Source organism: Leucopleurus acutus (assembly GCF_964270905.1).
Source record: "Leucopleurus acutus genome assembly, chromosome: 4".
Taxonomy (NCBI): domain Eukaryota; kingdom Metazoa; phylum Chordata; class Mammalia; order Artiodactyla; family Delphinidae; genus Leucopleurus; species Leucopleurus acutus.
Genome location: NC_139146.1, coordinates 137,023,081 through 137,167,259, shown reverse-complemented (window position 1 = coordinate 137,167,259; position 144,179 = coordinate 137,023,081). Strand labels below are relative to the sequence as shown.

Genomic DNA, 144,179 nt, shown 5'->3' with positions numbered 1-144,179 from the left:
AGGTGTCATTTACAGCCCCCCAGGCTTTGTGAATATGAAGTGCTCATAAGCACTGGTTTTAAAGCTGTCGTTGCGGTATCGGCCACAAGGTGGCAGGATTTCTTCATCCCCAAAGCTGGTTATTCTTGCCACAAGAACCTGAGAGAAAGTTGTATTTCTGGGTGTAAATTCGAGTGGTATGGGGCTGAAAAATCAACCAAGGAGACTTCCCTGGCGGTCCAGTGGTTAACACTCTGATCTTCCAGTATAGGGGCTCGGGTTCAATTTCTGGTCTGGGAAATTGGATTGCCCATGCCACGTGGCCAAAAAAAAAAAAAAAAAAAAGAGAGAAAGAAAAAAAGAGAAAGAAAAACAACCTAAGGGGTTGCGTCTCATTAATTCTTTGCCCTTACACTTCACCCCCGGGCAAATTCCAACCCCTGGGACACCATACTGCAGAGAGAGCTGTTCTCTGGAGGTGGGGAGACTGTAAGGGAGGAGGCTAGAGGCGGGAAACTCACCAGCAGGAGACCTGGAGACCAGCTGACTTTTCAGAGCTCTTCCAGCCCAGAGAGTCCACCGTCCTCTGGGTGCACTGGGCTTGGTTCAGGGGTAGGAGTGCCCACCTGGATCTGGAGACTGTGGTCCCATGCAGTCGGGACCAGGCACTACAGGTCCAAGGAGGGCTAATTTGCTGCACCATCCTTCCCGGGTCCCTCTGTCCCAGGTCAGTCCATCCTTGGGACCCATGCCGGAGATGTGACACAAGCACAGGTCACCGAGGGCTGAGAGGGACGTAGGAGGCATTTCGTTTTTGAATTTGTTTTATTTTATATTGGAATAGATTGATTAACAATGTTGTGTTGTTTTAGGTGTTCAGCAAGTTGATTCAGTTTTACATAGAAATATATCTGGTTTTTTCCTGATTCTTTCCCCATATAGTTTATTAAAGAGTGTTGGGTAGCGTTTCCTGTGGCATACACAGGTCTTTGTTGATTATCGATTTCACATATATTATGGGGAACATGCTATACCTCATTTGTCCCTTTCCACCACCTTTCCACTTTGGTATCCATACTTTTGTTTTCTAGGTCTGTGAGGCTGTTTATGTTTTGTAAATTGGTTCCTTTGTATTAATGTCTGGTTTCCACCTTTAAGTCACATCATGTAATATTTCTCTTTCCTTTCTGACTTACTTCACTTAGTATGATCACCCCTAAGTCCGCCCGTGTTGCTTCAACGGGCATTATTTCATTTTTTTTTAACGGCTGAGTAACATTCCATTGTCCTGGGTGTATAAACAGCAAAAACCAGAATTTGAAAAACTTTTACCCCAACATTCACTGTAGCACTGTTTACAATAGCCAAGACATGGAATCAACCGAAATGTCCATCAACAGATGAATGGATAGAGAAGAACTGGTACATAGACACAACAGAATATTATTCAGCCATAAAAAGGAAGGAAATCATGCCATCTGCAGCAATACGGAGGGATCTCAGACGATCATACTAAGTGAAGTAAGTCAGACAGAGCAAGACAAATATCATATGATAACACTTATAGGTGGACTCTAGAAAGTGATACCAGTGAACTAATTTCAAGAGAGAAACAGACTCAAAGTTAGTTATTAGAGACGTGCAAATCAAAACTACAAAGAGGTATCACCTTGCACCAGTTAGAATGGCCATCACCAAAAAGTCTACAAACTGTAAATGCTAGCAAGGGAGTGGAGAAAAGGGAACCCTCCTACACTGTTGGTGAGAATGTAAACTGGTCACAGCCACTGTGGAGGACAGTATGAATGTTCCTTAACAAGCTAAAAATAGAGCTACCATATGATCCGGCAGTCCCACTCCTGGGCGTGTATCAGGAGAAAACCAGAATTTGAAAAACATGCACCCCAACGTTCACTGCCACACTAGTTACAACAGCCAAGGCATGGAAGCAACCAAAATGTCCATCAACAGATGAATCAATAAAGAAGAAGTGGTACATCGAGACAAATGAATATTATTCGCCATAAAAAAAGACTGAAATAATGCCATTAGCAGCAACGTGGATAGACCTAGAGATGATCACACTAAGTGAAGTAAGTCACATAGAGACAAAAAAATGTCATATGATATCACTTAGTGGTGGAATCAAATAAGTGATACCAAGGAACTAATTTGTAAAAGAGACACAGATTTAGAAAAACAACTTATGGTTACCAAAGGAGAATGTTGGGGGGAAGGGATAAATTAGGAAGTTGAGATGTACGTAAACACTAATACAAACGAAATAGCTAATCAACAGGGACCAACTGTATAGTTCAGGGAACTCTACTCGACACTCTTTAATAACCTATTGGGAACAGAGTCCGAAAAAGAATAGATAAATGTATATGTATAACTGAATCAACTTGCTGTACACCTACAAATCACAACATTGTAATTAAACTTTACTCCAGGAAAACAACAAAAATTAAATTTAAAAAAAACAAGAAGAGATTATCACAGGTATTTGGGTGTATGTTCTGGTTAATTCCCCTGTAATTTACAACGCACAGAGGAGTGCAACTAAGGCTCTGGTTGCCCCAGTAACCAGTGTTGGGCATGAAGAAATCCTTCCACCACCCGGTGGTCATTTTCTTTAACAGCAAGTTAAAAACCAGGTCATTTGGGCACTTCATATTCACAAGCACTCCTGGGCTATGAATGACACGTACCCTCAAGAAATGTCCTGGGGTAGGTAATTGAAAAAGAAGTCAAAGACGGCAGCCTTCCAAGATGCCAATTTCAATAGGTAAATTTTACTCTCACCATTTAAAAAAAAAAAAAAGCACGTGAAAATGTGTTCAACATAGCTAATTATTAGAGACATGCAAATCGAAATCTCAACGAGGTATCACCTCGCGCCAGCCAGAATGGCCATCATCAAAAAGTCTACGAACAGTAAATGCTGGCAAGGGTGTGGACAAAAGGCAAGCCTCCTACACTGTTGGTGGGACTGTAAACTGGTCACAGCCACTGTGGAGGACAGTATGAATGTTCCTTAACAAGCTAAAAATAGAGCTAGCATATGATCCGGCAGTCCCACTGCTGGGTGTATACCTGGAGAAAACCAGAATTCGAAAAACATGCACTCCAACGTTCACTGCCACACTAGTTACAACAGCCAAGGCATGGAAGCAACCAAAACGTCCATCGACAGATGAATCAATAAAGAAGTGGTACATAGAGACTACTGAATATTACTCAGCCATAAAATAGACTGAAATAATGCCATTTGCAGCAACATAGTATAATCATCCCTAGGTCCATCTGTGTGAAGTAAGTCAGATAGAGAAAGACAAATATCATATGATATCACTTGTAGGTGGAATCTAAAAATTAATACCAATGAGCTGATTTACAAAAGACAGATCACAGACTTTGAAAACATATTTATGTTTACCAAAGAGGAAAGGTGGGGTAAAGGGAGAAATTAGGTGGTTGGGATTAAATATACATACTAAGACATATAAAATAGGTGATCAGAAAGAACTACTGTAGCACAGGGAACTCTGCTCAACATTCTGTAATAATCTATGTGGGATAAGAATTCAAAAATGAATAGACATATGTATATGAACTGAAGAAGTTGATGTTGACCTACGAAGGAACACAACATTGTAAATCAACATTACTCCAACAAAAAAAAAAATTAAATTAAAATTAAAATATAGGTAATGAGACGCAAGCTTTTGGGTGTTTGTTCTGGTATAGTTGACGCTAATTTACAACCCAGGAACGTGAATCCCACTAAAGCTCTGGTTGCCCGAGTAACCAGAGTTGGTCATGAAGAAATGCTGCCGCCTTGTGGCCATTTTCCATAACAGCAAGTTAAAAACCAGCGCTTCTGGGCATGCGACACTCACAAGCACTGTGGGGCTGTAAATGAACCTGCCCGGAAGAAATGTCTTGGGGTAGGCAATCGAAAGTCAATTCAAAAGAGGACTGACTTTGAAGAAGCCAATTTCAACAGGTAAATATTACTCACACTGCTAAAAAAAAAAAAAAAAAAAACACGTGCAAAGACGCTAAACATCACTAATTATGAGAGACATGTAAGTCAAAACTACAAGGAGGTATCACATTGCACCTGTCAGAATGGCCATCATCAAAAAGTTTGCAAACAATAACTGCTAGATAGGGAACCTCCTATGCTGTTGGTGGGAATGTAAACTGGTCACAGCCACTATGGAGGTTCCTTACCAAGCTAAAAATTGAGCTACCTATGATCCGGCAGTCCCACTCCTGGGCATATAGCCAGAGAAAACCAGAATTTGAAAAGACACTTGCTCCCCGACTTTCACTGCAACACTATTTACAATAGCCAAGACATGGAAGCAACCAAAATGTTCATCAACAGATGAATGGCTAAAGAAGAAGTGGCGCATGGGCACAATAGAATATTATTCAGCCATAAAAAAATAATGAAATACTGCCATTTGCAGCAACACGGGTCAACCTAGAGATGATCATACTAAGTGAAGTAAGTCAGAGAAAGACAAATATCATATGCTATCACTTGTAGGTGGAATCTAGTAAGTGATAAAAAATGAACTAATTTGCAAAAGAGAAGCAGACTTAAAGACTTAGAAAACAAACTTACAGTTAACAAAGCTGACTGGTGGGGGGAAGGAATAAATTAGGAGGTTGGGATTAACATAAACACACTAATACAAATCAAATAGATAATCACCAGGGACTAACTGTATAGACCAGGGAACTCTGCTCAACACTCTGTAATATCCTATATGGGTACACAACCTGAAAAAGAATGGATATTATGTACATGTATAACTGAATCAACTTGCTGTACACCTACAAAACACAGCATTGTAAATAAACTTTACTCCAATAAAAAAAACTAAATATATAAAAAAACCAATAAGTAATGAGACAAGTTTTGGGGTGTTTTTTCTGGCACATTCCACTCTATTTTATAACCCAGGAACTCAAGTTTCACTATGGTTCTTGTGCCCCAGGAACCAGAGTCGGGTATGAAGAAATCCTTCCACCTTGTGGCCATTCACTGTAACAGCAAGTTTAAAACCAGTGCTTTTGGGCCCTTTAATATTCACAAAGACTTCAGCGTTGTAAACGACAGGCGCCCCCAATAAATGTCCTGGGGTAGGTAATGGAAAAACAATTCAAAACAGGGCAGACTTTCAAGAGGCCAATTTCATGAGGTAAATTTTACTCACACTGTTTCTTTTCAAAAAAAGCACATGAAACGATGCTCAATATCACTAATTATTAGAGACATGCAAATCAAAACTACAACGAGTTATCACCTCCCACCCGTCAGAATGGCCATCATCAAAAAGTCTACAAACAATAAATGCTGCAGAGGACCTGGAGAAAAGGGTACCTTCCTATGCTGTTAGTGGAATGTAACCTGGTAACAGCCACTATCAAGACGAGTATGAAGGTTCCTTAAAAAACTAAAAATAGAGCTAGTATATGATCTGGCAATCCCCACTCCTGGGCGTATATTGGGAGAAAACCAGAATTCGAAAAGACACATTGTCCCCAACGTTCACTGCAGCACTATTTACAATAGCCAAGACATGGAATCAACCAAAATGTCCATTGACAGATGAATGGCTAAAGACGTGGTACATACAGACAGCTGAATATTACTCAGCCATAAAAAAAGAATGAAATAATGCCATTTGCAGTAACGTGGATGGAACTAGAGATGATAATACTAAGTAAGTCAGATAGAGAAAGACAAATATCATACGATATCACTTTTATGTGGCATCTAAAAAAATGATAGAAATGAACTAATTTACAAAACAGAAAGAGACTCACAGACTTCAAATATCCTTTAGGGAGAAAATTTTAAAAATCTATTACAGGTCATTAAATGTCAACCTGAAAAAAATAAGCAATAATTAACATTGTAAAGGTATTTATTCTCCTCCAATTAATCTGTACCAGGCATTAGCACACTAAACCTGCATATCACATCCAGCCCACCATCTTCTTCTGTAAACAAAATTTTATTGAATGGCAAAAAAAGAAACCCACGAGACATCACGTCACACCTGTCAAAATGGCTATTATCCAAAAGTCTACAAATAACAAATGTTATTGAGGATATGGAGAAAAGGGAACCCTAGTACACTGTTGGTAGGATTGTAAATTGGTACATCCGCTATGAAAACAATACGGAGGTCCTGAAAAAACTAAAAGTAGAAATATCATATTTGCCAACAATTACACCGCTGGGTATTTGTCCAAAGAAAATGAAAACACCCATTTGGCAGGATACATACACCCCAATGTTCATAGTAGCATTATTTCCAATTGCCACAATATGGAAGCAAACTAAATGTCTATCAACAGATGAATGGGTAAAGAAGATGTAGACACAATAGACTACTACTCAGCCATTAAATAGAATCAAATTCTGCCACTTGCAACAACATGGATGGGCCTAGAATGTATTATATCTAGTGAAATAAGTTAGAGACAAATGCTCTATGTTCTCCCTTGTATGTGGAATCTAAGAAATGCAAGAAAGGAATGTATACAACAAAATAGGAATAGACTCAGAGAATAAATTAGTGGTTACTGGTGGGGAGAGTGAAGGGGGGAGGGAATGATGGTAGTTTGTTTCTCTTAATCCAATATCCCTATGTAGAAAATAAATTAGGATATATTGTACAACCCAGGGAAATATAGCCGTTATTTTGTAATATCTTTAAATGGAGCATAATCTATACAAATATTAAATCAATATGTTGTACCCCTGAGACTAATGTAATATTGTAAATCAACTATACTTCAATTTAAAAAATACATACAGTGGCTGAGTGGATTAAAAGATCAATTATATACTGGGTACAAGAGATTCGTGTGAACTTTAAGGCCATACGTAGGATAAAACTGAAGGACTGGAAAAAAGATATTTCATGCAAATGATAATTACCTGACTAGTCTATTATCAGGCAAAAAAGACTTTAAGTCAAACCTCTCACAGAAACAAAGGTTATCATATAATGATAAAGTGATTAATTCATCAAGAAATTATGACAATTATAAATATGTATGTATCCAGCATTGGAGCCTCTAAACATATAAAGAAAATATTAACACATATAAAGGGGAAAATGTGCAGAAATGAAATAATGGTAAGGAATGACAATACCCAACTTTCAACACTATAGATCATCCGGACAGATTATCAATCAGAAACTTGAACACACACTTGATATCAAGTGAGCCTAACAGACATATATAATACATGCCACTCAACAGCAGCAAAATTTCCATTCTTCTTAAGTACACATGGAACATTTCCTAGGATAGATCAAATGTTAAGCCACAAAAGAAGTCTTCAAAAATCCAAGAAGATTGAAATCGTATCAAGTAACTCTTCCAGCCACAACGGTATGAAGCTGAAATTCAATATTAAGAAGAATAATTGAAAATTCAAGAACACTTGGAAATTGAACATCAAGCTTCTGAAGAGCCAATGCATACAAGAATAAATGAAAAGGGAAATAAAAGACATAAAGCAAACAAAATTGGAAACACAAAGTACATAAACTTATGGAATACAGAAAAAGCAATTCCGTTCAAAGAGTTGTATGTACAGTTATAAATGCATATATTTTAAAAAAGTTCTTGACAGGGGATCAAGATGATAGAGTAGGAAGATACTGAGCTCCCCTCCTCCCACGGACACACCCAAATTACAACTTACACAGAAATTACCTCTGTAATGACCTGAAGACTAGCAGAGAAAATTTTCCACAACTAAAGATATAAAGAGGGAGAAACCACAAGGCGGGTAGGAGGATTGGCAACACAGTCTAGTTAGAGCCCACACCTGCAGCACAGTGACCCACAGTTGAAGATCTCACAACTGCATAGGTCCTCCACAAGGAGGGCAAGGTCTGAGCCCTCCACTAGGCTGCTCAGCCCAGGGTTCCTGCATTGGGAAGGAAAGAACACAGCGGGTCTGGCTTTGAAAACCTGCAGGGCTTACTTTCAGGACAGCTGGAGGCTAAAGGAAACCGAGACTTTGCTCTCATAGGGCACACACAAAATCTCACGTGTTCTCAGTCCCTGGGCAGTACTGGTGGTTTGAAAGACACCTGGGTCAGACCTACCTGCTCATCTCGGAGAGCTTCTTGGAAAGGCAAGAGGCAGCTGGGACTCTTGCTAGGGACTGAGACATTGGCAGGCAACATTTTAGAGTCTTCCCTCTAACTGATTAGTATCAAAGGCCTGCCCCATCAACCACCATGCCTACAGCACTTCTGCACCACCAGGCCTCACAACCAGACACACTGGGGGCCTACCTTATCTACCTGTGCACCTGGAGCACCACACAACCACCCATAATGGAGGTGTGCCTTTCCTACCAGCACCCACGGCAATCACATAATGCTGGGCCTCACGTCAGTTTAGGTCAGTGTCCAACACCGCCTCCCAGCTTGTCCACAGTAGTTGGCTCTGCCAGAAGAGAAAGGTGCATGAAGCCCAGAGAGGGGACACCCCTGGAACACCTGGCTCTGCTGGCCACAGGAGAATGTGCTGCTGGGCCCTATAGGCCATCTCCTGTATAAGGCCACTTCTCCAAGACCAGGAAAGGTAATGAACTGGAGCTAATGACTAGAAATGCACAGAGAATTGGGAAACATAAGGAAAGAGAGGAGTATGTGACAAATGAAGTAACAAGATACAACATCAGAAAAAGAACTAGATAAAACAGAGATAAGCATTCCACCCCCTCCTCACACGCACCAAGAAAAGTGTTCAAGGTAGTGATTCTAAACATGCTCACTCAAGTCAGGAGAAGAATAGATGCACATGGTGAAAACTTCAACAAAGAGTCATAAAATATCAAAAAAACCAAACACCTGAAAAATACAATAACTGAGATTAAAACACACACACACACACACACACACTCACTCTAGAGGGAAGCAACATTATATAATACAGAAGAAAAGATCAGTGATCTGGAAGACAGAGGAGTGAAAATCACCCAAGCTGAGTAACAAGAAGAAAAAAGAATTAAGACAATAGGTAATGGGACCTCTGAGGCAACATCAAGAATGTTAACATGAGCATTATAGGGGTCCCAGAAAGAAAAGAAGAGAGAAAGGGGCAGAGAACTTATTAGAGGATATAATAACTGATAACTTTCCTAACCGGGGGAAGGAAACAGACATCCAGGTCCAGGAAACACAGAGTCCCAAACACGATGAAGACAAACAAGTCCACATCAAGACACGTTATAGTTAAAGTATTAGAAATTAAAGATAAAGAGAGATCATAGAAGCAGTGAAATAAAAGCAACTAGTTATGTGCAAGGTATTCCTGTAAGACTAGCTGCTGACTTTTCAGCACACTTTGCAGACCAGGAAGGAATGACAGGATATATTCAATGGGCTAAAAGGAAAAAAGCCTACAAAAAGAATACTCTACCAGCAAGATTACAATTCAGAATTGAAGGAGCGATCACGAGTTTCCTATACCTGGGACTTCTCTGGTGGCGCAGTGGTTAAGAATCCACCTGCCAATGCAGGGGACACAGGTTTGATCCCTGGTCCTGGAAGATTCCACATGCCACGGAGCAACTAAGCCAGTGCGCCACAACTACTGAGCCTGCGTGCCACAACTACTGAAGCCCACGCACCTAGGACCCGTGCTCCACAACAAAAGAAGCCAGCGCAATGAGAAGCCCGTGCACCGCAACGAAGAGTAGCCACACTCGCTGCAACTAGAGAAAGCCCGCGCACAGCAACGAAGAACCAAGGCAGCCATAAATAAATATTTTTTTAAAAAAAGGTTTCCCAGACTAGCAAAAGCTAAATGAGTTCATCACTAATAAAGCAGCCTTGTAATAAATGTTGAAGGAATTTACTTAAGCTTAAAAGAAGTGTCACTAATTAGTAACAAGAAAACACACAAAAGTAAAAATCTCACTGAAAAAGTATACATATAGTAAGGGTAGTAGATCAAACACTTACTAAGCTTCTGTAAAGAACAAAAGACAAAAGTAGTATTTTTTTTAAAGAGAGAGGGTCCAAATAAATCAGCAATGAAAGAGATGAAGTTACAAGAGACATCACAGAAATACAAAGTATCGTGAGATTACTACAAACAATTATACACCAATGAATTGGACAACCTAGAAGAAGTGGATAAATTCCCAGAAACATCAGTCTTCCAAGACTGAATCAGGAATAAATAAAAAATCTAAACATAGCGATTACTAGAAATGAAATTGAATCAGTAATCGAAAAACTCCCAATAAACAGAAGTGCAGGACCAGGTGGCTTCACTCATAAATTCTACCAAGCATTCAAAGGAAAGTTGACATCTATCCTTCTCAAACTATCCCCCATAATTGAAGAAGTATTATTTCCAAACTTATTCTGAGGCCAGCATCACCCATGGATGAAAACCAGATAAAGACACTATCAAAAAAAGTAAATCACAGGTGAAAAGCCCTGAAGAACATAGATGCAAAAATCCTCAACAAAATATTAGTAAACTGAATTCAACAATATATTAAAAGAACCATACGCCATGATCTAATGGGATTTATCTTGCCAATGCAGGAATGATTCAATATATGCAAATCATTTAAGTGACAGACCAGAGTAGCAGAACAAAGGATAAAATCATATCACCATCTTCATACCTCCAGCAAAAGCAGATGGCAAAATTCAAATTTTGATTTATGATAAAAACTCTCAACAAAGTGGGTATAAAGGCAACATACATTTCTATAATAAAGGGCATGTATGACAAAATCAGAGCTAACATCATACTCAATGGTTAAAAGCTGAGAGAATTTCCTCTAAGAACAGGAGCATGACAAGGATCCCTACTCTCACCACTTTTATTCAACACAGTATTAATAGTCCTAGCCACAGCAAGAAGACAAAAATGAAAATTAAAATTGGGGGCTTCCCTGGTGGCGCAGTGGTTGAGAGTCTGCCTGCCGATGCAGGGGACACGGGTTCGTGCCCCGGTCCGGGAAGATCCCACATGCCGTGGAGCGGCTGGGCCCGTGAGCCATGGCTGCTGAGCCTGCGCGTCCGGAGCCTGTGCTCTGCAACGGGAGAGGCCACAAGAGTGAGAGGCCCGCGTACCGCAAAAAAAAAAAAAAAAAAAAAAAAAAAGGGATCTAATTTGTAAAGGCCATAAAACTGTCACTGTTTGCAGATGACTTGATAATATGTAAAGAAAACCCTAAAGATTTCACCAACAAATTAGGATAAATAAATTCAGTAAATTTGAAGTATATACAATTAATATACAGAAATCCGTTATTTTTCCCTGCACTGATAACAAACTATCAGAGAAATTAAGGTAAAAACATTTATGATTATATTAAAAATAATAAAATGCCTAGGAATAAATTTAACCATGGAGGTGAAAGATTTATATACTGAAAATTATAAGACATTGATGAAGGAAATTGAAGATGACATAAATAAATGAAAAGATAGCCCATGCTCTTGGATTGGAAGAATTAATCTTTTTAAAATAGCCATATTACTCAAAGCAACCTATAGAGTTTAAGCAATCCCTATCAAAATACCCATGACATTTTTCACAGAACTAGAACAGATAAGCCTAAAATAAATATAGAACCACAAAATACCCACATTGTCAAAGCAATCCTGAGAAAAAAGACCAAAGCTGGAGATAGCATGCTCCCTGACTACAAAGCTACAATAACCAGTCTTACAGACAGAGTTAAAAAATTGGTGGTTGCAAGAGAGGAGGTGAGTGGGTGTTGGACAAGACAGGTGAAGGGGCATAAGAAGTACAAAATTCCAGTTATAAATTAAAAATTGACAAGAATTTAATATACAGAATAAAGAATATGGTTCATGATATTGCAATAACTGTGGATGGGGGCAGTTGGTTACTAAACTCATCATGGTGATTATTTTGTAATAAACTTAAATGCTGAATCATTATGTTGTACATCCGAAACTAACATACTACTGTATGTCAACTATTCTTCAATTAAAAAAAAAAAGAAAAGGAATGCATGCCTGACAGCATTTTAACTGAGCCATTTCTTGGGAGTGCGTTTGTAACAAACAGCCTTGAGGAGTGAGGTAATGTGTCTCCCTCAGACAAGCAGTAAGCTTGCTAACCTCTCACTTTAAAAGCAATGGAGTCCCCAAACTCAGTGGAGTTCATCAGTGTAACACAACTGAGTACACATAACACTCAACTGGATCCCTCTGTGTCATCCCTGTTGGAACTGGTGGGGGAGGGAGACCCAATACAATATTATGCTCACGCTTGCGGTGCCATAAGTAATAAAATCTTTTGTCTCTGAAAAAAAATCTCAAATAAAGAACCTAACTTTACAACAAAAGGAACTATAAAAAGAACAAACTAAGCCCAATATTGGCAGAATGAAATAAATAAGGATTAGCAGTTATAAAAGTAATAGAAGGACCTACTGCATAGCACAGGGAACTCTACTCATTATTCTGTAATGACCTATATGGGAAAAGAATATTAAAAAGAGTATATATATATATATATATATGTGTGTGTGTGTGTGTATAACTGATTCGCTTTACTGTACACATGGAACTAACACAACATTGTAAATCAACTAGACTCCAATAAATTTTTTTAAAAAGTAATAAAGGGCTTCCCTGGTGGCGCAGTGGTTGAGAGTCCGCCTGCCGATGCAGGGGACATGGGTTCGTGCCCCAGTCTGGGAAGATCCCACATGCCGCGGAGCGGCTGGGCCCGTGAGCCATGGCTGCTGAGCCTGCGCGTCCGGAGCCTGTGCTCCGCAACGGGAGAGGCCACAACAGTGAGAGTCCTGCGTACAGCAAAAAAAAAAAAAAAAAAAAAAGAAAAATAGAAAAAAAAGTAATAAAGACCACATATATAGTAGAAAGATAATAATATTAAGGAGTTTTTTTGGAAAAAGATAAAATTGACAAACTTAGAATAACTAAGAAAAAGCGAGTATATATACATATGTTATATATATAGCCATTACACTGATGCCACAGAAATACAAAGAACAATAAGAGACTACTAAGTATTATGCAAACAACTTGAATTACACAGAAAAAAATGGACAAACTCCTAGAAACATACAACCTATCAAGACTAAGTAGTTAAGAAATAGAACATCTGAACAGACCAGTAATGAGTAAAGAGAATGAAACAGTACTGAAAAACCTCTCAATAAATAAAATCCCAGGACCAGGTGGTTTTACTGGTGAATTATGCCAAATATTTAAAGAGAAATTAAAGCTAAGACTTCTTAAATACTTCCAAAAATTTAAAGAGAAGGGAACACTTTCAAACCATCTTATGAGGCATTACTCCAATATCAAAACCAGGTGAGGGCACTAGGAGAAAAGTACAGATCAATATCCCTGAAAAACATAGATGAAATATACTCAAAACACTGGCAAACTAAGTTCAACAGCACATTAAAAGGATCATTCACCATGATCAAGTGGGATTTATGCCTGGATGCAGGATGGTTCAATATATGCAAATCAATAAATGTGTCACAACACATTAAGAGAATAAAGGGAAAATATGGTCATATTAATAGATACAGAAAAATTATTTGACAAAATCCAACTTCATTTCATGAAAATTACTGTCAAGAAATTAGTTATAGAAGGAATATACCTCAACACATTAAAAGTCATATGACAAGCCAAAACTAACAGTATATTGAATTATGAATCATGAAAGCATTTCTTCTAAGTTTTGGACCAAGACATGGTTACCTATTCTTGCCTCTTCTATTCAACATAGTACTGGAATTCCTAACCAGAACAAGTAGGCAAGAGAAGTAAAGAAAGTAAATCCTAATCATAAAATTAAAGCTAAATTTTCTCTGTTTGCAGATGACATGATTTTATATCTACAAAACCCTAAACATGCCACCTCCAAAAAACTGTTCCAACTAATAGATAAATAAAGCTGCAGGATACAAAATCAACATACAAAAATCATTTGTGGCTCTATACACTAACAACAGAAACTATCAGAAAAGGTTAAACAAGTCCCATTTACAGTAGCACCCAAAAGAATAAAATACTTATGAATAAAGTTAACCAAGAATGTGAAAGACCCATACACTGAAAACTATAAAATGTTGATGAAAGAATTTGAAGACGCAAAAAAATGGAAAGATCACCCATGTTAATGGATTGAATAAATGAATACTGTTAAAATGTCCATACTGTCCAAAGCAATCTACAGAGTTAATGCAATTCATGTCAAAATTCTGAAGACATTTTCCCCAGAAAATAGAAAAAGAAATCTCAGAATTCATATGGAACCTTAAAAGACCCAAAATATCCAAAGCAATCTTGAGCACAAAGCAAAGCTGAAGGCATCATGTTTCATAATTTCCAACCATACCTCAAAGCATAGTAATCAAAGCAGTATGGCAGTAGTATAGAAACAGACATACAGAGCAACAGAACGAAATACAGACCTCAGAAATAAATCCACATATTTCCAATCCATTGATCTTTGACAAAAGTGCTGGGAATATACAATTAGGAAATGATCCTCTCTTCAGTAATTTAGTGGGCAACTGAATATTCACAAGCATAGGGAAGAAATTAGACCCATATCTCACACTATATACAAAAATTAATTCAAAGTGGTTTAGAGAATTAAATATAAGATCTGAAACTGTAAAATTAATAGAAGAAGATATAGGGAAAAAAACCTTCTTTACAGTGGTATGTATGGGCAATGTATTTTTGGATATGACCCCCAAAACACAGGCAACAAAAACAAAAACAAAAAAAAATTGAAAAATATGTTGCTATAAAGGTTTGGACTTCCCTGGTGGCTCAGTGGTTGAGAATCCGCCTGCCACATAGAAGTAACCTAAGTGTCCACCGACAGATGACTGGATGAAGAAGATGTGAACATATATACAATGGAATATTACTCAGCCATAAAAAGAAAGGAAATTGAGTTATTTGCAGTGAGGTGGATGGACCTAGAGTCTGTCATACAGAGTGAAGTAAGTCAGAAAGAGAAAAACAAATACCGTATGCTAACATATATATATGGAAACTAAAAAAACAAAGAAAAGGTTCTGAAGAACAATAGGGGCAGGACAGGAGTAAAGATGCAGACGTAGAGAATGGACTTGAGGACATGGGGAGGGGGAAGGGTAAGCTGGGACGAAGTGAGAGAGTGGCATGGACTTATATATACACTACCAAACGTAAAATAGATAGCTAGTGGGAAGCAGCTGCATAGCACAGGGAGATCAGCTCGGTGCTTTGTGTCCACCTAGAGGGGTGAGATAGGGTGGGTGGGAGGGAGACGCAAGAGGGAGGAGATATGGGGATATATATATATATATATATAGCTGATTCACTTTGTTATAAAGCAGAAACTAACACACCACTGTAAAGTAATTATACTCCAATAAAGATGTTAAAAAAAAATCCACCTGCCAATGCAGAGGACACGGGTTCGAGCACTGGGCTGGGAAGATCCTACATGCTACAGAGCAACTAAGCCCGTGCGCCACAACTACTGAGCCTGCGCTCTAGAGCCCGCGAGCCACAACTACTGAGCCCACACACTGCAGCTACTGAAGCCCGTGTGCCTAGAGCCGGTGCTCTGCAACAAGAGAAGCCACCGCAGTGAGAAGCCCCTGCTCGCCGCAACTAGAGAAAGCCCATGCCCAGCAATGAAGACCCAACGCAGCCAAAAATAAATAAAATAAAATAAATTAATTTAAAAAAAAAGATTGCATAGTTTCCAGGGAAATTATTTTTAAAAAAACTATAAAGGTTTGAACAGCAAAGGAAACAATTTACAGAGAGAAGAGTGTACCTACAAAATGGGAAGAAACATTTGAAAAACATATCTAATATATAAAATATATAATATGCTCAAACAACTGAGTAGGAAAAAAACAACAAATAACCTGATTTTATTTTCAATGACACTTTGCTTTGCTTTAATATTTGTCTTTTTCTGCCTTTGAAGTGAGCTCTTGATTACAAAATATCAAATGACAGTCAAAAATGCCAGCCACTGGCACAGGATGGAGAAGCCCACAAGTAAGGACATATAGCAGCAGGTGGCAAGAGGTGGGAAGTGATTGAAGCAGTGGTTACAAATGTTCACAAGAAGCTAAAACTATCCAACAGATTGTGCCCTAATGTTAGTACAGGTTAGACTAGTCACTACCTTGGTGTGTGACCTCAGTATTTTTGGCTTCAGATTGTACATGGCAATACAATTCCTTTCAGTTAAGAGTTCTTGGCTTGCATCAATGACGGTAGCTGGAGGGCACCAGACCAGTCTATTAGTTTTTCAAAACGCTGTTGTAGACCTGAAAGATGTACTGGGAGACGTCAGGAGCTCTGCACTTAGTGACAGCGTGTAACTGGGGTTTCCTGGCTGGTCTACAGAGCTTGGCCAAAATCCAAATGCCATTAGTGAGCTTCAGGGATTGATACAGAATGTCCTGCTCTTCCACATTCGTCTTGGCAATAGTATCAACATTGTTGTTTTGCAACTTGCTGAAAACAGTGTCAGCATTTAAATGACATCCCTTAATCTGAAACTGAAGTTCATTTTCATTGGGAATATCCTTCCATGTTGCAAGGAAGACCTGGTACTCCATTTTGCTGTCTTCTACAAAAAAGCACGTTGAGTGGGATGAGGCAGCTGAAGCAGAAGACATCAGTGTTGTTTTTCACAGCCACCTGCAGGTTGTTCAGAGGTTCTATCTTCATGAATGGGCCCAAGATGCTGAGAGGCAGGGAGCCATCAACGCTCTGGTTTGGCATCAGTGGTGTAGGGATGGCCAGAGGAGTGCTAGGGATGACACCAAACCTATTATTGTTAAACTGAATTGCAAAGTCTGTCATGTGCTGCAGAGCTTTGTTGGTGAAGGTCATTTCCATATAGATGTGCCCTTGGCGGTGAGTAAATATTCCTGAAATCTCCTTTAGCCTTTACTGCAGGCAGCCAGACAGCCTTTGAAGACACATATCCACCAGGCGCCATGCCTATCCTCATGGAGAGGTCAAATAGGTCATTCAGACCACTGCTGACCACAGCAGGAGTAGGTGAAGGAGCAGAGGTTGCAGGCACTGATGATGGGATGAAGGATTGTCCCACCAGACTATCTAGCCCTCCACCCAGGAGATCCATCTTTTCGAATTATAGTTTTCTCCAGATATATGCCCAGGAGAGGGATGGCTGGATCATATGGCAACTATACTTTTAGTTTTTTGAGGAACCTCTATACTGTTTTCCATAGTGGCTGCACCAATTTACATTCCCACCAACTGTAGAAGGGTTCCCTTTTCTCCACACCCTCTCCAGCATTTATTATTTGTAGACTTTTTTTTTTTTTTTTTTTTTTTTTTTTTGCTGTACGCGGGCCTCTCACCGCTGTGGCCTCCCCCGTTGTGGAGCACAGGCTCCGGACGCGCAGGCTCAGCGGCCATGGCTCACGGGCCCAGCCGCTCCACGGCATGTGGGATCTTCCCGGACCGGGGCACGAACCCGTGTCCCCTGCATCGGCAGGCGGACTCTCAACCACTGCGCCACCAGGGAAGCCCATTTGTAGACTTTTTTAATGATGGCCATTCTGACCAGTTTAAGGTGATACCTCATTGCAGTGTTGATTTGCATTTATCTAATAATTAGTGATGGTGAGCATCTTTCCATGTGCCTTTTGGCCATCTGTATGTCTTCTTTGGAGAAATGTTTATTTAGGTCTTCTGCCCATTTTTTTAATTAATTTTTTTGTGTGTGTGATTGAGTTGTATGAGCTGTTTGTATATTTTGGAAATTAAGCCCTTGTTGGTTGCATCATCAGCAAATAGTTTCTCCCATTCAGTAGGTTGTCTTTTCTTTTTTTTTTACGGTTTCCTTTGCTGTGCAAAAACTTGTAAGTTTGAATAGGCCCCATTTGTTTACTTTTGCTTTTATTTCTATTGCCTTGGGAGACTGACATAAGAAAATGTTGGTACGATTTATGTCAGAGAATGTTTTGCCTATGTTCTCTTCTACAAGTTTTACGGTGTTATGTGTTATATTTAAGTCTTTAAGCCCTTTTGAGTTTATTTTTGTGCATGGTGTGAGGATGTGTTCTAACTTCAATGATTTACATGCAGCTGTTCAACATTCCCAATACCACTTACTGAAGAGACTGTCTTTTCTCCATTGTATATTCTTGCCTCCTTTGTCGAAGATTAATTGACCATTGGTGTGTGGGTTTATTTCTGGGCTCTGTTTCATTGATTCATATGTCTGTTTCTGTGCCAATGCCATGCTGTTTTGATTACTGTAGCTTTTGTAGTATTGTCTGAAGTCTGGAAGGGTTATGCCTCCTGCTTTGTTCTTTTTCCTCAGGATTGCTTTTGCAATTCTGGGTCATTTGTAGTTCCATATAAATTTTAAAATTAGTCTAGTTCTGTGGAAAATGTCATGGGTGATTTGATAGGGTTGGCATTAAATCTGTAGATTGCTTTGGGTACTATGGCCATTGTATCAATATTAATAATTCCAGTCCAATGGGATATCTTTCCATTTCTTTGAGTCATCTTCACTTTCCTTTATTAATGTTTTATAGTTCTCAGCATACAAGTCTTTCACTATCTCTGTCAGGTTTATTCCTAAGTATTTTAGTTTTTTGGATGCAATTTTAAAAGGGATTTTTTTCCATTTCCTTTCTGATATTTCATTTTTAATGTAAACACATGCAACTGATTTCTGTATATTAATCTTGTATCCTGCTACCTTGCTGAATCTGTTTATCAATTCTAGTAGCTCGTGTGGAGTCTTTAGGGTTTTCTATATATAGTATCATGTCATCTGCATATAATGACAATTTTACCTCTTCCCTCCCAATTTGCATACATTTTCTTTCTCTTTCTTACCTGATGGGTATGGATATACTTCCAATATTATGCTGACTTAAAGTGGTGAGAGTGGGCATCCTTGTCTGTGTTCCAGAGGCTAAGTGCTTGTCACCATTATGTATCATATAGGCTGTAGGTTTGTCAGAAACAGCTTTTAGTATGTTGAGATATGTTCCCTCAATAGCCACTTTCGTAAGAGTTGCTTGTGAGCTCCCAGAGCTCACAGAGGTGGCACCAAGAAGGAGGCTGCTATGGCAGCTCTGCCCCTCCCTTCACCCGCCCCTCAACAATGGTGCTTTGCTTCTATGGCCGGCCTGTGCTTCTTCTGCATACACCCAGGTTGGGCCGGTACCACACTCCAGCCCCTTCAGGCTGTCTCCATGCAGCCAACCCCAGTCCTCTCCCCTGGTTTTTCCTCTGAAGCCCCAGTTTTAACACCCAGCCCCACCCCACATACCAGTAGGCACACTTCTTGGGCTGGGGACTGCACAAGGTAGCACAGATCCTCTGTGCAGGTCTCTGTTTTGTCTGCTGCAAACTTGCTGCTGGGCTCTCCTCCAACCCTCTGAAGCTCCTTTTCTGCCCCAGCTGATCTCCTCACTGGTGAAGGGGCTTCCCAGGGTGAGGTAACCTTTCCTCTTTCACAGCTTCCTCCCAGGGGTGCAGGTTTTCTTCTTTTTTTCTTTCATCCTATCTCATTACATGGAGACTTTTCTTGCACTTCTGGGTGTCTGAGATCTTCTGCTAGCGTTTGGTAGGTATTCTGTGAGGACCGTTCCACATGTAGATTTTTTTCTGACATATTCATGGGAGGAGATGAACACTGTGTCCTTCTATTCCGCCACCTTGATTCAATCTCTATATGATTTTTTTGCCTTTTTTCTTCTACTTCAGGAAATCAAATGATCAATGCCTGAAGGAGACTACCAGAGGTCCAAGGACACAAGAAATATCAAGGTCATCACACAAACTTCAGCCCCACAGCACCCCTAAAACCAAGAACCTGAGGAAGCAAAAGAGGGGACAAACTGGCTTAAAAAGGACATTAGTCATGTATACCACCCGCAAGAGTATATCAAGGGGCTTGTTTCCACTGATGTTGACAAGAGACGCTACAAAGGCACTTTAAGTTTCCAATATAATGGGGAGGAAAAAATTATTACAACATTGGCATTGTAATGTATTTTTCCCTGACCATCATTGAGGTTGTGTCCTCTTCATATGTAAAATGATCGTTTTTATTTCTTTTACAGTGAAATTTAATTTCATAGGTTCCAGATATTTTTGGTTGCTTCTATTTTTTCTCTTGATTGAGAGGCACTTCAAGTATACTTTATAGTTGTGGTGTCTTCTCCTACATCCTTCCAAGCCAATTACTGTGCACACAGTCACTAAAAAATTTGTCAAGGAACTTGTTGTCACAGGTCATCCATCACTCAAGACACTTGATATGAGGGCCATCTGCCATGCACAGCCTTACATCAAGAGCTCTGTACTGAGCTCTTTGCTCTCAACTTGTGGACCAGTTAAAGGATGAGGATATCATTAAACCTCACAACCTACAGCGAAGCACATTGGTCAATCCTCAAACGTCTTTGCCAAGCTGACAGACAACAGGCCTGGGAGCTTCTCCTATGATGTTCCCCAGCTTGCCACCAAGACATCTGGTCTGGACCATGTCACCAACCACAGAGCACTGACGTGTAGACTCAATGTGCAGACCAGAGAATGTCAAACATAAATGGGATCAGGACTCCAAACTCAGGCAGCAGGCAAGTGATCTGCCTGGGTCTCCATCCTGTTTTGCTAGATCTTCCCCTCCTACCTACCCCCTCCTCACAAAAATGTAAGACTCAGGTTCCTTTTATCCTCTGAGGATACTCAGAGACCTGATCTGTGGAATTATCCACAGCCTTTATCCTCTTCCCAGTACAACTGGACTTGGATTCACACAGGCACACCAAATGACCATAAGGACACCTGCCCCAATGCTAAGCATTGACTCCCAGCCTCTATCCAACTCACCTCACCTGAGCCCAATCCAGGCCTGCACTGTCCCCCAACCTCCACCATCTACGCATGTTCCAGACCAACCCCTCAGAATTGTCTTCATGATGGGACAAGGGATGTGGGGAGGGCTCCAGGTTCAGAACACCTTTCATTTCACCCTCCTAAGAAACCTTCTCCTACAAGTCAGATGTTTCACCTCTTAGAGGAGCCTGGGTGATACTGACCCACGTCCCAGTCCACATTCTCCAGGAGGACCTTCTGGTCTCCTCTGAGGGGAGTGACCCGCCCTGCCCCAAGGCACGGAAGATTCAGCCTCCAGGCTAACAGGGCTCAGAGGCGACTACTGGAGTAAAAGAAAGAAGAAAGGAGCAGAATTTGTCTCATGAATTAGCACTTCCCCAGCTGTGGTTTACGTACAAATTTCAGAACACCAGATAATATTGAGAATTGCACATCCCATTTCATGTAATGTTATGAATTGTGTAAATTTAACTTATGTTTTAAATGGAGGCTACCAAACTGTCATATGAAGTATTTAGTAATTTTTTTAAAATTTAAATTGTTTGCTGATCCTTTTACAACATATGTCATTATGCTGTACACCCACCATTTCTACAGTACTGTATGTCAATAATATCTCAATAGAACTGAAAGAAAAATAAAGGAAAATATTGGTAAATTAATAAGAAACCGAGTCAACACATAGGAAAATATTAAGTTATAATGTCAGTAGGAAGCTATTAATTAATTAACATTGATTTGTCTTCAGTGTGCAAGTGACTGGAATTTGGGAAACAGGATAAAATAGACACCTATGGGGATGAAAATTTCTGTGTTTTTTAAGCTGAGCCTTTCCTGAACCTAGAATTTTTGTCTCTGAGAGAGAGTTCTACTGAAAACCATAATAGAGGATATTGTCTTCATCTTATAAATTTTGGTTATTAAAATTCACTAGAAATGGTATTTGGTTAGTTTCTTCATGATAATGAGATCCTCTCAATGTTACATATTGTACAGATACTTTCACTTCCAGTCATCTCTTGTATGGTTTTTTGGTTTTGTTTTGTCACCAAGTTTTATTTACTTGAGTGTGAAAGAGGACGTTAGTAGTCTCAGTGTAGTCTATGTCCCTAAATTGTGTCAGATTCAAACTCTTAGGCATAACTCACGTCTCCTGGAACAAAAACTGCATTTTAACAATATTTTCAGGTGACTCACATGCACAATTTTTACTAAGTAGGGAAAGTATACTTATTCGCACTTTGACAGCAAATTTGAATAACATGGTGATCTTTTAAAAATACTGATGCCCAGAAATACTATTTTACTGAATCATTTTCAGTCCTGGGCATGGGAATTTTTTAATGTTTTCCAAGTAATAATGATGTGAGGCAAAGTCTGAGAATTCCTATAGGTGAAGAGCAAGGGAAACAGTTCCCTGACTTGTTCTGGTCTTTATCCAACATGGGAAGAAACTCTGACCTGGGTCAAGAAAGTGTGGGTGGTTTTTTTAGAGAATGGGATTGTATTAGGAAGGGCAAAGAGTCTAATCATTTTTCCATATGAGAATCTGTCTCAGGGAAGCTTCTCTCTCTCTCTCTCTCTCTCTCTCTCTCTAGGATTTCTTCCCTTAGTGAGGAAGACTCCAGACGGCCTCCTGGTTGAGGTCTCAAAGACCAAAGAAAAGATAAAAGCAAAGTAAAGGAAGCTCAGGTTGAGTTACTCAATTTGACTTGAATATATTTCAGGGAGGAGTTCCATCAGCATTAAGTTTGAAGAACATGTGCTTCATGTCCCCCTTCAACAACAACTTGGCTTCAAGTGTCTTTGTGGGAGGTGTAGTATACAGCACCATACATCAAGGGGACCAGGAGGAATCTCACCCATCTGTGCACAGGGTAATAGGCATAGAGACCTCAGTCCCAGCTCGGGACTTGGCAGTCATCTGTTACCTGGCTTCTCTTGGATAAAGCCCAGGGGCACCTGGAAAATACTATTTTAATCCATCACTCATGAATAAAAGAGGCTTTGAGGATATCCAGGTTTCTAGTAGAGAAGTGCTAGCACAATGTTGGAGGGGGGGGAAAATATATATATATATATATATATATATATATGTATATATGAATTTGGATACATTGGACAAAGTAAAGGGAATAGTTTCACTTTACCAACATCACACCCCCACCAAGATTGCACAATTTAGGGCCAAGAGAGATCTTCCTGGCCCATGATTTCCCCTGCAGGGGCAAGTGAAAGCATGTGAGTGAGCATGAAGCTTCTCCAACTGTGTGGGATGCTGCCAAAAAGGCCTGTTATTTTCTGGCCCCTTCCAGAGTGCTGAATCATGAGCTGCATGACTGGGGGTGGAGAAGATGTAGCAGATAGGATTCTGGTAAGGCATTAATGTGCTGCAGAGTCTACTAGCTGTATTACAGACTCCATCAAGAAGCCCATCCATGAGCCAACAGGGAGGCCTCACCCATAGATCCTCCCAACTGGCCAATGGGCACCCTTGGTCCTCTGTAAATTGTACCAACACAAATCCTCACACTGTGGTCACTTCAGCATGTGTGCTCCCAACCAAGGCACTGAGGGAAAGATTTGGCACACAGCTTGAGAACACACACAGGTAGATGGCTCACATCTGCAGGCCAGAGACAGACCATAAATTTCTGCATTAGCACCACCCTTAGGAGAAGAAAAGAGGGGCTGTCAGTACCCAGCCTATTGTGTTGCAAGATCAAAAGACAGCATATAAGCTCAAGAATTCTGCCAAAGATGTGATAGGAACCGTGAAACAGGTTTATCCATAAAGGTCTGAGAAAGCTTCAGAATCTCTAGAGGGCTGACAGAAGGTGTTTCTCTCCTGAAGACAATTAGTAAATGCTGGAGGAGGGGGCTACTACTTCAGAAGTGAAAACAGCAGCAGAAAACCCCAAGAATATTTTTTAAAAATCAAAGTAATCTAATGACATTAAAGGATTGCCAGTCTTTCATTTATCAATCCCAAAAACTTAGAAATCTACAATCTACCTAATAAATAATGAAAAAACACTGCTATAAGAAAGCTCAGTGAGCTACAAGGAAAGACAGAAAGACAATTCAATGGAATCAGAAAAAACATGAAGAAAAGAAAAATACAACAGACAAAAATTGTAAAAAAGAACCAAAAAAAAAATCTGGAGCTGAAATGAATGAAATGAAAAAATTAATAGAAAAATGTATAGATATGATAGTGTTTTAACAAATATGCAGATAAAATGAAGTACCTCATGACATAAAAATATGAAAGGAGAAGAATAAAAGAATGAAACACTTATAGGCATACAAAGATAAGTTGCTATTAGCATAAAATGTACTGTTTTAACTATGAGATGTTTTATGTATGCCTCATGGTAACTACAGAGCAAAGATCTTTAGTAGAATCACAAACATTAAAAAATTAAACACAGCATACTGACACGGTAAACCACCAACTCACAAAGGTAGATAGACACAGAGGGGAAAAAGAAACAATGGAGTTACAAAACAATCAGAAAGTAATTAATAAGATGGCAGTAATAAGTCCTTACATATCAAAAATCACTTTAAATGTAAATGGATTGAATTCACAAATCAAAGCCATAGAGTGGCTGGCTGGATAAAAAAATATAAGGCCCAATTATATTTTGCATATAAGACACTCATTTCAACTTTTTAAAAAAAAATTATTTGTTTATTTTTTGGCTGCGTTGGGTCTTTGTTGCTGCGTGGCTTTCTCTAGTTGTGGTGAGTGGGGGTTACTCTTCATTGCAGTGTGCGGGCTTCTCATTGCAGTGGCTTCTCTTGTTGCGGAGCACGGGCTCTAGGGCTTTAATAGTTGGGGCATACGGGCTTAGTTGCTCTGCGGCATGTGGGATCTTCCTGGACCAGGGCTCAAACCCATGTCCCCTGCATTGGCAGACGGATTCTTAACCACTTCACCACCAGGGAAATCCCCTCATTTCCAGGGGAAGTCCCCTAAGCTTTAAAGACATGCTTAGGGTCAAGGTAAAGAGATGGATGATTATATTCCATGCAAGTGGAAGCCAAATAATGTGGAGGTAGCCATACTTATATCAGACAAAACAGACTTTAAGCCAAAAACCATCAAGGCAGGTCATTATATAATGACACAAGGGTCGATACATCAAGAAGATATAACAATTGTAAATATATACACACCCAACATCAAAGCACCTAAATATATTAAGCAAACACAGATCTGAAGAAAGAAATAGACAATACAGTAATAGTAGGGGACTTCAATACTCCCTTCTCAGCAATGGATAGATCATCCATAGAGTAAATCAACAAGAAAACACGGGTCTATACCTTACATCAAGTGGACTTAACAAGCATATATAGAACATTCTATCCAACAACTTGTTCTCAGGTGCACATGAAACATACTCCAGGAAAGATCATATGATAGGACACAAACATGTCTTAGCAAATTTAAGAAGATCAAAATTATACCAAATATCTGAACACAATTATATAAAGCTAGAAATCAACAAGAGCATAAATGGAAAATCTAAAAATATGTGGAAACTAAACAGTACACTTCAGTGGGTCAAAAAGGAAAGCCAAAGAGAATTTTTTAAAAAAAACTCAAAACCAATGAAAATGGAAACACAACATACCAAAACCTATTGGATGCTGCAAAAGAAGTTCAAAGGAAAGTTTATAGTGATGAATGCATACGACAAGAAATTAGAAAGCTCTCAATCTAACTCTACACCTCAAGGAAGTAGAAAAAAAATTTATTCCAAAGTTGGCAGAGGTTAGGATATCATAAAGACTAGAGTGGAAATAAATAAATAAAACATATACAAGAAAGGATCAATAAACTAAAGGCTGGATTTTCAAAAATATAAAATTTTCAAACTTTTAGCTAGACTAGGAAAATAGAAGACTCAAAATTAGAAATGAGAGAGGAGACATTACAACTCATACTACAGAAATACATAGGATGATAAGAGACTACTATGAACAATTGTATGCCAACAAATTAGATACTCAGGAAGAAACTGATACTTCCTAGAAACTCACTACCTACAAAGACTGAATCAGGAAGAAATAGAAAATCTGAATAACAATGTAAAGCTATTATACTTCATTAAAGATGTTAAAAAAAAAAAAGAAAATCTGAACAGACCAATGATAAGGGATTGAATCAGTAATCAAAAAAGCTCCCAACACAGAAAACTCAAGGACTAGATGAATTTATTGGTGAATTCTACCAAAGAATTAACACCAGTAATTCTCAAACTCTTCCAAAAAATGAAAGACTAAGGAATACTTCCAAACTTGTTCTATGAGAGGAGGATTTCCGGGACACCAAAGCCAGATAAAGACTCTACAAGAAAAGAAAACTGGAGGCCAATAAAACTGATTAATATAGATGCAAAAATTCTGAACAAAATATGAGCAAATCAAATTCAACAATACCCGAAAGGGATTATCCACTGGGACCAAATGGGATTTATCACTGGGATATAAGAATAGTTCAATGGTACACAAACAAATATGTGGGATACACCATATTAATAGAGTAAAAATAAAAATCACATCATCATTTCAGTAGATGCTGAAAAAGCACTGGACAAAATGCAATTCTTTTATGATTAAAAACTCTGAACAGATTGAGTATAGGGGGAACATACCTCCACATAATTAAGGCCATACATAACAAGCCCACAGCTAACATCATACTTGATGGTAATAAGGTAAAAGCTATTCTGCCAAGAACAAGAACAAGACAGTGATGTCCACTGAATCACTCTTATTCAATATAGTACTGGAAGTATTAGCTGGGGAAATCAGGAAAGACAAAGAAAGGCACCCAAATCAGAAAGGAAGAAAATTCTCATTGAAGATGGTATGATTTTGTATACAAAAAATCCAAAGGAGTCCCAAAATGTTGTAACTAATCAACAAAGTAGGTAAAATTGCAGTATATAAAATCAACATACATCATCAGTTGTATTTCTACACACAAGTAGTAAAACATCTGAAAAAATAAACTATCTAATTTACAATAGCATCAAAAATAATATGATACTTAGGAATAAATTTAGTAAAGTTGGTGAAAAGTCTCTACATTGAACACTACTAACTAATTTTTGACAAGGTAACCAAGAACAACCATGGGGAAATAATAGTGTCTTCCATAGATGGTGTTGGAAAACCTGGATAAATGTAAGCAAAAATAAAATTGGACCCCTATATAAAACAACTCACAATAATTAACTCAGGATGGATCAAAGACTTGAACCTAAGACTTGATACCATAAAAGTCCTAAAAGAAAATGTAAGAAACTCCTCCACATTGGTTTTGATGATGTGACTTTTTTTTTTTTTTGGATATGACACTAAAAGCACAAACAACAAAAGCAGAAATCAACAACTGAGAATAAATCAAAAGCTTCCGTGCAACAAAATAAACAATCAACAAAATGAAAAGTTAACCTACCAAATGGGAAAAAATGCAAACTATATATTCAATAAAGGGGCATACAATCAAAGTACATTAAAAAAACCTCATAAAATGCCACAAGATACCAACTAATCCAATGTACAGATGGGTAAAGGAAATGGTTTTTGTTTTTCCAAAAAAGACATACAAATGGCCAATAGACAAATGAAAATGTGCTCAACATGAGTAATCATCAGTACAATGCAAATCAAAACCACAATAAGACATTATCTCACACCCGTTAGAATGGCTATCATCAAAAAGACAAGAGATAAGCATTGGTGAGGATGTGGACAAAAGGGAACACGGGAACTGTTAGTGGGGATAATTTTTGCAGCCACTATGAAAAACAATATGAAGGTTTCTCAAAAAAGTAAAAATAGATCTATTATATGATTCAGCAATTCCAATTTCTGGTATTTATTCAAAGAAAATAAAAGCATTAACTTGAAAAGATATATGCACTCCCATATTTACAGCAACATTACCCACAATAGCCAAGATATGGAATCAACCTAGGTTCTTATCAACAGATGAATGGATAAGAAAGATGTGATATTTATATCTATATATTTATCTACATATACATACACACAGTGAATATTATTAAGCCATTAGAAAGAAGAAAATTCTACCATTTTCTACCATTGATGGCCTTGGGTACATTATGCTGAGATAAATCAAAAAGAGAAAGAAAATTCTACCTGATATCACTTATATGTAAAATCCAAAAAAAAAAAAAAAAAGCCAAACTCACAAGAATGTTGGTTATCAGGGGGCTGAGATGTGGGGAATAAGAGAGATGTTTAAGGGTACAAACTTTTAACTAATAGTAAATAATTCCTAAAGATCGATGCACAGTATTGTGAATATAAACAATGGTATTGTATTATAATCAAACTTACTAATAGACTAGATCTTAATTTTTCCAACCACAATAATGAAACAATGATTAGAAAATTGAAATAGTATCAAGCATCTTTTGTGCCCACAACACTATGAGATTAGAAATCTATTTCAGGAAAAAAAAAAACTATAATAAACAAAACAGGTGGAGGCTAAACAATATGCTACTAAATAACCAAGAGATCACTGAAGAAATCAAAGAGGAAATCAGAAAATACCTAGAAACAAATGACAACAAAAACATGATGACCCAAAATCTATGGGATGCAGCAAAAGCAGCTCTAAGAAGGAAGTGTATAGCAATACAATCCTACCTCAAGAAACAAGATAAATCTCAAATAAACAGCCTAACCTTACACCAAAAGCAACTAGAGAAAGAAGAACAAACAAAAACCCAAAGCTAGTAGAAGGAAAGAAATCATAAAAATCAGAGCAGAAATAAATGAAACAGAAACAAAGAAAGCAGTAGCAAAGATCAATGAAACTAAAAGGTGGTTCTTGAGAAGATAAATAAAATTGATAAACCTTTAGCCAGACTCATCAAGAAAAAATGGGAGAGGACTCAAATCAATAAAATTAGAAATGAAAAAGAAGTTACAACTGACACTGCAGAAATACAAAGGATCACAAGAGACTACTATAAGCAACTATATGCCAATAAAATGGACAACCTGGAAGAAATGAACAAATTCTTAGAAAGGTGCAACCTTCCAAGACTGAACCAGGAAGAATAGAAAATATGAACAGACCAATCACAAGTAATGAAATTCAAACTGTAATTTAAAATCTTCCAGCAAACAAAAGTCCAGGACCAGATGGCTTCACAGGCGAATTCTATCAAACACTTAGAGAAGAGCTAACACGTATCTTTCTCAAACTCATACAAAAAATTGCAGAGGGAGGAACGCTACCAAGCTCATTCTACTAGGCCACCATCACCCTGATACCAAAACCAGACAAAGATACTACAAAAAAAGAAAATTACAGAGTGATGTCACTGATGAACACAAATGCAAAAATCCTCAACAAAATACTAGCAAACAGAATCCAACAACACATTAAAAGGATCATATACCACAATCAAGTGGTATTTATCCCAGGGATGCAAGGATTCTTCAATATATGCAAGTCAATCAATCTATGTGATACACCATATTAACAAACTGAAGAATAAAAACCATATGATCATCTCAATAGATGCAGAAAAAGCTTTTGACAAAATTCAACACCCACTTATGATAAAAACTCTCCAGAAAGTGGGCACAGAGGGAAGCTACCTCAACATAATAAAGGCCATATATGACAAACCCATAGCAAACATCATTCTCAATGGTGAAACACTGAAAGCATTTCCTCTAAGACCAGGAATAAGACAAGGATGTCTACTCTCCGCTATTATTCAACATAGTTTTGGGAGTCCTAGCAATCAGAGAAGAAAAAGAAATAAAAGGAATCCAAATTGGAAAAGAAGAAGTGAAACTGTCACTGTTTGCAGATGACGTGATACTATACATAGAAAATCCTAAAGATGCCACCAGAAAACTAGTAGAGCTCATCAATGAATTTGGTAAAGTTGCAGGATACAAAATCAATACACAGAAATCTCTTGAATTCCTATACACTAACAATGAAAGATCAGAAACAGAAATTAAGGAAACAATCCCATTTACCATTGCAACAAAAAGAATAAAATACCTAGGAATAAACCTACCTGAGGAGGCAAAAGACCTGTACTAAGAAAACTATAATATACTGATGAAAGAAATCAAAGGTGACAAAAATAGATGGAGATATATACCATGTTCTTGGATTGGAAGAATCAATATTGTGAAAATGACTATACCACCCAAAGCAATCTACAGATTCAATGTAATCCTTATCAAATTACCAATGGCATTTTCCACAGAATCAGAACAAAAAATTTTACAATTTGTATGGAAACACCAAAGACCCCAAATAGCCAAAGCAATCTTTTCTTTTAATTAATTAATTAATTTATTTTTGGCTGTGTTGGGTCTTCATTGCTGCGTGTGGGCTTTTTCTAGTTGTGGCAAGCGGGGGCTACTCTTCATTGTGGTGTGCAGCTTCTCACTGCGGTGGCTTCTCCTGTTGTGGAGCACAGGTTCTATGCATTCAGGCTTCAGTAGTTGTGGCTCAGGGGCTCTAGAGAGCAGGCTCAGTAGTTGTGGCACATGGGCTTAGTTGCTCCTCAGCATGTGGGATCTTCCCAGACCAGGGCTCAAACCCGTATCCCCTGCACTGGCAGGTGGATTCTTTTTTTGTTTTTTGTTTTTTTGCGGTACGTGGGCCTCTCACTGTTGTGGCCTCTCCTGTTGCGGAGCACAGGCTCCGGACGTGCAGGCTCAGAGGCCATAGCTCACGGGCCTAGCCGCTCCATGGCATGTGGGATCTTCCCGGACTGGGGCATGAACCCGTGTCCCCTGCATCGGCAGGCAGACTCTCAACCACTGCGCCATAAGGGAAGCCCTGGCAGGTGGATTCTTAACCACTGTGCCACCAGGGAAGTCCCCACCGAAGCAATCTTGAGAAAGAAAAATGGAGCTGAAGGAATCAGGCTCCCTGACTTCAGATTATACTACAAAGCTACAGTAATCAAGACAGTATGGTAAAGGCACAAAAACAGAAATATAGATCAATGGAACAGGATAGAAAGCCCAGAGGTAAACCCACACACCAATGGTCACCTAATCTATGATAAAGCAGGCAAGAATATACAATGGAGATGATAGTCTCTTCAATAAGGAGTGCTGGGAAAACTGGACAGCTACATGTAAAATAATGAAATTAGAATGCTCCCTAACACCATACACAAAAATAAACTCAAAATGGATTAAAGACCTAAATGTAGGGGACTTCCCTGGTGGTCCAGTGGTTAAGACCCTGCATTTCCAATACAGGGGCCCTGGGTTCGATTACTGGTCAAGGAACTAGATCCTGCATGCCACAACTAAGAGATCAAATGTCGCAACTAAAGATCCCACATGCCGCAATGAAGATCCCTCATGCCGTAATGAAGATCCCGCATGCAGCAATTAAGACCCAGTGCAGCCAAATTAAAAAAAAAAAAAAAAGTAAAGACCTAAATGTAAGGTCAGACACTATAAAACTCTCAGAGGAAAACATTGGCAGAACACTCTTTGACATAAATTGCAGCAAGATCTTTTTTGACCCACCTCATAGAGTAATGAAAATAAAAACAAAAATTAAAAGCTTTTGCACAGCAAAGGAAACCATAAACAAGATGAAAAGACAACCCTCAGAATGGGAGAAAATATTTGCAAATGAAGCAACTGACAAGGGATTAATCTCCAAAATATACAAACAGCTCATGCAGCTCAATAGCAAAAAAACTAACAATTCAATTAAAAAATAAAAAATGGATGGAAGACCTAAATAGACATTTCTCCAAAGACATACAGATGGCCAAGAGGCACATGAAAAGATGCTCAACATCACTGATTATTAGAGAAATGCAAATCAAAACTACAATGAGGTATTACCTCACACTGGTCAGAATGGCCATCATCAAAAAATCTACAAACAGGGACTTTCCTGGTGGTTCAGTGGTTAAGACTCCATGCTCCCAATGCAGGGGGCCGGCTTCAATCCCTGGTCAAGGAACTAAGATCCCACATACCACAGCTAAGCCCACACAGCACAACTACTGAGCGCTCGTGCTCTAGAGCAGCAGTCCCCAACCTTTTTGGCCCAAGGGAGTGGTTTTGTGGAAGACAATTTTTTCATGGATGGGGGGAGGGGGGAATGGTTCCGGTGGGAATGCGAGTGATGGGGAACAATGGGGAGCGGCAGATGAAGCTTTGCTTGCTTGCCCACTGCTCACCTCCTGCTGTGCAGCCTGGTTCCTGATAGGCTGCAGATCAGTGCAGCCTGGGGGTTGGGGGCCCCTGCTCTAGAGCCCGCATGCTACAACTAGAGAGCCCACTCGCCGCAAAGAAGAGCCCACATGCCGCAAGGAAGACCCAGCACAGCCAAAACAAACAAACAAAATCTACAAACAATAAACGCTGGAGAGGGTGTGGAGAAAAGAGAACCCTCTCGCACTGTTGGTGGGAATGTAAATTGATACAGCCACTATGGAGAAGAGTATGGAGGTTCCTTAAAAAACTAAAAATAGAACTACCGTATGACATAGTAATCCCACTCCTGGGCATATACCCAGAGAAAACTATAATAAAAAAAGATACATGCACTCCAATGTTCATTGCAGCACTATTTAAAGTAGCCAGGACATGGAAGCAACCTAAATGTCCATCAACAGAGGAATAGATAAAGAAGGCCTGGTACATATATACAATGGAATATTACTCAGCCATAAGACGGAATGAAATTGTGCCATTTGCAGAGACGTGAATGGACCCAGAGACAGTCATACAGAGTGAAGTAAGTCAGAAAGAGAAAAACAAATATGGTATATTAACACATATATGTGGAACCTAGAAAAATGGTACAGATGAACGAATTTGCAAAGCAGAAATGGAGACACAGACTTGGAGAACAAATGTATGGACACTACGGGGGAAAAAGGGGGGGTGGGATGAATTGGGAGATTGGGATTGACATATCTACAGTACTGTGTATAAAATAGATAACTAATGAGAACCTACTGTATAGCACAGGGAACTCTACTCAATGCTCTGTGGTAACCTAAATGGGAAAGAAGCCCAAAAAGGAGGGGATATACGTATACGTATAGCTGATTCATTTTGCTGTACAGCAGAAACTAACACAACATTGTAAAGCAACTATACTCCAATAAAAATTTTAAAAAAAGAAATAATGATTATGTGACATGATAGAGGTGATAAATATTGCTACAATGGCAATCATAGTATAATATGTAAATGTATCAAATCACCATGCTGTATGCCTTAAATTCAAATAATATTATGTGTTCTATATATTATAAGAAAAAAAATGCAATAAGCATCATCAATATCAAAACAGATCAAGCAGAAGAAATTTTCCATGAGTTAGCAGACAGTAAGTTGAAAGTATACACTCAGAGGAGAGCAAAGATAAAGAGTGAAGAATGACTATGTGATCTATAGATACCATCAAAAGAAACATCCTATAAATTATGGAGTCTTAGAAGGAAAAGATATAGACAGAAGGCTTATTTAAATAAATAGTGGCTGAGAACTTTCCACGTCAGGGAATAGATTTGGATATCCAAGTTCATGAAGTTCATAGGGTACCAGACAAACTTAACTCAAAATAAAAAAAATTCTTCTCCAAAACACATTATAGTAAAATTGTCAACTATCAGAAACAAAGAATCTTAAAAGCATCAGGAGGAGAGAGGCTTATAACTTACAAGAGAACCTTCATAAGATTAAAATTTGATTTCTCAGCAGAAACCTCACAGACCAGGAGAGAGTGGGATGATATTTTCAAATTGCTCAATTAAAAAAACAAACAACAGAAAAAAACCCTGTCAACCAAGACTATTCTATCCATCATAACTATCCTTCTTAAATGGAGAGATTAAAAACTCTTTTCAAAAAACAAAAGCTGAGGGAGTTCATCACAACTAGATCTGTCTTAGAAGAAATTGTAAGAGTTCCTCAAGCTAAAATAGAAGGACACTAAATAGAACCATGAAAACATATGAGGATACACAATAGACTTGTAAGTATATAGTTAGGTAAGAATACTTTAATAGTGTGATATGGTGGCGGGTTAAACAGTTAAATTTAGTATATAAAGGTTAAAGAATTAGATTATTAAAAATAAGTGCAGCTATATTATTTTAACGTGTAAACAGTATACAAAGATGTAAATTGTAACACCATATACAAAAATTCACGGATGGGAGTAAAAGAGTAGATTTTTTGTATCTGATGGAAGTTAAGTTGTTATCAACATAAAATAGATTGTTGTATCTACAAGACATTTTCCATGAGCCTCATGGAACCACAAAGCAAAAACCTACAGTAGATTCAGAAAATATAAAGAGAAGGAAATCATCACATACCACTACAGAGTATCACTAATTCACAAAGAAAGGCAGCAAAAGAGGAAAAAAGGAACAAGAAACAACAAAACATCCAGGAAACAATAAGATTGCCTTGGTAAGTCCTTACCTATCAATAATTACTATAAACATAGATATATTAAATTCTCTAGTCAAAAGTCATAGAGTGGCTAGATAGTTAAAAATACAAGATGAAACTGTATGCTGCCTACCAGAGATTCACTTCAGGGTTAAAAACACAAATTGGCTCAAAGTGAAGTTCAGAAGAAGATATTGCATACATGTGGAAACCAAAAGAAAGCAGTGGTAGCTAGAGTTACACCAGACAAAATACCAGACAAAATAGACTTTAAGGCAAAAGCTGCAAGAAGAAAAAATTTAAGGTCATTATATAATGATTATGTTGTCAATTCATCAAGAAGACAACACTCAAATAAATATGCACCCAACAGTGGAGGACCTTAATGTATTAAACAAATACTAACAGATTGAAGAGAGAACTAGACAATACAAAAAAAGTGTAGGGGTCCTTAATACCCACCATTCAACAATGACTAGATCATCCAGAAAGAAAATCAATACGGAAGTATTGAACTTGAATAATACATTAGACCAAATGGACTTAACAGACAAAAACAGAACAGTCCATCCAACAGCAGCAGAATACATGTTCTTCTCTACTGCACATTGAACATTCTCCAGGACAGATCATGTGATGGGTCACTAAACAAGTCTTAGCAAATTTAAGAAGACTGATATCATACGAAGTATTTTTTTAGTGATTCAGTTACATATATATATATACACACACACACACACACACATACACATTCTTAATATTTTTAATATTCTTTTCCATTATGGTTTACCATATAATATTGAATATAGTTCTCTGTGGTATACAGTTGGACCTTGCTGTTTTATCTACTCTACATATAAAATCTTACATCTGCTAAATCCAGCTCCCACTCCACTGTCCCACAAACCCCTCCCCCTTGGCAACCACCACTCAGTTCTCTATGCCCGTGCTTCTGTTTCTGTTTCATAGGTAGGTTCATTTGTGTCATATTTTAGATTCCACATAAGAGATAACATATGATATGTCTTTCTCTTTCTGATTTACTTCATTTACTAAGTATTTTTTCAACCACAATGGTAAGAAACCAGAAATGAACAACAGGACAGAGTCTGGAAAATATACAAATATGTGGAAATTAAACAACACGATCCTAAGGAATCAATGGGCCAAAGAAAGAGTTAAAACATACAAAACATACAAAAACATACAAAACATACAAAACATACAAAAACATACAAAAACATACAAAATGGGGCTTCCTATTTTGGTGGCGCAGTGGTTGAGAGTCCGCCTGCCGATGCAGGGGACACGGGTTCGTGCCCCGGTCTGGGAAGATCCCGCATGCCGCGGAGCAGCTGGGCCCGTGAGCCATGGCCGCTGAGTCTGCGCGTCCGGAGCCTGTGCTCCGCAACGGGAGAGGCCACAACAGTGAGAGGCCTGCGTACCGCAAAAAAAATAAATAAATAAAATAAAAAATAAAAAGACTGAATCATGAAAAAATAAAACAATCGCAAACTGACAAAATTACTATTAAGGACATTGAATCAGTTCTCAAAAACCTCCCAACAAAAAAATACCAGGACTAGATGGCTTCACTGGTGAATCCTACCAGACTTTTAAAGAAGATTTAATACTAATTATTTTTAACTGGATAAATCTTACGAAGCTATTTGTGGATGATACACTTTGAATTTTATAAATTCACTTGGGGAGACATACACTCAACGATATACAATAAGTTAGAGCTATTGGTTCTGAATCCTTGATGTCTGAAAATATTTATCATTTGAGTTGGGCTATATTTCAGAAATTTAACACAATTGAGCACATTAATAAAATGATTCTTGTAAACTTTTTTCAAAATACAAAGAAGTGAAAAAGAACCATATGTCTGTTGCATGAGTGTGGAGTATAATGGAAACTTACAAGAACAAGGCTTGACTGACTACAGACTCCACTTGAAAAGCCAATGTCTTTAATAAACAAAGGTGACAATGTTTATTTTTCAAAGCAAACTACAAGCAAAGGAAAACTAAGAAGAAATTCGAGTTTCCAGATCTACCATGATGGCTTATGCACATTTCTCAGCGAATCACACCAAATCCTTACTAAAGATACAAGAAATATATGAGCTCATAGCAAAGGAATCTTGCAGAAAGCACCTGAACCAGTGAACAGCAGGAGTAATGGGACAAATGATTATCAGGTGACTGAAGCACACAAGACACATTATCACTGCTGTGGTATTCTAGGTGAAATACATAAGAAAAACATAATCTGAAACTAACATGAAAAAATGTCAATTTTATGCAAATTTCAGTCCACATATACCTCCCATGTTCTCTGACTCTAATGCTGTATTTAAATAGTTTTTCTTTTCAATATACAGAGCAAGTCTCTCCTAATTACTTTTTTTTTTTTTTTTTTTTTCCCCCGGTACGCGGGCCTCTCACTGTTGTGGTCTCTCCCGTTGCAGAGCACAGGCTCTGGACGTGCAGGCTCAGCGGCCATGGCTCACGGGCCCAGCCGCTCCGCAGCATGTGGGATCTTCCCGGACCGGGGCACGAACCAATGTCCCCTGCATCAGCAGGCGGACTCTCAACCACTGCGCCACCAGGGAAGGCCTCCTAATTACTTTTTTTTTCAGAACTTTGAGTTATCTGGACCACTAATGCCATCCCATTTAAAAGTGCATTTTCTTAATCCTGCTGTGATAAGTTGATGTTGCAATCAGATGTACATTAATCATTCCATTTCCCCTTCTTCACTAATATCTCAACACCTGAAAGTATCCCATAGGGAAGTTTGGATACTAATGCCTTCCCGTGTTGATCTTTCACAAAAGGAGTAGGAATTTCGATAGTTGAAGGTCATTAATTCATGGTGAGAATTCTCCGTGCTCTATAGGGAGCCTGGATGCAGACAATGGGGAAAAGGCTCTGGAACACAGGGGAGAAATATTCTGAAGAGCTGACTAGGACTATCATAAGAAGAAAAAAACAAGTAGTTGAAAACAACCTTGCTAGGGAGGAACGTCAGAATTAGAAAATGAAAGGTTTGCAGGTTCTCAATCCATGACATTTCAGGAGGAAAAGCAGACACAGCCTCTGACCCAGGACAGGACATTTACCTGAGAAACTGCCATTTCGTCCTCTTCTACCTCCTGCTCTTGATCATTTTCTCATTGATATCATGTTGAGGAATCACATCAGCATCTTGAGAATATGCCTTCAACGGCAACAGCACAGCTCCTTCACCTGTTCCCACCATACCCACAGGCAAAAGGCCTTGAAACGCTGAAATGCCAACCTTCAGAAAAAGAGAGATTCAGGAACAATGAGCTCCTGCGTGGAGACCAAACTGTGAGCTTTTTCTTTCCTGTCTACACGTGCTCTGCCCTCACACAGATGCCCAGAAACTCTGCTACAGCATAGAGCAAGTGGGCTGCACCGCCCTGCCCCTTCCAATCCCATGTAGAGCAGACACCGATACCTCCCCAGAGGCAAAAGGACCAAAGACTGGAAGCAACTCTCATCAAGGTACCCAAGCAGCCCTCGTGCTTAAACCGGGCCTAACCTTTGAATCACCTGGAGTTAAAACAACGCAGATGCTCCCACCCAGATCAATAGACTCTGTGGGGAGGGCACAGGTGATGTTATTGCTAAATACTCATCATGTAATACTAATGAGAAACTGCATGGGAGCCACGTAGCAAACATTTCTTCCAAAGCTTTAAAGTGCTTACAAATTTGGGGGAAACCCAGGCCCCACTCTTAATTATGATTCTCCTGTGAGGCTCATGAAATGACATCTTTAACAAGCTTTTTGTTGGTGCCGATGTTACTCTGTCAGACCCGTATTCAGTAGCACTGAGCTAGAGCTATATGGCAGAGGGCACCTGAGACCACTGAGTAGCGTGAAGGTTTGGGGTAAGAACTTCCAGAAGTGCAGGTTCCCTGGGCCTGATTCGTAGGGGCTGGGCTCCTTCCGGAATAGGTATGGCCTTGCTGTTGCCTAGGGGACATGCTGCTGTGTTGGTGGGAATCACATGGTGGGTTTAGGGTTGTGTGAGGGTGGCCCTTAGAAATCTACCCAAAGATACCCTTAGTCCTCAGGTCCTTCAGCCCCCTCTCCTCTCAGGGCCCACTGGACCAGCAGGAATACTCGGGAGGAGGGCATGACCACCTGTCCTCAGGGGAGCTGAGACCCCATACCCCAAAAGATTCAGAGCATGGAGTTGTTTGCATCACAGATTTGTCTGAAAGTAAATCAAAGGCAGCAGTGGAGGGTGGATTAACACTTGTGTTGGGAATGGACAGAAGCCTTTGAAAAGGATGCCACGAATGCATATTTGATGATTCACAAAGGAAGTCATGATCTATGTTAATAAAGCACATTATAACTGAATCAACAGATCAGAATTTTTTGTTGATTGTGTGTGTGTCTATGTGTGTGTGTTATAAATTGTGGTGCCACAGTTTGTTCTCCCCCCACCGCCATGTATTTATACTTTCTCACATCTTTAAAGTGCATTCAGTAAGGTAAAAATTAGAGAAATGCATATCTACTTTTCAAATATTCTTTGAGAATACTGAATCTTTTGAAAATTTTATTTTAAAATTTTTTTCAATTTTTAAGATAATTTTTAAAGGTTAGTTTCCATTTACATTCATTATAAAATACTGGCTATTTCCCTCATGCTGTACAATATATCCTTGAGCCTGTCCTACACCCAAGAGTTTCTACCTCCCTCTCCCCAACCTCTACAGTGCCCCTCCCACCTCCCCACTGGTCAGTTTGTTCTCCGTACCTGTGAGCTTACTTCCTTTTTGTTATATTCACTAGTTTGTTGTATTTTTTAGATTCCACATATAAATGATATCATACAGTATTTTCCTTTCTCTGACTTATTTCACTTAGCATAATGTCCTCCAAGTCCATCCATGTTGCTGCAAATGGCAAAATTTTATTTTTTCATAGCTAAGTAGCATGGTGTTGCATATATAGTAAGCCCCTACATAGAAACAAATTCTGTTCCGAGAGCACGTTCGTAAGTCCAATTTGTAAGTCCAGCAAAGTTAGCCTAGGTACACAACTAACACAATAGCTATATAGTACTGTACTGTAATAGGTTTATAATACTTTTCACACAAACACATAAAAAACAAACACAAAAAATAAAACATTTTTAATCTTACAGTACAGTATCTTGGAAAGTACAGCAGTACAGTAAAACAGCTGGCATACAGGGGTTGGCATCGAGTGAACAGGCAAGAAGAGTTACTGACTGGAGGAGGGAGAGGAGGTGGGAGATGGTAGAGCTGAAGGATCGTCAGCAATAGGAGATGGAGGAGGGCAAGTTGCAATTTCACTCGCTCCTGACGTTGATGGCACAGGTTCTGGTTCCTTTCTGAAACCAGATGCACATTCGCATCTTTGAAACTTGATGGTTTGTATGTAGGGGACTTACTGTGTGTATGTATGTGTGTGTGTGTGTGTGTATATATATATATACACATGTATATATATACATACATACATACACACACCACATCTTCTTTATCCATTCATCTGTTCATGGACACTGAGGTTGCTCTTATATCATGGCAATTGTAAATAGTGCTGCTATGAACATTGGGGTACATCTTTTTGAAACAGTGTTTTGCGGGTATTTTTGGATATACACCCAGGAGTGGAATCACTGGGTAATATGGTAGTTCCATTTTTCGTTTTTCAAATCTTTTAGTATACCCCAATAAGTGTTTCAGGCTCCACATACCAATGTCTTCAAGATTTTAGTGGTTTTTAAAAGAGCCTTTTTTTTTGGCTGCAAAGCTTCTGGGATCTTAGTTCCCCAACCAGGGATTGAACCCAGGCTTCGGCAGTGAAAGCCAAGTCCCAACCACTGGGCCACTAGGGAACTCCAAGACAAATTAGATTTAAAATAAGGACTGTTACAAGAGATAAAGCAGAACACTACATAATGATCAAGTGATCAATCCAAGAAGAAGATATAAAAACTAAGTATTTATGCACCCAATATAGGAGCACATGAACACATAAAGCAAATATTAATTGACATAAAGAGAGAAATTGACAGTAACAACATAAAAATAGGGAATTTTAAAACCCCACTTATAACAATGAACAGGTCATCCAGACAGAAAATCAATAAGGAAACTCTGGCCTTAAATGACACATTAGACCAGATGGATGGATATACACATATATGGCGCATTTCCTCCAAAAGCAGCAGAATACAGTTCCTTTTCAAGTGTACATGGAACTTTCTCCAGGATAGATCACATGCTAGGCCTCAAAACAGCCCTCAGTAAATTTAAGAAAATTGAAATCATATCAAGTATATTTTCCAAACACAGTGCTATGAAACTACAAACTGACTATAAGAAAATAACTGAAAAAAACCCCAAAACACATGGAGGCTAAACAATATGCTACTAAACAACCAACGGATCACTGAAGAAATCAAAGAGGAAAAAAAAAAATACCTAGAGACAAATGAAAGTGAAAACACAACAGTCCAAATCTACAGGATGCAAAAAAAGCAGTTCTAAAGGAGAAGTTTACAGTGATACAAACTTATCATAGGAAACAAGAAAAATCTGAGCTGTACAACTTAACCTTCCACCCGGAGGAGCTAGAAAAAGAAGAACAAAGCTCAGTTAGTAAAAATTTTTAAAAAAATCATAAAGATTAGAACAGAAATAAAATAGAGAGTAAAAATCAATAGAGGGCTTCCCTGGTGGTGCAGTGGTTAAAAATCCGCCTGCCAGTGCAGGAGACACAGATTCAAGCCCTGGTCTGGGAAGATCCCACATGCCACAGAGCAACTAAGCCCGTGCACCACAACTACTGAGCCTGCGCTCTAGAGCCCATGAGCCACAACTACTGAGCCTACACACCTAGAGCCCATACTATGCAACAAGAGAAGCCACCGCAATGAGAAGCCCACGCACTGCAACGAAGAGTAGCCCCTGCTCGCCGCAACTAGAGAAAGCCCACACGCAGCAACAAAGACCCATGGCAGCCAAAAAAAAAAAAAAAGAAAAAAGGACAATAGATTTGAAAGATCCTCTTTCACAAAAGAGGGTATCAAAATGGTCAATAAGTGTATAATATGCTTATTTAAGAGTCATAAGATGTTATTACTCATGAAGGGAATTTAAATTTAAAAAAAAGAATTGAGGATTCTAATTTAAACACGTAATTAAAGCTAATAGGAATAAAAGAGAAACATTTCAGTACACAGTAGGAAAGCAGGATGTGTGTTTTTAGTTATAAGGAATGGAATTACATTTTATTGAGGAAAAAAATTCTGTGCATGGTCAGGATTAACTAAATTTAGATTGGAGTTAATTAAGTAAATGGATTTGTACTAGTAAGCTAGTACAAGACTGGAAGTTGAACAAAGTTTCTTACAGTTTTCCTTTTTGATAACAGATTGTGTGAGGTTCTGTGGCCTTAAGTGACCTGTATTTTTTTTTAAATCTTTTTGTGACTTTGGTTAAATAAGTATTGTTTCATAGAGACCTATGATCCTGTTGTGTTTTAAAACCTTTGTGATATTTTTAACAAACTTCCCAAATATCAAAATCTAACTAAGTCTCTTTTAGCCTCCAACTGACTCTGGGGTGCTTTAAGGAGCATCCTGAGACAGCTCAGAGATGAATGTTACACTAACTAAATTTATTTGGTATGTTAACTTACTTCAAAACATTGTCAAGTGATGCGAGATGAACCTTAGGTTATAGTGTATGGATAGATGTTATTAATATAGCTATTCCAAAATTTATATGAAATTCCTAACATCTAATATAATGTTATCAGCCATAATCCTAGTTATTCTAAAATGTTATATGTCACAGAAATATCCAGTTTCCTGATAATTGCACTGTACTCAAATCTTTAACCATGCTCTTTTAAGTTTTGTCCTTTATAGACAATCATTATTTTACACTGATGCTTTTACAAAATGAAGATTTTCAAGAAGACTCATAAAAAGAACTTTTAAACAAATGTAAGTTTCTGATAGCTTTTAGATAATACCACTGAACTGGGTAACAAATGACAAAACTCTAATGGAAAACCTGATTACTTCATCCAGATCAACAGGAATTAATTACATGGGACTGAACGAACTTTTGTTTTCCAGAAAAACCTTTTCTCTTATGCTATGACCTACAACAAGTTGATAAAGCATACCTTTGTAAACAAAGATGAAACATTTATCTTTTTCTCTCTACTTGATCCTTCCAGAATTTGGCTTCTCCAGCTGGCTCTCCTGTGGACTTGATGGTTTGTTATTGGGTTGGCCAAAAAGTTCGTTCGGCTAGTGAATACATCGTTCAGTAAAGTTCTTTGTGAAAATGAAAAACGTGTCTTGGGACTTCCCTGGTTGTCCAGTGGGTAAGACTTCGAGCTCCCAAAGCAGGGGGCCCGGGCTTTGATCCCTGGTCGGGGAACTACATCTTGCATGCATGCTGCAACTAAGAGTCTGCATGCCGCAACTAAGAAGTCCACATGCTGCAACTAAAAGATCCACATGCTGCAACTAAAGATCCCACATGCCTCAACGAAGATCCCGTGTGCCTCAACTAAGACATGGTGCAGCCAAAATAAATAATAAATTGAAAAAAAAAGAGCCTGGCACAAAGTAAGTGCTCAATGTTAAAAAAAAAAAAAAGAAACAAGTCTTTTAACTTAAAACCGAACGAACTTTTTGGCCAGCCCAATACAACTGGATTACAACTAGTTATACTAATCATTGTTTTAGTTTGCTCTTTGTTTCCAAATTGTTTATGATTTGTCTCCCTGCTGCACTATGACCTTGTCAGTGTTACTACCTACATTACTTATACCCTGCCTATTTTGCTGTCTCTTACAGTACTCAACGTGTAACCAGGCCTCCAACAAAATTGATGGCTAAACATCTTGAGGAAATAAATCACATTTGTAACTCTACATAGAATAATTGTAATAGTGTGATCCGAGGTATGGGGACAAGCAACAAGGGAAAATATCTCCTGGATCATAATAGACTAGTAAGACAGAGGATCCAGAGAATCTTTATCAACGGGGCCTAACCCAGAAATTAGCACCTGGAGTGGCGTATCAAAACGAATTTTCGCCTGATCTGGGATGAGCCTCCTAGCGCCATGGGACAAAAATTGGTCATGAAATGTCTTCCAAATATTGGTCGAATTTCAGACCAAGAGGAGGACCTGATAAATGGAATATTGCCTGCCATATCAATAAACAAAAGATGTCACAGTCATCAGCCACCTCATGGTGAGCTGGTGAACCCTGAGGGAACTCAGGAAGGAAAAGAATACCTGACATCTAGCAGCCATCAGACTGCAGCCACTCACAAAGGTGAGCCCTGAGGAATCTCAGGATGTGAAAACACAGGATACTGGCCCAGATAGCTGAGCTGCACATCAAAGGAATGATTTCAGTGAGCCGCCCAGACTCTTGCACCTTCCCATACATACAAAAGCGCTAAATTCCTTAACTTGACATATCTGTCTTTCTTTAACTAACAACAATCTTTTGACACTCAGACTACCTGCCCTTTGTCGCAAAACTCCTGTATATGCTGGCTCACGGAGCAGTTCTCTCAGGGTTACTTGACGTGCTGCCTCCCAGCTTGAAGTCCTAAAAATTCCTGCCAAATAAAACTTTCAACTTTAAGGGCTGTAAAAATATTTTTGAGTCGACAGGTGTGACTTCCAGGGCAGAGATGCTCTCCTAACCCCGCTGTCTGTAGTGGCCGGCAGCCGAGGGGACCAAAAGGACCACAGGGTGTGAGGCGGCCCTGGCGCCCCCAGCCCTGCTCCACCCTGGAGCCCAGCAGCCCCGCAGCGCCGCTCCTCCACCCAGCCCCACCGGCCGGCCGCCACAGCCGTGCTCCAACTCCACGTCACTGCCCAAGGCCAGCTTGGCGGAGGCGGCTGCCAAGGCCCCAAACGCACCGGCGCCGGCGCACGGGCAGCTGAACATGCCCCAGAAGCGGCGCCGCATCGCGCCGGCCTGCAGGCGCAGGAGGAATCGGGGGGAGGCGTCGGGGAGGGCAGCGCACACATACAGCCGCCAGCAGCCTGCGGCCTCACCGCCACGGTGCGCTCCGCCACACCTCCGTGGGGCCCCTGCGCCAGCCACCGGCCCGGCGGAGTGCGCTCCGCCATTGGACGGCGGCCTCACGTGACGCGAGGCTTACGTCAGCGGGTTGGCCAATGGAGGGTCCGCGAGGGCCTCGAGGGGCGGGGCCGCCGGCTGCGGTCCTGTTGCCCTTGTCCCCAAGGTGAGCCGCCGCCGGGTTAGGTTTAGGCTTTCCGGGGAGCCCTCCCGGACCGTTGTCCGAGGCTGACAGTGGTACTGTGCTAGCTGTTGTAGAATAACTCATCGTGGTCTAGCAGTTTCAGTCCTTTCCACTGGGGGAGGTCAAGCATCAGCTTCCCCAGGGATTTCTTAAAACGCCGAATCCCGGTCCTGCCCCACACCCATTGAATCAGAATCTGCCTTTTAACAAGACTCCCAGGAGACTGACCTACACCTTCTCGTTCCGGAAAGGACAAAACGTAGAGATGCTTCGGCAGAGGGCGCTAGAGACCTGCAGACTCAGCAAGAAAGCGGGCTGCGGGGGTGGGGCGGGGGGTGGAGGTTAGGGCGTCTCACAAATCAAATGGCCCAGATGGATACAAGTTCATTGTAGAAAATTTAGAAAGCATAATTAGGAGAAAATGTCATCCGTAATCACGCCACTCAGATAATCAGGATTAACATTACTTCCAATTTCCAATGCACTTAAATACTTTTAAAATGTTTTCGTTTAAGTAGTACATTTCTTTGAAAATAAACTGCTATTGAGGTGTATAAAGGCCTACTTCCGCCCTCCAGGAAAGTCACTGTTATTACAGAACTTTTTCTCTATGTATAGCTTTATATATAGCACACGTTAAAAAATAGTATGTGTGGGACTTTTTTTCTAAACATGATTTCACAGTGTGCATACTGTCCAGCAGCATTCTTTTTTTCCATTCAGTAAATTTTCATGTTAGTCCTTACTTGCCCTTCTCTCTCACAAGGTGGCTTTGTGGCTCTAATAAAAGCCAGGAACATTAGGGACTTCCCTGGCCAGTCCAGTGGTTAAGACTCCATGCTTCCAGTACAGGGGGCACTGGTTCAATCCCTAGTTGGGGAACTAAGATCGCACATGCCTGCAGTGCAGTGTGGCCAAAAAAAAAAAAAAAGTTACAAATTGTCTCGTTTTGTAGCTGAGAAAATGGAGGCTCAGAGAGGCACGGTGCCACTGAACAAAGAGCTGTGTGAGATGATCCCCTTGGAAAGCTCTTATGTTACTTGGAACCTACAAGAAATTGAGTGGTGTTGCACTGGATAAACTCTTCATGCTTTATAAGGAGTTTTCTTAAATGATGCCTCCACCTAGCTTGAGAGCATCTCAGAACTACCTCCTCTGTAGGACGAGGTTGTGTGGTTATGTGTCTGTTTCCCTGTTAGCCTGCAAGCTCCTTGAGGGCAAGGACACATTTATTTCTTCTCTAGGTCCCCAGTGCCCAGCACAGGGCCTTGTTCTGGTGATGATGGTTGAGTTGATACCATTTTTGGACACCCTGCTGGGAAGTGATTTCTGTCTCCTGGACAAAAGCTCCTGTGTGCATACCTATCACCTGCTTGCAATCTTGTTAAAATGAAGATTCTGATTTAGGTCTGGAGGTGGATTGAAGTTCTGCATTTCTACCAGGCTCCCAGATGGTGCTATGCAGGCGTGGTGGGGTGGCGAGACCACGCTGATTAGCAAGACTGTAATTGACCGTTGCCCTCAGCATACTCACACAACTTGCAGCATACTTGCCTCTCTAACTGGGCTCCATCAGGCAGATGCCATGCATGTTTTCTCTTTGTTTCTGCCACAGTGCCCAATACTGTGACCAGCTCCTGTCCTTGCTACAAGTGTCTGAGTGAACAGACTATGATTTGATTATAAAAGATAAATAAAATTTAAAACTTACTAACAGCATTGTAACCGAAAGTGGGGTCCGGCTGCTTGCCACTCAAAAGCCAATATAGCGGCAAGATTGGCGGAAAGGAAAGTTTGCTTTATTGCAGATGCTGGCAACAGTGGGTTGGGGGCGGACTCCTCCCCAAAGGCTGACTCACCCCCACCCCAACCAGTGGGCAAGAGCTTTTATAGGCGGAGGGAGGGGGCTATGTGCAGAAACAGCACCGTCAGCTCTGACAGTCATCTTGAAATTGGTCATGCGGTGGTCTGACCAGCGTCATCTTGATTATTTTAAGTACGGTTAATCTTCAGCTCCAGGGTCGATTTGTTTCCATTTCTTTGAGGCCAATTCTCAAATTGTGGCAGCTTATGTCATACTTACCTTCTGGTTGTCATGTAGTTAACTTCTTCCACCTGATGGGGGTTTCAGTATCTCTAAGACAGCTCAAAGGATGCGGCTCAGAATGTTATCTGTAGCCCTTGAGAAGGAACTAAAGGTCCTTGACTTTGCTTAATGACTAAACTATTATTATTTGGTCTCCTTTGACTGTTTTCCTTTGTTTCTGCATTTTCTCACTTCTCTGATTAAACTTATTCTTTGGCTAAAACTTTTCCACAGACAAAAGGCAGGCTGAAGACATGGGGGGCAAGGACTATAGGGTCCTGATTCATTTCAGCATCATGGTGCAAACTGGAGCACCCTGAACTGGGAGTATGGAGGGGAGGGAATACCTCATCCCACATTTATTTAAAAAGTAATGAAAACAAACCTCAGAGATGGCTTATGGACAAAAGATGACATGTTGAGTTCTGGGAGACCCATTCAAACTCTCCCTCAGCTTTAGGGGCTAAAGTCACACATTTAAGAGGCCTTAGGGACCAAGGAGGGAATCTAAATATGAGAACCACACCGCCCACCCCCGTGTGAGACAGGAGGGATGGGTGTGGCCTGTGACAACCTAGGGAGTGAATGTCTTCGCTCTCTCTTAAGCCTCCTCTCCAAACTTACCTCAGTCTCTTCCTCTCTCTCTTCTCTTTTCACTGTGTCCATTTATTTCTCTGCCCAATTAAACAAATGAGCACACAGGTACCCTGGGCCAGGCCTGTTCCAGGCAGTGGAGTTGCCAGGATGACTAAGATCCCTGCACTCCTTGGGTTCTGGGGTTTTGCAAAACATTCAGTTCTAACTCCCTGTCCTGAACTGGCTTAAGGCTTTATCTCCTTTTCCTCGCTATGAGTGATGTTATGGGATGAATTGTGCCCTCTCAAAAGATATATTGGGAAGTCCCTGGTAGGCCAGTGGTTAGGACTCCGCACTTTCACTGCCAGGGTGCAGGTTCAATCCCTGGTCCAGGAACTAGCATAACACAAGCGGTGAAGCAAGGCCAGTAGATAGATAGATAGATAAATAGATAGACAGATAGATGATAGAAGTCTTAATCCCTGGCACCAGTGAATGTGAACTTATTTGGAAATGGGGTCGATTGCAGATGTAATCAAATTAAGATGAGGTCCTTAGGGTGGGCCCTAATGTGACTAGTGTCCTTAGAAGAGACAGAGACCCAGGGGAGGATGCCATGTGACCACAGAGGCAGAGATTGGAGCGATGCATCTACAGGCCAAGGAACACCAAGGGTTGCCTGCAACACCACAAGGTGAGACAGGCATGGAACAGTTTGTCCTCTGGAGGCCTGAGCCTTGCCAACACCTTGATTTTGGACTTATAGTATCCAGAATTGTTAGAGAATAAGGTTCTGTTGTGTTTTTGTCAATTTGTCATGGCAGACCTAGGGAACTCAAACAGGTGACCAGACCCAAGCCTCTTTATTACCAGCTTCACTACTCCACCTTCTCCCACCTCCAGAGCAGTCAGAGCCAGACCTGTAAGGGATGCCTTTGATTCAAACAGTCCCCTTAAATCATGGGACTACCGATGATTCAGTCAGGACTCTTGTATCAAGAGGCTCCCGTTGATTCAATCAGCCCCCCAAAATACACAACTCCCATCGATTGAATCAGATCCTTAAATAGCCTCACTCCCATTGACTAAGTCAATTCCTTTAACTATTGGGACCTCTGTTAAATCAAGCGTCCTCCGAAAATCTCTTAAGGTTCATTAAACCAATCAAATGCCTTAGATTTCCTGACTCCCATTCAATCAACCTGCCTTCTTAATTCTCCCTACACTCATTAAGAAGGATGATTGATTTAATTAGGCTCACCAATTTAAGAAGGCATATTGAATCAATGGGAGTGCAGTGATTGAATCAATGGGAGTTCCCCCTGGGGGACAGCCAGGGAGGGGTCCTGTCCCCCATGGGGGGTGCTCGGGAGCCCTGTGTAAATTAGTTCATTTGTACCAATTTTTGGATTCCACCTATAAGTGATATTATATGATATTTGTCTTTCCCTTCCTGACTTCACTGAGTCTGATCACCTCTGGGTTCAACTGTGTTGCCGTCAAGTGGCATTATTTCATTCTTTTTAATGCCTGAGCAAGATTCCATTGTCTATACGTACCACATCTTCTTTATCTTTTCATCTGTCTGTGGACATTTTGGTTGCTTCCACATCTTGACTGTTGTAAATACTGCTGCAATGGACGTTGGGGTGCGTGGGTCTTTTCGAATACTGGTTTTCTCTGGATATACCCCCAGGAGTGGGATTGCCGGATCATCTGATAGCTTTATTTTAATTTTCTAAGGAACCTCCATGCTGTTCTTTATAATAGCTCTTACCAGTTTCTATTCCCACCAGCAGCATAAGTGGGTTCCCTTTTCTCCGTCTCTGATGATGGCCATTGTGACTGGTATGAGGTGATACCTTGTTGTTGTTTTGATTTGCGTTTCTCTGATAATTAGGAATGTTGAGCATCTTGTCATGTGCTTTTTTTTAAAACAGTGTGAGTAAAAATTACCTCTTGAAATTGGCTTCTTGACAGTCTGCCCTGTTTGGAATTCTTTTTCCATTCCCTATCACAGGACATTTCTAGAGGGTAGGTGTCAATTACAGCCCCCCAGGCCTTGTGACTATGAAGTGCCCATAAGCATGTTATGAGAGGCCCCAAGTTAACAGGATTTCTTCAGACTCATCTCTGGTTATTCTGGCAACAAGAGCCTTAGAGAAAGTTGTGCTCATGGGTTGTAAACTCGACTGGTATGTGCCAGTCCAAGGGGACTTCCCTGGCGGTCCAGTGGTTAAGACTCTGCGCTTCCAATGCAAGGGGCGCTGGTTAGATCCCTGGTAGGGAACTAGGATCCCATGTGCTGCGTGGCCAAAAACAAACAAACAATCCAAGTGTTGTATCTCATTACTTCTTCCCCCTTACTCTTTACCCCTGAGGCAAAATCCCAACCTCTGGAAAACCACTCTGCTGAGGGAGCTGTCCTCTGGAGGTGGGGAGACTGTAAGGGAGGAGGCCAGAGGTGGGAAACTCACCAGCAGGGGGCCTGGAGACCAGCTGACTTTTCAGAGCTCTTCCAGCCCAGAGAGTCTGCCTGGACCTGGAGACTGTGGTCCCATGAAGAGGGCACCAGGCACTACAGTCCAAGGAGGGCTCATTTGCTGGTACATCTCTCCCCGTACCCTCAGTCCCAGGACCGTCCAGCCTTAGAACCCAAGCCTGCTCAGCCTCCAGGGGTGTGACTCCAGCCCAGGTCACCGAGGTCTGTCGGGAACATAGTAGGCATTTCTTTTTTTTTTTTTTAATTTAATTAATTGTTATTTTATATTGGAGTATAGTTGATTTACAACGTTGTGTTGTTTTAGGTGTTCAGCAACTTGATTCAGTTCTACATAGACGTATATCTGTTCTTTTTTGGATTCTTTTCCCATATATGTTATTACGAGTTTTGAGTAGAGTTCCCTGTGCTAGACAGTAGATCCTTATTGATTATCTACTTTATATATATGTTAGGGTGTATGTGCTAATCCCAGCCAAACATGGCCAAAAATAATAAATAAAATAAATAAATTTATTTAAAAAAATAGTGACTCAGATCATGCCATTGCTCTATGGAATCTCTTTCCATTGCAGTTAGAATAAAATCCAAACTATGTACACTGGCCTGTCCATCCTGATCGCTATTAAAAATATTTTATTGAATCAAGTCCTGCTGGTTTGAGCGCCATTTTTCTTCTTTTTCTGGTGACTTTAGGTAGCTCTGCTCTGATCTTAAAACAGCTCCCAGGGGGCTTCCCTGATGGCACAGTGGTTACGAATCTGCCTGCCAATGCAGGGGACACAGGCTCGAGCCCTGGGCCGGGAAGATCCTACATGCCGTGGAGCAACTAAGCCCATGCACCACAACTACTGAGCCTGTGTTCTAAAGCCCATGCTCTAGAGCCCTCATGCTACAACTACTGAAGCCTGCACACCTAGGGCCCGTGCTCCGCAACAAGAGAAGCCACCTTAATGAGAAGCCCGCACATCGCGATGAAGAGTAGCCCCCGCTCAGGCAACTAGGGAAAGCCCGCGCACAGCAACGAAGACCCAACGCAGTCAAAAATAAATTAAAAAAAAAAAAAAACGGCTCCCAGAGAGTGATTTTTAAGTTCTTGAGGGAAGCCTATGGTTCTGAGAACAGTTACCGTTATCATTAGGCAGGGTACATTCCGCTTACTTTTACCTTTTCTTAATTACTCAGGAATATCACTCTGAGCATCGCTTACTGGACTACACTGCAAAGCTGAAATGCCAGGCTTCTGTGCTCTGCCCAGGCGACGTGATCCATATGCAGGGTCTCTGGGAGTGGGGTCCAAGAATCTGCATAGGTAACAATTTCCCAGGTGATTCTGCCCCTGAGGTTGGAGGAGGACTGGCTGAGAACACTGTCAGAGATTGCTAAGGTACGGAGCTTTCAAGCCATGGTGCTAAAAACCTGGAAGAGATTTTTAGAAAACCAGCTGCATTTCTCTGATACTTCCCCCTTCCCTGTGTCGCTAGCTGTCACACCTCATGGTTCAGAGGCCCTGAGGCTGGAATCTCGTGCTCCTCACTGGCTGTGTCAAGGCAGTTCTGCAGGGCAGAGTGCATGAACTTTGAAATAGCTACTGGCTGCTCAGAAGTCCCTTACTTTCAAGTTTCTGCCTGTGTCCCACATAGCTGTGGGTGATATAGGTCTTACCTAGGTAAGTGGTGTTGAACTCATAACCCATGTTTTGCAGAAAACTGTGCTTTTAAAGAGCTACATGACCTAAAAATGCTTTTTTTTCCGGTTTGTTTTAAAAGAAAACCAAGCTTTGTTCAACTTAGTTTTATTGCAAGCTCCAAAAGTGCTATTAGACCTTTTGAAATTTGGGCTTATTTAAAAAATAAAAAAAGCCCTGCAAATTGTGTCTTCATTTGTCTATACAAAGTTCAACCTGATAATGGGAATAAATAGACATCAGCCCAGTTTTCATGTTTGTTTTCAAAATGTATCAAATCCTTTTGCTAAAGTTCTTTCGGATGGATTCCTGTCAGAAACAGTGTGAGAATAAATGCTCACCACAAGGGGGAGCTGGACCACGAAGAAATTAATGGGTTGTTTGGAAATAGAAACAAAAACTGGGAGAGTGCAGGTGATTCAGGGTAAAACCATCAGGATTGGCAGGAGTGATATTCACAAGTGATGATTCCATTCTTTTAGTTGTTCAGACCAAAGATCAGAGTCGTGCTTGATTCCTTACTTCCCAATGAATTAAGCCTGTCTTTCTCTTCTGATGCTTGGCCATCTGGGGCCTTGCTGACCCTGGGCCACCAATTCCTTGAGACAGCAAACAACTCGTCCTTTCATATGCAAACCAACCAATCCAGAGCCCATCTTGCAACCGGCTTCTTTCAGGGCTCTTAAAAGAAGAGCCCAGGCCTCTATCACCCCAAGGCCAGGTACCAGGTGACTAAAAGCAGCCCCTATACCGCAGAGCCCATTGAAATTATTCAACCTAATTCTAAACCTTCCTGCCTGTTTCTTCCCCCAGAAACCACAATCAAGCCTCTTGTCCCTGTTTTCGCCTGTTCCCTCTGCCTCCTGACCGACCCTGGCGCTTCCCTGCGTGGCCCCTGTGGCTTGGTGTCCCCTCCCCTTGGGAACTGTGAGTAATGAGCTCTCTTTTCCTTCCACGGCACTGATCTGTTGGCCTCCCTGTACCTGAGAAATAATAAGACCAACACCTTAAAATCGCTACCCCATATCTCAGCAAATCCTACCGTCTCTGCCTTTATGGTGTAGCCCCAGTTCAAGCACTCATCGCCATCGCCCCTGTGTCCCACCCACCATCACCTTGTTCTTCCTGTTTCCACCTGCCCACCACCCCACTCCCTGCCCCCTCATTCCAGGCTATTCTGCACCCTGTGAACAGTCAAGGTGAGCCTGTCACACAAGTAACGCAGGTCTTATCACTCTTCCCTTCAGAGCCCTCCAATTGAAGCCCCAACGGCAATTACGGTTTCAACAGCGTTTTTGGAACCTTCAGGAAACTAAGTTGGATAAAGCTGGTTTGTTTTAAAAAACACACAAAAGTGGTTCATGTCATCGGTTGACTTTCCATCCACTCTGAGTTAAAAACCCAGTCCTTAAAATGGCTTTGGGGGCCCCTATAGAATTGGGTTCCTGCTTGCCCTCTGAGCACAGCACCTGGCCGGCCCTTTCTCCTTACAGCCCTGGCCTCCACCCTACCAGACCCCCCGATTTGCACTCCCTCCCTCAGTGCGGTCCCCCATCTAACCGCCACACCCCTTGCCTTGTTCCATAGCACTTACAGCCATTGCTGGCTCATGATCAGGGTCGCCATGAAAACGTAAGCTCCACGAGGCAGGGACTTTGTTTTTGTTCCCTGCCAATTTGTTAATGGCTTAAAATAGTGACTGCTACATGGTAAGAAATACGTGTTGATTGAATGAGCAAGCCGAGAAAATGATTTTTTTTAAAACGACACTCCAGCTCCGTCATTCTTACATCAAGTATTTGGAGAACGCTTTGTATGCATCCAGAAAGACACACTTGCTGGCCCCGAAGCCTGTCATCTAAGGGGGAGGCCAGCAAGGTGTTTCACTCATTAAACAATCGAGAATACAGTGTGGCCCGTGATGTCCATGGGTGCAGAAAAGCGGGGGTGGGGGGGGCAGTGAGGGCAGGTCATGTAGAGTGAGGCCAGCTTCTCCTGCCCCCTCCACCCCCCACCCCCCAAAGGTGGCATTCCAAAGCAGAAAGGACACAGTTAGTGAGTCTGCTCCATGGGTCAAGCACTCAATCTTTTTTTTTTTTAGGTATCATTATTAATGTAAATTTACAAGTAAGGAAACTGAAACATAAAGAAGTTTCATCATACAGTTGGGAAATGGCAGCGCTGGGATTTCAATCTAAGATGATTACCAAAGCTCTCTTAAACATTACCATCTGTGGACTCCCGTTCAGTTTATTGAGTGCTTACTATGTGCCTCACGTTAAGGATCCATCAGTGAATGAAACAGACTAAATCCAGGCCCACCTGGAGCTGACAGTCTAGAGAGAGGAGAAAGACAGTGAACAAACATAATGGATAATGAAATCATATAGTAAGTTAGAAGGTGAAAGTGGTCTGGAGAAAAAGAAAGGAGGGTAAAGGGGTTCGGAGATGCTGCGGAGAGGAGGATGCTGCAATTTAAGTGGATGGTCAAGGAAGGCATTTCAGCAAAGACTTGTAGGAGGCGAGGGAGGGAGCCATGTGGATCTGGGAGAAAGACACGCGCAGGTGAGAGGGGGGCTGGAGCAAGCCTGGCATTTCTAAAGACAAGAAGGCAGTGAGAGTGACCGGAGGGGAGGGAAGAAGCTCAGGGAGGGAGGGCTTGCAAAAGCTCAGTCTTTACAATCCCCAAGCAACCCTGTGCAGCAGGTGCTACATTTGCTAGAGAGCAGTCTAAAGCCCGCTGTCCTTTGGACAGTGGCAGAGCTGATGCAAACCAGTCTGACTCCAGAGCCCAGGTCCCATCCATCACATGACCCTCCCCGGTGCCACCACAGAGAGGCAGTGAAACCTCATCACTGAGGGAGCTGCACGTGGTGGGGGTGAGGAATGAGAAGTAAGATGGGATGGAGAAGCTACGACTGGAATCAAGGCAGAGGGGGTGGAAGTTCCGGATCAGGGCAGAAGGTGATGAGAGCAAAACCGTAGGAAGGTGGTCTGGATACTGACGCCGAAAGCTCAGCTTCTCTGTATACCGGTGCCGAATCAAACCTCAGAAACAGAGTTTGGGGTGAAGCAGAAAAGGATAGCTTTATTGCTTTGCCAGGCAAAGGGGGACACAGCAGGCTACTGCCTCAGAAAACCGTATGTCCCAACCTGGGAGGATGTGATGAGTTTTATGGTGGTAGTTCAGGGGCGGGGTTGCTGACAAGATGAGGGTGTGTGCAGGGTCTCAGGTGGTCCGTCTCCTAATCTTGATGGGCTTCTCTGGTCCCTGTAATCTGGCCTCAGGTGTTTTCTTAGCTGCTCCTCCCTTGATTAGCAACTGTTCGAATCTGCCCTTTGGAACTCAGGGAAGGTCATGGAGGCTGGAGTCTTGCCTACAAGAAACGGGGGACAAAAAGGCCTCCAGGCCCGGAAGCCCCACAGGGCCCCGCTCGGTTTCAGTATCGCATGGATTGGACCGAGGAGGGATGGGGCCTGGGAGATCAGTCGATTAGCTGGCTAAGCAAATGATCAAGGGAAAGAAGACTTAGACTAAGGATATTAATAGTTGGTTTTACCCTGTGGAGAGCATGAAAAAGTGAAGGGCAGGAGGAGAGAGGAGCTCCTGTAAGTGTGGTTAGGAGAGCAGCCTGGAGCCCAGCTGCCCGGCTTCATGCTTTGCCTCTGCCACTTCTTGTGAGTTCTGCGACCGGGTTACCTAACTGCAAGTCAACTTACTTAACATCGGTATGCCTCCGTTCTTCCCTCTCTAAAATGGGGTGATAGCAGTACCTGTATCACATGGCTGTTTGTGAGATAAATGAATAACCTAAACATTTAAAACTGCCTTTAAACTTGACCTAAATGTATCTTTGTAGAACTCTCTCCCACACCAGCCACTGGAGAATTCTCGGAGTTGATTTGATTAATTAGAAAATCCATTTGTGTATCTGAAGAAACTATTTCCTTTCTTCTCTGAAGAAAATAAGACAAAACCTGTGACGTAGAAGAGGCAGACACTGTGAGTGGTCAACCCAACTGTCTTTTCTCCTTTCTTCCTTGCTGGGAGAATCCCAGCTTCGTTCAGGCCCTCCGCCCTTCTCCACACAGCAGTAAGCTTCCCTCAGGTAATCATGGTGCCCCCATGGCCCTGCAAGGGATTGGTCTAGGTTTCCTCCATGGTAGAGACCATACAAGAGATTTTCCTTTTCACCCACTAGATGTTGCCAAATCTGGCTGTGATGTCTGCAACTGTGACACCCATGCTGTGACTGTAGGGTGAACTGGGCCCTCAGGGCAAACCGGACCTGCTAAGAATTGCAAAGCAGAAAGATAGAAAGTTGGTTAGAATTAACCAACTCCAGGGTCACTCAACACTTCTTGTTATGTGAGATAGTAAATCTTTATTGCTTCAGCTATATTGAGGCAGGTTTTTAGGCTTCTTGAAGCTGGAAGCATTCTGATACTTGCAATATCAGAATGATACTGATACCTGCAAAATCTGATACTTGGCAATAAAAATTTGGTAGCAATCTAGATGGAGCCATTCATCTTTTTCTATATACATTATAAGAAGTGAAGCTCTGGGGCTTCCCTGGTGGCGCAGTGGTTGAGAATCTGCCTGCTAATGCAGGGGACACGGGTTCGAGCCCCGGTCTGGGAGGATCCCACATGCCGCGGAGCAACTAGGCCCGTGAGCCTCAACGACTGAGCCTGCACGTCTGGAGCCTGTGCTCCGCAATAGGAGAGGCCGCGATAGTGAGAGGCCCGCACACCGCGATGAAGAGTGGCCCCCGCTTGCCGCAACTAGAGAAAGCCCTCGTACAGAAAAGAAGACCCAACACAGCTAAAATAAATAAAAAAAAAAAAAAAAAAAAGAAGTGAAGCTCTAAATTCAAAACCATGGCTTTTGGTTTTCACAAAGAAACAAAACTTTAAGAGAAACACATACCAGTGTGTTGCAGGGGAGTTTGCATCATCTTTTTATATAAAAGGCAACAGCTGTTTTCTAAAATACTTTTGGGGCAAAACTTTCTAGTTGAACAACCCCAAACCAGTCAGATGCATAAAATCCTTCTGAATGATTGTTATCTAATTCTAATTCTAGAAATGAATAATTTCTGAAATAATTTTAAGTCTAGTGTGAATTAGCAGGCTAAATGGTCTGGAACATTAAAACCCAAAAGCAGATATTTAGTAAGAAGTATATGTGGGACGAGTATTGAGACTAAAACAATTTGGTTTCAATCTTCCTCACAATCCCTTATGCTACAACACTTGAGCCTACATCCATCTTAATCCACAAAAAGTTGCCTGTTCGTATGGACACCAAGAGGGGAAAGGCGGGGTAGGATGAACTGGGAGACTGGGATTGACATATATACGCTAATACGTATAGAATCGACAACTAATGAGAACCTGCTGTATGGCGCACGAAACTCTACTTAATGCTCTGTGGTGACCTAAATGGGAAGGAAACCCAAAAAAGAGGGGATATATGTATACATACAGCTGATTCACTTCTCTGTACAGCAGAAACTAACACAACATTGTAAAGCAACTGTACTCCAGTAAAAACAAACCAAAACTGTTGCCTGATGGTTCACTTTTGAGAGTTGAGCTTCTTAGACTTGCCCCAGTTTTATTCAATTTTTAATCTCACACCCCTCTCCCACACAAGGAGGAAGAATATTAATATTGTGTGTTAGTGGGCGAAACTCTGCCTTAAAGTTCCAGTGTATGGACGTGTCTTCATCCAAGTGGGGAAACTGATCTAGCCCGGTTTGGACTGAGTCATCTCACTTGCTTCAATGGAAGGAAGTGTGATAAGATCAAAGAATGGGCAACCGAGGGAGGTAAGATAAAGCAGGCGGGCTCATGGGCTGCTTCAGTTTGACACCCAGCTTACTGGAATTCACTTCTTTGGGACCATGGGTAGACGGCCCGGCTGATAGCAAAGTACTATTTTTACCTCCTTTGTCACTGGCCTTTGTGCTTTGGGAATGTTGTAGGGGAGAGTTTGGGAACGTTGGCAGTGATTGGGCAGAAATAAGGGGTTTCTGGCTTCCTTGGCTCAAAGCTGTCCTAAGATCACCAAGATCTACCACAACATCTAACAACGTTCCTGTATCTTCAACCACAAGTGGAAGTTTCCCGTTCTTCAGATATTTTCGCTGATCTTCTGATTTACGTTCAATATCCTTAACGTTTATGGAGCCCATCAGATACGTCTGGCTGATGTGGCTAATTTTTCTGGATTCATGGGTGTATGGGGTGCCATGCCAAATACACAGCAGGCTCCTCACCTTTCATACCCCTCCCTCAGGTCTTACTATGATGCTTTGAAAAAGGTAAAAGGTTAATACAGTAAGTCCCCCACATACGAACCTTCAAGTTGCGAACTTTCAAAGATGCGAACGTGCGTTTCATCAGCGTCAGGCGTGAGTGAAACTGCAGCTTGCCTTGCATCTCCTGTTGCTGACGATCCTTCAGCTCTACCACCTCCCACCTCCCCTCCCTTCTCCAGTCCATAACTCTTCTTGCCTGTTCACTCGGTGCCAGCCCCTGTATGCCAGCTGTTGTACTGTACTACTGTACTTTTCAAGGTACTGTACTGTAAGATTAAAAATGTTTTCTTTGTTGTTTGCGTTTGTTTTTTATGTATTATTTGTGTGAACGTATTATAAACCTATTACAGTACAGTACTATGTAGCCGATTGTGTTAGCTGGGTACCTAGGCTAACTTTGTTGGACGTACAAACAAAGTGGACTTACGAACGCACTCTCAGAATGGAACTCGTTCATATGTAGGGGACTTACTGTAACATTTTTAAACAACTTCAAATGTAAAGTTTGCTTAGTAATTTAAATATACAGGAAGACATGGCAGAGAAATATGTTACTGCCTTCCTGCCCCAGGCAACCAAAGGAAGACAACGACAGGTGATTGTATATTTTGTTTAATACTTGCATTGTTTCTATAGCGCAATTATAGCAATCTTTAAATTTACTTTTCATTACAAATATTTGTCAAGTTTTGTTTCAGAAACATTTTTCCTACTCTTGCACATGCACCCAGACACACTACAAAAAACTCATTCATAACACAGTAAGGGCAAACATTATTCATGTAAACATCTTTCATTAATTTCCCATAATTTAAAAAAATCATAGAATTATAGATATTGAATAAGGCTCATAGATTTAGTTCAAATTCCACAAAAGACCAATCAAAGATGCTCGTTAACTGTGATGAGGTTAACTTTTGGTTGCAATAAATGCCGAAAGCATTCCCCTGGCTTCCAATCCTTAAACATACCTCACAACCTAATCAATGCATTTCAGGATAAAAAGAGAACACAGAAAACCCAGGAGGAAAAACTTTTGAAGTAGGGAGCTCAGAACCATGAACCCAACTTTCCTCTATGATAAGCAGACATCATGTAGTCCCTGTAGTTTCCCAGTACATGACTTGAGATGAATGACAGTCACCCAAAATGTAACCAAGTTGTAGGTTAAGATACATTGGTATGTGTGTACATATTGCTAGTATACACAGTGAAAATTTGTCATCATATTTATCATTTCATTATATCCAGGACTAAAGCGGAAAAAAAAAAAACCACTCAAGTTGAATATCATTATAAAGGAGTGTTCTAGTAAGAGTCAGGGGAGTTGGGAGGTATGTCCTATAGGGAGGTGATTGGTCTTGATGTTAAAACGACTTCTAACAACGGTGTGTAAAGTCACAGACAGAGGAAGCAAGGATCTGCGTTATCCGAGGATGTCTCTCTCTGGTTGGAAGTTTGGTGCTTGGGTGCATAGTTTCCCAGAGCTGAGACCGGAAGTGTACTGTGCTGAGAAATGGGCCCCTTGCCAGCAGGACCCTCCTCCGTCCTCTCTCGAGGTGGAGGCCCAGAGGCAGGGACTGCTGGCAAAACCGTGAGGTCCCACCCGGGGGTCTGAACCCCAGCTCCACTGAGGGCAGCCTCCCTGACGTGTGTGACTAGGCAGTAAGGAAAGCGGTGGATGGCGGCCAGAAAACCCGGTTCCGAGGTTCCCATGGCCACGTCTGGCTTCTGATTCTGCTGCCCTGCAAAGAAATTGTGCTCCGGATAACTGCACCGGTGTCTCTAATGCCTCTGAGTCACTCACGGGCCCCCAAAGGCCCGGAGTGATGTCACTAAGGGTGGACATACCTCCACGAGCACCTAACTTCCACCAGGAAGCGGCTGAGGCACTGGGGAAGCCTACGAGCTCTCTCCACGTCAGGTGCAACAACGCGGGGAAGTTGCCATGAGTCAGAGTTTTTTGTAGGCTTTTTGATTTTGTAAAAATCAAAACTGATCTGCATTATATCTCAATAGACTCAGAGAATTCTCACCAAAAATGTTTGCAATTTGTTTAAATAGCACTGGAATAATTCAACTTCACTTAAATATATTCATTCTACCATGAAAATAGTTCATACAAACATCTATTTACATACAAACACGTTAAAATTTGTGAAAAGGGTTTCCATCCCTGTGGTTGTATGGCTTGAAATAGTTTTCATTGCTTTGAGTATGTCTGCACCCATTTGGCAAAATAAAACGATTACAATTTAGGATTTTAAAAATCAAAATGGACACTGAGGCTCCACATTCCTGAAGGGAAAGATCAAAGACAAAAAAAAACCAGTCTATCAAGGTACCTCAAGTAGATGTAAATTCAATATATTTTGTGAACCTTTGATCTGCGGCAAATAAACATTACGACTATCAGTCTTGCAACATGGTTTTGCTTGTTTTTCTAAAATGAAAGATGTCTGGATTCTAAATCACTACTCTTAAGACAGAAACTTGAGGCAACTGTTTTAAAACAAAGCACAACAGAAAACAATAACCTTCCTGGAAGATCTTAAATGCATTTTGCAGTGAGTGATTTAAAATTTCATATAGTAAAGGAAATTTACTAAAGTGCCACATACCACTCACTGAGAAGACAACCCTCGAACTCACTGTTCACAGTTACTGCAATTTTACCCTTACAATTAAATGTTGTCAATGGTTACACCTGGCCTTCAGTTGGGCCTTTTCAGTTTGTTGGTGATAAGGAAATTGTTTTTCAATGTGAAGAACCCCCAGAAGGCAAATAAGTTTAATGACAGCCCCAGACAGGTTCAAAGGGGTCTTGAACAACGAATTTCCTTCTCAGTTTCTCAGGCAGACCAGGGATGAAGCAGGTTAAAATAAGAATAGGTAATGCAAAACTCAAGTCTTCCTTGCCTGTAGCTTTTAAATCTCATCATTCCTCTGTGTCAGAAATTCAATCCTTACGGTTGTTTTTTGTGAGTCCTTTCAAATGCCCATTTGGGGACATACTCCTACAGATTAGTTCCTATTCCTAACTCTAACACAAGATAATATTTTGTCATAGAAAAGCTGCTAAGGAAAGATCTAGTCATGCAGGAGTTGGACTGAGACGGCTCTGAGTGAATCTGATGGGGACCATGGCATCAGGCACCCTCCTCGGCACCGGCCCTTTTGCAGGAGAGCAGAAAGTTACTCCTTTATCCCCACCACCTGGACTCTTCCACATTTCTGTTACGATGCTGATGAAACTACCTGCTTCCTGACATATTTCCTTCCACAGCGGACATCAAGATTCAGTAGAAAAATACATCCCAAGGCTTCCCCCTCAGCTTTGGTTCAAACAGGGAACAAACCCTATTCCCTCACCAGTTAATTCCTCATGGGACCCCAACCCCCTTGACTGTTTTATCTACCTACAGAACACAGTGAATCTCAAGGCCCCCTACGACCCCACCCTGTGACAAAGCCTTACATTTGGTGGGGGGGGGGTGTCAGGGGGACAACAGAAGCAGCAGAACCAGACATGGACACAGAGTGATGGAGAGAGGTACTCGCAGAGGGACAGACAGACAGAGAGGGTCCAAAGGGCCAGAGAGACTGGGAGGAGAGGAGGGAGAGAGGGAGCGGCCGGAGGGATCAGCTGGCACGCTGTTATGTACAAACACCAGCCATTCTCACAGACAACAGAGAGAGAGAGAGAGGAGCGGGTAGGGCAGGAGAAAGAAGAGCCAGAGAACAAGGGAGACAGGAGAGAGGACGTGGAGAGGCTCAGCTTGGATGTACTGCTTCCTCTGATTTGTCTGAACGTCACAGACAGACACACTGCCAGGCTTTAAACTCAGAGAGTTATTCACTATCTTATTTGAAAAATGGATTCGCTGGTTAATCACTATTTCCAACTCTTCAGCCACTTTTGTCAAAAGAAAAGAAAAATTCCATTTGAATGGGGAAGCCCATTGGGACAGAAATTACACCCCATGGCAGCCGGCAGCCTGAAGTCCTTGCTTTGGATCCTGCGCCATCCTCCCCCGACCGACCGCACTCCCTGATCTGGCTTCACAACCCAACTCACTGGGGCTGATTAAAGCCATCTTTCTCCTGAAGACAGTCACTTACTTTGGGACGCGTCTGAATGAAAGCACCTATCAGAATACAAGTCCCAAGACTCTGCCCATCGGCCAGTTTATGGAACGGTCTCTTTCTACAGAATAGAAGCGATCCTATCCTGGTGCCTTTTAATCTTAAAAACTCTATTCAGTTCACTTCGTGGAAGATCCTCCTGGCAGCCTCAGAATTTCTCACGAGTGAACCAGCAGCTTAGCTCCCTGAAACCATGGCCACCCGGCTGCACTGCTGGGGACAGGGGAGCTCTGGGAAGCCTGGATTTACCAAGGGAAAGGGCCACTTCTGTCACTGTCTTGAAGGCTGAATCCTGTGCCCAGGAGCTGCCAGAACTGAAAGTTGTGAGCAGCTCTGGATGAAGCACTTTTGTTAAATTCTTCCCAAGAGCGATGTGTAGCTGACATGAAATAGCAAACTTCCTCCTGCCTGTTTCTTTTCTCTTTTCCTGCTCCCAGCAAGCCTTCCCTACTAGCCAGAGCTACAGTGTGGAAGGCTTCAGCTTTCAAGACCAAACTGACTCGGTGACAGGTGCCCCAGCTGACAGTTGCAACTTGTAGCAACTGCTGCTTTCCAGACCTCCCAGCTCCTCAGCTGGGCATCTGAAGAGGACACAGCTATGGCGTGTGGTGAGGGCACTTACAAAAACCCCAAACTCCCAGAATTCCCCCAGAGTAATCCCAGTCAGGTTACATACCTAATTAGCTAAACTAAAAAACAGGGGCTTTTCTCCTTATTTCTGCAGTTGTGATTACACACGGCGAGCAAAAATGGCTGAAATGCTATTGATACCGTTGCTTCTAAACTATACAGGTGTTAGTCTTAATTCACAAGGCTGTGAAGCAGATAAGTGCTTTGAAATTACAATGATGAAGAGTTTTACCATTAAGGTTTGATTTGTACCTAGTGATCAGTACGTCTCTCTTAACAGTAGCGATTTAAAAAAAAAAAAAAAACGAAAAACGAAAAAAACCTTTTGAATTCTGTGTTATAATTCAAGTTTGCTATTTGACTTTTGAATTCAATGCACTGTGCCACAAGCCAGACTGCTCTGTTATGTACATTTAATGTGTACCCAAGGAGAAAGAAAATTACTAGCACTATTGAAGATATTGCAAAATTGCCACGTCTACTGCTTAGAAATACTAATTTCCCTCTCTTCTTTCTTAAAGTATATGTTACAACTCTTCCATAACTTAATGCAAACAAAGTAAATTCATTTCTTCTCACATCTTAAAGCAAAGATACCTTTGTTTACATGCGAGAATAATAATTCTATAATAATAGCCCGGCCCTAGGAGCCAGGTCTTTATATTAGGACATAATAATGAAACAGTGATATAGAGAGAGCCAGAGAGACCTACACACTGGCACTGAAACGAAATCCATTTGGAAGTTTTCTCTTGTGAAAGATACCTAAGATAGAGAAGAGGACTAAGGGGTGAAGTGACTCAAAAAGTGGGGTTCTGTTCGCTAGGGAAAAAACAAGGCCATTCTATTGCAAGAACAGATCAAAGGTTAAAAGGCAAATGATACTACATTTAGAGAATAAAAATGTAGTAATTCTCTGTCCTCCATATGGCGCATATGCAAGTGTGATAACGCAATTTGCACTGGCCACAGAAATAAACCTCATGGAAAAGCCACTGACTAAAAATGACTGAAAAACCCCCTTTTTCCCTTTTTTCAGTCTAATCGTTTGGCATCTCTGAATGTGGTACAGATTTAGTCTTGAACCACCCAAGAACATCACGCTGTCTTCTGTCAAGTGCTCAACAGTACCTCTCAGGAGGGCGTTGTTGCTAGCTAATTTTAAATCTGGTATGAGTAATACAGTCAGACCTAGTTAGTATTCGAGAAAGTTGTAGCGAACGCAGAGTGAGAGGATGTGATGTCACAGCATGAGCAGTCCCTGGTTGTCCCGTTGTCGGATAAACGTAGTGCATAGATCCAAGTTTCTATTCCAGGTCTCTGAAGCCCAGAGCCAGGCCTTTCACTTCTGCTGGGTGGCCTGGAAGGCCTTCAGCTCCACCTGGTACCACTCGGGGGCTTCAGGCCCACTCTTTCCCGGGGGGCTGTGGTCGTAGCCATAGGCAACAGTGAGTTCCTCGTCGGCCTCCACGGCTCGGAGCGTGCGAATGCATTTGATGGGTCCAAAACGGGGGTGGACAAACCTAGACATCAAGATGCACATGGTCATTCCCGGGCCGGACCGGGAGGTCAGATGCAAAGGCTAGAAGGGCTGAGGCAGGAATCACCCGTGTGCTTGCTGCGCCCTGGATACCACCGGCAGGTCCTCAGTGTGCGGGCCACAGAGGAGCCGGCATCAGCTTCCCCTGGGAGCCTGGTGCTCACGGGGATACTCCGGGCTTCCCCACCCAGACCTGGTAGTGGAATCTGCATTCTAACACCCCGCCACCCTCCCCCTCCCCGGTGATTCCTATGTACATTAAGGTTTAAAAAGCACGGCCCCATCTTCCTTTCCGAGCCTATTTGCCACTCTGTATTTGTAAATCAACAATCAGGATCTTCAACAAAAATCTGTCTTTAATGAGAAATCAGATCCAGTGCAGCCTGTCAGCATTTCAGCTGTACCTCGGGGAAAGGCTTTGCCAGGGCACTTCTGGAGTTGTAAGAAAGAGCCCTGTGGATTTTCAAAAGCAAAAACCTCTGTTTTCCATCCTGTACCTATAGAGGAAGAGTTATTTTCTAGCATAAAAGTAAATGAAGGGCTTCCCTAGTGGCGCAGTGGTTGAGAGTCCGCCTGCCGATGCAGGGGACACGGGTTCGTGCCCCGGTCCGGGAAGATCCCACATGCCGCGGAGCGGCTGGGCCTGTGAGCCATGGCCGCTGAGCCTGCGCGTCCGGAGCCTGTGCTCCGCAACGGGAGAGGCCACAACAGTGAGAGGCCCACGTACCGCAAAAAAAAAAAAAAAAAAGTAAATGAAGATTTTTTTCCCAAGAGGGAAGCCCAGACCGCTCTGCCATCCTGCTTCTTTCAGATTTCCCTCCGATGCACCCTGTGATGGGAGAGGCCGGGCTAAAGCTAGGATTATGCTCCTCTGCCAGAGGCTCCCAGCCTGGCTCACCTGCACAGCTCCCTGCAGGGGAACGGGAGCTAAATAAGTATTAAGAGACTCATCTCCTCTAACAGCTGCTGAAACCCAACACGGATACCTGGAAGGCAGGCCAGAAAGAAATTAACTTTGTTTTCCTATGCATCTGGTCAAATCCATTCATTTATAGTTACATTTTGAACAAAGGGCATTGAAACACCGAAGGAGGAGGTTCCAGGCCGGAAGTCAGAGGTACATGGGGCTCGATGGCAAGCGCTTGGTGGGAGAGGAGTGTGTCTGCAGTGTATGGACATATTTTGTGGGGAGTAAAAAGGAACAACCACACCCTCACTCCAAGGGGGCCTCTATGTCCACCCCCTTTGGCTGTCCTGTTTCTTGGAAAGCACACTTGATTTGGGCCCGAAGACTTTGGTGTGAGTCCTGGTGCCACACATTATTACTGCGTCCTTCTGGAAAGCTCGCCTCTGTGTCTCTGAATCTCACTTTCCTCACCTGCCAAATCATGATAACACCAGTAATCCTTATCCTCCAAGAGTCATTGTGGTGACAAGATAGGGTCACATAAATAAAGCACCACAAGCAGTGCCTGGCACAACTGAAGACTCGTATCAGTTGTGACATGTGTAAGCAGGCACGTGGGTATATGAGAGCACGCACGTGCACAGAAGTCTCAGACTGTGCTCCAGCACAGAGGACATCCCTGGATCAGGGATTTGGGAACTCCTTGTTAAAATCACAACTCTTTGTCTCTAAATTAAAATATTTCATTAAAAAATAATACTCCTAAAAAAATAAAATAAAAAATAATACTCCTTACAATGGAATATTACTCGGCCATAAAAAAGAATGAAATAATGCCATTTGCAGCAACATGGATGGACCTAGAGATTGTCATACTAAGAGAAGTCAGTCAGACAAAGAAAAATATATGATATCACTTACATGTGGAATCTTAAAAAAAAAAAGATACAAATGAATTTATTTACAAAACAGAAACAGACTTGCAGACATAGAAAACAAACTTATGGTTACCAAAGGGGAAAGGCGGGGAGAGGGGGAGGGATAAATTAGGAGTATGGGATTAACAGATACACACTACTATATATAAAATAGATAAAACAACAAGGACCTACTGTATAGCACAGGGAACTATATTCAATATCTTGTAATAACCTATAATGGAAAAGCATCTGAAAATGAATATATGTATATCCAAATCACTTTGCTGTATACCTGAAACTAACACAGTATTGTAAATCAGTGATACTTCAATAAAAAAAATACTCCTGAAATGGAGCTCTAGGTAACCTTCTGGTACACTGGAAAAAAATCACACAAGAAGCCTAAGATTTCTCTTAGCGTCCTCTTGTACTTTAATTTTCTTGCTCATTATCGTTATTCTCAGTAGAAAATGGACAGACTGAAAAGACAGAACTCAATCTCAGGTGCTGATTCTTCAAAGCAGCCCTAAGGCACAATGGTTAAGAGCACTTCTCCACTTTGACAAGAGCCCTGCATTTCTTTTCTTTTTTTTTTTTTGCAGTACGCGGGCCTCTCACTGTTGTGGCCTCTCCCGTCGCGGAGCACAGGCTCCGGACGCGTAGGCCCAGCCGCTCCGCGGCACGTGGGATCTTCCCAGACCGGGGCACGAACCCGCGTCCCCTGCATCGGCAGGCGGACTCTCAATCACTGCGCCACCAGGGAAGCCCGAGCCCTGCGTTTCTTGTCACTGATCTGGGACCAGCAGTAATACCAGGAGCCCCACGAAGTTACTGGGAGGATTGAATGACAATGTGCACAGCAGGCTTTAGCACAGCACCGACCTAGAGGAAGTGCTCAGGAAACACTGGCTGCACGATTAGCACTCAGACCAAACCTCTGGGCCACCCTCTTCGGTCCCTTGTCGACAAGTAACCTATATTTACAGCGAGAAAAGTAGTTCCTGCCTATCTGTCCATTTGGCACGCTGTACCAGAGTACAGTTAAAACAGCTTATAGAACTGCTGTTCTGTTTAAGTTACAGTGTGCATAACAGTACCAATGGTTTTAGAAACAAATGAGTGCCATGGATTGGTATCTGAATGTTATATTTGATTATTATTCAGCTAGTCTCCCCATGACCCCAAATAACTAATCGTTCACATTGGGCTTGGAAACAAAAAACTCTGAGGAGGGACTTGCTTTTGCACAAATGGTTCCTTCTCGTCTCCTGTGCTCTCTTCTTTTTGATGAGAAAAATCATGTTCTTGCCATGAAATCACAGGACTCATTTGTTTTAAGGGGCAGCCTAGGTAGCATTTGTTATCCTTAGTTACCACTGCTTTAAAGGGTTGTTGTTGAGCTGTGTGCAGCCTGCAACGATGCTTTGGCCTAATTCACACTGGCCCTGAAAGCCTTGGAGTTAATAACAGTGTCAGTTTCATTTCACATGACACATGTCCTTTGCCATTTCTACCCGCCCTTTAAACAGAAGTTGTAGCTTCAGTACTTGGTACTGGCTGCCAAGCAGAGCAAGTCAGCGCCAGAACAATTTTAAAGCCATCTCAGGGATGCAAGAAGGGATATTCAAATCCTGGCAATTTTCCTACAGATTAAATGCACATGATCAGATCCTGCTTCTGTTAACGAGCTAGAGGACTAAGTGACAGCAAACTACAGCTGATCAGAAAAGGTTGCACACAGCTGCCTAACTCCTAGACTCCTAGCCTGTCCTCAGGCTGAGTTAAGGACAGCAACAACACGGAATCTCAGCTGTATCCTTTAAGGCATAGTCGGAGATGCTTGCCTTTTGGAAGAGAGGGTTCGGAGGGCACATGAAAACTACTAAGATATTTGTAGGACTGCTATGTGGAAGAGAGACTGACACTGTACACAAGAAAAAAAGGGAGGTAATTAGGGCCAAGGGCTGGATATTACAGGGAAACCCATAAGGGCTCAACAGAAGGAACTTTCTAATCATCAGAGCCCAACAGCTAATTCCATGATATGTATTTGTTTGTCCTGACAGCCGCCTTTGTGGATAATGGTAAGGTTCTCATCAATGGAGGTTTCCAAGAGGTTCAATGCACCGTTGGAAGGGGAAGTAGGATTACTTGATTTTTTAAAATAATGATTTTGTTGAGATATAATTCATGTCTCATAAAATTCATCCATTTAAAGTGTACAATTCAGTGGTTTTCAGTTGTGCAACCATCACCACTAATTTTGGAAGCTTTCATCAGCCTCAAAAGGAACCTCCACGCTCATTAGCCATCAACTTCTACTCCGCCCACCCCCGCCCCCAGCTCTAGGCAACCACTGATCTGCATTCTGTCTCTGCGGCTATAGTGGACTGTTCATATACATGGGAATCATACACTACATGCTCTTGTGACTGGCTTCTTTTTTAATATTTATTTATTTATTCTGGCTACACTGGGTCTTCGTCGCGAGCACGCGGGATCTTCGTGGCAGCATGTGGGATCTTCGTGGCAGCATGTGGGATCTTTAGTTGCGGCATGTGGGATCTTTAGTTGCGGCATGCGGAATCTTTAGTTGTGGCATGCAGGCTCTTAGTTGCGGCATGCATGTGGGATCTAGTTCCCCCACCAGGGATCGAACCCAGGCCCCCTGCATTGGGAGCGTGGAGTCTTAACCACTGGACCACCAGGGAAGTCCCCATGACTGGCTTCTTGCACTTAGCATGTCTACAAGGCTCCTCCATGTTGTAGCCTGTGTTCAGTATTTCATTCCTCTTGATTGTTAAATGATAGGGACTCTGATTTTACACGTTTTTTTCCCAATACTGAGAGCTCACACCCTAGGCTTAGGATCTTTGGGTTCTCCTTCCTTGCACATAATAAAAGGATTCCCTAATCTCCACTGTGCAGAGTCATTTCAATTTGTACTATTACTTCAGAGGACACTACCCTTAATTTTCCAGAATGAGACAACTAAAGGACAAAAAAGCCACACTAAAACAGCAACCACTAAGTACAGCATTTCCACAGCATTTCTACTCTTCGAAGCACTTTTCCATTTCTGAGTTTCAAGTTATAACCATGAGGCCCCTGGCCAGAGGACCCTCGAATATTCTGAGGAAGCCACCTTCCTCGAGGCAGGATGACACCTTTGAGGTGCCCTCCTCATTCTCGGGGCCCCAGCCACTGGCCGCTTGGCATCCTACTCACATGTCGTAGATGCAGTTCGGAGTGAAGGAGTGATTTGCCTTGTGTCCTAAGGAGGCACAGTACTTGGATACACGGTTGTAGGGCTCAGGCACATCAATGACCGTTTCTTCATCGAGGGAGAGGGTGTTCCCATTAAGAGTCCAGTCCCTGCTATCAACCTGCAGAAAACAAGAAAGCGAACATTAGAAAGGCCCTTCCTCCCAGGAGCTCAAAGGACACCGGAGATATTAACTCATTTATCCTTAAACTTCATGGTTTGAGTGCCATATACGTGGAAGGGGCCTAAGGCATCTCTTGCACCTCGATGGTGCAAACCCTGCACACTGATGGTGCAAAAGGCGTATGTGGGCAGCGCCAGGCAGCTCAACTTAGCATTTATTGATTTTCCCCTATCTTATATGAAAAAAAGGATTTAAAGTCCCTTTACAAAGACACAAAAAAGTAACCAGATGTCTACTTTTTTAAACATCTTTATTGGAGTATAATTGCTTTACAATGGTGTGTTAGTTTCTGCTTTATAACAAAGTGAATCAGCTATACATATGCATATATCCCCATATCTCCTCCCTCTTGCATCTCCCTCCCACCCTCCCTATCCCACCGCTCTAGGTGGTCACAAAGCACGGAGCTGATCTCCCTGTGCTATGCTGCTGCTTCCCGCTAGCTGTCTGTTTTACATTTGGTAGTGTATATATGTCCATGCCACTCTCTCACTTCGTCCCAGCTTACCCTTCCCCCTCCCCGTGTCCTCAAGTCCATTCTTCTCTACGTCTGCATCTTTCCTCCTGTCCTGCCCCTAGGTTGTTCAGAACTTTTTTTTTTGTTTTGGATTCCATATGTATGTGTTAGCATACGGTATTTGTTTTTCTCTTTCTGACTTACTTCACTCTGTATGACAGACTCTAGGTCCATCCACCTTACTACAAATAACTCAATTTCGTTTCTTTTCATGGCTGAGTAATATCCCATTGTATATATGTGCCACATCTTCTTTATCCATTCATCTGTCAATGGACACTTAGGTTGCCTCCATGTCCTGGCTATTGTAAATAGAGCTGCAATGAATGTTGTGATACATAACTCTTTTTGAATTATGGTTTTCTCAGGGTATACAGTGGTATATAGTGGCCCAGTAGTGGGATTGCTGGGTCATATGGTAGTTCTATTTTTAGTTTTTTAAGGAACCTCCATACTATTCTCCACAGTGGCTGTATCAATTTACATTCGCACCAAGAGTACAAGAGGGTTCCCTTTTCTCCACACCCTCTCTAGCATTTATTGTTTGTAGATTTGTTGATGGTGGCCATTCTGACCAGTGTGAGGTGATACCTCATTGTACTTTTGGTTTGCATTTCTCTAATGATTAGTGATGTTGAGCATCCTTTCATATGTTTGTTGGTGATCTGTACGTCTTCTTTGGAGAAATGTCTATTTAGGTCTTCTGCCCATTTTTGGATTGGGTTTTTTGTTTTGTTTTTAATAAATTTATTCATTTATTTATTTTTGGCTGTGTTGGGTCTTCGTTGCTGCGCACGGGCTTTCTCTAGTTGCGGCGTGAGTGGGGGCTACTCCTCATTGCGATGGGCGGGCTTTTCATTGCAGTGGCTTCTTTTGTTGCAGAGCACGGGCTCCAGGCCCGGAGGCTTCAGTAGCTGTGGCGCATGGGCTTAGTTGCTCTGCGGCATGTGGGACCCTCCCGGACCAGGACTCAAATCCATGTCCCCTGCATTGGCAGGCAGATTCTTAACCACTGTGCCACCAGGTAAGTCCCAGGTTGTTTGTTTTTTTGATATTGAGTTGCATGAGCTGCTTGTAAACTTTGGAGATTAATCCTTTGTCAGTTGCTTCATTTGCAAATATTTTCTCCCATTCTGAGGGTTGTTTTTTCGTCTTGTTCATGGTTTCCTTTGCTGTGCAGAAGCTTTTAAGTTTCATTAGGTCCCATTTGTTTATTTTTGTTTTTATTTCCATTTCTCTAGGAGGTGGGTCAAAAAGGATCTTGCTGTGATTGATGTCATAAGGTGTTCTGCCTGTTTTCCTCTAAGAGTTTCAGTGTCGGGCCTTACATTTATCACCAGATGTCTTGAATTAAAAGCAGGTGAGTGTTATGTCAACGAGTCAAAGATGGCGTCTGTGTATGGGCCCCTAGGTTGTTTATTTCTTCACTACTGGCTGAGACCTGTTACCTTAAAAGCCCATCGCCACCAACCTTAAATTTTTACATACCCCACTGTTATTTTAAATAGCCCAAACAGAGCAGAGTTTTAGCCATTCAGAGTTTGCTTCATCCACAAAACCTCACCCCACATCTGCTAGGAGCAGATAGATAAACCCAGGACCATAAAGACGCCAGACTGTAGCTGTCCTTTGGAGTTCTTTGGCCCAGAGACCCCTCCCAGGCTACACATCACCTAGACATGTTAACCCCCTCGCCGGTCCTTCTTTTTCCCAGGAGTTCCGTTGCCCTGCTCCCCTCTGGACCTTGGCCCCTGTGCCATAAACCTCTGAACGGCCTCATGCTGGGAGGACACCCCCTTCTCATGCAGCCCTGCCCAATCACCACCCCATATCTATAAAGCTTGTTGTGTGCTGCTGCCTCTTGTGGTCTTTTTCTTTAATCACCTCTCAAATCCCTTGAACCTCTACAGAGAGAAGGATGAAGCCAAAGAAAAATGAAAGTAAGAACATCAAACAGAACCAGAAACCTAAGGAATGCAAAACTGAGCGCCAGAAAAGTCCTACGCCTTTGCTGCAGATGGGCAATCGGTGCGACCAGCAGAGTCACGGACAACCAGTGTGCCTTCTCACCCACAGCAGGACTCACTATCTGCTGTGCAAGCAGCGGGCATCCCTTCTCCCAACCAGTCCTGACCAACAGGCCCCAGCATCTGTGCATGCCAGCAAGGACAGCGTTTTGGAACTAACAGGATCCCACTTTCATTCAAAAACTGTTGACACTCAGAGGTATACCATCTCTCCTGTCTGTAAGCTACAATTATGCTTTTATTTGTATCTGATATTCATTCAACAGATACTGACTGAGCACCTACCATATGCTAGGCACTGTTCTAGGTGCAGGGGATACAGCAGTGATGAAAGTGAAAAAATCTTCGTGGATCTTAATATTCCAGACCTGTTATGTGATTTGATATACGACACTCAGGACCATCTTCCTTATGTTGCCACTAGTTGTGTATTTTTCTCATCTAAACTTCATGAAGGCAAGGAGGCACCCTCATTCATTTATATAGTGAGTTTCAGCACAGAGCCAGATTCTGCTGTTAGAAACCTTGCTTGAATTCTGCCATTACTATATTTGTGACCTTAGGCAAATTGCTTAACCCCTCTTGGCTTCAGTTTCCTTAGATGTAAAACGTTTGAATAAATTATGTGTCAGTATCCCGCGCCACCGTCCACAGGCTGAATTTCTTGGACTTTCTGGATTGACCATCACAAGGGGACACTGCGAGGCAGATCACAGCTCGGTTTCTGCACTGACATCTTTGCTTGGGCGGCTGCTTTGAATGTACAGTGACTTGATTATTTCTCGGCCTTTTGCTTTTTATCATTCCATAGGAACAAACGAAAAATGAAGACGTGAAGGTGGGACGTGAGTGATGGGCTTAAGTCCCACCCCACTTCACACAAGTGAGACCAGGATGGACAGAGCCCTAGCTGTGCTCAAAGCATCAAGCTTTCACCCTTCAGCAGACACTTAAGGAAGCTAGTTGTGAAGTGAAGAAACAAAAACAAAAAAACATATATGAAATCTGAGAAGTGTATCAAAGATTGTGTCTTAAAGGCAAGAGGTGATTCAACTCTTCAACTTTTAATTTTTTTTGGAAATAGAACCCTTCCAGGTAAGATGGAGGCTACTGTATGGCTTTTGCACAGACAGAAGTAGGGGCCCTTCCCGTAAAGCACCCCACCCAAGGTCATAAATTAATTATTGACAGAGTCCGGTTGGATCTCAATTTTTCAGATACTGGGTGTAGTCCGATACAAAGCAATTACTGTCTCCCTGATGGTACCAGCCCACTCTCTATAAAATAGCTGTGGAATGTAAAAAAAAAAAAAAAAAAACAAAAACATACTAAGGCTCAAAATAAAGAGGAAAATTGGGACGTCCCTGGCGGTCCAGTGGTTAAGACTCTGCATTTCCACTGCAGGGGGTGCGGATTCAATCCCTGGTCGGGGAACTAAGATCCCACAGGCCGTGCAGTGTGGCCAAATAAATAAATAAAAATAAATAAAAAAAAAAAAGATGAATAGACTTGATTTCACAACAATTAAAAAAAAATAAGAGGAAAATATCTGCTATAGACTGAATGTTGATGTCCCCCCTCCAAACGTATGTTGAAATCTCCTCCCCAATGTCAGGGTATCCGGAGGTGGGGTCTTTGGGAGGTGTTTAGGTCATGACAGCAGGCAGAGCCCTCCTGAATGGGATTAGTGTCTTATAAAAGAGGCCCCAGAGAGCTCCCTCATCCCTCCTGCCATATGAGGTTACAGCACAAAGAGGGACATCTATGAACCAGGAAGCAGGCTCTCACCAGACACTGAATCTGTTGGCACCTTGAGCTTGGACTTCCCAGCCTCCAGAACTGCGAGAAATCAATTTCTGTTGTTCATAAGCTACATAACCTATGGTGTCTTTGCTAAAGCAGTCTGAGGCTGGCTGCAAGGCAATGTCCAGGCAGTTTCCAAAAACCCTAGCTTCTTGCCCCTTTATATTCCTAGTGAATATTAAAGTAAAAGGACTAGTGAGAAAATTAATAAGGGTGCTTGAAACAAAACCCTTTAACCAATCATGCTGATTTCCCACTTCTACCCCGCTCACCTCTTGGTGTGTGATTCGGACTCCATTATAAAAAGACATAACAGTATTGGGTCCCACTGCTACCTTTGAAAACAGTCCTTCTCCAGCACTGGAAATGAGAGATTCCGCAACATAAACCCTAAACAGAAAAAAGGGGCAAATAATGATTTTTTTTTTAGTTTGATATGTCATCCCTTACATCAACCACCAAAATAGTCTTATAGCTACGGGATACAAAAGGTCAGTTCATAATAATCCAATGAGGAAGTAAGAAACAGTGAAACCACATATTTTGGCATTAGAAACTGGAGAACTGTTACTTATTTCTCTCACTGCTCTCTAATAAAGGGATTATTAGTATATATTCACAAGGTAACTCAGTGCTTGATAGAAGGTTTTTAAAAATTTGTCTGTTTTAATTAATGACAATTTCCACTGTCTTCCTAGACAAGGCAAACATTTCCCAAAGCTAATTAAAGCTATACCTAAGTTTCTCAGTGCCAAATAGGAGGGAAAGACTGTTTTAATGGAGCCCCAAGATGAATCTTTTACATAATAAAATATATCCAATAAGCACTTCCCAACAAAGGAGTTTATAGCAGATCAGCTCAAGGACCAAATCTGGCTGTGTCCATTTTTGTAAATGAAGTTTTATTGGGACACAGCCACACCTATCTGTTCAATATTATCTATGACTGCTTTACAAAGGTAGACTTAAGTAGTTGCAGTAGAGACCCACAAAGCCTAAAATACTGACCACATGGCCCTTTATAGGACAAATTTGCCCACCACTGGTTTATAAGAAAACAGCACTCCTGATTACGGAACTGGATTTAGTAAGTAAGTACATGCCCCGTCCACAGGATTTCAGTTCTTCTGGCCCCTGTGATGTAATGACTCTGGTGGAACTGGTCATCTGGGATTTTTGTTATGTAGATCTTCTGCTTATTTGATGGGCTGGAAGGCTGAATTATTGCTTTTACCTCTTGACTCTCTCCCTGGGACAGAATTATACGTCCTGCTGCTTGGCCGCATGACTGCCCTTCAGTTTGGGCTGAGGATACATCCCTGCCTGACTGCCTTTGGTCTTGGCCATATGATCTGCTTTGCAACTAGGCAGAAGTGACTGCAAAGCTAGGTCTCGGATATTAAGAAGCATGGCAAGTTTCTGCCAGCTTCCTTGAGTTTCCATTCATCTCCACAAGAAGAAGATGCCCCGGGGGGCTGTTGCTCCCTTAGCCTGAGTCTTGGAATGAAGGCATGTGAGACAGACTGGAACCCAACTTGAAACCTGGAGTGTAGCCTAGTCCAGCTGAGCCGAGTTGAGCCCAGTCACAGGTGGCTGAACGTCAGCCAATCTACAGAAGCATGAGCGTAAAAGTAAATGTTTGCTTTCATAAATCACTGATAGTCCGAGGGTATTGTTATGTGGCATCATCACAATGACAGTAACAAAAAATGACTGATGCATACGGTTATGGTACTGTTGTGTTTTGGGGGCTAACAAGAGACCAAACCTTTCTCCCTGCAAACAGTCCAGAGCCTCGTGTCAAGAAAGAGGCCATTCATTCATTGTGACATTGTGGTGTCAGCCCTGTCAGTTAAACCAGGGAAAAGGCCTTTTCTCTGATGGGGACGGGACAGAAACTGAATAGAAGCCACACTTACAGAGTGAGGCCAAGAGAAAGCCAACTGCAGATGGCACTCTTACCCACAAACAGGCCAGTCGCTGGGGAATAAGAACCCCAGGCAGGGGACCAGAGAAAACCATACCAGGAGCTTAGAGTTTAGCTAGGGTATGAAATGGACCAGGGCTTGACACTCTGGGAGGGATCTTAGAGAATCAGAAACTTGTAATTTATAAGCTGGAATGTTTTTATGCTTCTTGTATTTTCTTTGTTTCACTCCTGTCTTCCCTTAGTGAATAAAGAAATTATCTCACATTCCAGACCCCCTCAGCTGGGCTAAGTAGAAAAGGAGGCATTTGGTCCCTGCCTCGGCTAGAGCTTTCAAGAGTGTGAAATGCTCCCTAGGGGCCAGGAGGGGCTAAGGCACAAACTGTGGCACCAGAGCCCCAAGAAAGGGGACACTTGAACAGGGCATAGCTGGCTGCCTGGCCCAACTGCTGTCTTTGTAGAAGCTTCGTTCTGGGACTGACACACAAGCTGTTCTGTGCTTTATGGGTGGAAAAACTTCCTTACAGGGACAGATTCTATATGACAATAAAAACACTCTTCCTCAGAATATATGAATATTTTTTTCTGCTCAAGAACTCGGCCTTAGCAGAGGGCCAATAATTCCTACCACAAGGGTTATTTAATCTCACATAAATGGTGCTCTTTAAACCACATGGAAAAAATTACCTCTCTGATTCATACGGATCTGGAAGAAGAGCATTGGTAGAAATGCAAGATGAAGTTGACTTATCAAAGTGGTACACCGAACCTAAAAAGCAAACAAAAATCTCAGTACAAGGCCCAGAGTTAGGGAAGAGCGTTCTCTCTATCCACAGGACCAGAAAGAGTTAAATAATGAAAAGTGTTATTCAAGTTAGGCCAACTAGAATGAAATTCTTCAATATAAATGGATAGTTTTCTAAAATGATAATAGGTTTTTATGATAAGAAAGTTTACTGGCGCGGGTTAGGGGAAAAAAAAAGTTTACTTATGCTGAGTGTGCAAACATAATAAATTTCTTAGCTTCATTCTCCATCATATTCACATGAATCTCTTGGTGATTAAAATAACATCCATTATATTTAAGAGAATTTACGATTGTGAATAGATAAACCCCAACTCCTCATTTTGTTACGCAGTAAAAGATACACATACGGGTTTTATTTCTTTTCCTGAATATCTAAGTGGAAAAAATACATACAGATAATCAGGAAAAAGTTAATCTAACGAAATACTTTTTTTATATTACTCCTGAAATGCTTTCACTTTATTCAAGAATATAATAATGAAGATGGATACCATGTTATACAGCATAATTTACTTTCTCTCTTTCATTCTACAAATATCTGGAATTACCTGGGTGCTCTACATGTAAGCATCACCCACACCATTTGGTACAACTGATGTTACATCTCTAAGATCATTTATGATTGGAGAATCATAAGTATAACAAATATTGCCAAAACGTCAAATATTCTCATACGAGGGGATTAAAATCTGCTGTTTTGTTTGTTGAACTTTGTGATGTTGAACTGAGTCGCTAAAAGATATTTTTAGGTTATTACTGAATACAGCAATTGGACACTTAGTAGATGGGAACGGTAACATGTGGTAATATTAGTTCTAATTAAAATATGTGATAGAGGGACTTCCTTGGTGGTGCAGTGGTTAAGAACCCGCCTGCCAGTGCAGGGGACACGGGTTTGATCCCTGGTCCGGGAAGATCCCACATGACGTGAAGCAACGAAGCCCGGGCACCACAACTGCTGAGACTGCGTGCTGCAACTAGTGAAGCCCGTGTGCCTAGAGCCCGTGCTCTGCAACAAGAGAAGCCACTGCAATGAGAAGCCTGAGCACTGCAACGAAGAGTAGCCCCCGCTCGCCGCAACTAGAGAAAGCTCACGCACAGCAACAAAGACCCAAAGCAGACAAAAATTAAAAAATAAAATAAAATAAAATTTAAAAAAGTTCAATGCCAAGGGAATATTGTGTAAAAAAAAAATATGTGATAGAATGAGATAGTAGCTGACTGGCTAGATAACATGCTTCCTATAGGCAGGTTTACACCAGTCATTACAGATTGCTGTGCAAGATATAAATGGATAGTTTTTAGGTTTGTTCTGGAGTTTCGTTCTCAGGTCTTAATAAACAGCCATCAGAAGTATCTTTTAAAATCCCATTTTTGCTTTTGAATTTTCTTTATTCATGTGGTTTAAAAGCTGCTTGTGTCATTACAATTTTTAATCAAGAAAAAGCTTTGTCATGAAAATTGGAGATCTCTCTGGTCAGATCAGATTGGATAATAGTTTTAAATTTTTCTTGTGGTTTTCTTGATACTAGACACAGTCTATAGACTCCAACCACCCACCCTTGGCAATTGTCTCCTTCACTAAAAATAAATTCAGCCTCAGCAGAATTAAGGAGAACAGACTGCTTTTGATAAAGCATTAACAAAGTCATCTTATTTCTATTAAAGTGGTTCAGAAGCCAATTAGTAATTTATTCCAGAAACGAAGGTACACAACCGTCCTAGAATTAATGTTCGTTCTCTGCAAAGAATTAGCTTCATAGCATCCTCCCAGAGCACAAGGAAGACATACGGTGTTCCAAAGGCTAATAAGTAAAGAAACAAGTTTTGGAACTGGAGAGCTTACTCCAGCAAAGTCAATTATTTTAGGTACTAAGGCATCACAAATTATTCCATTAAGCAATTCCTAAGTGGTTACCAATGGCTACCAGGTCCTCTTTCTGTTTCCTTTTTTTATACAATCAAAACCCAAATTAATGGGCTTCCCTGGTGGCACAGTGGTTAAGAATCCGCCTGCCAATGCAGGGGACAGGGGTTCGAGCCCTGGTCCGGGAAGATCCCACATGACGTGGAGCAACTAAGCGCGTGCGCCACAACTACTGAGTCTGCGCTCTAGGGCCCACGAGCCACAACTACTCAGCCTGCATGCCACAACTACTGAAGCCCACGCTCCTGGAGCCCGTTCTCCGCAACAGAGAAGCCACCGCAATGAGAAGCCCGCGCAGCGCAACAAAGAGCGGCCCCCGCTCACTGCAACTAGAGAAAGCCCATGCACAGCAACGAAGACCCAACGCAGCCAAAAATAAAATAAATAAATAAAATAAAACCCAAATTAATGTCTCAAAGTAAAAGTCAGAAAACAATCTAGATCACTCAGTGTCTAACCAGGAAACAGACCATTTGAGTATTTCAGAGAGAGAGAATTTAATACAGGGAATTGGTTACACAGAGGCTGGAAGAGCTGGGAAGCCAAACAGGGCAGTGAAGAGCCCAGAAACTGGCAAGAGCAGGAGGCCAAAACCCTGAGCCACAGGGACAGAGGCAGAGGCATTCCTGGAGCTCTAGAGCTGGGGGAGTCCAGGGAAGCTGGACCCGTGGGGGACCATCCTGCTGGGAGATGGAATCGGGAGACAGGCCACTGCTGGGGACTCTGCTGGACACAGAGAGGGCTTCTCCCTGCTCCTGTCCCTCTCCGTGTCCCCAGCCTGTGGCCAAAGCCAGACAGAAGCCCCAGGCACAAGAGCCTGGGGAATGCAGCCTGCAAGGGGCAGAAGCCCTATGCAGTAAAGCAGGGCAGGGAAAGGCTGAGGAATGCACCCAGATCAGCACACAACCCATTAAAGGAAGTTAGTTCAAAAAAGAAGAAAAAAACACTTTCAAACCAAACATTTCTGTGGAATACACATTCTAGTGTGCAGAAATTCTCCTGTGAATTCCCATCTCCCTGCCTTAGACTAATACTTTCCTCACGAATGTACTAAGTGCCAACCACACGTAAAGCACTGTGTTAGGGGCTGTGCAGATACCAGTGGGAGTCGCATCTCTTCCTGCCCTCAAGGAGCTGATGCACCTTCTTCAACGCATACCATCCCTCCCTCTACTCCCTTAGACAGGCCTGTGCTCCAGGCAAACGGAAGGAACCCTTTCCTTTTCCTCCTTTCCCCTATCGTTGGTACTATGACCTGTGACTAGAATTCATCCATTCACTTGACAAACGTTACTTCTAAGAGGTGAGCCAAGCTGTAAAGATAGAATAGGCAGGGACTTCCCTGGCGGTCCAGTGGTTGGGACTCCTCACTTTCACTGCTAGGGCCCAGGTTCAATCCCTGGTTGGGGAACTAAGATCCCACAAGCTACGCAGCCAAAAAAATAAAAACTAATAAGGGCCTACTGTATATATAGCACAGGGAACTCTCCTCAGTCCTCTGTAATGGCCTATATGGGAAAAGAATCTAAAAAAGAGTGGATATATGTATATGTATAACTGATTCACTTTGCTGTACACCTGAAACTAACACAACGTTGTAAATCAACTATCCTCCAATAAAAAAATTTTTTTAATCAAATTTAAAAAAATGGGAATTCTGATTTAATAGTCCCAAAGTGGGCCTGGCAGCCTGCATTTCTAAGAAACATCCAGGTGATGCTGATAACTGTGTTTAAGAAGAAAACAAAAAAGATGGAAAAGACATTAGCCAGGGAATGGAATTCCTATGGAAAGAGGCAAAGAGATGAGGAGAAAAGAAATTCCAGGCAGAGGCACAAGGAGAAACTCAGCAAGAAGTAAGTGGAGACAGAGAAGCAGTTTGTGGATCCAAAAGCACAGAGAAAAAGGAGAAGGCGGTTGTAGGAGGATTTTAGGTGAGATACTCGATTTCTGTTTCCCTCTTCCCCTCCCTCAACCACTGGACCAGAGGCCACATGACCCGAAAGCCCTCATCTGTCAGCCAGTCAGTGGTTCAATCACTGTAACTGGAAGAGGAAGGAGAGAGAAACAAAAGGAGCAGAACACAGAGTAAAGACTGCGCCTGGTGCCTCCCAGTCACCCAGAGCAGCTATGGCTCCTGACCCTTTTGAGGCCCAAATTGTTCAACCTATCCTTAAAAGAACTGGGGCCTGCTAGAATCTTGCCAATAAATCCACCCCCCTCCTTTTTTTGGCCTTAAGTTAGTTTGAAGAGGGTGTTTGTCATTTGCAACCAGGAGTTCTAAGAAAAATCATCATTCCCCTCTCACTTCCCAAAATGTGTTTCGTACTTATACTAAGAAGAATGTAATAACCACAGTAACTTTCCTGATGGGGGCTTTATGGTAGGTGCCAATATCTGTATTTTATAATGAAAAAACGGGTTCTGAAAGGATAACTAACCTGCCCCAAACCATAATACAGTAAATGTTGGCACTGAGACTCAAACGAGGTGACTCTTAAGTCCAAGACCCTTGCCACTAAAAATGCTGCCGCTTCCAAATGCTGCCACTTTTAAAATCTGCATCACCAAGTGGGATCCTCCCCTAGCTGGAGTCTCCTCATTTCTAAACCTTTTAACACTGTCTCCTTTTGGAATGGATGTGAAGAGTGCAGATATTAGAGTCTGAAGTTCAAAGATTACTGTTACAACTTAAAAAACCCTTCATTTTGGAATGATTTTAAATTTACAGAAAAGTTGCAAACATAGTAGAGTTCCCAATGCCCCTCACTGCTTCTCCTAATGTTAATTTCTTGTGTTACATGGTACATTTGTCCAAATTAAGAAACCAACATAGCTGCGTTAGTATTGACTGAACTCCAGACTTTATTCAGATTTCACCAGTTTTTCCACGAATGTCCTTTTTCTGTTCCAGGATCCAATCCAGAATCCCATATTGCATTTAAAATGCCTCAATTTTTAACTTAAAAAAACAAAACCAGAGACATTTATAACAACCCAAGTTGGACCTAAATGTAAAGTGCTAGGCTTCCTATTTTTGGACTACCACCCTTTGGAGAATCTCCTTCCAATCCAAACAGCTAAATATTATTTAGGCCTATCAATGCCTATATATATTATCTTTTCTTTTTTTAAAAAAATATTTATTTATTTATTTGGCTGCACCAGGTCTTAGTTGCGGCATGCAGGATCTTTAGTTGAGGCACTCAGGATCTTTAGTTGCGGCGCTCGGGATCTCTAGTTGCGGCATGTGGGATCTAGTTCCCGGACCAGGGATTGACCAGGCCCCCTGCATTGACAGTGTGGAGTCTTAACCACTAGACCACCAGGGAAGTCCCTGTATTATCTTTTCTACTTTATTCTCCTTATACCTTAACTTGGATTGGAAATACATATATGCATATTTCAAGGAATCAGACCGATCTAGCTTTCTTAATATTGTGCCACTGAAAATACAAAATCTTGATGTTTTTCTTTGTATATTTTCCAGATTTTCTACAAGAAATAATTTTATACTCAGAAAAAAAGTTTGGTGTGCCATCCTGTACTTCTAACAAGAAACAGGATTTTTTCTATCATTGATTCCAATAGGATCATTCATGCATGGAATATGTCCTCCAAGAAGATGCTAGACTTTGAAGAGGGCCCGGGTGCCAATGTGCATTTATCCTTCCCAGTCAAAGCTCGGGCTGAATCAGCATTACAATCTGTCCCAACGTGGAGATCTACCTAATTTGATTCTTTATCAGTTAAATCATTAAACTGTTTTTTTCCCTGAGATATAATATTTAAAACTGATTAAATTACTGCTGTCATTTCTTCACTCCTTCTGTGCGTTAGAATTATACAGCTATGCCCTTGTCAGATGACTTTTTAGCATGTGCCACTAAAGTGTACGGTGTACATTACCCTGTCTCACTGATGTCCGCCTTGGCCATGTGACTTGCTTTGACCAATGAAAAGTGGGTGAAAGGGACTTTGTGTCAGTTCCAAGCTGAGGCTTTAAGAGGCATCATAGGTGTCTGCTCATGCTTTGGCTTCCTGTGACCACCTGAGAAAACTGACCCAGGCCACCACTGTCCCTTTAGATTGGGCCCAGAATTAAGACATAGAACAGACTCAGAGCTGACTAGAAGCCTCAGGTCCAGCCTGGCCTGGCCACGCCCCACCTGGACCAGTCGAGTACAGTTGCTTAGCAGACCTGTGTTTGCTGTTGTAAACCACTGAGATGCTGAGGTATCTGTTATGCAGCCAAGCTAATACACCAGACTAGACAAAGAAATTAACTTCTCTTAAGCCTCAACAACCCGTTTTGGAATTAGAGCAACCCGTCTGAAGCAGATTCAACTTACTTCCAGGCATCAGTTCAAAGTGAGGCCTTCCTTCTTCAGTGGACAGAAGAGTAGCCAGTTTCCCTTCTATCATCTCTCCATCAATGAATTTTCCATACAGGGCAGTCCTCTCATCAGGGTACACATATGCTATCTTTTCTCCAGTCATCTCTCCATCTTCATTTACTTCTCCTACAAGGCTGCCTCCATCCTGATGGGAGAAACCCAAAACCAGAACATATTATATATAGTATTTATCTATATGACATGAGTTCAAGACATTTCTCTTGTGCACTGCCATTGTTAACAGCACTGATATGGATCATAACAGTTTCAGAACGCAGAGCTTTTCACATGAGTGTGAAAAGCATGAGGCAGCTCTCTCCTCCCCATCCAGTCCCCTGTAAGTTATATGCATAGGGGGCATATAGCCTGCTTTAGAGAGTTTTATGATCCTTGGACAAGCTACTGATACTCTAACTTGGTTTGTTATCTAAGAAACAAACATGTTGTATTTGTGATGTAAGTTACAATCATCAAAAGGAAATGTAACTAAGGGTTACTTTGGGGCAATATCAAATGTGATGAGGTAGCAGGACAGTCTTACTATTCCTATGATTTCACTTCTCAAATATTGAATTCTGGATTTCTGGTCTAGTAAGAAAATCTTTAGTTCAAAGGTACTTAAGAATTAGTTCAGTATGCATGAGTAATGGGAGTCATCCGCACTTTCTAAGGGATAAACAAAAGGACTTGTGGACACTGCCTTTCTGAGAATTCTATTCCATCACTTTTTTTGGAGTTAGAAGGAAAAGTGAAAAACGATCAACTGAATTCTACGCCCTTCCCCATCACTTCTTTCTTCCCACTCGTCTTTACTTCTCCCTTCTCCCTCCTTCCAGGAGAGAAGTCAGCTGTGCTTCCTCTTTAACTGTCATTTGCTTCATTCCAAAGGGTCATTCAATGCTTTAGGGCAGAGGCTATCAGAGAATTCTGCATCCTGGTACCAGTGCTAGGGATACAGTAGATGATATAAATATTTTTAAAACTGAATTGGGATACTAAAACCAATAAATAATTTTTAAAAATCTAATCTAGGGTGCAAGAGATGTTTCCCTTTTTTTTTTTTTTCCCCATCCAGAAGGTCCTTATGGTATAACTGAAAATCTAAGACCTTCGTGGGTCTGACACAAGACTAGTAAGCCCATGACATCTTCTAAAAGCTTGGATATTCCCCCAACTGAAAGGTTCTAGAAGCAGCTACTCAACGTCAGTGACGTGGGACGACTTTTAAGTGTTTCCAAATGCTGTTTACAGAGAGACAGCAGGAAGAAATACCACCAGGTACAGGGTTTCTACAGTTCATCGTAGTCCAATTGCTCTTTGGAGAAAAAAGGTTATCAATTAAAAAATGAATCACAGCACTTCCATAGAAACAAAAATACTTGGATGCATTTTTCATGGATAGAAAGTGCATTAGCGACGTATGATTGCTCTTTCTCCTTCCCGAGTTAATTCTTAATAACCCAGCCCGTACGGGGATGATACTTTTTGCAAGATCTGCCTTCAAGCTTTCAGTGACTGAGCTGAATGGTGTATTTATGCTTCTTACATGTCGTAACTAATATAAGCCATCAACATGATTATTTCTTCAGAACAGGATTCTGTCTTTCTAGGGTCTCACGTTTTTCTTCCCCCTTATGTGCTTTAAACTTCCAGTTTGGGGGGCAAATGATTTTGTCTAGAATGATAAAGCAGAGATTCTTCTTTTTTTTCCAAAAGGAGGAGTTATGAGTTGTTTTTCTTTTTTTGCGGTACGCGGGCCTCTCACTGTTGTGGCCTCTCCCGTTGCGGAGCACAGGCTCCGGACGCGCAGGCTCAGCGGCCATGGCTCACGGGCCCAGCCGCTCCACGGCATGTGGGATCCTCCCGGACCGGGGCACGAACCCGTGTCCCCTGCGTCGGCAGGCGGACTCCCAACCGCTGCGCCACCAGGGAAGCCCGGAGTTATGAGTTTTTAATTAAAAACTTTCCATCACTGTTTTAAGGTCAAATTTTGAAAGAAATAAACTGTCCTTAGAGTGAGCTTACAAATCCTGTAGGGAGGATCATTATTTTTGCCTCCCCTTGTTCCTGCTTTGACTTCATGTCACAAACACTTCTTTGTTGGCTGTGTCAGGGGTGCTGGGGAAGAAACTGCTCCTTTTTCTCCTCTGCTCAGTGGCTCCCCCTCATGGGAGGAGAAATCGTTCACTTGGTTAGTGAGAAGGCAGAATCTGACACCCACTGACGCCCAACTCTACTGGGTAGGGGTTAACAGCATAAAGTTGCTGCTCTCATGTGTTCTGCACTTTCGCTCACCTGTCCTGGGAACTGACAGTGCCCACAGGCTGCACCTGCTCCCCTCTCGGTCCTCTCCTCTCCCTGGGGAAGCTCCCCCAAGCAGCCCTACTCCTCAAGGGAAACCTGCAGCTTTCTAGCTGCTCTGTGGGCAGCTGGCCCATCCATTTAGTTCAGAGGGGCAGGAGTAGAAGCCCAGGCCACATCTCCAGTCCAACTCCGCCATAATGAAACCAACATCCTGATCCCTGATACCTACGTCTATTTCTTAATTGATTCCCAGTCCAGAGAGCAGAGCAGTGGGGTGTGATTACCAGCCTCCCCCAGCCCCGACCCCAAATGCCAACAGATACTATATACAAAGTGTTATCAACCAAGTTGATTTTTAAAGCTTGTGACTCCCTAGTGCTTCTTCCTTCCTAAGGCAGAGTCTTCTCTCGGTGCTTTAAAAGACAGTGATTAAGGCTGAAGGCTAAAATGCAGCTGCACATTCTAGGTTTCAAAATGCAACTACATTGAGCCAATCGGATCCATTCACCTCAGTTCATCATTGATCTCCTCTAGGGACTTCAATTGATCATAGTCACAAGTAAAATGACAGGTAGTGGGAGAATCTGGTAATCCGTTACCCCTTTCCTAGACACACCCTCATGAGGAATTCCACGTTCCCAGGCTTCAAGATTCACTGTCATATCAGCAGCTCCCCAGCACTGGGCAGCAGGAAGCTTATCCTGCCTACTGATGAAGCAACGAAAGTTTCAGGCTTCCTAACTGGTAAGTACCTCCCTCTCTTCTCCCTCTGTAACTGAAAGGACTTGTGAGCTATTGCAGATCCTACCAAGAGAATGTGTAAATGCTTTCATAATTATTTTAAAGAATGTTTTACAATATTTTTTCTTATGCCTAGAGTATAACTTACTTTTTAGGAACAATAACGTATAAATAGATTTAGCTGGGACTACTCTTCTTGTTATACATGTTTTTATTAATACTTTTAAATCAAAAGAGGATACGGTTAAGACTAAGGAAAAAAACGTATTTTGACTTAAGCTCTGGACAAAATAAAATATTTCCTCAGGTTTATTTTCTGAAACATTTTCTGGAAATTCACTACAAACAGATGATGTATTTGAAATGCAAACAAAAATTACAGCATTAATTCCCAGCCATGGGTTTTGCCACATTTTTTTTGCTCTAGTCAGCTCCAGAAAGATCATAAAATGTTATCAAATACTCAGAGGCAAGTTAATTTTAATCACCTTGATTTAAGCAAGATAAACCAGAAAGCAGGGAGTAGGATTGTAAAATCAAGTAACAATAGTGTAGTAAGTCCAAAAAGATGGGAAATTGCTGGATTAGTTCTTACATATGAGAAAGAATAACATTAATTGCAACAACGAGACATTCCACCATCTCTTTCTATATCCCAAAGGAATATTTTTAAAAAGCAATATATTTTTGTCTTTATTAGTGGTACAATCAAACCAGTTTGTCCCAGTTTGTTTTCATCATGACTAATCATTCCTTTCCAAAGCCACCCTGAGGAGAAATTCATAGTAGATCGGAGCACAACAATCGAAGTCAATAGTGAAACTGTGAGAGGATATCCCCCTAAGCTGTTGGCTTCAGCTACCAACTCTCAAGTTTCACAGCCTCACATTTCCTAAGATAGAGAATACGTTTTGTTATTCATTGGGAAGACTCGAAGCATTGTCTTAAAACTCGTTACTTTCCAGCAAAATGAACAGTCGTGAGGCTTACTGGGTAATATATCCAGCACACTCCATGCCGAATGTTATCTTTATATTGTCCCTTGAAGATCAGTCTTCCATCTGTGTCGTACTCCTGGGCAGGTCCATTCAGCTCTCCGTCTACATATGTGCCCTGGAGAACTCCTCCATCCTCGTAAGTGTAAACTCCCTGGCCCTGCAGGGCATCATCCACATAATATCCCTCCAGGGTGCTGTGAGAGAAGGGAGAACAAAAGAGAAGAGTCAGACGGTGACTCAACTCTCTTAAAAGAAAGGATCACACCACGCCCAGCTCTGTTCCAATGCTGGCCTGTATTCAGTACATCCTCCTGAATTCTCCGAGATTGCTAGGAAAAATACTCCCAAGATATGGGTAGGATTAGATGCTGAAAGGGAGATTTAATTCCTAATCTCCTGGTTCCTATTAATCCAATTTCTCTACTGGAGGAAATACAGAAGAAAGAAGCCACAGGTGGAAAAGAACAAGCCTCATCTAAGTATGTTTCCAAGGCTAGATGCCAACCAATACCGGGCAATAGAAATTCTGGTGTTACCCTTTCCACACATAAACCACCCTTTCCACACATAAACCACTCATGCTTAATTTCCCTCAAGAGTTCCAGAATTCACTGGGAGTTCTCAAGGGTCTTTCAGATGGCTTGTATATAGTGGTCTCTAGTAATACAAATGTGGTTTAGAACGTGTAGATGTCTGCTTATCTGTCTTAAGCCATTAATGCATTATTTATCGGTGACAACCATAACTGGTATCCAATCAAAAGTATCCCCATCCATCTCTTTGGAAGATATATGGGGATTTACTTGTGTGTGCGTGCGATCATGGGAAATAGGGGCAAGTAAGGAAGATGGCCCGCTCAACCTTGCTACTATCATTAGCAGCCTGATAAAGTATGAGACCCGTCGTCCTAGAACAGAAGAAAGCTCACAAGGGTGCTCAGGGTGATTTTACAAGAACCTTTTTCTCTCCTCATAAAACACTTCTGGAATTTCAATACATGTTTTCAGTGTCAGCCTCGCAAAGGCCATTATGCAATGAAACTAACTTTATCCAAAAATTCCCTTCATGAACTGGAATCTGGGGAAAGACCAGCTCAAATTATTTTTTACAATTAAAAAGTAAGATGTTTAGCAACAAAGGCAGTTTGATTATTTTAACATGTGCAGATAATACTCATTCATTAATTCAACTAACAGACATTTACAGGGTGCCTTCAAGTAGTGAGCGTCGTGTGAGGATCTAGAAAGCATGATGAACAAGACAAACACAGAACCAGGAGACAGGTACTGGGGACAGGTGGGACCCAAAGGGGGCCATGGGGACCGAGGTGGCTGCACCTGAGTCTGCCTGGAAAAGTGCTGTCTTGCTCTAATGAATGACAGAATGATCTGTAATTATTAAATGAAAAGCACAGTCTAAATAACGATAGCCTCTGATTACATTGTAATTATACTATTTGTAGTCTCCCAAGGAGATAAATCGTTCTCTTTCAGTTTTGTTTGTACTATCAATGATAAACAGGCCTAGTAAATTCATGAAGAGAAAAAGGTGCACTTTAGCACAGCCCTTGCATCAATAATCAAAATTCTATGTCAGTGAGGTCGGAATTAAGGAGATTCGGCTGTCATTAGACTCCTGCCATGAAAAAAAAGAACCTTGGTGAAGGATTACTAATCAACTGACATAATGATGCAATAGACAGGGCAAAAAACTATTTAATCATCTATCTTCAGTTTGGGGATTGCCAGATAAAACAGAATATGCTCAGTTAAGTTTGAATTTCAGATAAACAACAAATAATTTTTTAGCATAAGTATGTCCCAAATATTGAACTGGATATAGTTTTACTAAAATATTTTTTGTTGCTTATCTGAACCATTTTAACTGGGTGCCCTGGATTTTTATTTGCTAAACCTGGTGACCCTATTGACTTTGAAGTCTCAGCAACATTCAAAATGTTACTGTGTATGTTTGGGCAGAATTATCCCCTGACAGACTAGTCTGCCAATGTTTCTTAGGTTTATGATGAAATCTACAAGGCATGGGTCTCACGAATCAGTTAACCAGTCATGTGGGTTTGCACATATTTCCCCCAGGTCATGTCCCGTAGTTTGTCCCGCCCTCCCTCAGAGCAGAACCTTCCCTTATTAGTATCATAATCCTAAGAACAAACTGCTCTTTCCCGTAGCTCAACGAACGTTAAGATTCCCAAATGCAAATTCTTAGGTATTGGAGAGCAAAACTTACTGCATTGTTTTCCAGCCCCTGCCTGAGGAAACAGCTTAGCTTCCTTAGTACATTTTTTTGGTAGCTTGGATGGAATCTGATAACAAAAAGGGGGCATGTTATCACATGAACTGCGGTCTCCAGGGCAATAAAAAATGATAAGGCTTTGAAATCCTTTTATTTCAAAGGAAATAAAAGCTTCTTAGTCTGGTGTTAAAGGCACCACCTTTCTTTCTAACTTTTTCCTCCAGAGGAGGCTGGCAAACCATGGCCGGCTGCCTGTTTTCGTAAATACAGTTTTACTGGAACACAGCCATGAACATTCCTTTCCGTATCCTCTGTGGCTGCTTTCATATGACAACAGCAGAGTTGAATAGTTGCAACAGAGGCCGAATGTGGCCCAAGAAGCCTAAAATATTTACTATCTCACCCCAGGCAGAAAAAGTTTGCCGACTCCCGCTCTAGAATCCTCTGCTCACATTAGTTTATTCACTGGCCCCAAGCACACATCTATGTATCTTAGCTCCTATACTATGTTTTCCCTGCCTCTTCCCTTAAAACATATGTAACCAAACTTTTTAAATCCCTGAGGACACATTCAGGAAAAAAAAGTTACGGGTCACATTTTCCTTTTTTTAAATTCAAAACAAAAATGACTTTGGGAAAAGAATGAATATTCTCCAACCTCTGGTCTTTTTCTATTTCAGAAAGAAATCAACTATGAGAAAATGGCACTATTTTGTAGCAACTCAATCATTAATATCTGGTTATATCTGAGAAGTAGCTATGGAGGAGTAACTTTCTAGTCTTCCTTGCTGAAACTGGATTGGGAGCTGTGTTGTGGAGGAAGGTGTTCTCATCACTGGCCTCCCCAGAGCCTACCCATCCTCCATATGGAGCCGTACTTCCCACAGAGTCTACCTTGACCTCTGCAACCACAGTCACTGAAGCCTAGTCATGGACTAGTACAGGATGTGCCACGTCTTTATCCATGATCAGCTTACGGGTCCTATTTCTCTAAATAGATTGTAAGCCCTTTACAGGAACAAATTAGGCATTATGTATTCCTCCCTAACATATAAACACAGCATACCTTCAAGTGATATTTCCTAAATGAAAGAGTGGAACTGGGATAATCTTGCTTTGAGAAGAGAAAATTGAGAGGGAACATAAGGATGTTAAGAGTATTTCTCAAGTGCAGGGAGGATTCTTTATATGAAGTGTATGTGCATACAGTCTGCAAGTTAGGAAAGTTTCTTAAACGCTCTGCTTTATTTCTCCATTTGTAAACTGCAGCTGCTAATAGGGTTATTAAAAAGTACATGGGTTAATACATATTAAGTGCTTAGAAGATGATCTGGGACATAATGATTGCTCGAATAAATAACAGCTATTGTTATTAAGCATGCACTTTCATGTACATGATGGTGAGCTTTCTACTGAGAAACTTGGCCTAAAACATCAGCAGCAGGGAAATAGTTATGAGACACTGGAATAGATCGGCAAAGAAACTGACAACACTGCTCTAAACCTACTTAAAAAAAAAAAACAAGTAAGGCCTTCTGTGGTGGCGCAGTGGTTAAGAATCCGCCTGCTAGTGCAGGGGACACGGGTTCGAGCCCTGGCCCGGGAAGATCCTACATGCCGCAGAGCAACTAAGCCCGTGCGCCACAACTACTGAGCCTGCGCTCTAGAGCCCGTGAGCCACAACTACTGAGCCCACGTGCCACAAACTACTGAAGCCCATGCGCGTAGAGCCCGTGCTCCGCAACAAGAGAAGCTACCCCAATGAGAAGCCCACGCACCGCAATGAAAAGTAGCCCCTGCTCACAGCAACTAGAGAAAGCCTGCGCGCGGCAACAAAGACCCAACGTAGCCAAAAATAAATAAATTATATATATTACTTAAAAAAAAACCACACAAGTAAGAAAGATCCCTCTCTGTCTGAGGGAAGGATGGAATAAATGCTTCTTTTTTTTTTTTTTTTTAAATAAATGCTTCTTTAAGTGAAAAAAGTAATATGTATTCATTGTAAAGTGAACAAATAAATCAAATACTACAAAGATGCAGAAACTCTCAGTACTCTTACCCAATTTGGTAATTTACCATTTAAGACTTTTTTCCATTTATATATTAAGCATTTTCCCACCTGTGTGGTGGTGGGTTTTTTTTAACAAAAAAGGGGATCATATCATACACAATGTTCTTGACTTGTATTTTCTTAAAATTTCTTTCAACATCTTGGCAGATTTTTTAGTATGTTAAGAAGCTGCAAAACTGGTTTGATTTTTCTGGTACCAGCATCTGAATCAAATAACTCGAAAACATGGAGAAAATTTAAAAATCAATTTTAATTAGATTTCTTTCTTTCCATATACACAGACCATTTTCATCTGTTTTATCAAAGCTCTTGTACTTAAATTTCCAGTATTAAATTAAATGAGAAAATCTAACTTACGAAGAAATGAAGATTTTTTATAATTGTTTACCTAGACTGATACAGCTGCAATCTATTCAACTATTTTCATTTTAAAATTCTCTTTAATATCTGAATACACAAAAGTGTTCTTAAGAGACTAAACAGCTTTGGCTTTTCCTTCATATTTTGGCCTCTAGAAGGTTTGGGGCTTTCCAGCTCCTGAGGCATAAACTCTGTTCCCTCCCCCACCGTGTGGCCTTTCTTTTGTCTGGTATAGAATCAAGACGGAAATTTTAAATGAATGATAATTTTACTTTAAATTCCTGTCTCTAACCAAATTAAATTGTGACTCTTAGTATTAAAACATTGTCTTAAGAACTAGTTATATGACAACATATATTATCTCTTTTTTTTTAATTGAGATAATACTGACATGTAACATTATACTACATATTATCTCTTAAAATCTTGAAAACTAAGTTAAGAAGAGCATCAATAACAAACCCAAATCATCTGCTGGGGCTATATGCAACGAGAAACTTCAGCTTCTTCCAAGATGTGACAAGCAAACTGAATGGAGCTCTGTAATGCTCCCATGTAATCCAGTGCACTATCTTCAAAGTTTCTTATCCTTTAATAGAAGATCTATGAGTCCGTAGGTTCTGATTGTTATAAAGTCTCAAGATAACAGTAAAATATTTGAAGAGCAATTAGTGAAATTTAGTTTTGTTCTCTAAAAATAAACCCTGAGAAAACCCTGCTGGCCATTGTTATCAACAGATAATAATTAACAGCAGTAATAAAATATAATAGTAATAATGATAACAATAATAGTCCATCCTTGATCTTGAGGACCTCATGCTAAGTGAAATGTCAGGCAAAGACAAATACCGTTATGTGGAATCTAAAAAAGCCTAACTCATAGAAAGAGAGTAGAGCAGTGGCTGCCAGGGGCTGGAGGATGGGGAAATGGGGAGATGCTGGTCAAAGGGTACAAACTTCCAGTTCAACTTGGCTTGAATCTCAGCTCCAGCTCTTACCAACGAGGTCACCTGGGGGCAAGTTAATTCATCTCTCTATGCCTTAAGTTTCTTCATAAGTACAACAAAAAAGGATTATAAAATCTACTTCACAGATTGTTGTGAAGGCTACATGTCCAGCGTTTGAGCAGATGGTAGGTATTCAAAGTTATCCACCTCATTCCCTCTCCCTTTCTTATACATCACAAAAATCTTTGCCTCGACCAGAACTGTTCCTCAGAATACAGATGAATACATTTGTTGAGCCTGGTTCCAACAAAAGCGATACAGAAGGGACTTTTGCCTTGTGTGGGAGGTTGGGATACATGAGTTCCAGCTCCAATTTCTCTAAAATGTGACCAAGCACTTTCTAAAAACCAGACAAAAGAACTCCTGCATGGACCTGACACCTGGAAAACATCAGCCTTCTCAGTGGCTCATCAGATGGGCAGCTTCTCTTAGGTTACCTGGTCAATGATCAACTACAAGGAGCCCGCTTAGCCGGATTCGTTAGTGGAGCAAATCAACATCAGAAGATGATTTGGGCAGAGGAGGATAAGTCATGGAGTAGCAAATAATATCTTGAAATCTAATTGGCATGTCCGGAGGAAGCATCAATAATGTAAAAAAAAAAAAAAACCTGAATGAATTCACTTATCTCTCTCTCATAATCAGGCTAAAAACCACATGATGCCCTAATATCTCACAGCCCAAAGCCAAACTGCATTGAAATATCTCTTTCTTGTTACCATTCTAAGATTTCGAGAAGTCCTGCCAAATTGTCTTTACATCCACCAATCTTGTTTGAGATGAGAACAATTCAGGAAAAAAAATACATTAACATGAACATCCAGAATCTGGGATTAGTATAAAAAGTAGAGATGTGTAGGGCTTCCCTGGTGGCGCAGTGGTTAAGAATCCACCTGTCAATGCATGGGACATGGGTTCGAGCCGTTGTCCAGGAAGATCCCACGTGCCGCGGAGCAACTAAGCCCGTGAGCCACAACTACTGAAGCCCGTGCTCCGCAGCAAGAGAAGCCACCGCCATGAGAAGCCCACGCACCGCAACCAAGAGCAGCCCCCGCTCGCCGCAACTAGAGAAAGCCCACGCGCAGCAACGAAGACCCAACACAGCCACAAACAGATAAATAAGTAAATTTATAAAAGACAAACAAAAAAAAATCTCAAAACTAGCGAACATTCTGAAGCTTCTGAAGCTGACACAGTAGTAAAAAGGTAAAAATGTACATTTTGGCTATTTAAACTGGTTTAGAAATAGATAGCTAGTTCCTTATTTTACCTCGAGTATTCTCTGCCAACAGTGGTGGCAGAGAATAAGATGCTTAAATTCTCTGCCAACAGTGGTTTACCTCTGTGACCTGAGGACGGGGGTAAAAAAAAAAGGGGGGAGCAGGTTCACTTTATACATTTCTGTATTTCTTGAAGTTCTTTTTTCTACCAAATATTTGCTACCTATGTAATTAAAAAAAAAATAAAATATTCTGCTTCTGTTTTTCCAGGCCATCTTTCCTGGTGATCTGAATATTTAAAATTCTTATTCAGGTTGATCATAGTCTACGTAAAGGGGAAAACTGATTCCAGAACTTTCTTGATATAAATTTTTATTTGTTTGAAACGTTCTCACAAACCACACACCCAGTCTATGGCATAGATTGTTGTGACAGTTTCATGAACGTATACTTAACTCCAAATTCATGAAGTTGTATATGTTAAATATGTACAGCCTTTTGTATATGAATCATGTCTCTAGTATAAAAAAAACGCAATCAGGTTTTATATAAGATAACAATGCATCAGGCCAAATCTTCTGTCACTACACTAGAATTTTCCAAACACAGCCTCCTGTAACTGCAAATAAAGCCTCTGATGGGAACATAAGCGAGTACTACAGGTTTGAACAACTTTTAAAAACTCTACCATAAACCTTTTGTTTCCTCAACTGTTATTTCAAAACCTTGATGTCACCCTTTTGGGAGGAATTTTTCCAGACTAAAGCCTCCTGACTGGCAGTAAAAGCACTGAGTGCCCACTTTTTTGTTTTTTTTTTTTGCGGTACACGGGCCTCTCACTGTTGTGGCCTCTCCCATGGCGGAGCACAGGCTCCGGACGCGCAGGCTCAGCGGCCATGGCTCACGGGCCCAGCCGCTCCGCGGCATGTGGGATCTTCCCAGACCGGGGCACGAACCCGTGTCCCCTGCATCGGCAGGCGGACTCCCAACCACTGCACCACCAGGGAAGCCCCCACTTTGTTTTACCCGATACATCAGACCCTAAAAATGGGGTGCAGTGATAGGGAGAAAAGTTAATAGAGCAGTGTAAACTAAGCTGCTGCTTCATTAGAGGTGACCGACTTCTCCACGACCACTTCCTGCATCCCCCTTAGAAAGATCTAATAGATTCCACAGCCTTTATTTCAGTCATAAGACTCACTAACTTTTCCGCCAACCCTTTTAGCAGATGTCTCATAACATGATCATCACTGGGCTTACGAATGAAGGTGACGAGGACGTTTTGAGAAACTGTCACCACACTGCTTCATCCCATGTCATAAAAGCAGTGATACTGCCCTTCTCCCCTCAAGGTATTAACAAGGGTAAACTTTTCAGGTCCTTGCTAATACCACCACTCTTTGAGTCTACCATTGGACCCAAGTCTCTCCAGGTGTTTGAGTGGTAGGTATAAAAACCAGTGAATTCGTGCCTCTAAAAGAAAAAAGAAAGGCAATGAATTTCTTTCTATTCCATAGATAGTTACTGGCCTAGTGCTTCGGCCTCAGCCCCTGCTCCAGCTTTCCCTGGTCATGACTCCCATGCAGATCACTGCATTTCTACAGCACACTGGGGGAACTGGATGAAGCTGGTCAGAGCCAGACGTGACTGGCTTGACACAGGGAGGAAGGGAGGCGCTTGGGAAGTCTCAGGCCCCACTCAGCCCCGCAGGGCTCATTCCTGACACACTGGTTGGGAAGCTCAGCCTAGCCCTTCAGCTCGCTGAGTCTCAGGTCCGTGAAGCGAGCCAGTAACCAATTCTAAACTCAACGAAGCCTGCTGGACTGTTTTCCCAGAGTCAGTCAGTTACTGGGTATGACCTTCAAACTATGAGATTTAAAACAGCAGCGTGTGCACGTGCGTGTGCGTGTGTGTATGTGTGTGTGTGTGAATGCTACCCTCTTTTTCGTCTCCCATCCTCATTCAGCAAGAATTTTTTTTTTTTAATACCAAATTAACAGAAAGTGCTATGAAGCATAGAAGATGGAACAGATACAGACTGTGCCCTCAAGGAAACCTCTCTCCTGTAGGGGAAAGAAGACATGCATATAAATATATATTTGCTGAATGAATAAAAGAATAATTGCATGAGGTAAACAGTGACACTTTCCAGAAAAGAGTTATAAATAAACTTCTATGGAAGTGAGGCAGGAAAAGTTTCCTTCTGGACAGGTTGAAGGAATCGTGAGAGAAGAAAGCACTGATACCACATCGAGTAAGAGGCTGCTACGGGACTCAGTTATCCACCAGGGCAGAAGAAAGGAAGCAGAATATTCGACCATTTAACATGAATAGTTTGGAAACCAATTTCTGCTAAAAAGAGGTGGGGTGTGGGGTTGAGGACAGTGGGAAAGAGAAGGTTGGAATTAAAATAAAAATTTACAAAAGTTCTCTGATGGGTTTTTACTGCTTTCCTCACCCCTCCTTATATCAGATAATTGAGAGCCTGAGGACCTGTTAATATTTTTTAAAAGCGACTCATTCCACCTACAGAAAAGGGATTGTGGGTGACAAGCCAGTCCCTGCGATCACCCTTCAACTATCAGCTTAGACGTTTTCTTTCCTGAAGGAATTCCAAGGAATAAGGAAGCTTCAGCTTATCACCAATGTCAAGAGTTTACAGTAAGCGGTGCTGTGGCCTCCAGAATCCTATAACCTGCTTTAGCTAAATCTATTTCTGAATTACCCAGTCAAGTGGTATGAACAGAGCTAGTCCTTCCATGGCTCTGAATTCCTCTAAATGCTGGAGAAATTCACACGACCACTTTTCATTTCTGAAGCGGACACGGCTTAAAAGTCACTGTTGGCCCATGCAACCCCATCTCTTCTTGAAAGAGAAAAGTTCTAGTTATTTCCACCTATCTCAAGAGGGTGAGAAGCTTCTGCCTCACAGCGTTCTCATACGGGGGGGTGAAAGCAAGGTAAAAGAACCCTGCTGTGAAAAGTATTTTCACTAGTGGTAGAACACAGGAAATACTAGTTACGACATCAGCATTAAGGTATCGCACACAATGTCCAGTCATCCCAAAGACAAGCATTTAGAACACTGTGAGTCTGCAGCTGTACCCCTCCTTATATCTACCCATCTTACTGCTTGGACCGTGATGACGTGGCTTTGAAGAACTTTGCTAAACAGTCTCTTGACTAATCTCAGGAGGAAAGAGAATATGCCGAGAAAATTATGAAGCTGCAGAACCAATGAGGTGGCTGAATCTTCTTTCAAAAGGAGATCAAGAAACTGGACCATGATGTCTGAGAGCGTGCTGAACACAGAGTGAGTGTGCATTACGCTTGGAAAAGAGTGTCAATCAGCCACTACTGGAACTACACACAGCGGTCCCTGACAAAAACGATCCCCACCTGTGAGACTTTATGGAGACTCATTATCTGAACGAGGAGGTGAAATCCATCAAAGACCTGCGTGACCACCTAACCAACCTGTGCAAGATGGGGGTCCCTGAATCTGGCATGGCAGAGGCTCTCTCTGACAAGCACATCCTTAGAGGCAATGATGGCAGAGCTGAGTCTTAGGCCATAGCCACGGGGGTGTAACTAAGCAGGACGCTATGGGACCTTCCCGGGACAGACCCCTCGCCCATATCCTCCGCTGGAGCTCCTCTCTGAAGTGCCCAGATAACAGGAGCTGATGCACATTTCTGGAGTTGTTTTGCAGATGCTAAAACCACCACCAAATGGAAGAAATGAACTACCTGAGGTCATACAGGGTCATGACTATGTAGCCCACAGACCTACTGGTAATGTTAACCCCTGTGACACCGCCCTGTTCCCTCACCACCAACCAAGCAGAGATATGTGTGCAAGTTGATCACATGCTCTGGGACTCCCCTCCCTCACCTGGTGTTTAAAATGCTTTCCCGAAACCCACCTGGGAGTTCGGGTGTTTTGAGCACTAATTACCCTGGGTTCATTGCTTGGCGCCTGCACTAAACGTTGCACTCGCCTTCACCACAGCCAGATGTCAGACTGGCTTTACTGCACACGGCTGAGCAGACCCAAGTTTGGTTCAGTAACAGGGCGTAGCTGACATCCCTGGTCCCCCAAGCAGTACATGCATGTTGGGGTTACTTTGACTTTTTCTATAAATTGTACTAAAAGATTCACTTAAATTCTCTCATTCATATCATTCCTCCAAATAAAGTAATCTGGTACCTACTCCCCACCCCCCCAAAAAACAAAATAAAACAAAACCGTGAATGCTACCTGCCATCAAAGAAGAAGAACTTCCCCCGTCCGTTCTTTTCTCCGTGAATGAAGTTGCCCTCAAATCTGTCTGTGGAGGAGTAGGTGACTGTGCAGAAGCCGTGCGGTAATCCGTCATCATCCAGGTGCCCTGGAGAAAGGGAACCACAAGGCAAACCTTAACATCGTCCACGCTCACCCACCATCACCTGTGCTCAGATGCTGCCAGCAAGCGCCCCGTGCAGCTCAAGGGTCCCTTCCCTGCCTGAGGGGAGAGCGAACACCAAGGTTTCCCTGCCCACATCAGCACCGTCAACTCGGCTCTTAGGGACACTTTAGAAAGGACGGGTCCACAATAGAGGGCCTTAGACACGTGTAAGGTTATGAACCAAAACCACGCTCATATTTCACCGGGGACTGAGAGTTATTCTCAATCATAACACCTGCAGTGTGAGTTTCAGCTGACCCAGTACTTCCCCACAGGGTACTGCTCACGTTTGGAATTAGCGCCCCCGAGCTCTCATGCTTAACGGAAACATAGCTGAGATGGCACACTGTCTTGGCAATAAGTTATCTGGTTCTAGAACTAAGTATACAATACGACTTCATACATCCTTATATAGTATGTGGAGCCCTGCTAGCCAGGCGCCCTCTGAAAAGGATAGAGCCACGTCTTCAAGACTGCCCGAATATCTACACCTCATGGTACGAACACACGAGCTCAGAGTCCCTCTAAGCTTAAACTTAAGCTTAACATTGAACTTACTGCTTTACTTCACAAAATCTTTCAGCTCTGAATGTTCGGTAATCACCTTGTCATACACCCTCTACCCACTGTGTTCAGAGGGTTTGTGCTTTAAATGTAGTTAGAAGTGTCCACATGACCATTTAAGCCGTGATTTTGAACATCAACAGCGATGATTACACTGTGATCTTTAAACTGCTGGTTCTTCTTGGGTCACCCATTGGTGTACTCTTATATTTACGCTTACAGTCAATGTTTAGGTTTTTTATTATTATCTACATATTTCACAAAACCCAAGAGTCACCTCACTGGTGCCTCCCCAGTCATTCTGGTGAACTAATTTTGCAGAGGCAGGTGAAAATGAAGGCAGCAGTTAAATCTACTGGCTTTCTCCTGGGTTAATGACCTGAGTCATGGATGAAAAAGGTATAAAAGCATTAAATACTGTGTGCAATGCAGGGACATTAAACACTTAAATGTGGCTTCCAGATGGCTCACAGACATAAAAGAAAGCACAAACCATTTCACCACAACGAATGCTTTACTCTCCTAAAAGAATTTCTTCTAAAGTGATAAACGAATGTCATCCCTTAGAAGAGATAGGAAGTAAGCTCTCTTATAAAGAATGAAAAAGCTCTTTATTTGTATTATTGATTACATAAACATAAAATAAAAATGAACAAATGCACTGTTTTACTGCTACATCTGATTCTGCATAGAATGAACTACCTGGAATATATTACATTAAAACATGGCTACTTAAATAAATCACAATCAATAAGGTTCCTTTCCTCTTAACCCAAATTGTTTTCTAACAAGGGCCAGGAAATTAATGGTTAGGAGGGAAGTAGGCCACAATTGCTTCCTTCTTGCTTAAAAACCAAAAACTGTACCTGACATAATTCAATGACACTTGAGTCATATGAAGTGATTTGGACAATTATTTTCTAAATATCTACTGATGGCGTTTCTCTCATTGAAATAAATTATATCTACTTTTTCTCCTTTCATTAAAAAAAAACCACTCGGTGTATAGTTAAAAGCTTCCTTTTATGAAATGTTGCTCAGATCAAATTAAATTTAGCTACTTGCATTCCTACAAATTTAGTATTCCACTTCTGATTTAGGTATAACTATCAGAATAATCATTTTAACCTTATATCGAGGTACTTACTAATTTATTGAAAACGCCTTCCCCATAGAAAACAGTTCACATATTTCAGACTTTATAAAGTTAATGTTTGATAAAATTAGTTATTCTACTTTAGATCAAGAGAAATATTATGATAAACATGAACACTAAGGGGAAAAAAAAAATCCAATGTTAATTCATTTCCACCTTTGCTCAGTTGCAATAGTCCTATCCTATTTCTGAACAAAACACTGCAGGTGCACCCTCAGCAATGGCATTTAGATATTAGAGAAACTGGGAAGCATCACAGAACACACTGAAAGCACTCGAAGGACAGTACTGAACCCCACTGAGATGAAAGCAAAAAAGTCATCCCTGCTCCATGAAGGATGCTTATGCCCATGCCTCCTTCCACAGGCCAGTGAACAGAAGTCCCATCACCTTGTCAGGCTCTAGGGAGGGAGAAAAGAGAAGCTGCTGAATGATGGCTGTTTCTCTGGTGACACTGTGTGTTTAGAAAGAAGGCTCAGACTTGTGATGATTCCCTGCCTTTCTAAAGGTGTTTAGGCTGCTTGTTGTGAGAAATCTCCGTCTATCAGATCACAGCAGAATCCTCTGGTTGGCTCATTTGTTTTGTTTTCTTCTCATCCTTCCAAAAGGAGGATGATGTGATCAATGACCAGGATGTGATCAATGAAAAGGAGCTAAAAGTTAAGGCTTGCGATAATTCAAGACTTCCACCCTGAATATGTAACAGCCGGGGGTGGTGTTCCTAGCAGTAGAACTTTATGTTTAAAACAACAGCCACAACCAAAACAATAACAACAACTAAGGGACCTTCCAAGGAAAGAAACGTCAGGAAGAAAAGACATTAGGCTGGGACTTCCCTGGTGGAGCAGTGGTTAAGAATCTGCCTGCCAATAAAGGGGATACGGGTTTGAGCCCTGGTCCGCGAAGATCCCACATGCCGCGGAGCAACTAAGCCCGTGAGCCACAACTACTGAAACTGTGCTCTAGAGCCTGCGAGCCACAACTACTGAGCCCGTGTGCCACAACTACTGAAGCCTGCATGCCTAGAACCCGTGCTCCGCAACAAGAGGAGCCACCACAACGAGAAGCCCGCGCACCGCAACAAAAAGTAGCCCCTGCTCGCTACAGCTAGAGAAAGCCCCCGCGCAGCAACGAAGAACCAATGCAGCCAAAAATAAATTAATTAATTTTAAAAAGAAAAATAAAGAAAAAAAAGAGAAGAGATTAGGTTGCTGAGACCTCATATCTCCTATCAATGTTAGTGCGAGAGGAGCTTCTGGTACAACTCTTGTTCCGCTGCCATTTGGAAAATAAGATCATGTAATATCTGTCTTGCCAGCAACAGTCAATTTAATGGAGAGGGAGACTGATACACAGAGAAGAAAAAACTCTGTATACCTACTATGCATCAGGCACTGGGTTATGTAATTTCCTGTTATCTAAATTAAACCTTACAACCATCCCTCAAATTCCAATCTTATAGATGAGGAAGCCACTGCTATGTGCCCAAGAAACACATTAACTGCTACCCTGAACGTGCTCATGGATGCTGAAGGCCCCTTCCCCCAATCCTCCAATCCCTCTTCTCTCTGGTCAAGGGCATACTGGCCGAACACCCTTTCTTCCCTGCCGATGGTGGAAGAAGCAACCTCTAAAGAGGGAGGTGCTCTCAGATCCCAGGCAGAGAAGTGGAAGACGCCTTTGTAGTTAAGAGAGTTCTCACAGAACCACCAGGATCTTCACCAGCACATCCTGGTGGCAAATGCCTGTCTCTTCCAAGTGTTACTCAATGCAAAGAGAAACGCTAGTCCAGCTTGCTCTGATTGAGATCAATCTGTGCAATGCGCCAAGTCAGCCAACAGCCTTCCGGGCCAATTCCCACTCAACAGAGATTGAACGCCAACCCAAACAACAGGGAAAACCCACTTGAATGACTGCTCTGTGTTGGGAATGCGGTCCCAGCTCGTGTGCCGTATATCTGTCTGCAGCATGGTTTTAAATATTGACTGAAGTTAGAGGAAGAGGGAATAAAACATAATCGTCTCACAAGTCTAGTTTTTCACTCTGTTCTAAAGATCATTATCTACTGAACAGAGAGAAAGTTCAATTTTTTCCCCATGGGTTCCCTCGGAGCTTTTTCCTGAACCTGATGAGAGCCAGGCCTGTATTCTATGCAGTGACGGTACCTCTCAGCGCAGGAAATTCCCTCTGGATCGGACATCTGGCTGCTTACTGCCTCAGACTTATTCACAGGACATCTGGGTGTGTGTGTGTATATGTGTGTGTTTCCCTCAGAACCAGAGGCCCTTACATGCATTGTTGGTTTTGTATAATAGAACTACTTTAAAAAAAAAGTAATAATAATAAAAAGGCAAACTTATTCTGTTTAGTGCAAAGAATGTGCCCTCATGATAATACACTTACGCTGGTGGTTTAAAAACATAATCTGAGGGCTTCCCTGGTGGCGCAGTGGTTGAGAGTCCGCCTGCCGATGCAGGGGACACGGGTTCCTGCCCCGGTCCGGGAGGATCCCGCATGCCGCTGAGCGGCTGGGCCCGTGAGCCATGGCCGCTGAGCCTGCGCGTCTGGAGCCTGTGCTCCGCAACGGGAGAGGCCACAGCAGTGAGAGGCCCGCGTACCGCAAAAAAAAAAAAACAAAAAAAAAACATGATTTGAGTTTTGAGAGTAATCCCTTGCAAGAACTCAATTATTAGTTGTGAGGGTCTTAATTTTAATGTGAGGGCTACACGTAGAGGGTGCTACCAGGACACCTAGCCTGTATTTTTCCTAAGTACATTGCATGAGCAGTCTTATTAGAGACAGGCAGGATGAGATATTAGGGGGACTGTTAGAAACGCTCTTAGTATTTGAGGGGTTGGGACAGGGAAACATGGAGATGCTCGTTTTCATTCTGGCCCCTTAGTTCTGGAGACTCTGCTATTTCCCATTTTTGAGGATTCTTCCTCGATGTCTCCTTTATGTTTCGAGGCCTTTCTGTTTTTTCCTACCCTCGTGACCGCTACTGCAAAGAGCCTTTTAGGTGATCGCCTCACCCGCTCCCCACTGCCTGTTCATCCCATGCTCCCGCCCTCCCAGAGCAGAGCCTTCATCCTCCATTCCCAGCTCTAAAGAGCCCTCACATGGCCCACGGCCTCCAGAACGGAGTCCACAATCTCGGCCTGTGACGAGCCGCCTTTCCCTGTCTCACCTTCCACTTTTCTCCTCCTAGGCCCTCTGTTACAGCCGAACCCAGGGATTCATCTCTGAATGTGCCTGCATAATTCCACTCCTCTCTCTTTTTTTTTTTTCCCTTTCTTTTTAATGTCTTTGTGCTCCTGGGTTAGTATTCAGTTAGCTGAAATTCCTTGATGATTAATGAATCACACATGAGGGTGTCCCTTTCCTTGTAGGATGATATCCGTCTCATTGCATTTTGTCAATGTAATTAGAGAAAACTTTTATCTCAACATTTTCATTTGTATTTATTTAATGAAATTGTGTCTTTTCAAATGCTTATTGGTCACCTGCGTTTTTCTTGTGAATTACTGTTTCATTTCACACCTCTCTTTACTCCCAAAGTTCCCCTCTGGACTGGACTCATCTCCACGCCACCTCTTCCGGGAAATCCTCCCCCATCTATTTCCCCAAGCTAGATGCAATTTTTACTTCCTCTTAACCACCATCATTCATCGGTTTAGATGTGATATATTTATTTCAAATTATATTAGGGACCACATTGTATTCACCTCTGTGTCTACAGGTAGACGAAGAAAGAGACGTAATGACGATTTCTAGTCCCAAAGCTAAACATCACTCCCTGAAGAACGAATGAGCCTCAAAGAGTTTTTTAAAAACCACAGCAGGAGCTCAGGTGATGTCTGCAGGCCTGCTGAGGCCCAGGGCTACCTTCCCAAGGGAGCGCGGCCAGCACTGTACACAGACACTCCCTCCACCCACCTGCCCTCGGGGATTCATCCACCCTGAGCTTAGAACTCCACCCGAACCACAGTTCCACCCGACAGAGAATCAAAATGTACGTGAGGTAACAAAAGACTCAAGTCCTGAAGAGACCAATTTCTTCCCCAGAGTATGTTTCTGTAAGTTAAATTCTCTTTCCCCAAATACATTTTTCTGAAAGTCACCAAACTCTTTCAGAACCAACCTCTAAAGAGTGACATTAATAAAGAACGACACTGATGCAACATTGTGGCTTCCAAACTCAGTTACCAACTACTTCATATACTTGACTGACTCATTAAAAAAAAAGAAAGATGTAGAGGGACAGTCTGGTATGGCGCAGTGGGGTTCTGGAGGTCCAAGCCTGTCTCCCACCTGGCTGAATGTCCTCAGATTAGTTCTTAACTTCTCTAAGCCTCAGTTCCCTCCTTTGTAAAATTAGGATAATATGACTAGGCACGTGAGAAGACTGAATGGATAATGTGTGTGTGAAACACTTAGCACGGAGCCTGCACACGTAAGGACTAAACAATTACAGCAATGATAATTTCAGCTAAGACAAATAAACTACCGAGAGCACAGGCTCTGTAAGTGGAGAGAGGTAGGTTAGTTGGTACTTCAACACCAAGATATTCAGACTGGCCTTTCACCAGTCCCCCATGCATGTGTTAGATGTTAAGTAAAGACTATTACAGACAGCACTTAAAAGTCCAAGAATGGCTAAAGAAAAGCCTACTTTTACACATGCTCTAGACACTGAGTCTGAGCCTTGGGTGCATCTAAGGACTTTTTAAATTTCTGTGTTACTCTAGTTGTTTACTGTTAGGTACAACTGAGTCACCATGTGTCCCAGATTGCCCCAGACATTCAAGGTTTAAGCCAGTTGTCCCAGCATAAGTATTAAACAGTGACCCTTCTCAAGTATGTTCTGATTTTGGACAATAATGCATATGGTCACCCTATATAACAGAACCTTCCTTGCTTACATGAAGAAATTTCTCTGCTTTCACCCACTGAGCAATCTCAAAAACAACATCAGTGCATTTCTAAAGCTGCTTGTTCACATTCTGCAAGGAGCCTGGGACTGTGGACAACTGGGCCTTGTGTTTCCAAACAGCTTCAAAGGGGAAGATGGGTTAACCTCGGGAGCACTGCCTGTGATCAAGGGTTTGCATTAAATTTTTATGAGTAAAAGTAAACTTTGAAGAATGAGAGCCAGTCCTAACAATTTGAGAAGAGCATTTTTCAATTATCTTTTGTAATATGAAGGCACACGTAGTCAATAATTTACATTTAAAGAAGGCTTCCAACTAACATCTTTGGGCCCCAGTAAGTCCCAGCATTGGCTTTACTCATTGGAGATAAACAGTTCAGGACACTATGAAATTAAAACACCACCATCAACTCTCCTTGAAGCTGGATAAAGAAATAAGAAGTTTCAAGAGTTACATTAAGACAGTTAGCTTTTATAGAATTCAGAAATATTATTCTACTTAATCTCTCCTTAAGACCTTGGGACTACAAAAGGAGTCAATTATGTTGACATAAAAACTGATTTTTTTTTCTCCCAAAGTAGCAATAAGTATGCATCCTCATGCATCTGTAAGGGTCGCCACTTTGTCTTTCTTTACCATTTCTGAGAGCTTGTTTATACAAATTAGATAGAAACCATATTCAACCAAAAGCTTAAAAAATATTTACCTAGGTATCTGGTTAAAATATTCCGGAATAATATCACGCAACACTGCAAAACATGACGACGTACTGTGTACGGCAGAATCAAATAAATAAATACGCTAAAGAGTATTTTCCAGTATTCACTGTTACAAAATCATAACATCTCCTGATACAAACAACTAGATTGTATAACGTCCCCACCTCGCTTTTTAGAACCAGCAAAAAAAAAAAAAAAAAAAAAAGGTGGAGAAACTCAGCAAAACAAAGTGGCGAGAAAAGTCGGGGGAGGGGCGCTGGAAGCGAAGGGGCGGAGAAACACGACACCAAGGCGGTGATATCACCCACAGCCAACTGCATGGAATTCAGAAAGTTAAGTGTCACCCAGCAATTTCAGTCCGGGCTTGCGGCGCGCCTGCACAGCGTGGCGGCGGCGGCACCCGCCTGGGAAGCAGGAAGGGGGAAGGGCGGTTTGACTGAGTTCGCTCGGGGGCAGCAGAGGCCAGGGCCACCCGCCTCCCCGCCAACGTGCGTTCAAGCCCCGGGTCGGGAGCGTTGTCCATGGCTCTGCAATGATTTCATCGTTTCGGAGAAGCGACCGCCCGGACCGCGGCTGCCACGTGCCTGGTCCGGCCCCGTGCGCTGCGCCGGGGGACGGACCCGGACGCGGCCGCGGTCACCGCGGGTCGCAGCGGCGAGCGGAAGGAAAGGGCTGGCGCCCGGAGAGGGGCTCGGGCTTGCCAAAAACGGGCGGGGGGATTGCTCCACGGAGACGGCCGGCCGCGGGGGGCTGAACTCCTGCGCACCGCCACCTCCCATCCCCGAAAGGGGGAAGGCCGGAGTGCCCGGCAGGTTTCGCAACTCCGAAGGCGGATGCAGGCGGTGACCGGGCGGGATGGAGCAGCAGCGCTCGCCCGGAGACCCCGGCCCAGCCGAGACCCGTTCCCGGCCTGCGCCCCGTCGCGCAGTGCGCGCTCCCAGTGGCGTGGCCGTGGCGGTCCGGCCCCTGCCCAAGCAGCGGGCCACCCGCGTAGGGGACAGTGGCGGCCGCGGGGCCCGGCGCCGCGCAGGTCGCAGCCCGCCACTCCTTCCGCGTTCCGTGTCCTCGGCGCCTCCTCCCCGGGCCCCAGAGAAATGCCTGTACCTTCCACAGCCTCCTCCACCATCTCGTCGTCGCTATCCATGGCGGCTGGGGACCCTGCCCAGCTCGGAGCCGCGCGGCTGCCTCCCGTCCCTCCGGGTGCTCCCGGCGGCTGAGCGAGCGCTGGGGCTGAACCCTGCGAGTTTGGAGGAGGAGGAAGAGGAGGAGCAGTCGGGGCTGGCTCGCACTGCCTCCCCCTAGAGCCCTTTCAATTCCTTGGCCTTAAGCCGCTCCCGCAGCAGCCGTCCCTCCTCCTTCGCCCACTTGCCCCTCGCTTCCGAGGCTCCGGGGTGCCGCCGTGGCCGCCGCCGCCGCTGCAACTTTCTCCTGTAATACCCCCTCTTTGTTATCGAGCAGCTGATCCGCTGACATCACCCAGCGCCGGTGCGCTCCCTCCCTCGCTGATTGACAGTTCCCCGTCCCTTCCCAGAAGTGAGGCTCCTTAAAACGAAAGACGCTCGGGGTCCGCGCTGACGCTACGCCCCAGCCCACCAGCCCCCGGGCCCATCAGGGTTTATCTTCTGCTTCTGCGAGGCTTGGTGCGCTCCGAGCGCCAAGCCTGGTCCTGGGCGCCGCGGGCTCCTCGCGGGCACTTGGGACCTCCGGGTATCCGCCCTCTGGGGCTCAGAACTCCGACCTCCAACTGTGCCGGGGACCACTTGGAAGTCCGCGTGCAGTGCCCGCCAGTCCCCCCTCGGGACAGCCTCCAAAGAGCAAGGCAAGCTAAGGCAGCGTTCCTAAAGCTCCAGCGCCTCAACTTCCTCTCGCCCTCGCCCCCACTTCACCCCGTTTGCCACCCGGAGCTGCACGAGTGCGGCACGCACTGGAGAGCAGGTGTCTCCGCGTTGCCGCATCACATCCGCGAGCAGGTTTCCCAAACTCAAGGGGGTGACATCCAGCCCAGATGCGGGCCTGAGGCTCCCACCCGTGCGCGCTGCGTCCCCACCCTCCTCGGGACCGTCAGGCGTCTCGGGTGATTCAGAAATTCAGCAGATCCAAATGGCAGCGGGCTCTTTATCAGGCAGGAAACAAGCGGCGCGGAAGGCCTGGCAGTTCCCTCCTCGCGCTTGTGGTAAAAGAAAAGCAGCCACCGAGCGGAGCTACTGAGGAGGGACCCTCCGTCTGGCACGCCTCCCCCCCCTGTACGTGCGATGTCCCCAGCCGTCTCCCTGTTTCTCCAAGTGCCAACCTTCCACAGATTCGGGCTCTTTAAGCGGAGAACATCACGGGGCACCCGCTTCGCAGCCCCGCCACTTAGCGTCATTATGGCGTTGCCTCTTACAGGTGGCGGCAAAGGGCGGCTGTAAATAGCTGGTTAAATGGATGCAAATGTACACAATGTGCCGTGGAATTACCGGGTGCCGCTTTGGGTGTCTGCCAAGAACAGCTACTGCACGGAGGGGGCGGGGGGGAGGATAGGAGGGAGCCGAGAAAGTTGTTCCATTTTGTTTTCCGAACCACGAATGAGACTTTGTGGATTTCAAAGTACTTCCAGTACCCGGGAGACCACGCCTTGCTGTTGGCTTTGTGCTTAAATGCCAGGTATTTTTATCGAGTATTGTGAGTTTCTTATTAAATTCAGTTTTTCCTCTGCGAAAAAAGAGAACAATGCTAGGGACATTTGTCCCATACACTGCCAGAAATTTCAACCCCTTTTGACTGTTTCAGAAAGAGAGGGAAGGGCCCTGGACCAGGCGTTAGGAAACTTGGGTCCTCTTGCTGCTCACCTGCCTAAGGGCCCTGGGAAGACACTCCTCCCAGCCTGAATTCCTCCCCTAGGAGATCCCAGGCTTCGGCTACACTGGTATCAGGCCCTCCAGCTTAGACTAGAGGCTCTGAGGTCCCCCCAGCTTAGGCTAAGTTGATCAGAGGTCCTTCCGGCTTAGTCGATACCTTTCTGAAGTCTTCTGGCTTAAATTGAACCTCCTTAAAGTCCTCCAGAGCAGATACCTGGGCTCCAAATCTGCAAAGAAAAGAGGTTCCTGCAGTGGAAGATGAAAGCCCCACTTTGGATTACATCATTTTCAAACATGACCCACAGAAACGGGATTTTATTTCTGATTAAAAAGAAAAACAAACAAAAACCAGCCATCATGTACTGAGCTTGGTCACTCACTGGTTTTGAGTTATATGATATTTTTTGTCATTTTCCCCTTTTAAACATATCATCTCCTCTCTTACGTGTTACACTGATGCACAAAAACCCGCCAGATAATCATCTTCTCCAGTTTCCAGGGCAAAAAAAAGATGCCAAGGGACTTCCCTGGTGACGCAGTGGTTAAGAGTCTGCCTGCCAATGCAGGGGACACAGGTTCGAGCCCTGGTCCGGGAAGATCCCACATGCCGCAGAGCAACTGAGCCCGTGCATCACAACTGTGCTCTAGAGCCTGCGAACCACAACTACTGAACCCACATGCCACAACTACTGAAGCCCCCGCGCCTGGAGCCCGTTCTCCGCAACAGAGAAGCCACCGCAATGAGAAGCCCGCGCACCGCAACAAAGAGTAGCTCCCGCTCGCCGCAACTAGAGAAAGCCCGTGCGCAGTAACGAAGACCCAACGCAGTCAAAAATAAATAAATAAATAAAATAAAATTTAAAAAAAAAGGTTTGCACATGAGGCAGGCAACACCTGGGACACAGTCCCAGCCCCTTCCCCCCACCACTCGTGCCTGCTGGCTCTGGGCCCAAAGTTTAGGCAAAATGTTTTGATGACTCCCTTAAGAGCCATTTGCATTTTTACACATCATTTTGTGTGTTTTCAATCCCCTTCTCTAGACTGACTGACTGATTCTTCTTTATAGCCCCAGAACCCAGCACAGTGCCTGGTACAGAAGGAAGGTGAAGCTTTGTCAGTGATGATTGTGCAGAGAGGAATATTCTGTTTTATATAAACAGTGCTGAGTCTTTCTCACACACTGCATCCTCTTCCTGTGTTTGGCAAAATGCTTTGTTTCAGTTCGAGTCTGAAGAGCGTTTTTGAGTTCTATTTTCCCACATCTACTGGCCCCAAATCTGCTTCCATTGCATTCTTTCCCACAGTTTTCTTCATTGAGAGCTCATTTCATAAACCCTCTTTCCACTTGGCTTCCCGCCAGTCTCCTCTGTCATACTCTGTCCCCACCAGTGTGGTCATGGGCTAGAAAATCAATCATTGAGCTCTTAATCACAGTGTGGGGCGGCGGCAGCAGAGCTCAGCTCCTAACTCAGCAGATCCCGATGCACCAGAACAAGCCCTACCAGGGACGAAAGGGGTGGCTCAGGACACCCCACAGCCAGGCTCTGGGGTAGGACTTGCTTCCACGCTCACACCAAGGAGTGGCTCTTCTGAGCTGCCCTGCCTTTCTTCCTCTGCATCCAAGGATAAATCCCTCTCTTCCCACTCAGCTTGGGCAACAGAAGTCCCTCTTCCACTGCAGGAAGCAGTCAAAATACTGAGTTATTTTATTCATTTTACCACCCATGTCTTTCCCCAGAGAAGGCTGGTGCTTACTTACAAGACTGATATAACTTTTGCAATAAATATATTTTCATAGGCATCATGCATTTTATGCGTCTTTTTACACTGAGGGGGAAAAATTCTGTCAATTCACCACTATGTGTGCTGGCAAATAGCGAAAAGCCTAGTGGATGTGGGACTTGTGTGGAATTCATTAGTCTGGCTGTCACTGAGCCCTCATCCTGTCCTGCTGGTAGGGGCTGGAGGGGCCCAGGAGGTCTTCAGGGTCTTCATGCTCCTACGAGGCAGAGCCTCGTCAGGTGTCCTGGTGGATCTATGACTGGCGTGCCCGCTCTTCTTTGATCTTTTGCTTACACTGATGGCAGGGAGATGAGGGCAGAATGAGTGAAGGAACTCTTAAATAATCATCAATACTCTTATTGGCACTGCTCACCCCTTAACAAGACTTTTTCCCACCAAATCTGCCAATGTGATTGAGTTTTCACCCTGTTTGTTTTGGTTCCTCCAAGGGCTAGCCATGCAACTGGTCAATTAAGTCCTCTGGACCTTAGTTTTCCCATCTGTAAATGAGGAGGTTGGGCTACCAAAATGCTAAGCTCAAACCTTCTCTGTCCACCTTTCCTGGGGAAAAGCTAAATAGAGCATGAAGAGCTCCGGGGACATGCACAGAAAAAGAAAGGGGAAGAAGCAGGGGCAACCCTGGCAAATGGAATATTCAAGCCCCCGTGTCATCTCAGTGTAAGGGCACGGAGATCTGGGGGTGAGGGAGGAACTTTATCTTGCTCTAGGAAGAGAAGCCTGGGCCTTTCGGAAGAACCAAGGTTCTTGGCTTCTGAATCACCGAGTTACTAATCAAGTGGCTAACTGTGTTAGTGACAACTGCAGAAGCTGGAGGGAGGGGCGGGGAGAGCAGCGCTGAGGAGAAGGGTGTGGGGGAAGAGATGTGGATGAAAGGGAAGCATTTACAGCATGTGGAGCAAAGAGCAACTGGTAACATCAAGGGCACCAAATAAAGGTCCGGGAGCAAAGGAAGAGATGGAGAAAATTCATTCTGCTGGAAATAGACACGACTGCGGTCATGAAGAGGACTCACAAATTCAGGGTGACCTGATTTGATTACAGCAACAGGAAGTGCAGGGGAGAGAGGGCAGGATGACCTGACCTGAGGAAGTGAATTAAATAAGAGAGAAGACATCACAGTTGCCATGGCATTTAAATATCTTGCACGACATTAAGCTTATTTTTCTCTCTTTGGCTTGATTCTTGTTCTTGCAACATGTTAATGTCATCGCAGTATATCCTGTAAACTAAATTTAGCCCTTTGGGGGCATGGAGGAAAGGAAGACACAGCCCAGGTCTCCCTATTTGGGTCCACTCTGGACAAATATTCTTCCTCCGCAGTGTGCCTGCTTCTTTTGGTCTTTCCATTATGGGATATGAAAACCCTTGTCAGGCTTGGGTCTGGTGAAGCTGCTGAATGACATGATTTGAAAAAAAAAAAAAAAGAAGAAAGAAAAATTGGAAACGATTTCAAAGAGGTGATTGCTTTAGAAAGTACTTCAGAAAAATCAATAGGATGCAGGAATTTGAAAACTACAATGACCATCAAAACCAAATGTGTTTTCTTAAGTATCAGTTTATTTTATTGCTTTTTAAAAAAATTATTTTACTGGGCTATAATTAAAGTTATTGGGTCCTGTAATCAGTCATATGCAAATGCTAACATTGCAGGGGTGGGTACATTGTGTATCTTTTAACATTACTGTCCACAGAGTGAATGGAAGGGCATTTCCAGCTGTCTCATTTATCACAAATGTCACAACATTCATCACGGCCGAGATCCTGACCTTCCTCAAATAAACTCGCATTAACCAGACCCCAGAGACTGATGGACATACCCAAATTATGACCAGCAGACCAGAATACTCATGTTGCCATGCAAGATCAGTCTCTATAGATAAATGTACTTGAGAAGACAAGTTCCATCCAGATGTTTGCTTAGCCTGGAGTTAGAATAAATGAAATTTGTTGTATGGTCCACAGAGAAATGCCCCTGACACAATGCCCTGAAAGAATGAGGCACCCACCCCACCCCCATCCATCCTTGCTTAGATGGCCCTGCCACCTTCTGAGAGTTTGGGCTTCCTTTCCGTATGCACTAGTCTCTTCAAACCAGTTTCTCCACACAGCATCCTATACACCTAACTAGGCAGACTTACACTTTTAAAGTCATAATCACATTCCATATCTACCTTCCTGATATTGCAGTCAAGTCACTTTGATGGGAATTTGGGGTATTTCCAAATTCTTCGGTCACAAATTCTGTCACTGTCTTGGTCTACTCCCGCTGAATTCTAGTCCAATTCATCATACGCGCAGATTTTAGTTTAACTTTCTGAGGGTGACCTGGTTTCCAGATTCTTGGAGAAGCAGCTCATTTTGCTTCATGGGCTACCAACAGTGACCTAACCTTCCTTTGGCCACCATGCACTTTGAATAAAGAGATCAGGCTTATTAAGGTCCATAGGTCCTGTGATGTGATAGAGTTGTCCATCTTTTCCTGGGCATCCAACTCAAAGATATCTTTCCTCTTCTCTGCGTGAGAAGAGAGGCTGGCCTTTTGCTATGATGACTTAAGTTGTGAAATTTCACCTTGAGGATGCAGGTACTATCTACTAGATGGAGAGCAAACAGGACTCTGATTTTGAATTCAATCCAGAAATGAAAATATTCACATGGCCTTGTTAACTCAAGTTACCAACAAGGACAGATTGACAGAGTGTTTCTGGAACCCCTGACATTGAAATGACACCCTTGACACATAGGTAGCCCCCACCCAGAGGGGCTTGTTGCTAAGCCACCCCTTCCCCAGATGGACTTTGTTGGGGACCTGCAGCCTTTTTAAATGTAGAGTGTCCTTTCAGGTCATTTAAAGTCCTATCGATCCTCCTTGCTGAGTCCATAGATCGGTTCCCAGGAAAAAGTGCTGTGGCTAACTTTGGAATATCTTTCAGCGCAATTTAAAGAACCCAGCTCAGATGCTCCTGTGCTCAAGATAGAGGAACACGAAGAAGCCCCGTGGCAGGACAGTGCAGGGCCTTGGAGAACAATGCTAGTTGAGCAGCCGTGTTATGCAGGCAGGTCTTCTACAAGCCCTGAGCATCCTTTCCCAACCTGGCATCTGGGCAGTTCCTCAAGCATGGGCGGAGCGTGGGTTTTCTATGGGTGTGGGCAGCCTAGTTATTGCTCAGCTGGGAAGACAGGGCACGTTCTCCATGCTGACTATGCTCCCCCTCTCTGGACTGGCCTCCCCTGGGATTCCCTACCCATTCAGGTGTGACAAAGGATTGTGATTTGAAGCAGGCTAGGTTCATTCTAAGTTGTATATAAGAAAGAGGGGCAAGTCAATTTTCTCTTACCTCCCACCAATCCTGTATAAGATTTGGGTATTTTGCAATTAACTTTCCTATTTCAAAATGCTTACTGAAAAATTTGGGGTTATGCAGTGGATGTATCTCATTTATAGATTCATTTTTTTCCAAGGGCCTATTTCTCTTGTTACCATACTCTTCTAGTATTTGGAGAGCTCTATCTTGAATAGAAAGCAACTTGGTGTCTATTATCTCATTAGTATCTCAAAGTAATCCTCAAAACCATGATGATTTAAAGACTTGCCCAGGATCCCACATCAAAAACATGGCTGAATGGAGCTCAAACCAAGGCCCATTGGGCCTTCACATACTACACGTCTCATGCAGAGTGATGAGATCCTTTAGATGGTGGGCATAGGAAGGCAGGAGACAAGTGAGAAGAAAATGGTGCTCAGAGACAGTCTACTGTATCCCAGGACTTTGATCCATGTGATTTCATTTAATCCTGAAAATGACCTTATAGAGTATTATCTCCACTTACAGATGAGGAAACCTGAGACTATAAATTTAAATAACTCATCTGCGGTCGTATCAGGAGTGGTATTGGGATTGGAGCCATAGCTGTCCAGACCATGAAAAGCCACATACAGAGGAAAGGGGAATGACGGGACAGTGGTGGAGAAACAATTCTAGAAGCTGGCTGGGTAAAGGAAAAGTACTTGAGGAAGCCCTACATCGATTTCCATGGTGTCAGGCAAAATGGAATTATGGGGGATGAAACCACAAGAGCATATGTATACATGGCTGGCCTCAGACTGCAGAGGAAACTTCGACTTTATCTCTGAAGGTATGCTCACCCCCTCCCCCTCCCAGTTTTATTGAGATATAATTGACATACATCACTCTATAAGTTTAAGGTGTACAGGATAGTGGTTTGACTTAGATATACTGTGAAATGATCACCACAGTATGGTTAGTTGGCATCCGTCATCTCATATAGATACAGTAAAAAGAAAAAGCAAAAACAGTTTTTTGTTCTTGTGATGAAAACCCTTAGGATTTACTCTCTTAACTGTATTCCTATAGATCATACAGCAGTGTTAACTGTAGTCACCACGGTGTACATGACATCCTTAGTACTTATTTACATGGTAACTGGAAGTTTGTACCTTTTTTTTTTTTTTTTTTTGCGGTACGTGGGCCTCTCACTGTTGCGGCCTCTCCCGTTGCGGAGCACAGGCTCCGGACGCGCAGCCTCAGCGGCCATGGCTCACGGGCCCAGCCGCTCCACGGCATGTGGGATCCTCCCGGACCGGGGCACGAACCCATGTCCCCTACATCGGCAGGCGGACCCTCAATCACTGCACCACCAGGGAAGCCCAGAAGTTTGTACCTTTTGACCACCTTTGAAGGTATGCTTTTATGGGGGCATCCCAGGTGACCTTCTCATGTTTGAGATGACATACTACTTGGCGCACGTTGTTTGGTTTGTTTTTCTGGTGATGGTGGCTGAGGTAGAGGGCAGAAGTTACGTTTGCTGCTGCACTAGGCGCTCAGGGTGCCTAGTACAGTCTGGACACGTAGGTGTCTAGGAGATGTGTGGGAGCTTGTTGCCAGGAGGTATTCTCTGCCATTGAAGGACCAATCCAAGCAAGCCCATCAGGAACAGGTTGCTGAGAATAGCCATCTTGGGAGCAATTTATGTCTGACAGATGATTTTTGAGCTATGGACATGGAATAGGACAGAAAAATGTTTTTTGAAGAACTTCATTAAATTAAAAACAATCCAGTCTTTTTTGGGGGGTGGGTGGAGGGTAGTGCCGCATGGCTTGCGGGATCTTAATTCCCTGACCAGGGATGGAACCTGGGGCCCTGGAAGTGAAAGCACCAAGTCCTAACCACTGGACTGCCAGGGAATGCCCCAAAACAATCCAGTCATTTTTTAAAAATTTATTTTAATTTATTTATTTTTGGCTGCATTGGGTCTTCATTGCTGTGTGCAGGCTTTCTCTAGTTATGGCAAGCGGAGGTTGCTCAGCAGTTGTGGCTCACAGGCTCTAGGGTACAGGCTCAGTAGTTGTGGCACATGGGCTTAGTTGCTCGGTGGCATGTGGGATCTTCCCGGACCGGGGCTCGAACCTGCGTCCCCTGCATTGGCAGGCAGATTCTTAACCACTGCGCCACCAGGGAAGTCCCAACAATCCACTCTTTTTTTTTTTTTTTAAATTAATTTATTTATTTATTTATGGCTGTGTTGGGTCTTCGTTTCTGTGCAAGGGCTTTCTCTAGTTGTGGCAAGCGGGGGCCACTCTTCATTGCGTGCGCAGGCTCAGTAATTGTGGCTCACGGGCCCAGTTGCTCCATGGCATGTGGGATCTTCCCAGACCAGGGCTCGAACCCTTGTCCCCTGCATTGGCAGGCAGATTCTCAACCACTGCGCCACCAGGGAAGCCCCCCAACAATCCACTCTTAAGCTATAATTTTATTTTTATTTTTATTTTTTATTTATTTATTTTTTTTTCTGTACGCGGGCCTCTCACTGTTGTGGCCTCTCCCGTTGCGGAGCACAGGCTCCAGACGCGCAGGCTCAGCGGCCATGGCTCACGAGCCCAGCCGCTCCGCGGCATGTGGGATCTTCCCGGACCGGGGCACGAACCCGCATCCCCTGCATCGGCAGGCGGACTCTCAACCACTGCGCCACGAGGGAAGCCCTTAAGCTATAATTTTAAATCACCATTTACTTTATTACTTTTAGAAGAAAAACACTACTTGTAGAGATATTAGAAAAGTAGAATATCGAAAAGAAGAACGTAAAACTCGAAATCCTAGCAACCGATAGTGACCTCTATCAACACTGTGGTATGGGGCTTCCCTCATAGCTGGGTTTTGGTGTTAGTGTAAAAGTCCCTCCTCGGGGAGGCCTTCCTGGCCACCCAGTCAAAAGGAGCTACCTGGGCGCACCTCTCCGGTTTAATTCTTCCCTGTTTCATTTTCATCATAGCATTTGCGACATGTTGTTGTTTATTTGTATTATTCTGTTACCTAGTGTCAGTCACCCCACAGACCTTGTTTGTTCAGTCAGAATTTCCGCTGGAATACCTAGAACAGTGACCAGCTGGTAGTAACACTCAGTATATAGTTGCTAGATGATTTAATTAATTAAGTAAATTATCTTTGTCAAGTGAATGAACAGTTCAATCACTTCCCACCACCTTCTCCTCCGAGGGCTGGGGTTTTCCTAAAGAGGAAGAAGGAGTCATATCACTTTATTTCTAACCCTCTCTGCCAGTTAGAAAACGGATGATAACAAACATCAAAACCGTTTATCTCTTAGGCTCTCCCACATGTGGCCAGACTCATAGCTTTCCAACCCAGATTGAGACAAAAAAAAAAAAAAGGGCTGACTAGGTTTCAAAAGAGAACCCTTGGAGGCTTTCACTCAGATACATGAGGCTGGACAGGCAGTCCCCACTCTACAAAGAGGTGGTGTTCACCGCGTTTCTCTGTGTATATTGTTTGTTTCCAACACAGAATACATTTTTTACTGGAAACAATGTTCCCAGACTAGCCCACTAAAGCCTATTTAACCTACCATGCTCAGTAGGAAGAAAAAAAAAAAACAAACCTTGGAAATCTAGGAAACAAAACTGGGAAAATGAATAAGACATACAATTGAAATGTTTATCTTGAATACTAATGCTTGAGGAAAAGCAGCTCCCAACAAAGGAGGATGAGGCAGTAGGGTGAAGGGTGTGGACGATTCAGAGGGATGCCCAGCTGTCATGGCCTTGCCTCACTCCTGCATCTGATGGACCGAGGCCGTTGACAAAAGCCACATCTCCTAGGCGCGGGCATGTCTGAGCCTGTCTGAGGGAGCAGATCTGTGTGCCAACAGAGGGCAGGCAGGGCTGACACCAACTCTTCACACGCTTAATTCTAGAGGCTAGAATCAACATGTGAGAATTCTTCCATAAGGTCAAGCTCCAAGTATGTCATACTGGTGACCCATGAGCTTTCTCGGGAAATTTCTGCTTGAGTTACCTACGTATAAACATGACAACACAGCTTAAAAAAGAATAGGTTCCGTTTTGGCTTCATCATTGAAAATCATCATTTCATCATTGAAAATACCACAAGGTAATTTCAGTCATGTTTTCCCTGTATCTGATCTTTGTGCTGCCACTTTGAGGTCAAAGCTTTTATTGCTTAAAAGTTAAGCTTCAGAAAGCAGGGGAGCTCCTTTGATGGGAGCTTCTAAAATTTCTTGTATTATATTGCATAAGAAAGTGTTCCGTTTGGGAAGACCCATTATCCTGAAACAACTCCAATCAACCCTAATTCTGGAAGTTTGTACAGAGCATCTCTAAGATAAAAACTTCACTCTCTGAAGTGGCTCAGTTTCGTCAACTGTAAAATAAAAACAGTCATACTTCTTATATCACTGTTTTTGTCACCTCTGTTATAAATACGTAGACTCAATCATTGATTAGCTTATATTAATAGAAGCAGGGTCTTATCCCCGCTTATTTGATTTAAATCTCAGATGACTTCACTTAAAACCATTTTACATTTTACTTAACGTGCTTTGGTATTTACCTAATCATAGGTATCTGGCCTGCAATTTTAAACAAAATAATGACACTAGGCCATCAATATTGGCATCAGTAGTTGAGGAATTGCTTAGGTTTACTTTTCGAGGTTTAGTTCTTCCACGGAGGCTACTCTAGGGTCAGCAGCAGTAAGGCTTTGGGGTCAGATAGCCCGAGATCAAGTTCACATCCCATTCCTTTTTAGAGCTGTCTAATCTTCAGCAAATTTCTTAATCTTACTTGGTCACACCCGCCTTTTTTAAAAAAATGGAGAGGACAATAAAATAAAAGTAGGGATGATAAATAAACCCATTTCATGGTTATCGAGAGGATTAAATGGGACCATGCATGTAAAACCAAGCAATAGATGGTGGCCATTATTGTTGTTGTTGTTATTATTATTATTTTAAAGTCTAGGTTGGTAATTGTATTCGTTTCCTAGGGTTTCTGTAACAAAGTACCATAAACTGAGTGGCTTAAAACGATAGAAATGTATTGTCTCACAATTCTAGAGGCTAAGTCCAAAATCAGGGTGTCAGCAGGGCCCACGCTCCCTCCCCCACGCTCCCTACTGAAACCAGTAGGGGAATCCTTTGTCTTTTCCCAGCTTCTCGTGTTTGCCAGCAATCCTTGGCTTACAGGTGTATCACTCCAGGCACATGGCATTTTCGCCACGTGTGTCTTTACATGGTCTTCCCGGAGTGCATGTCTATCTCTGTGTATTATTTTCCTCCTTTTATAAGGACCCAGCCACACTGGATTACGGCCCACACTCATGACCTCATTTTAACTTGACTTCTGCAAAGATCCTGTTTCCAAATGATGTCACATTCTAAGGTCCCGGAATTCAGACTCCAGCATATCTTTTTTTTTTTTTTTTTGGTGGGGCGGTGGTTGGAGACACAATTCAACTCATAACAGTAATAGAAGTTTTTTAAAAAAGCCTCCAGGGACTTCCGTGGTGGCCCAGCGGTTAAGACCCCGCGCTCCCAATGCAGGGGGCCTGGGTTTGATTCCTGGTCAGGGAACTGGATCCCGCATGCCACAAATAAGACTCTGTGCAGCCAAATATATTTAAAAAAAAAAAAAATTCTCTAAAGTAAGAACTAGCATCTCACGTTTTGCTGTCTAAAATCTCTTCCCCACCAGATGTTATTATCACTGAAATTTTGCTCATCAAGGATATTTAGATACAAAACATAAACTCTTAAGTTGGTTGTGTTTGTCAATAAACTTGAAAGCAAGGAATTTGCTTTGTTTAAAGGAGTCACCCTTTCCAGCAGGATTCTGTCAAGTACATGTCACCAGTGCCCTATCCACTCCCTTCCATCCAGACAGTTAAGAGCCAAACCCCATTCTCTTCTGGGTGGCAGCCAAGCCCCTCCCTGGGTCTTGATTTCAAATGGTCATTCAAATCCATCCTCATGGTCTCTGTTCTGCAACAGAAACCAGTGTCCCTGCTTTCTGTGACATTTGGGATGTACTTGGCAATACCAGCTATGTGGTGATGCTATCAAGTTGCCCTTAGTGGGGTAAGGGAAACGATCATAAGTTCTTAGAGTTGGAAGGTATCTTAGATATCATCTCATTCAGTAGTTCCCAAATCTGGCCGTGGGTAGGGATCACTCAGGGAAATTTTAAAATATAGCAATTCCTAGGCTTCATCTGAGAGATATTCACTCTGAGTGGCAGGGGAGAGCTGGACCTTAAAAACGCTCTCCAGAAAAACAAAAACAAACAAACAAACAGCTCTCCAGATGAGGCCCAGAGAGGCTGACTGACGCTGCATGCTTGCTCAGTATTCAGTAGTTGACTGACTCCTAGTTAAGGGCTGGCTCCATGCTCCAACTTTCTTCTCCGATGGTGCCAGGGCTTTAAGCCTGGTGAGGTTTGCAAGGTCAGCACGAAGACTCTCACTGCTGCTTGTTCCAGAGAGCCTTTCCAGGGCACAGCAGGTGCTGGAGGCGTTTGTGATTTATTCGTCGTGTAGCTTTGCAGTGGGCTGTGCAGGTTGATACGTCTCCTTCTAAGGGTTCTGTCTTTTATGTTCTTTGTTCTGACATAATTTTTTATATCACTGAGCCATGCTTCCACGTTTTAAAATATGAATGTAGTTCTTTTTTTTTTTTTTTTTAAAGGAGAACTAAAAGGATAGTTATAAAGAGCTGTCAACACCTTTCCATCAGAAACCACCCATGAGAGGTAGAGAGGTCGAAGAGAGCGGGGGCAGGGCAGAAAGAAAAAACGGCAGGAAATCAGGTTCCCACAGAGGTGAGAGTTTGGGATATAGAAGAGGCGGGAGAGGAGTATGATGCAGCTGCACATGTTAGGACACTGTCTGGCTCTCGGTGCAGCTTGGAATGAGTCAGCCGTCTCAGAGTTAAGCTGAATGTAGAGGAAAGTTAGGAACACAGGTGTTGGAGTCAAGCAGACCTGGCTTCACATTCAAGCTCTCTCACCAATTAGCCACCTACTAATGTCTCTGAGCCTCAGTTTTCCCATCTGTAACATGGGGGTAGTAGCACCTCATAGGATGGGGGTGAGACTTGGGGTGTCTGATACCTGGTAGACAGTATACGAATGACGGTGCTATGATCATGGAAGAGTTATGTTTGGGGGACTTGTGGGGACATTTTTCTGTCTTGCTTGAGGCCTTCTGTGTACATCCTTCCAAGAGAGAGCATACCACTTTAGCAAATCATGTGGTATGAATTGAACATGGCCCGACTTTGTTATCAGAGGGAGGAGGCCCTGTCTCTGGCCATCTGTTCCCCTTTCTGGTCTCTTGTTGCTGGATCTGAACTAGCAACCTTTTACTTTGCAAAAATGTGTCAATGCAGGAGAAACAAGTTATTTTGAGAGGGGAGATCGAGGGGGAGGCCTCGAGTAGAAAAGTGTAGCTGGCTTTGGAGAGGACCTGAGGTGAGGCCAGAGAGGGTAAGCCCCAGACACTAGGGTGTTGGGCAGACATGAGGTTGAGGACACAACATCTACAAAGAAAGTAAGACAAAATGTAGGAGCAGAGAAAGCGGGGCCGACAAAGACAGGATAGGCTTCTGAACCTTAGACCTCCACCTAGGCCTACTTTGCTGGGTGAACTTCATTTTTTTTTTTTTTTTTTTTTGCGGTACGCGGGCCTCTCACTGTTGTGGCCTCTCCCGTTGCGGAGCACAGGCTCCGGACACGCAGGCTCAGCGGCCATGGCTCACGGGCCCAGCCGCTCAGCGGCATGTGGGATCTTCCCGGACCGGGAAACGAACCCGTGTCCCCTGCATCGGCAGGCGGACTCTCAGCCACTGCGCCACCAGGGAAGCCCTGGACTTCATTTTAAGCTTTGAATCCCTTTCTGGATGATGACTCGTCCACCTGAGCAGGATGCTTCTCCCCAAGTCCCAAGTTTTTCATCTCTAAGATGGACAAAGCCCAAGGCCTCCCTCATACATTGATTAGAACAAGTGAGGAGAGATCAGAACAGCTATCAAATTCTTGATTGTATTCCTTGAAGGATACATTAAACCCTCCTACACTGTTGGTGGAAATGTATATTGGTGCAGCCACTATGGAAAACAGTGTGGAGCTTCCTTAGAAAACTAAAAATAGGGCTTCCCTGGTGTCACAGTGGTTCAGAATCCACCTGCCAATGCAGAGGACACGGGTTCGATCCCTGGTCCAGGAAGATCCCACATGCCACCGAGCAACTAAGCCCATGTGCCACAACTACTGAGCCTGTGTTCTAGAGCCCGCGAGCCACAGCTGCTGAAGCCCATGTGTCACAATGACTGAAGCCCGCGCACCTAGAGCCCATGCTCCGCAGCAAGAGAAACTACTGCAATGAGAAGCCCGCGCACTGCAATGAAGAGTAGCCCCCCACTTGCTGCAACTAGAGAAAACCTGCACACAGCAATGAAGACCCAACGTAGCCAAAAATAAATAAAATAAACAAATTTATTTAAAAAAAACAACTAAAAATAGAATTGCCATATGATCCAGCAATCCCACTCTTGGGCATATATCCAGAGAAAACTCTAATGTGAAAAGAAACATGCACCCCAATGTTCATAGCAGTACTATGTACAATAGCCAAGACACAGTAGCAACCTAAGTGTCCATCGACAGATGAATGGATAAAGAAGATATGGTGTATATATAATGGAATACTACTCAGCCATAAAAAAGAATGAAAAAATGCCATTCACAGCAACATGGATGGCCCTAGAGATTATCATACCAAGTGAAGTTAAGTCGGACAGAGACAAACACCGTATCATATCACTTATATGTGGAATCTAAAATATGACACAGATTAACTTATTTATAAAACAGAAACAGATTCAGAGACATAGAGAACAAACTTCTGGTTACCAAAGGGGAAAGGGGGTGGAGGAAGGATACATTAGGAGTTTGGGGTTAGCAGATACAAACTACTATATATAAAATAGATAAACAACAAGGACCTACTGTATAGCACAGGGAATTATATTCAGTATCTTATAATAAACCATAATGGAAAAGAATATGAAAAAATATATATATATAATATATCTGAATCACTTTGCTGTACCTCCAAAATGAACACAACACTGTACATCAACTATACTTCAATTTAAAAAAAAGAGATCCTTGAGGGATCCAGAGCCCACTCCCCTAGGGCTTTGGAAGGGGCAGTCTCTAGCCCTTGAAAGGACTCAGGCAGGTCTGTGGGAGCCAAAATGCGTCAACCCTATCTCTAAACTTTCACTCTCTTTGACTGCGGCTGAATTGGTTGGGTTGTATTAACACAGGGGTAAATGCTGAATTCTGCGTGAGTCCGCTCTTCATGCCTCAAAGACAATGCCCAGATGTTATTTTTATCCCAGATCTATTCTTGGCTTCTGAAGGTTTCTAAGCCCTTTGATATAGTGATTATCACTCAATCACTTAATACCTTAACAACAAAGTTTCTAGACAAAACAGCTATCCAGGTCATATCTTCTCTCTGAGCCTCAGTTTAATACGTAAAAGAAGGTCGTCTGAACAACAACTAAGGCTCCTTATTGTGATAAAGTCCTACATCTCGAGAAGCAATGGCCCCAGGCAGTCCTCGGTGGGGATAATGCAGGGCACGTGGCTGACTGTACCAAGCAGGCGAAAGTAGGATAAAATGTGTGTCGAGCGTTCTCTCAAAGGGGAAGAATTAAGCCATTCACTCTTCTTTTACCTTTCGTTTAATAAACATGTATTGAGCAGTCAGAATGCATAAAGGGGGACTTCCCTGGTGGTGCAGTGGTTAAGAATCCGCCTGCCAATGCAGGGGACATGGGTTCAAACCCTGGTCCAGGAAGATCCCACATGCCGCGGAGCAACTAACCCCAGGTGCCACAACTACTGAGCCTGCGCTCTAGAGCCCGTGAGCCAGAACTACTGAAGCCCGTGCGCTGCAACAAGAGAAGCCACCGCAATGAGAAGCCTGCGCACCGCAACGAAGAGTAGCCCCTGCTCGCCGCAACTAGAGGACGTCCGCACGCAGCAACGAAGACCCAACACAGACAACAATAAATAAATAAATAAATATTTATTTATTTTTTAAAAAAAGAATGCATAAAGAAAGAGTGCAGAAAAGACAGGTTCTGAGGAACCTCCCGATGGAAGGAGGTGGGGCGGAGCACAGACCTCTTAGAAGGGCTTGTGCTGGGGCAGAGATTGTCCAGGAGGTGACGTGGGATGTAATCTTTACCCTCTGATTTAGAAAAACCTACCTAGTTTCTCTATAGGTACCTTTCATTTGTGAGGCAGTTAACCCTATTTTGGGTTCTAAACATTTGATCAGGGTGGCCATGGGATAAGAGAGAATCATGAAAATCACCCTCCACAAACATCATCTGATATCACTTATATGTGGAATCTAAAATAATGATACAGATGAACTTACAAAACAGAAATAGACTCACAGACATAGAAAACAAACTTATGGTTACCAAAGGGGAAAGGGTGGGGAGGGATAAATTAGGAGTTTGGTATTAGCAGATACAAACTACTATATGCATAAAATCGATAAACAACAAGGACCTACTGTATAGCACAGTGAACTATATTCAATATCTTGTAGTGGAAAAGAATCTGAAAAAGAATATATATATAAATTATAAATATATATATTATAAAAATATTATAAAAAATATTATATATATATATCTGAATCCCTTTGCTGTACACCTGAAACTAACACAACATTGTAAATCAACTATACTTCAATTAAGAAAAGGCACCTTCGCAACCGGTGCTCAGTCGTCTGCGGGTCAGCACAGCCTCGAACTGGCAGATCCAGGATGAGGAAGCAGGTTCCGTGATGTGTTCTAAGTTCCTAAATTGGCCCACCAGGGAAAGGGCTGTCCTCACCGGAGAAGAGACTGGTGGTGAGAATGATGTTCCACACCCAACACTGGCCTCTGATCTGCCAGTAGAAGTGGCTGGACATGTAGCTAGAGATGCAGCAAGTCAGGGCATACAAGATGGTTGCTGAGTTAATGGCCCCAGGATGGTGCACACTGAACATGCCCAGCAGTGCCATGACAATAATGCCTGCAGGGTGGTAGTGGAAAGCCTGTGTCAGGTTTCACCCAACCCTCTTCTGGCAATTTCAGAGGAATCAGCTAGCCCACTTTCTCCCAGACCCAGGGCTTCCATCCAAACAATATCCCCCAGTTCTGTTGTCTAGAAACCCCACAATAGAATAACAATAGAATATACACATCCTTGCTAGAGCCATCCACCCCTTAGGTCTGCCCCTCACCTTGGACAGAAGAGAAGATCTGCAGATCTTTTTCTGAACAAACCACCTACTTAGTTCTACCCCTTGAGAGAAATCCCTGATTAATTTTTTATCACCTCACCAGTGCCAAGGGCCAGGAACTGGGCACCCACACCAAGCACAGCACAGAGCAGACCACGATATGGAGGGAAGTGGAAGACATCTGTATAGATCATTTCCTAGCCATTGTCACCTTGGTCAAAGTCATCACCAGAACCTCCAGAGGTTGGCTCTTCATCCAAGTTGTACCGAGCCAGGTCCTTTCGAAGCACACGCATGAGAATGACAGCCGCAAAACCCACCAGTAAAAGCACAAGCACCATGGGATTGATGATGGACTACCATTGGATTTCCAGTGTTTGGGGAAAGAAACCGCCATCGTCACCACGCACCTGTCACTCCAGTGCTCACCTGACGTCTCAGACCAGCGCACGCTGTAGGTGTGGGTGAGGCCTAGGAACTTCTGAGGTCGTAACCCATCTAAACTGGGGGGCTTGACGTCCCGCACTGAGACTCTGGCACATATAATCCGGTCTCTGTGGAATTCTAGGTGGAAGTCTAAATGGGTCCAGAGTCCTGCCTTGTGGCTGTGAGACAGGAAGCCACTCTCCTCCACGTAGCCCACAAAGCCACAGATTGGCAAGTTGTCCACCACAAATTCAAAATAGTATAGTTCCTTCATGGCCTGGCGCAGCCGTTCCACCTACAAAGAGCAAGCCAGGAGTCAGACAAGGCTTCCCCAGGCATTGGAGTAGAGCAGAGTTTCACCCTCAGCACTAATGAAATTTTGGGCTGGATAATTCTTTGTTGTGACGCTGTCCTATGCCTTGTACGATGCGCCATCCCTGGCTTCTTACTAGATGTCAGTAGCGTCCCCCAGTGGTGACAATCAACAATATCTCCAGACATATCTCCAAAAGTCTCTGAGAGACAAAAGCCCCTGTTGAGGGACTGTCCCGGTGATCCAGTGGCTAAGACCCCTTGCTCCCAATGCACGGGGCCCACGTTCGATCCCTGGTCAGGGAACTAGATCCTGCATGCCACAATTTAAGATACTGCAAGCCGCAACTAAGACCCGGTGCAGCCAAATAAATAAATAAATATTTTAAAAACAGAAAAAGCCCCCTGTTGAGAACCCCTGGTTAGACCCTAGTATGTTGAGATTCTCCGAAATGAGCATGTATGACTTGACAGGATGAAGGGCTAGAAGAAGAGGGATAAGGTGTAGGAAGGTCTGGAGTAGACTAAGGAAAAGTGCCCTAAGATAGAAATTGCTGAAGAAAAAAGCATGACAGAGAAAATCGGGTAGAGTGTACAGGAGCCAGTTAAAAAAGCCAAGAGGTAGGAATGGAAGAAAATGACTACGTAGGAGTGATAGTTGGGACCTTATTACCGACAGAGAAGCTTCGAGTCAGGAGCCCTGGGTTCTGATATCAACTCTGCAATCCACTATCCATGTAATCTTGAAGTTACTTCTGAGCAACTGTGTTTCTTCATGAACCAAATGCAAATACTACTACCTGCTCTGCCTGCCACATGAGGTTGTAGTTAGAAGCAAATCAGATCGTTTCCCATAAAGGTGCTTTGAAAACCAAAAAAAAAAAAAAGACACCCTACACCTCTCCCCACCCTCCCAATCAGAGACAAGCCAAGGGCTGGAGCGGCCCCGTCCGCCTTCTTGCGGGTGTCAGTGCTGGGTTAGAAGCTCAGGTTATTCATGTGCATGAGCTAGGGAGTCTTTAAAATCCTAGCTCTTCCCCAATTTCTCCCTGAGTTTGGGAGGAAGTGGGTGAGACTGGCCTGAGGTACCTTAGGGCCATCTCTGCCTGTGGCTCTTTTCTCTTAAAAACTTTTTTTCTGGAGGTTGAAATGAATCTCCCCATCAATCTGTGATGGGGGGAGGAGGGATTATTATCGCTCATATTTCAAAGACAGGAATAGTAAAGAATTAAAAGCTTAAGTAATGTTCCCAAGGTCAGGTGGTGAATTAGTAACCGAGACAGGGAAAGGATTCAGGTTTCTGGTCCTTTCAGTTTTGTTGCCTCAGCATTAGATCTTGCTGTCTCTTTAAATCTCACATGTAGTTAGGAGTAGGGTCTGTAGCTGTGTATTAGTTCCATCTTAACTTTGCTCATTAAAAAAAAAAAAAGTGGGGCAACCCTTCCTTTCCTAAACTTCTACTGCAAATCTGCTTTGTGACTTTATTGGGCAAGACCTAAAAGATGGTCGTATTTTCCCCCAGCACAGCTGAATATCCTTGTTCTTTTGGCTATTGGTATTCTGCAGCAGCTGTCTGACGGAGATGGAGAGCTCCGACAAGGATGGGCCGGAACTCCAGCTGCTGGTAAGCAAGTGTTCACTATTTATAGCGAGAGGGGGGCTGCAAAAGAGTGGAATTTTTTTCCTTCTGAGTCGTTTTGATGCAACCAACAGGAAGTGGGCTCTGATAGATGCTAAATTTGATGACTTGAATGAGGTCTATTACAGCACTTCTCAAACTTGTCTGTGCATCAGAATCACCCAGAGGGGAGGGGCTTGTTGAAACACAGACTCCTGGGTACCACCCCCAGAGTTTGTGAATCAGTAGATCTGGGATGGGGCTTGAGAAAGTGCATTTCTAACAAGTTTTTGGGTAATGCTGATGCTGCGGGTTGGAGAACCACTGCTTTATTGTAGTGGGTGGAGTGTCCGGGCAAGGGCCATCGTACATGGTAGCAGATTGAACCCAAGAAAGGCACTGACATGCACCAAAAGACTCTTTCTGGTGATCTTACTGTCCTTGTCCAATCAAAATCAGTCACTTCTGAGCCGCCATTTCCAGGACAAAGGTATTATTTTATAAATAAAGGAAATGGCATAAGATTTAAAGGATAGGGTTCATAAGAAATATGTGTGTATATTATTTAATAAAAATTATTCCCTCCCCCCCCCACCCCTTTCTCCAGTGAAAAAAGTGTGACTTGTTAGGTCATTTTATCACATCGTAATGTTTGGAGTCAAGACTGGCAGATATCACCTCCACTTTCAACTCCAGCCAGAGACACGCACTGGCCTTGCCGGCTGAGGTATCCACCTTTGATCGATGGCCAGGAAAAAGCAAGCAGACAAGCCCTGGGAGAACGTGGCTGATCTGCTAAGTAGACCGAGACTTTGCCTTTGGTCTCGCAATTTCTGGTATGAGATGGGCCTGTTTAAGTTCCTGCTTCTTTTTGAATGTATTTTGATATTTTATATTTTCCTCAAAAACGATCCATTTCACTCAGACTTTGAAAATAGGAATACATATTTGTACAAATGATTCTTTTACAAGAATTTTAATTTCTTACATACAAATATCAAGTCATTATCATTATTTTACACCTGAAACTAATATGATGTTATATGTCAAATACATCTCAATAAATAAAGTTTAAAAAAAGAGAATTGTAGTTTCCTATATATGTGTGTTAATCCAGTTTCTAATTCCTAACTTTATTTGTATTTTTCCCCTTTTTCCTTGATTAGTCTAACTTAGTGGATTATTTATTATTGTAGCTGTTTTCTCCTTTCTGTGATGAACCAGCTCTGGATTTCTTTATCGATATGAAGACCTGCAGAGGGTCTGAGATTTTATCCTATTTGCAAGCTAACAGGTTAGTTAGTCTGTTGGTAGAGCATGCAAGCCTCCCAGGTCCAAGACAGCTAGAGTATCAGCATTTTTGCCACTTCCCACAGGTCCTTGCCATGGAGGCCGCGTGATGCTTTCTCACGTAGTAGGTTGGAGGAGAGGAATCCGAATCCTAAGCTTAGCAAACTCAACTCTTTCATAAGGAAAGTAAGAATGCCTGCCCTTGGCTCCAGGTAGGGGCACTCTCTCTAGCTTCCCAAGCTGTTTGCTACACAAACCTCCTTGAAAAGATAAGTCTAGGACAAAAGTAGTCAGTGTGTCTGCTCCTGAGATGTGCAGAAATGCAAGCCACCCATGGGAGCACTGTCTCCCAACAATCAATTCCACTGACTTTGTTTTCAACATCATCATATTCTGCTTTCATTTTAAATTCTATTTTCCTTAGATTTTAAAAGTTATTCTTTTTTTAGTCTTCTTGAATAGTCGCTTCCTTCATATTCATTCTTAAGCTAAAAAGGTTTTAAGATTATGACTTTTCCTCTGAATAAATCTTTGACTACATCTCATAGATGTTAATAAGTAGTGTTCTCTTGATCATTATTTGCTAAATTATCTAGCTTTCCTTTCTTATTTAGGAGGTTCCAAGGGTTTGAACAAAATGAATCAATCATCTTTGGCTCTGCTACTCTCTCAGTTTACTCTGGAAGCTGTTGTCTTTTCCTCAAACTTTGTAGATTAAAGCCACAAAGCCCTTTTTAATAGGATCTATGTGACTTGTGTGCTAAACAAGTTTACATTGCACTTTATTGCAGTTTAGGAGGAAATGGGATTTGGAAGATGAAGGTTCAAGCCTGACTCTGCCACTTCATACTGGTAACCTAATAAATGCCCATTTTGAGTCTCACTTTTGTCTGCAAATGTCGGATTGAATTATATTATCTCTCATGTCCTTTTCAATTTATGACTCTAAGAGATTTGGAATTAGTTTCAATTACACTCTGAATGATTTCTAGGCTGACTTGTTAGTGGAAGCAATACGGCGAAGTGGAAAGCTCTCTGGCCTTAGAAACTGGAAAAGCTGAGTTCAACCCTTGCCACGGGCAGCAAATGCTTGATTCCTCACATGTTTTCTTGTGTGATGCTTTCAGAGGAAAGAAAATCACATGGCCGCGGCAGCTCATTTCCTCCCCTTTTTGTAGCAAGAAGCCAGCTCAGTTGGTCAGAGTTAACTAAGGAAGAAAGAGCCTGGGACTTCCCTGGTGGCACGGTGGTTAACAATCTGCCTGCCAATGCAGGGGATATGGGTTCGAGCCCTGGTCCGGGAAGATCCCACATGCCGTGGAGCAACTAAGCCTGTGAGCCACAACTACTGAGCCTGCGCTCTAGAGCCCGCGAGCTGCAACTACTGAGCCCGCGTGCCACAACTACTGAAGCCTGCATGCCTAGAGCCCGTGCTCCATAACAAGAGAAGCCACCACAGTGAGAAGCCCGCACACTGCCAGGAAGAGTAGCCCCTGCTCGCTGGAACTAGAGAAAGCCCGCGTGCAGCAATGAAGACCGAACACAGACAAAAAGAAATAAATAAAATAAATAAATTTTTTTTAAAAAGGCAGGAAGAGCCTGATGCTGGAGGCTGAGCCTGGGAGCTTCCCCGTTCTAACATGGCTGTCTGTTTCATGGCTCAGGAAGCTCCATTACTACAGAATTACCTAGATGTTCCCATGCTTCTTTCTCTAAATGTGTGTAGAGCACTAAAGGCATGGAACACCTCTCCTGGGATCTTTCCATGATGTGTCTGCCTCCTATGCTGAGTCCCACACACCTCTCTGGGGCACGATGGGACCTCAGAGACCCACCAACACTCGTTACTTCTATGCTTTTAAGTTTCCCCCTGATATCCTATTTTTAATTAACACCATGTGTGCTGTTAATATGTGTGTTCCTGTCCTTTTCGTACAACCCATACTGTTTTGTTATTTTTTAAATAAATTTATTTTTTTATTTTTGGCTGCGTTGGGTCTTCGCTGCTGCGTGGGCTTTCTCTAGTTGCGGTGAGCGAGGGTTACTCTTCCTTGCGGCGCGCGGGCTTCTCATTGCGGTGGCTTTTCTTGTTGCGGAGCACGGGCTCTAGGCGCGCGGGCTCAGTAGTTGTGGCTCATGGGCTCTAGAGCTCAGGCTCAGTAGTTATGGCACCTGGGGTTAGTTTCTCCGTGGCATGTGGGATCTTCCCGGACCAGGGCCCGAACCCGTGTCCCCTGCACTGGCAGGCGGATTCTTAACCACTGCACCACCAGGGAAGTACCCAACCCATACTGTTTGGTGAGCATCATACTAAGTGCTTTATACACAGCATTTCATTTAATCCCCATAACGAGCTTGACTGTCAGGTATATTATCCCCATTTTACAAACAGGAGAAACCTAGTGCTCAGAAAAGTTCAGCAATACGCTGGAAGAGGCAGAGCTAGAGTTTGAATCAAATTGTTTGGTTTTCAGGCCTGTGGTTTTAACTCTAAAAGGGCTCCATTCACATCCTAGACATCACAGATAATTTTCCTGCAGCTGGCGCAAAAGGGTCTTACTTTAAAAAAAAAATCAGTATGTTAAGACAACTTTTTTAATAGATGAAGATAAAGTGTAAGGGATGCCTTTTCCAATGTGTCTGAAAGCACCGTGTGGATAAGCAGTAGCTCTGATGTAACATGACTATGTCGTGAGAGGCAATTCATACATGGTGATGAAAATGTTTTTAGGGTTTGTTTTTTTTTTTTAAGGAAAGGTTCAATTCAAGATGCATTCAGCACTCTTGAGAATGCAAAGCCCAGTCTCAGAGGGAGGGGGGAAGGAAGGGCAGGGCTGGCGGTGGTGTTTCAGGAAGCCCAATACCTTGACCTCTGAGGTCCTAAGTCCAGAACATTCAAGGTAACCGCAGCTTCTCATTCTTTCCCTGCTGCTCTGTTGACACGATTTCCCAGATCTCACAGGAAAATTATTGGGAGCTCTAGTGTCTGTGAGAGTTCCACAGCACCGCTGCTTAAAGAAAATAATTTGTTGTCCTACTGGTGACATGGTAGACTGTGACTAAGAACACCCGTATAACAAAGGCAGGTGGGGGAAATCTTCAGTTTTAGGAAATTAACTTTATTATGTTTCATGAGCTAAAAATGACCCTTTGGATCCATAGTGCTACAGACCCACATGGGTCTGTAGAGATTCCCTACCTTCCTAACAGCATTTTGCTACAAAATACTCTTTAATTCTTTTCCATAAGGCTCAAATGTCCTACTTTGACATGCTATTTTCAGTTTTTGTGAGCAAAATACTCTTCTGAGACTTGCCAGCACTCACATTAACTCATTCCTTTCTTTTCTCCTGGCTCAGCAAATAACAGATTCTCCGGGGTCCGAGCAGGGCCTAGTCTTCTAGATTCCCCCTTGACTCTCCTGTCATCTGGTTTAAGCAGATTCTCACTTCAGGGGAGCCAGCAGTCCTCCAAGTGTCCCCAGAGGACTTGTGATAGCAAATATGTGTATATACTCTCAACACCCAGATATGTATAAGGATGCATCCTCGCTGGGCGATGTGCTAAAACAGTGAGGTGAATGGCCTCACTGGGCTTGTGAAGTAAAGCACAAGGCTTTGCTGGTATACCTAAACGCAGATGCACGGAGAGCCACACAGAAACACATGCACGTCCATACAGAAATAGATACATTACCCAGAGACAGCAGATGGAGGCTCGGAGGACTTCCTATAAGAGGTATATGTCAGGGAGGAAGAAATTTTCCTCTACGCTTCTAGGTTCCTTTGGCTGGTCTAAGAATTAATTTGACACGAGGTGGATGAACAGGAGAAAATCAAACAAAAGTTTAATAACATGCATACAAGGGAAAAACCCAGAAGTGAGTAACTCGCCAAAACAACCGAAACCCTCACCTTAGAGACCATCCTCAGTTAAAGACAAAAGAGGATGTTGGGAGTGGTGGTTTGGGATCTCAAAGGGGGAGGAAGGAAATTGACATGGAAATGGAAAAGCAAATGTTTGGTGAACAAATGTTTGCTGGGCCATGCAGAGATAACAAGACATGGAGAGGAATTTTAACAAACAGACCTTGCCAGGTTCCTCCCTGTCTGCACACCTAGTTCATACAATAGTTACCTCTGGTGAAGCCTCCCTTCCAGGAACTGGTCCTCTATCTCCATCCTTTAGGCAGTTAGGGGGAAGATCAAAGGTTCTTCCTGAGTCTTTTGGGCCTTGATTGTGTTCAGCTCAAAATAATGCCAAAGAGAAATTTTGGGGGTGGTGAATTTTGCTCCCCTACACCAACAAATACCTTCAATAGAGTTTTTTTTTTTTTTTTTTTTTTTGGTGGTGCGCGGGCCTCTCCCGTTGCGGAGCACAGGCTCCGGACGCGCAGGCTCAGCGGCCATGGTTCACGGGCCCAGCCGCTCTGCGGCATGTGGGATCTTCCCAGACTGGGGCACAAACCCGTGTCCCCTGCATCGGCAGGCGGACTCTCAACCACTGCACCACCAGGGAAGCCCCTTCAATAAACTTTTGATTTCAAAGGATGCCAGGAACTGGGAGGCAGGTAAAATTGGCACAAACTCAAGAAGACAGCTGCCTTGATGAGAATAGGTTCACAGACAGCTCAAAGCAAAAAAATAGGGCCCTGGCCTTTCATGTAGGTCTAGTTCCTAGCTTGGAATCTAGGAAAAGGAATAATTCTAACAATGTGACTTGCAGTGATTCTTCAGCACCACCAAGAGAGGGGAGAATTTGATCCACACAGGGGTGTGCCTAGTAGGAAAGTGGTTTTATGTAAGTTGTATGGGTGACTTGTGTGAATGTCCTTTAAACCTATGTAGTTTCCTTTTTACTGATCCCAGGTTCTTCTATATTAGCCTTCTGATAATTACTTTGGCTCCCCGAGAGGTCTCTAACTACTGCTCAACTCAGCAGAATTGTAGTAATACCAAAGATAGTTTCCCTTGGAGTTTTTTTGGGTGCTTCCTAGAGAAATACTAAATCAGGTATGTCTCCCACTACAAAAATAAAAAGTATATCCTGGTGCATAAATTAGTCTCTTGAGAGTTGGGGTAATACAAATTCATTCACTAGAATTTGAGCTAAGAAAGTGGAGTTGATCTTTAACATCAGCCAATATAGCACTTCCTAAAAGAATTTACACTAACCCTTCAAGAAGCAACCTCATAGCTTTCATTCATCCATTCATTCATTCACTCACTCATTTGACAAATATTTATTTAACGCTTTATATAGGCCAGGCCACCTTCTAGGCGGTAGGGATACATCAGAGAACAAAATACTCAAAACTCTCGTGGAGCTTATATTCTGGTGGAGTTAGTGCCTTGGGCTGTCCCTTTATGGAGCTTCACACAGCGTATTGTTACTCATTTGTGTGATCATTTGATTCGTTTTTTCCTCTTCTGTAAGGTCCATGAGGACTGGGTCAATTTTGCTGAGCATTGAACATCTAGGACGCACACAGTGCCAACTCGTAAAAGACACTCAATAAATATTTGTTGAATGAGTAAATTAGTAAATTCTCAGAGTTTCACAGCTGGACTCTGGGCCTCAAGCAACCGTTCCTAAACCCTTAGAACTTTAAGGAGTATGCATGCTTGGTAATGGCTAATGGGCATTGCTCTCTTGGCAGGAAGTGACAGAGCCAGGATTCAAATCCAGTCTTTCTGACTCAAAAGCCGATGTTTTTTTTTTTTTTTTTTTTTTTTTTTTTTTTTTGCGGTACGCGGGCCTCTCACTGTTGTGGACTCTCCCGTTGCGGAGCACAGGCTCCGGACGCACAGGCTCAGCGGCCATGGCTCACGGGCCCAGCCGCTCCGCGGCATGTGGGATCTTCCCGGACCCGGGCACGAACCCGTGTCCCCTGCATCGGCAGGCGGACTCTCAACCACTGCGCCACCAGGGAAGCCCCAAAAGCCGATGTTTTTATTCACTGTACCAGTGGTCTCAGACTGAGAAACCTATCCCGAAGGTATTCAGAGACATATCAAAGGGAATGTAGGTGCAGGAGCTCTTAAGGGTATGTTTGATTTTATTTTCCAAAAATGGCTTAAACAGTATTTCCATCCACATCCTTTTCTGGAACCTTGCCACACCCCCATCAGAAGGAGGAGTCTGTGTATCTTCCCCTTGAACCTGGGTGGGCCTTTATGAACATCTCAACTAATAGAATGGGCAGAAGTGATGCCACGTGACTTCTGAGGTGAGGTCCACCTGGACCCTTCTCTCGGGATACTTGTTTTTGGAACCCAGCCACCGTGCTATGAGGAGGTCCAGACCTCATGGAGGGGCCCACATGAAGAGGAACTGTGTCGGGGCTCCCAAGGCCGCCCCCGGGTTTGATGATTCACTACGAGGTCTCACAGAACTCAGCATATGGTTGTGCTCGCGTCTAAGATTTATTATATGAGCGGATACAGTGCCAAATCAGCGAAGGGAAAAGGTGTGCGGGGCAAAGTCAGGAGAAACAGGCACAAGCCTCTGGAGTCCTCTCCCTGTGGGGTCACACAGGGTGCGCTGAATTCCTCCAGCAACGAGCTGTGACCACGCGTGTGAAATGGCATCTACACAGGAGGGCTAAGAGACAAAGTGCCCAAGGTTTTGATGGTTGGCTGGTCAGGTAGGCACCCTCTGCCTAGCATGTCCCAAGATTCTAGACCCCCAGAAGGAGGCTGGTATTTAGCATAAACCACATTGTTTATATAAACAATTTAAGCACAGAGAGCCACTCTTATCATTTAGGGAAGTGAGCACCCTCCCCAAATCCAAATTCCCAAATACCAGTCAAGGACCAGCCTTGCCAGTAGGCCTTTCTAAGGAGAGCAGTCAGGCCCGCTGCACAGGATATGAAGCCTGCAGCCTCAGCCCCGCCTGAGCTCCCAGCTGACAGCCATGGACAACTTGACATCCATGTGTTGTCTTGGAAACCCATCCCCCAGCCCTTAGCTAAGTCACGTGGAGCAGAGGCGAGCTTTCCCCTGTCAGCCCTACCCAAGTTACAGATCTGTGAGCAAAGTAAATGACTGTTCTTGGTTTAAGCTACCAAGTTTTGGGTAGTTGGTTATGCAGCAATAGATAGGGAATCATTTGCAGATTCGAATGCACCATTTGTCCTCTTTTAAAATTGATCATCTTAAGAATCCAGCATCACAGTAGATCCTTTCACAAAGACCAGTCTGCACTGTACAATTAAGGTATGTAGTCACCCTCCTGACTCTTACCAGGCTGCTTTGTCCTAGATTTACCTGTAAAGGGTCGTATAGCAGATATTTCAGAATCTGTGGGCCACACACCGTCTCTTTGAATGTTCGTCTCTCTGTGTGTGTGTGTGTGTGTGTGTGTGTGTGTGTGTTTTACAATCCTTTAAAAATGTAAAAACCATTCTTAGCTTGAGGGCTATACAGAAACAAGATGGGCAGAATTTGGTCAGCACCAGCTGACCTTAGTTTGTCAACCCCTGTCCTAGATAATTAAAAAAGCAAAACATCACAAACAAATAAAACAAAACCTCCAGTGCAGCAAAGAAAGGGACTATTTGAAATAATGGTGTCAATACTGAAAAAGAGAATGGCTCAAATATTTGGTAACAAACACTTTTGCAAGCCAGGTGGTTTCTAATTTTTTGCTTTCAACTGTATTGAAGGAGACCTAATCACATTTTTAGCTGGTAGGTCATAAAAAATAATTCTAGATGTTAGATCACTATGAGATTGTTGGTCTATAAGTTGGAAGGCATTCAAAGAATTAAGTAAAATTGCAGTTACATAATTCATTCCATTTTCATGTCAACAATATTCTTTGGTGCTGTGTCTATAAAAAATAAAAATTGGAATAGAATTCATATAGAAGCCTGTGTCATTCTAGCAATAAGTAATGTTAATTAAAAAAAAAAGAACTAATTTTGAAAAGTCCCATCTTATTAAGAGCTACATTTCCAATAAAATTTCACTTTTCACCTTTAATAAATATATATATGTTGTTTTGTTCAATTGTATATTACTAATAATTGTAATACTAACTTAATCCAAAATAAAACATTTAAAAACTCAGAGCCTAGTAGTTACAGGAAATTTAAATAAATTTCAATTTCAACTTCTGTACATACATTTATGACAGATATGCAAAAGAGTGATCAATAGAATACTTTTAAGAATAAAATGTATTACATTAGCATAAAATTCAATGGAGGAAATAGGATGGAAATAAAAGCTCAAGGAGAAAAAGGAGCAACATGAAATTTCCAATTGTCAAGAAGAGCTTATTCTTGTATTTTTGAAAATTGGATGATGTTGGCTCTCAAATTGCTGCCACTTTTAGATTCCACTGGATGTATTTAAAGGAGTGATATGATGGTTTTATTTTAAGATGTCAATATTTACAATACAGCAGAACAGTAGTTCTCAAAGTGTGGTTCCTGAGCCTTAGCACTGGGATCACCTGGTAACTTTACAGAAATGCAAATTCCCAAGCCCCACCTGAAACTTATTGAATCAGAAACTCTGAGGACGGGCCCCAGCAATCTGTGTTTTCACCTGCCCTCCAGGTGATTCTGATGCCTACACAAGTGTGAGGACCACTGTGCCATCAGTTGCTGCCTTTGCAGTTACTTAAACTTATAATAGAAAAATTTTAATGTCAATTTAAAATGTGTGAGGTACTTCCCTGGTGGTCCAGTGGGTAAGACTCCACACTCCCAATGCAGGGGCCCGGGTTCGATCCCTGGTCGGGGAACTAGATCCCCCATTCATGCTGCAACTAAGAGTTCACATGCTGCAACTAAGAAGTCAGTGTGCCACAACTAAGAGTCTGCATGCCACAACTAATGCACTGTGGTATCCTAAATGGGAGAGAAATCCAAAAGGGAGGGGATATATGTATATGTATTGCTGATTCAATTTGCTGTGTAGTAGAAGCTAACACAACATTGTAAAGCAACTATACTCCAATAAAAAATTAATTAAAAAAAAAAAGAAGTCTGCATGCCACAACTAAGAGCCCGCATGCTGCAACTAAAAGATCCTGTGTGCCACAAATATAATCCGGAGCAGCCTAAATAAATAAATAAATAAATATTTTTAAAAATTAAAAAATAAATCTGTGAGGGAACACACCGACTTATAAAAAATTATTTGACACATACACAAGCAAAACTGTTTGAGGACTACTATACCAGACCCTGAACCTCTTATATCTTTCAGCTAAAGAAAGTTTTCTCCTGAAGAGGAATTAGTGGCTTGGACAAGTACTGAGGATGGTTTCGCATAGAAACTGGATAGGATTTGGACACGCACAAGAGAGGACAACATGGCAGGCAGAGGTATGGAAAAGGCTCAGAGGTGGTCGAGCACAGGCGTGGGTGAGGGAAGAGTTGGGCTAGGCTGGAGCATGGGGTGTGGGGAGAGAGCAGTTGGAAATAAACCTGGAAAGACAAGATTGCAGTGATGCCAGGACTTTATTTTGAGCAGGAGAAAGGTATGGTCAGAGATGTGCTTTTATGGAATAAGTCTTGCATAGATCAGGTGGGAGAGACTGGAGGCAGTGAGATCAGATGCTAGGGCGTCACCTTGGAGCCCGTCCGCACCCCAGGAGGGTCACTACCCTCTCTTAGCTGGAACAGTCCTTGTCTGCCATCACTGAAAAGTGCAGATGATGACCACTGGGGTATAATAAGTATATCTGGACTTTCTCCCTGGTTCCTGGCACAGAACTCCTCAAACCCTTGGAATTTCCTGAGTGACAGGAGTGTCTTTTGTTCTTCATAAGGAGCCCCCTTTTGAGCACATCTGAGTTTACGTTAATGAGCTGTCTTAAGGTGGGACCCCTAGATCCCCTCAGATGGGGCTGGTCACCAGAAAGACCAAGTGATTAGAAGGTTGGAACTTTCAGCCCCACTCACAGGCTGGGAAGGGGACGTGACGCCACAGATAAGCCCTATTAAAACTCTCAAACAATGAAATTTGATGAGTTTCTGGATTGGTGAATGCATCCATGTGCCAGGAAGGTGGTGCACCCTGGTCCCCAGGGACAGAAGTTTCTGTATTCAGAACCCTTCTGGACCTCACCCTATGTACCTCTTCATGTGGCTGTTCATCTGTATCCTTTATAAATATCCACTACAGTAAACTGACAAATGTAAGTTAATGTTTTCTGAGTTCTGTGAGCAGCACTAGCAAATTACTCGAACCTGAGGAGGGAGTCGTGGGAACTTCCTATTTACAGCGAGTTGGTCAGAAGCACAGGTGACAGCCTGGACTTGTGACTGGTGTCTGAAATGGGGACTGTGGGACTTCAGCCCTGAGCCCCGTGGGATATGAGGCCACCTCCAGGTAAAGAGTGTCAGCATTGAGTTAAATTTGTAGGACAGTCAATTAGTGTCCACTGAGAACTGGAGAGTGGCTGGGTGGTGCTGGAAAACACTCCAGGCCACCCAACGCAGGACAATGTTCACCCGACCCAGCGAGACTAGCAAACCCTAGGGACAGAGAGAGTCATGTTGTTCTGAGGCAGCTATGTCCATCTGTTGCTTTGGGCTCATTTGAAATCTTGGCCGTTCCCTAAGTCGGGAGCCCACCTCCTGAGATCAGTGAGATGTGTGCAGAATGCCAGGAGTTGTTCAGGCAGAAGGAATTTACAAACCCCTGGAGTACATTATTGTTATCTTTGTTTCCATTTAACCAAGGACTCACAGGGAGAAAAGATATTACATCATCAAAGCACTCTCTCATTGGCTGCCCATTCCCCAAGGGGCAGGTTCTCTTTCCAGTTGCTTAGTTCTCCTAAGTATTATATGCAGCACAGAGGCAGGTCCTGTCACTTCAGTTTCCAGATTCCATGCCTCTGATGTCATTAGGTTATGGCAAGAGAGTGAGATAACACAATGATGGTAAATTTTAGTTGACAGTGTGATGCACCTTAGAGTAAGCTGCTCTGAGCCTCATGTTTTCCCCTTTAAGGTTGCTTTCAACTTTGCATCACTACATTAATTCATAATGCAATATGCATGAGGGATGGGGATAATGAAATTGTGACACTAGCTCTTCTACTTAGTGTCTTACAAAATGAGATGTAAATGAATTGGATCTGTCGGTGCATTTTATCACAAAGCTTTGATCCACAGTTCCTACAAGGATTGCTGTCCATGTGCTGATGAGTTTCAGGTGCCATCTCAGTTTTCATTATCTGTCTCATTTTTTGCAGATTAATAATTGAACCGATTTTTTTAAAAGTCATATATAATTATGTTGAAGAAAAGGAGGAAATTGTCACAATTTCTTTTATCCAGACCTGAATTTGATGTTCCTTTTGGATGAGAAGAGTTAAAATGAATACCTCATTTTGGGGGGCAGTTAAAAAGCAACATAATTCTAAAGTGAAATTTCACTTAATCTACCACACAGTCCTAATCAGTTGAGGAAAAAAAAATGTCAAGAATAAAATTTCAAAGGGATTCTATTTAAAAATAGCCACTGGACATGTACTGTAATAAAACTTTTAATGGCCATTTTATTTTTCATTTCTGTGCTCATCTTTAGTGAAATTGATTGGTGGTGAATAGAACCAGAGTGATGGCCTGGGAGACAAAACTCCTTGGTTTCTGAAATAATAACAAGTAGCATCCTCTGGTGACTTAAGACTCTTTCTCAGGAACTTACAGCTCCCTCGAAACAGGCTTGCCCCATCCCAGGCACATTCATTCCCTCTGGGCTAGAGGGGCTGGAGGGGCTGGAGGTGGAGAATAGTACTGCACCAGCCACATTTCTCCTGGTCTTCCAGACGTGGCGGTGAGGAAACCCTGGGGGGTGCCATAACTTTTCTGAGGATCCACAGTCCCTGATCAAGTGAAACTGAGGCCTGGGGACTCCTGGGAAGAGCCTGCCCATATACGTATAGCTCTTCCAGAGTTACACACCCAGCAACTTCATGGTTCCACAGTTAGGGAGGCTGCAGGGGAGCCAGATCTCCTGAAGCCTCTCAGCATCACACAACTCAGGAGGATCTGACCCAGGATGTGCTTTTGTTGTTGTTGTTGTTTTTTTCCCCTTTCTCACAGTAGTCTTTCTGGAACACAAATCAAATTCACTGTAATGATGTCCAAAGGAAACTTTCAATAAAATTGTGTTTTGTGAAGGGCTTTTCTGATTTCAGAGGGTGTTTGGGGTGATTTTTTACATCTGAATGGTAAGAAGCAATAGAGTATTGTGTTCAAAGCTCAGGCTTTGGAGTTATACTGGGGTGGGCTCCTGGATTCTGTGGCCTTGTTAATGGAAACGTTTTGAGCCTCAATTTACTTCTCTGTAAAATGGGGATACAAAATCTACATCAGAAACTTGGGGTATGGATTAAATAAGATTATATGTGTGTGTATACATATAAATAATATTTTATAGCACAAATATATAATGCCTAGCACATAGTAAACACTCAAAGTAATTCGATTTCTTCCTGTTACCACTACTATTATAAATCTGATCCTTTGTTCACAAGTTCCAGATGCTGAATCCTTTTCGCTATGCAAGATAAACCAACAAACTCTGAGCGAACTGGGGTAGAGAAAGAAGTACTTTTTTTTCTTTTCTTTTTTCTTTTTTTTTTTCAATTTTCAATTTATTTATTTTTATTATTTATTTTTGGCTGTGTTGGGTCTCCATTGCTGCGCTGCGGACTTTCTCTAGTTTCTGCGAGCAGGGGCTACTCTTCGTTGCTGTGCGTGGGTTTCTCGGTGCGGTTGCGGAGCACGGGCTCTAGGTGTGCAGGCTTCAGTAGTTGCAGCACACGGGCTCAGTAGTTGTGGCGCATGGACTTAGTTGCTCCGTGGCACGTGGGATCTTCCCAGACCAGGGCTCAAACCCCTGTCCCCTGCATTGGCAGGCGGATTCTTAACCACTGCGCCACCAGGGTAGTCCGAAAGAAGTACTTCTGATCTCCTCTTAAGGAGTCCCTCTCTTTCCTTGGTTCTGGGAGACTGGGTCCAGGCTGGGACAATTCTGTGGTGTCCCCAGCCTCACCCTGAGCAAACTGAGGATTTTCTGTCAGGTACAAGGGTACGTGGGTCTGCAGAGTAGCCATGGGATAGATCTCTCTTCCAAAGGTCTCTAACTGTTCCTATTTCCCCAACAATTTCTGTCTTTTGCTGGAATTGGAAACAGTCTACCAGGCTAATCATTTTAGAGGACAGAACATTTCCAATCCTTAAAAAAAAATCTTTCTAAAGAAGTGTCTCGGCTGGGGACAGAGTGGAGACTCAGATGGTCCTGGTGAGGACGGTGAGGCAATAGCCTTTTCTCCCATCAGGCTGTTCACAATCTCTGACTCCCCGAGGGCTGAGGAGCCTTCTGGGGAACACACGTCCTTACTGACCTTGAGGACCACTCACTGTAAAGGGCTGAACTGCCATTCCAGAACTGCTTCCCACCCAGGCAGCACGACCTCATCCCCTGGGGGAGAAAAGGGCTTTGTGCCTGAATTGAAAGGGCTTGTGACTAAGGCTTATGACATTCTGAGGCTCAAGGACCCTTGTGTTGTCAACCCCATAATTGAATGTAACCAGGGAATGTTCTGACTTCACCAGCGAGAGGAGCTAGTCTTCTGCTCGGAGCTTCAGAGCTGTTCCAGCCCCAAGGACGCCCAGTGGGGCAGTGGCTCTGCGCAGCCACTAGCATGGAGGGGCTCTTCTGGGGTCAGGGCTGAGATCCCCTCTCAGAGAAGCTTACAACTTTAGGGACACTATAAATACACACCCTGGGGATTTCCTAATACACTCAAGGGAGGGGAATTTGGATGTCAAGCTGGTGGAGGCTGTGGGTCATGGAGATTTGGATATTAATATTGATGAAATCCCATTTGCGGTCACAGACCAGTGAAGCCTGAGATATTCCGGCTACAGGGACACAGAAACAATTTCACAAGATGTATTTTTCAGGATTTAGCACTCGATTCTCTAATTAAACCATTTATTATCATTCACAAAAAAGCCAAAAACTGCTTAAGGTTTTAAGCTGTGTCTTTGGAATGACCACTTGGTGGAAAATCTAACCCATCGCTTCATGGTACTTCTCCCCTTTCCACCCGCCATAATGACAAACAACTTGCTTAACTCCATTGATTGATTTGACCAGATGTTTGCCATCGTGTAACAGAATTCAGTCAAAATGGTGGCATTTTTTCACTTGCCTAATTGCTGTCTTGGTTCCCAGTGACTACACGATTCCCTAGCAGTAGTTTAGAACCTTTTAAAACAGTTTCTCTGACTGATTTCCCTCGCAGTCCTATGAAGGATATAATAAGGCCTTCACCTCAGGAGCTTCAAATGAGGAGAATGCTGTGATTCCAGGCAGCAATAGCTCTTGACGGTTTCTCCTACCTTGTGTGGGGTTGAGACAGACGCCTTTCTTTCCCTTCTGGGTCAAATGCAGTAAACACGGACCCGGTGAGAAGGCTTTGCTGATCAAACTAATAACACCAACGCTTTGAAAACATACTTCATCATGAGGAACTTCAGGGTATCTGTTACGATTTCAGTCAGATGCCACTGGCTTTCCCACATCATAAAACAGTTACATGAAAATTGCACAATTTTGTTATAGGAAACTACAGAGGAAATTTCACCTTTCACCTGAAGCCCTAGGTGAAGTTACATGAAAATTGCACAATTACATGAAAATTGCACAATTTTGTTATAGGAAACTACAGAGGAAATTTCACCTTTCACCTGAAGCCCTAGGTCTGAGAATTTGCAACTATGATGCCATGGTCAGAATATGGAGTTGATCACTCCTTCCTCCTTCCAGCAATTTCTCCACTCAGCTTCTAGAACCTTACACATTTCTGTTTCTCCTCAACCTGCCCGACTTCCCTTCTCAGATCTTAGCTGCATCCTCCGAACACTGGCATGGCTTCCCTCGTTTTTCTTTCTTTTTTCTTTGGCCGTGCTATGCAGCATGCAGAATCTTAGTTCCCCATCCCCAGTCAGGGATCGAACCCACACACCCTGCCTTGGAAGGGCAGAGTCTTAACAACTGGGCCACCAGGGAAGTCCCATGGCTTCCCTCTTCTGTCTTCATCCCTCCCGGGGTTACATCACAGGCCCCATGGCTTGCCATGCTGCCGCATCCTGGTACCTCTGTACTTATGGCTCAAGTCCTGCACTGCCCTCAGCTCCAGGTTTGCTCATCCAGCTGCCCGCCCAACATCTCCACTGAATATCAAGTAAGCCTCTCAGACCTGACGTGTCCAACACTGAGGTCCTAGACTCCTCTCCCAACTCTGTTCAACCCATATCTTCACCATCTCACTTAATGGTGATTACATCCTCATGGTTGCTCAGGTTAAAAGCATGGTCATTGCAGTGAATTCAATGGTGTCTCCCAAAAAGATACAGCCACGTTCTAACTCCCAGTACCTGTAAATGTGACCTTATCTGGGGGAAAGGTCTTGGCAGAGGTAGTTAAGGATCTTGAGATGAGATCATGCTGAATTATCTGGGTGGGTCCTAAATCCAATGACA

General features: G+C 42.9%; 1 protein-coding gene and 1 pseudogene across 3 annotated transcripts; both read right to left on the bottom strand.

The window, feature by feature from the left end:
* Positions 1 to 54,906: 54,906 nt before the first annotated feature.
* On the bottom strand, positions 54,907 to 107,093 carry SETD7 (SET domain containing 7, histone lysine methyltransferase). 2 transcript variants are annotated; one of them, XM_082838319.1, is made up of 8 exons: positions 106,821 to 107,093; positions 98,160 to 98,289; positions 86,978 to 87,179; positions 82,898 to 83,087; positions 76,498 to 76,579; positions 74,156 to 74,273; positions 69,316 to 69,473; positions 54,907 to 54,992 (listed from the first exon to the last, which is right to left on the bottom strand). In XM_082838319.1, the coding sequence occupies exons 1-8, from the start codon at positions 106,858 to 106,860 to the stop codon at positions 54,962 to 54,964; spliced, it is 951 nt and encodes a 316-aa protein (XP_082694445.1). In that variant the 5' UTR covers positions 106,861 to 107,093; the 3' UTR covers positions 54,907 to 54,961. The 2 variants fall into 2 exon arrangements, with proteins under 2 accessions (XP_082694445.1, XP_082694444.1); XM_082838318.1 differs by lacking the exon at positions 54,907 to 54,992 and adding an exon at positions 58,459 to 64,243.
* A 9,747-nt stretch (positions 107,094 to 116,840) lies between these two features.
* On the bottom strand, positions 116,841 to 142,802 carry LOC309961156 (transmembrane 9 superfamily member 1-like; annotated as a pseudogene). The gene is made up of 4 exons: positions 142,710 to 142,802; positions 125,105 to 125,725; positions 124,611 to 124,793; positions 116,841 to 116,884 (listed from the first exon to the last, which is right to left on the bottom strand). The product of its transcript is annotated as a transmembrane 9 superfamily member 1-like (transcript).
* Positions 142,803 to 144,179: the final 1,377 nt, after the last annotated feature.

Coding starts and splice junctions, on each gene's coding strand:
- SETD7 (XM_082838318.1), bottom strand. CDS start 106,860: ATGGATAGCGACGACGAGATGGTGGAGGAGGCTGTGGAAG. Junction 74,274..76,497: donor GATCCGTATGAATCAGAGAG/GTAATTTTTTCC, acceptor TTTTCTGTTTAG/GGTTTATGTTGCGGAATCTC. Junction 64,244..69,315: donor CCGAACTGCATCTACGACAT/GTGAGTAGGATG, acceptor CTTGATGTCTAG/GTTTGTCCACCCCCGTTTTG.